The sequence below is a fragment of the Eschrichtius robustus genome, chromosome X (genome assembly GCF_028021215.1).
Source record: "Eschrichtius robustus isolate mEscRob2 chromosome X, mEscRob2.pri, whole genome shotgun sequence".
Taxonomy (NCBI): Eukaryota; Metazoa; Chordata; class Mammalia; order Artiodactyla; family Eschrichtiidae; genus Eschrichtius; species Eschrichtius robustus.
Genome location: NC_090845.1, coordinates 118,536,101 through 118,680,279, shown reverse-complemented (window position 1 = coordinate 118,680,279; position 144,179 = coordinate 118,536,101). Strand labels below are relative to the sequence as shown.

General features: G+C 41.1%; 2 protein-coding genes across 7 annotated transcripts; one reads left to right on the top strand and one right to left on the bottom strand.

Moving 5' to 3' along the window:
• The first annotated feature begins 3,777 nt into the window (after positions 1-3,777).
• Positions 3,778-15,046, top strand: MMGT1 (membrane magnesium transporter 1). Its single transcript, XM_068533778.1, has 4 exons — positions 3,778-4,001; positions 7,784-7,836; positions 10,268-10,371; positions 12,001-15,046. The coding sequence occupies exons 1-4, from the start codon at positions 3,923-3,925 to the stop codon at positions 12,158-12,160; spliced, it is 396 nt and encodes a 131-aa protein (XP_068389879.1). The 5' UTR covers positions 3,778-3,922; the 3' UTR covers positions 12,161-15,046.
• A 45,764-nt stretch (positions 15,047-60,810) lies between these two features.
• On the bottom strand, positions 60,811-110,403 carry LOC137756855 (integrator complex subunit 6-like). Of its 6 annotated transcripts, none has more exons than XM_068533392.1 (18): positions 109,969-110,403; positions 109,750-109,827; positions 88,075-88,224; positions 87,184-87,273; positions 86,783-86,966; positions 86,395-86,523; positions 83,835-83,998; positions 81,199-81,351; positions 77,133-77,265; positions 73,498-73,592; positions 72,420-72,530; positions 70,039-70,257; positions 68,877-69,000; positions 67,331-67,473; positions 65,454-65,688; positions 63,336-63,710; positions 62,362-62,455; positions 60,811-61,639 (listed from the first exon to the last, which is right to left on the bottom strand). In XM_068533392.1, the coding sequence occupies exons 1-18, from the start codon at positions 110,077-110,079 to the stop codon at positions 61,537-61,539; spliced, it is 2,691 nt and encodes an 896-aa protein (XP_068389493.1). In that variant the 5' UTR covers positions 110,080-110,403; the 3' UTR covers positions 60,811-61,536. The 6 variants fall into 6 exon arrangements, with proteins under 6 accessions (XP_068389493.1, XP_068389495.1, XP_068389494.1 ...); XM_068533394.1 differs by having other exon boundaries at positions 65,586-65,688; XM_068533393.1 differs by lacking the exon at positions 72,420-72,530.
• Positions 110,404-144,179: the final 33,776 nt, after the last annotated feature.

Here is a 144,179-nt window from a genome sequence, read left to right as displayed (position 1 = left end):
AGACTTATCATGGTGATCATTTTGAAATTTATAGAAATGCCAAATCACTATGTTGTATAACAGGAACTAGCATAGTGTTGTAGGTCATTTATACTTCAAAAACAAACAAACAAGGTCATAGAAAAAGAGATCAGATTTGTGGTTACCAGAGATGGGGGCTAGGGGGAGGGGGAATTGGATGAAGGCAGTCAAAAGGTACAAACTTTCAGTTATAAAAGATAAATACGTATTAGGGATGTAATGTACAATATGATAAATATAATTAACACTGCTGTGTGTTATATATGAAAGCTGTTGAGAGTATCCTAAGAGTTCTCATCATAAGAAAAAATTTTTTTTTCTATTTCTTTAATTTTGCGTCTATATGAGATGATAGATGTTCACTAAACTTATTGTGGTCATCATTTCATGATGTATGGAAGTCAAATCAATACGCTGTACACCTTAAACTTATACAGTGCTGTATGTCAGTTATATCTCAATAAAACTGGAGGAAAAAAATAAAAAATAAAATAAAAAATAAACCCAATCTGATTCTTGAGCATATGCTCTTAACCACAGTAGTATAAACCTTCCAGCAAAATAATCTTAAAGATATGAATCAAGTAACCAGTCTTCTTACTACGATTCAAAACTCAAAATACCAACACACCACTTAATGTTTTAAGAGGAAGACACATTGCTTTGTTGTTTGAATTTCTTAGACTGAGCAGACATTACTTTTGTAAAGAATAAAAAAAAAATATATATATATATATATATAAAACACTAGTTTATATAGTAGTAAACCTCTAGAATTTGTGATCCAGGGGGGTTGTAATAAATAGCTTGAATAAAGGTTTAGCATCTACAATAGATATATGGCTCCTATAGATACCTATAATAGTCAGGAATGTATTTCTAGGGAAGGTGGGTTTTTGAACTAAGTAGGAAAGGACAGAGTGTGCTAGGTAGAGGGAGAATCTGCGTGGGAAGTGGGTACATGGACGTGGTGTATGAAGTTACTCCTCCAGTTGGGTGGCATGTAACAAAGTTAATTAACTTGAAGACAATTCTGGGATTGCAGTGCTTTCTCTATTCAACCAACTATCCTGGGGAAACAGCGATGAGCCTTCATAAACAACATCTCCATCTCCATAGGAAACGCTTTAGAGATGGTTATCCCCACCTTTAATAACATCCACATCATTTATCCACTGTGCATGTGGACGACGGCTGTTTCTTTGGGAAAAGTAAAGGCACTTCTTGGGTCACCGAGGAATTTAAATGCTCTTTCTCATGAGGTTTGACTTTTGTTCTAAGAGCTCGTGAAAACACCGCTGCCATTAGCTGTAACTTGCACCTTTGGGATTAACTCTAACGTAGAGAACACTGCATGAGTGGACCCAAGGTACTTAGTAACTGTGACTTAGTAAATTCCTTAGTAATTGTGACTATGAATATTTTGGCTTCCTTTCAGGGTGGAATCTATAGATGAGACAAAATCCTACCTCATGAATATGAGTTAACCATTTATTTCTAGAAAATGTAAAACTAGGTAGCTTGCACTCAGTATGTGGGTAACAGATTCAAAAGAGTGGGGAATGCATTTTAAGAGTGTAATGGAGAAAACAAAATTCAAGGCCTGGACAGAGGTCACTTCCCTGAAGACTAGGATAATGTATTGGTGGTTTATACAAATACCAGACTCCTTACTGGCTCTCTCTTTTTTCTATAACCTCATCTTTTTAAAAGAAAGTCACCAGATCTCAGCTCCTTTAAGAAACCTCCTAATCATTTTCTGCTTCAGATAAATTAATATTAACAGAAGTAATTTAATAGGGTACCTGAAAAGACTAATTTCAATTTGACCATTATCAAAGTCAAAACAAAGTTTTAAGATTTTTTTTGGATCACCTATGTTTTCAACCTTGCCACCTCCCAGCGGTGGAGAAGGAAGCACTTTCCTGTTAAGTGCAGAGAGATTATTTCCTGGTTCTTCCTGATTGTGAGGTCTATAAATAGGGCTACATTTGTAAGGAATACAATATACTGTACTTGACGTTGATCAAGTACCCTGTCAACTCTTGGCTCAGAGGTGAAGAAATTGGAGAGGGCCCAGAGAAAAATAATGACTATAATTAAAGGTTTGGAAAATGGGATCCAGGACAAAAACTATATAGGTAAAGTTGAGGAAATCTGATGACTCTTGGATGCCTTCTTTATTTTCTCAATTTTTTCAGCTTTGAGGAAGCTCAAGTATGTCGGAAAATGCTTATCATCAATCAAAGTGTTACCAAAATCTAAGGGTGTGTACAAGTCCACAGGGATTTTTGAATCCAATTCAAAAATAATGGACGGACTCTCTATAGAGATTCTTTCAAAGGAGGATACATCCCTCTCCACTTCTTTCCCATAATTCATTCATTCATTCAGCAAACATTGAATGCTTACCATGTGACAGGCAACATTCTAAGTATAGACAGAAACCTCTGTCCTCTTGGAACTTACATTCCTGGAGGAAGAGAGCTGGTAAACAATAATAACACAACAAACATAATAAATAGGTAAATTATAGAGTATGTTAGAAGGTGATATAAAAATAGAGGTGAGGGGGATCAGGAATGGAAAGAATGCAAATTTAAAAGGGTGGACAGGATAGGCGTCTAGTAGCCAGTAAGAGTGAGCAAATTGATGCAGCTAAAACATAGAATTCTGACAGGGTTAAGGGCAAAGGATGGTGGTCACACTTTGCATTTACCTTGTGATATGCAGTTTACAACATTGTGCCAACCAGTCAGGAGGCACTGGAGGAGTTGGTGGAGTTTGGAAAAAGGGGTGAATTCTGTTTTGGCCACATTAAGTGTTAAGGGCCACAGGATAGAAATAAATGATCAGCAGGGAGTTGGAAATGCAGGTCTGGAGCGCAGGAAAGACATTTGAGATAAGAGATGTCGACTTGGAATCACTAATATTGACGATGGCTTAAAGCAGTGGGAATGAATAGGTGAGCTGGCCAAAGGAGAATAGAGTGGAAAGAGGTCAATGTAAAATGTCTATAGTGTAGGGGATGAAGACAAAGAAAAAAATCGAGAAAGGAGAGTATATTTTATTCTGATCAGAGAGACAGAAGGTGGATGGGCCTGTGTTGTTAGCATCACTTTATTCCTCTCCTTTCATTTCTCCCTAATGTAAACTGGTTCTCTTCGTGACGAAACACTCCCGCCGCGCTACACCCTTTTGGGCGCGAATCTTTCTCATAGACCTTTTGAAGGTAAGGAGAAGGGAACTAACTTTTACTGAGTGTCCCCCGCGTGCGACGTGTTTGCGGCTCCAAATGCCGGGTGGTTTTCCTCTACACCCCACCCGCCCCCTCGCTTTCACACCCTTGCCTCCTTCCGCAGTTCCCAGTAGGCTGAAGTACAGGAAAGGTCGACAGAAAACAAAGGGCACAGCTTGAGGGAAAAGCAAAACAAACAAACAAAAATTCCCAGCCCAACGGTAGGGAGCCAGCACTGACCGCCTTTAACCACCGCCTGCAATGCCCCACGTTCCTCTGCCCCGCCCGGAACTCTCCACAGGCCCCGCCCCCTGCCCCGCGGTCCGCGCTCATTTGCTGGCGCCCTTCCACTCCGCTTCCCCATTGATCCGTTTGCGCCTCTTCTTTTACGCCGTCCGCTCAGCTCCGCCCCTCGCAAAGCCGCAGCGCGGCGCAGGCCCGGCCCCTCGGTACTCGCGGACTTTTTCCGTGTCGCTTCCCCTTCTTCCCGGCATCCCCCTTTCCGCTTTCTCACGGCTCTTTGGTTCTCCCACCTCTCAGGCGCTTCGCGCCCAGGGGTTCACTGACGTCATCTCTCTGCGCTGCGCGGATACCCGCCGGTGGAGGAAGGAGTAGCTCCGCCGCCCTTCGCTTCTTTTGTTGGGCTGCTACTCCTCCGGAGTCATGGCGCCGTCGCTGTGGAAGGGGCTGGTGGGCATCGGCCTCTTTGCCCTAGCCCACGCGGCCTTTTCCGCTGCGCAGCGTAAGTGCCTGAGGGACGGCGACCTCTTCCGTGCGGGACTCCGGGGGCGGCGTGTGGGCGCACCCTTGAGGGAGTGTAGGACCGCGTGTCCTGGGAACGGTCATTTGAGACCTTAGAGTTTGGGGTGACTGTGAGAAGCAGTGCGGGGCTCCCCGGTGGAAGGCTTGGAGTCTGAGAAGAGTGGGGCACCTGGGGTTGCAGCAGGGTTGGAGGGGGGTGTTGGGCAGAGGGCTCAGTACGGGACCGGTGGGCTGCAGGGTGGGCAGAGAGGGAATCTATCCGGGAATCCAGGACAAGTGATGTCAGATCCAGCGTGGGGCTGGCAAAGTGTCAGATCGAGGACCTCGGATGCTCATGGTCCCATGACAACTAGGTGGACAACGTCTTGGGCACTCCTGGGCTGTCCAGGCGGACTGACAAGTTAAGTGACCATTTGCCTCAGGGAGGCACTGTGATGCGGGGCAAAGAGCACCGGACTGGGGGGCTGGTTCTTAAAAACTTGCTTTACCGCTAAATCTGTGACCTTGGGCATATCATGTCCCTTCTCTGAGGCTTCATTGAGGTGGATTTTAATTCTTGCACTTTCTATGTCACAGAGTGATTGGGAAGTTTAAATGAAAAAAAAAAAGTGCTTTATCACACATATACAATTGTATTGTCAAGAGGAAACTTGGAGTCCAGCAGAGGATGCAGTGCAGTGAGACAGCTGATCTGTTTTGAGGTCTACCTTCTCTCCGAGACCAGGAGTTAGCAAACTCTGGCATGTGGGCCAAATGCAGCCTCCCTCCTGTTTTTGCCGTGAGCTCAGAATGTTTTTAGATTTTTAATTTGTTGGGGGAATAAAGCAAAAGAATATAATTTTATGATCCATGACAATTATATAAAATCCAAGTTTCAATGTCCATCAGTGAAGTTTTATTGGCATACAGCCACGCCCATTCGTGTAGGTATGGTCTGGCTGCTTTCTAAGGGCAAAGTTGAGTAGTTACAATGGAGATAGTAAGGCCTGCAAAGGCTAAAATATTTATTCTCTGGCCCTTTACAGGAAAAGTTTGCTGAGCTCTTTCCTAACCTATAGAGCCCATAAGGGCAGGGACAATATATATTTTGTTCATTGCTGTAATGTCAGTGCCCAGCACAATGTTCCCAACTAGGTACTCAATAAATTTGTTGAATGAAGGAAAGAAATTCAGAGTTGAACTTTATTCCTTTATTTGCTACATTACTTTCCATCTTCAGGAATAAAGTAGAAAATGAAATGTGAATTCCTCAAAGCTCCAATTGTTTTCAAGATAAAACCTTTTGTTCTATTTATTATATATAATTAAAATGATCCAATTATTAAAATTACTTTTTACATACAGGTATTATGACAACATTTGTCTGGCAGAAATTCAGCTTTATTTTTTTTTTAATTTATTTTGAAATTTTAGATTTACAGAAAGGTTGCGAAGATAGTACAGAGAGTTACTGTATACCCCTCACTCAGTTTCCCCCATTGGTAACACCTTACATTACTATGTTATAATGTCACAACTAGGAAACTGACATTGGTATACTACTATTAAGTAAAGTCTAGCTTTTATTTGGATTTCACCAGTTTTCCCATTAGTGTCTTCTTTCTATTCCAGGAATCAATCCAGAGTATCATATTACATTTAGTTGTCATGTTTCCTCAGGCTCCGCTTTCTGTGACAGTTTCTCCAAAACTCCAATCTTGAATGACAACAATAATAATAGCTAACATTTATTAAGTGCTTACCATGTGCCAGGCACTGAACTAAGCATTTTACGTGCATTATGTAATTCAATACTACCAAAAACCCTGGGAGGTAGATACTATTGTTATTATCGTCTTTGAAAGATGAAGAAATTGAGACATACTGCTAGGAAACTTGTGCAAAATTACAGAGATAAATGGTGGGGCTGGGCTTCAAAGACAAGCAGTTTGATTTTAGAGCCTGTGTGCTACACTGCTTGGTAAAATTCAGTCGAGTAATTGGTTGAAATTGCACTGTGCTTAGGTGCTAGAAGGTGCAGTGATGTCCTGAGGGAGTTCAAAGTCAAGTGGAGAAACAAGTGGATCAAGCAACAATCACCATAAAGTGATATAGATGCTATGCTAAAAGTATGTAAAATACATGGAGATGGGAGTAGTCATTTTTCAGGGGGTGGGGGGAAGGGGTTAAGAAAGGTACCTAGAGTCTGGCTGATGAAGTGTGGTCTTTAGACCAGCATCTTGGAAATCACCTGGGAGCTGGTCAGAAATGCAGAAATTCAGAGCCCCCCACCCCAGATCTATGGAATCCGAATCTGCTTTTTAATAAGATTCCCCAGGTGATTTGTATGTACATTCATTTTAGAATAGCTGCCCTAGAGGAGATTAGGATACAGTGGTACTGCGTCATTTTCTACAATAGACTTCAGCTGTAAAATCTTACTGTCCTAGAGCAAAGAGATAGATGACTGAAGTCCAACCCCTTCATTTTACAGATGAGGAAATGCCCTGCTAAAGCGAGGGTTAGAGTCAGATTATGCTTCATGCAAAGAAGAAAGGTAGCTGGGAATTGAACAGGCAGTAGGAAGTTAGCCAAAACCTATTTGGGTATTGGTTTGATTTTTCTTTTACACCTGTCCTTATGATGAAACCTGTGAGATAAAACTTAAGAAATGTCTCTAAACACATTCTCTTTTAAGAGTCAATGCATGCTCACTCACAGTAATTTGAGGTTTTAAGCATGTTATTAGGTAGGCATTGTGCAAGATTCCTCTAGAATTAGGATTTTGTGTTTTTATGTGAGGTGAGGATGCCTTGTGGCATTTGTCACTGCAGTGGGACCTCTTTATAGTCCTCATGTTGGAAAGAGACCAATATTTACCTTTGAGGCTAATTGTGTCCTGTCAGGTTGTGGCAGCAGGTAGCACCCTGGGGTGCTGTGGCATGCTGGTCTTTGCCGTGACGAACTTTGTTATGGCAGAGCTCCTATCCTGTGTCTCATTTGATCCTCATATTATTACCAATTTACAGTTGCAGAAATTTAGGCAGTGAAAAGATAGATACTGTATTTTTTTGATTCTCAGGCACATTCCACCTCCCACTCCTACACTTTAACACTCTGAAATTGAGATACATGTTACAATCCACGAGGGTGTCTTACATTGAATGAGATTACGATAAATTGAAGAGCTGGTATTATGATCTAGGCTTTTCAGCTTCCAAATCCTGATCCTTTTCCTTCATACCTTGCTGCCTCCTGAGGCTAAGGCAGTAGCAGAATTATAATTAAATCATAGAAGCAGCAATTGATGTCCAGGAACTTCTCCTATTCCAGCAACCCCCCAGCATATTGTCTCAGGAAAAACATTTCCATAACAATATTACTTTGTCCATATTATGTGATGGTGGTGCTATTTCAGAGTTGAGATTTTCTGTAGACTTAATTTTTAAATAATTGTGATTTCTTTGACCAGTTAGTGAAAGAATTTCAGAGAATTCTAGTTTTCCTGTAGTAATGAAAGAAAAATTATGTTTAGGTATTTCTTCCTCATATTTGCTCACTTTTCACTCTTCTCCTGTTTTATAAGGTGACAGAGCAGGTCATGATGGGAATAAAATAGTTCAAGATCAGACTGACTGCCTTAGAAGATAGAGGTTTTTGAGGAATCCAGGATTAGCGTTACTTTTTGTAGCACATGTCAGTTGCTTCTTTGGTATATAGATTTGCTTGCATTTTAAGAAAAATGGGCTACAATTTCTTTAATGGTGTGCTTCTGGTTTATAGATCGTTCTTATATGCGATTAACAGAAAAAGAAGATGAATCACTGCCAATAGATGTAAGTTGGTCATTTATATTCCATTAAAATATATATAACCGAATCACTTTGCCGTATACCTGAAACTAACACAATATTGTAAATCAGCTATACTTCAATAAAAAATATATATGTATGTATAGTTTAAAAATCAGCCACATAGCTTAAAATATATTTTTAAAATTTTTTGGTTTTTTATTCTCTTAATTTTCCAGACATGAAATAGCATATCTGTTATCTACTTTTTGTCACTCATTGTAAAACCCAAAGATTTGTAAACAAAAGATTTCTGTTTGGTTTCTAGAACTTAGTTTATTTTTTTGGCCATGCTGCGCAGCTTGCAGATCTTAGTTTGCAGGATCTTAGTTCCCTGACCAGGGGTCGAACCCGGGCCCCCTGCAGTGAAAGTGTGGAGTCCTAACCACTGGACAGCCAGGGAATTCCCTAGAACTTAGTTTATAATAGTCTTTCTAGAAGTTGCTCTGTCTGTAGTGTGAGATGGACTTAAGTTGATTATTTGACTTTTTTTTTTTTTAGAAAGTTCCTTTTATACATAAAGTTTAAAAACAAGTAAAACTAACAAAACATTGTTTAGGGACAGATACATAGGTGGTAAAACTAAAGAAAAATAAGGAAGTACTTTTTTTTTAAAGCTGAAATAATATGTGAACTTCACTCACAGTTTTTTATCTTTATTGGATTTTTGTTTTGTTTTTTTTGCCTGTGCCGTGTGGCTTGCGGGATCTTAGTTCCCCGACCAGTGATTGAACCCGTACCCCCTGCAGTGGAAGCATGGAGTCCTAGCCACTGGACTGCCGGGGAATTCCCCCCCCCCTTTTTTTAAATCTTTATTGGATTTTAAAGAACAAAAGTAGTAAGTTCTTTGTAATAGAATCAACCAGTAAGTGTTAAAAGTAAAACTGACCCCATACAATTAAAAAAAAAAACTGACCCCATTGCTCACAATTCTACCTCTACTCCCAACAGTTTGGAGTATATCAGTAGTTTAGTTTTCTTCTATGCATAAACAACATTATCTTTGTGTATGTATAGTTTTACATAATCAAAACACAGAGTGTTTCTTTTAAAAAAGTTATGTGTATATATGTATACTTTCATAACTAGCTTTTTATTACTTAACAATTTATCTTGACATATTTTCATGACAACTCATAGATTTACCACATCCTTGTTAATGATGCCTATGACTGCATTGTATGAAATGGGTCTTGGTACACTGGTGGTGGGGATGTAAACCAGTATAACAGATGACATTAGATTTTAGTTTAGAAAGAGTAGTAGCTTGTGGCTAATTTTGACTTTAATTGTCATAATTAAAGACACGGTAGATGTGGCTATTAACTCATTCTCCCGTCACCTTTGTTTTGTGGTAGATGCGCGCACACACACACGCACACACACATATACACACTCATTTATATCTATTTAAAATAACTTTCTTCTGTTTACAAATGGGAAAATTTGAAAAATACAGAAAATCACAATCAAGAAAATAAAATATGCCTGTAATCCCATGTTGGTTAATATCAAACATTGCAAGTTTTTGCTTGCATAACCTCTTTGGAAAGCAGTTTCATATTACCTAATAAAGTTGAATTTGTGTATACTCTACGCCAGTGGTTGCACTGCCGTGTGCCAGGAGACATACACAAAGATATCCATCCTGATGTTGTAAAAGTCACAGACAGGAAACGGCCCACATAGCCATCAACAGTAGAATGTATAAATTGTGGGATTTTCGTGTAATGAAATACAATGAAAATGAATGGACTACAACTATGTACTTCAACAGGGAGGAATCTCACCAAAAAAAAAGCTCAAATGGGAAAAAGTAAGCAGTGTATGTTTTAGAGGTACATACAGAGCTGGTAAAATTATAAATAAAAGCAAGGAACTGATTAATACACAATTGGGGACAACAGTTAACTGGGAGGGAGGGTGAAGGATATAATTGGAGAGGGTTACCTGGGCCTTGAAAGGTACTGGTAATGTTCTATTTCTTAAGCTAGGTGGTGGCTAAGGGGTATTCTTTTTATACTCTGTGATATTTAACAATAATACATTAAAACATTCATAGTTGCTCTAGGTGGTGGCTAAGGGGTGTTCTTTTTATACTCTGTGATATTTAACAGTAATACATTAAAACATTCATAGTTGCTCTTAGAAGCTGGTAATAGTTGATAACTGAGTTCTGAATGGCTTGGTACCTGTTTTTGCTATTTGCGCAAAACCCAGAAGTATTTTTGCAGCCGATTCACAGAACTTATAGAAGATACTGTTTTGTCTGAGTCCAAATCATTTAAAGTGAGACTCCTTGATAGGATCTAGAAGAAATACCTGTTAAGAGGCTAGAAAGAGATGGAGAGAAAATTGTAAACTTTTATAATAATATTTGTATGTTGTTTAGTAATTTCAATCTTTATACTCACAGATAGTTCTTCAGACACTTCTGGCCTTTGCAGTTACCTGTTATGGTATAGTTCATATTGCAGGGGAGTTTAAAGACATGGATGCCACTTCAGAACTAAAAAATAAGTAAGTCTTTTCCTTTTCATAGGCATTTAATTTCATGGGGGTTTTGCTTCATTTACATAATTTAAAATCTATGTTTTTTATGGTACATAAAAGTTGGTTTTGTTTTTACATTTCGATTATGCAGTTTGTATGAGTAATGAGGTAAAAAAATTGAGGCAGTGTTTGATGTGACAGGAAAAATGGAAGTTGAATGACAGGTTTTTGACATTAGAATAAGATGTTATGTTATGGTTGCTTAAAATTACTTGTTGACTGGTTGGATAGATAGGTGGATGGAAATAGATATATAGGAAGATATTCCCTCAGGAATTTTTTCCTTCTTTCTTCCCCACCTGCCTTGCTTCCCCCTCTCCTTCCTCCCTCCCTTCCCTCCCTTCCCTCCCTTCCCTCCCTTCCCTTTTCCTCTTCTTATCCTCTTGTCCCAGCTTAATCTTTGGAAGATTAAGAGGTTTTTTTGTTTCCTCTATCACTTGAACCTAGTCTGTGACATAAACTCTGCTCTTAGGCCCTTTTCTATCCTTGGACTAAAGTATATTTGTTATTCTGCTTTCCTTTTTTCTCCTATACTACTTCTAAGCTATTTTCATGAGCTTTGCTTGCTTTTCTTTTCCGTATTTCTGACTTGCATAAAATCATCCTTTAGCTTTATTCAATTCCGTCTCTGGACTTTACCCACCTTCTTGATCCTAGAAATTTTAACACAGTATTTCCTTAGAAGAATTCACAGTAAACATTTATGTGTTAGAGGAAATTCATCCCCTTTTTACTTTTACTTTTTAATTTACATTTTAAATAGTCACATCTCAGGCTTCCCATTTTATGTTGGGGTATGCTTGGATTTTCAGGTGGGCTGACGTTGAGATTTGAGTTTTTATCAAAAGAAAAGTTCTCTTTCCTTCCAGGAAGTTAATATTTAAAAACAAACCAATACCAAAAGCCATACACTTAGGTGTTTGTGAACTTGTTTTAGACTGCATATATCTCACTGGAAAAATGAAAGGATACTCCACTATCACTACCCACTACAGTTCTTACAAAGAGTCTACCAAGAATCACATGCAAGGGGCCTAGAAAGAAAGAAGTAAAACAGAATGGCATTAAGTAGGTGGTAGCAAAATACATGAATTTAGTAGGTGGTAGCAAAATGTACGAGTTTGGACAACAGCAGGTACAGAAGGGCCAAAAGGAATTTTTCGTTGTACTTGATTCTTGGAAGACAGATCTGTACAATGATCAGATGGCTTGAATAGTGAGGGCCAGGTGAGAATAATCAAAGTTATAATCTATGTACTGTTTTTTTTTTTTTTAAGGACTATTTGGCATGGGCTAGTGTTAGATTTATAGAGGTGATTAAAGTTGAGCAATTATTTGTGTTTTCATAGGCATCTTGGAAGGAATGCCTGAATTAAAAAATTTGAGGGTTTTATGTTGCATTTCCGGGTTTCTTATTTTCCTTGTACAGGAAGAAAGTGAGATACAGTATGTTTACCAATTATAGTCTGATTTTATGGATTTAAACTTAGTTAAAACTATAACCCATAGCAAATTCGTAATTTATTAGAAGCCTGCTTATTTTCAAATAGGCTTTTATAAAGGTTTATCTAAAATTGATGCTTTTTTTCTTTTAAGGACATTTGACACATTAAGGAATCACCCATCATTTTATGTATTTAATCATCGCGGTCGAGTACTGTTCCGGCCTTCGGATACAACAAATTCTTCAAACCAAGATGCGTTGTCCTCTAACACATCATTGAAGTTACGAAAACTTGAATCACTGCGTCGTTAAGATTTTTACAAATTATAATAACAGAATAGGACAGGACACAGAGCTGGAATATTGGAGTTTGGGGTACAAAACACTCCCCCCCCATCAGTATTTATATTGATCTTTCAGACCTAATTAAAAAAGTCTATGACCCTTGTTTATACACTGTTAATCAAATCAGGAATGCAATATATGTTATCTGTGAAATGAGTCTTTGATCTTTCATAGAGAATTCTTTTTTCATCTAAAACAAATTCACATGTTTTGTAAAAGTCACTGTTTTGAACACATTTCTTTGAAAAATGGTGGTTTTGTAATTATTTATTTTCTTAGATTTCTTTTCTTTTGCACTACAGTTTTCAGGATCCTTTTGGAGATAGTGTGACTACTGCATTTTGCAGCATGAATGCTAGTAAAATGGTCTTAAGTTCTTAACAACAAATGGACTTCTCTAAAGAGACCAAAATGGTGACTTAATCAGTTTTTCTTATGCCCCCTAAAAAGTGGCTCTGCTTCAGCAGATACTTGCCAGCTTTTAATTTATCCATTACTTCTCACCCTACCCCGCTCCCATATACCTCCTAACATCAGTCTTGTTTCATCACTTCTCTGGGGTTCTGTGTGCAGCGAGCAATTTTTGTGTCAGAAATCCTTTGTCATAACAAATATATTTAACAAACTCAGCTTGCTGTAAAGCTACTTGTGTTCTCTTCATTTATTGGTAAAAAATGTCCCGAATTGATTGTGTAGTGTAAGAATAGTTGAAGATAGACCAAAAAGACCATCCATGAATTAATTATCCTGCCTGTGTAGAAGAATAGTAATCACTGAGGAAAACTGATTACTTGTCATTAGCCAGTTTAACTTATTCAAAATCTCTGTTATTTTATTGCATACTAAACTAGTGAATTAGTAAAAATAAAGGAAACCTTCTCATTAAAGGTAGACTTCAACGCAATTGGGCCAAATATGTTCTAAATATTTGGAACTCATGTCTTTAAAAAAAATTAAGGTCATTGAAGAAATTGTTTCATAGCTTCTGATTTGTTTTCCATCTTCATTGTATGTTGCTGAAGGTGAGGATGAGGGTACAGAGAAGAATTTTTTTAGAAACAGTAATTTAAGTTTTAGGGGAATTTGGCTAGCTCTTTGATCTGCAGGAAGCTTAACATTTCTACATTTCTTCTTAGAAAACATTGCTTTTGTTGAATCATACAGGTATGGAAACATTGCTTTTGTTGAATTGTATAGGTATAAAGGGAATAACTGTATGCAGATTTGAAAAGGAAATGTGCTTTAGGCAAGAGTCATGAGATGTCCTTATCCTTGAAGGCATTTTTTTCCATTAGTAATAAACCTCAGCTCTTCTGCCTGGTAACGCAGCCTGAAATACAAGATTATTTTGTCATTGGGTTTTTATCCATTGTTTAATTTTGTTTTGCCAACCCAATCTGTGGAACACTGACTCTGCTCTCTAAGGAGAACAAAGTTAGAAATCTGTTGAAAACCTAAAATAATTTAGAAATGAGTTTAAAATGTGAAGTCAGGGGTTAAAGTGGTTGTATTTAAATCAGAACAGTGTATGAGAAACAAGCTCCTTACGTCAGGCCTGTGTACCGTTTCCTCAGGTATGACTTGATTCGCAAGAGCGTCTTATTTTCTTCTCTTTGGGGGCCTGTCTTCCTTTCCTAATAGGTTTTAATAATAACTTTACTGAGGTATAATTCACATACCTTACCATTCACCCATTTAAAGGGTACGATTCAGTGGTGTAATATATTCATGAAGTTGTGTAACCATGATCACAGTGAATTTGAGAACATTGCCATCAGCCCAGAAAGAAACCCTGTGCCCTTTAGTGGTTACCTGTCTTTTTCCCCCAGTGCCTCCCAGCCACTAATCTACTTTCTGTCTCTGTACATGTGTCTATTCTGGTCATTTAATATGAATGGATTCCTGCAGTATCTGGGCTTTCATGACTGGCTTCCCAAATATGGTTTTGTTCTATGTGGAGTGAGAACTTCTCCTCTTGAGAACTGTGATTGCTGTAAAAGGAAGTGGTTTGTAAAAATCAGTAGATGTAAGGAGGGAGGGTCACATACCTAACAGGTTTCTCAGTCCGTCTTATGCTGAATAGTTTTTTCTCAGAACCAAGCATTCATGATATGTTACTACTTATAATATTTTTGTCTAGTCTCTAGAATGGATATTGATATGGATAGCCCAGTCAGGAAAGTCCTGCTAAATATGATGCCAAATAACGTGGCAAATAATTGACATAGCAGTCTTCAGTTGTGTCTCATTTTGCTAGGAGCTTGTATACCTCTGGTCAGGTGAGCTTCCCAAATTTTTTCTTTAATTTCCTCCAGTGAATTTATGCTGTCTTTTAAAAGTAGGTACCATAGGATTTGGGTGATTTGGGTGCTTCATAACAGCGCTAAATGGATTAAGTTCAGAATTCTATTTATACTACTATGAGGCAGTACTAAGGTAGCCAAAAATGTAGTCATGCGAGCTAGTTAAGCCTGCAGTTGACTATGATTTCAGTGACATTCAGAAGTGTGTACTGTTGAAGGCTCTCTAGAATATAGGAAGACTTAATGACCAGGGAACCAGCCAAATGCTATGGCCTAGTGGGCCAGCTGCAGAAAATGCAGATTTGTGAATTAGAGACTGTGATGCTCTGTAACTCCCTAATGATTGTTTTCTAAGCATTGTGGCTTATTTTTGAGTGGCATGACAGCATCCCCCTGGTTGTATGTGGCCTGTTTCCATGATGTATTGAGTAGTGTTGTTTGTTGTGAGCATCGATGCCTGTAACACCAAGCTAAACACATTCTTTTGGATATGTTTCCTCTCTTTAAATGACCTTGCCCTGTCCAATAAATAAATGATTGTCTCACCCTGTTTTTGGTAGTGGTTTTTTTTTTGTTTTGTTTTGTTTGTTTGTTTGTTCGTTTTACTTTTAATCTCATTTTCTTCTGTTTCTCTGTCCCCAGAAAAATGTAAGATCTAATTTTAATGACTGTATTTTTTCCAATGTGATGCTGTTTTACTAAATTCAGTGGATACTTTACTTTTCATTGTACATGTAAAGTCTTATTGCAATTTTATGTTTTTTTTAGAGTTGAAATAGAATGTGTAATCTCATTTATATTTATATTTATGAATTATCAAATGCCCTTTGGAGTATAAGAATATTGGTCTTTGAGTAGCAATGTCTAATCATTCCAGCACAAATGTGTTATATAGCCAAACTGCCATTACAAAATGGCAATTTATACTTAATAGGAAATCATTATGATTAAAGCATCAGGGGACAAATCTAGAGTTTAATGGAAATCCAAGAGGAAGTTCTGGTTCGCAAAGCTTGGCGCTTATCTGCAGTATTTTGAAAGACAGCACTACTAGTATTCAAATCTACATAGGAATATCTCAGAATAACCTACTAATCAAGTATTCTTTTAAAAGGAAAAAAAGAAAGATAATATATGCACATGGCAAAAAAAAAAAACCAGATGGTACAGAAAGGCATGAGATTAAAACTTGCTCCCTTCCCTCCTGCTCCTAATACCTCTCTCCAAAGGTAACCAGCTTTAAGTGTCTTGTATATTCTTTCAGGAAAAAAGTTATTTGCCAGCAAATATATACTTAAAAAGTTTTTACATTAATGGAATCAGACTGTATACACTCTTCTGTACCTTGCTTTTTTTGCTACCTGTGTCTTATAAGATCTTTCTGTATCAGTATGTACAGAAATACCTCATTCTTTTTAATGACTGTGGTATTCTAATATATGATGTGTAATAAATGTTCAAACATTGATGGGCTTTCAGGTTGTTGGCAATGTTTTACTATTGCTAAACCATATTGCAGTGAACTTACTTGTACATATAATGAGATTAAACTAACAAGGTTACTTCCTAGCAATAGAATTGCTGGGTTAAAGGATAGTTTTCATTTTCAGGTCAGTAGTTGTTGCCAAACTGATCTCCAGAAATCTTTGCCCAATTATGCTTCCACATATAATGTATAAGAATAATTATTTATGAGGCTCTTGCAAATACTGGGCCCTCGACTTTTAAAAATTTGATCATCTGAAAGTGAATAAATGGTATTTTGCATCTTAATGAAGTTATAATGCATTTTAATGAAGGAGATGGAACACATTTTCATGTTTATTGGTTACTTATATTTCATTTTCTGTGAACTGTGTGGTCATGTTCTGTTTTCTATTAGATGATTTGTTTTTTATTAGTTTGTATGAGCTCTTTGTAAGCTAAGAAAATTGGTCCGTTGTCATATGTTTAATAATATTTTCCTGAGTTTTATTTATTTATGTAGTTAAACTTATCAGTCTTTATGGCTTCTGGGATTTGTGCCTTGCTTTAGAAAGGCCTTCTTTACATTCAAGAATAAATTTAATGTATTTTTCCAGTACTTTTAAGTTTTTTTTTTTAACCTTTAAATCTTTGCTTCATTTGGAATTTATTTAGGTGGAAGGAGTGAGGTAAGAATTCAAGATTTTTCTCTTCCAAATAGCTATCTGGTTATTCCAACCCTATTTGTTGACTTTTTTCCACATTGATTTGAAAAACCATCCCTCATACATTGTTTCCATATATATTTAGATTTGTTTCTGAACTCTGCAGTCTTTTGCAAAAATTACCAGTCTTTTAATTATTTTAAGTTATTATGCATTTTCATATTTGGCATTGCTAGTCCATACCACAATATTATTTCAGGATTTTTTTCCTAGTTATTCTTGCATGTTTATATTTCTAGATGAACTTCAGTATCATTTTATCCAATTCTAAAATCCTATTGATATTTTTCCTAAAATTTTATTTTGAAAAATTTCAAACTTACAGAAAGTGTGAAAGAAAAGTTTGATGAGTGCCAAAATACTTTTCATTTAGATTCACCATTCCTAACATTCTGTTACTTTTGCTTTTGTTCTCTCCAAATGTGCTTCTTTCAAAACCCTCCTGAATTGTTTGTGGTGAGTTACAGACTTCATCATAACACTTCATCCATCATGACGTTCCTAAATATGTCAGCATGCCTCTCCTATGAGAGTGAAGACATTTTCCCATTTAACCACAATACCATTCTCACACTTAAGGAAAGGATGAACCATCTAATCTATTCAAATTTACCCATGCATCCCCAGAATGACTTATAGCTGCCCCCACCAAGGTTCACAAATTACATTGGTTAGTTTGTCTCTCTAGTCTCTTTTAAATAGTCCTTCTACCTCCTTTTTAAAATGGTATTTTCTAAATAAACTTATTTTTTAGAACTGTTTTAGATTTACAGAAAAATTGGGAAGATGGTGCAGAAAATTCCCACATAGCCCGCCTCAGTTTCACCACTGGTTAACATCTTATGTTAGCATGGTACATTTGATAACAATCCTTGAACAGATATTGCTACGTTATTTTTAACTGGAGTTAATATTCGGATTTCCTTAGTTTTTAGCAAATGTCCTTTTTGTGTTCCAGGATTCCATCCAGGATACCACATTACATTTTTAAATTTCATTTTAAAATATTTATTTATTTATTTATTTGGCTGTGCTGGGTCATTTAGCTGCGATGTCTTAGGCTTCTCTTGGCTGTGACAGTTTTTTAGACTTTCCTTATTTCTGGTGACCTTGACAGTTTTGAGGAATACTGGTCAGGTATTTTGTACAATGTGCCTCTACTGGGATTTGTCCAGTGTTTTTTTTTACCATTATTAGACTTGGATTATGTGTGCCATTGTTATCATACCCAGGGCACACATTTATTAACATGAATTATAGCTGTTGATTTTTTTTTTTTTTTGGCTGCGCCACGCAGCTTGCAGGATCTTAATTCCTCGACCGGGGATTGAACCTGGGCCATGGCAGTGAAAGCGCGGAGTTCTAACCAATGGGCTGCCAGGGAATTCCCTGTTGATGTTATTCTTGATCACCTAAAGCAGTGTTTGTCGGGTTTCTCCATTGTAGAGTCACCCTTTCCATACTGTCCTCTTTGGAAAGAAGTCGCTGTGCACAGCCCACACTTAGGGAGTAGGGAGTTAGGCTCCAGCTCCTTGAGGATGGAGTATCTACATCAATTATTTGGAATTCTGCACGGGAGGTATGTCTCTTCTCCCCCACTTATTAATTTATTCCATATTTTATTTATATGAGTTTGGCTCATGGATGTTAATTTATTTTGTACTCTGGGTTATCATGTAATACTACTTAATTTTGTTGCTGAGATTGTTCCAGTTTTGAACATTGGTAGCTCTTTCATTTGACTCTTGTGTCCCTTTGACATCACTCCCTTTGACATCACTCCCATTACTGTGGATTTTTCCCCCAGCATTTCTTACTTTCTGGCACTACGAGATGTTCCAGGCTCATCTTGTATATTTCCTTCCCCAGTCCTAGAGTCAGCCTTTTCTCCAAGGAACCTGGTTCTTTTTATTGGAGAATGGTATTAGAAACCAAGATCTGGGCCCTAGTTGTGCTCAGTTGCTTCTGGGGTTTGTCTCTTCAAGGCCCTTCCAGCTAACAGAGCAAGGAAATATATGGGTGTGTACTAACCTGTGCCTATACACATATGTATAAATATTCCTATATGTAGCATCTGTATTTCAATTAAGTGAAACACAAGTTCTTACTGATGTTTGATCCACCACCACATGTATCATTCCAACCTCCTCCCCTTGCTTATCTGTAAACCACTCCAACACTGAGAGACCTGGTTCCCACCGTCTGCTACCCACTTACTTGAATTGTTTAATTCCAGTACACAAGTGCAGTGTTTTCAGAATTGTTAACACATATTCCCATGGGAAACAACTTTTTCAACCAAAGCACAGTGATTGTGTAATTTTTTTTTGCCATTCGTTTTATAGACTCCACTCATTTCCGAAGTTACTTAGGTCAGCACATTTCCTGCCCACTCTCTTCAGTACGTTTGTTTCAAAAATTTGTAATATAGTTAGATTGTTTTGTCACATTCTGCATTCTATCCTGGGATTCCCCTGACCTAAATGATTTTTTAAAATATACATCAAGTTTCACTTTTTGTGATCTGAAGTTCAGTGGGTTTTGACAAATCCATGTGTTATGTATCCACAATTGCATTATCATATAGAATAAATTCACAGCCCTAAAAATCCCTTGTGCTTCGCACGTTCAACCCCCTCCTTCCCCTGAGCCCCTGTTCACCACTGATCTTTTTATTGTCTCCATGGTTTTGCCTTTTCCAGAGTGTCGTATAGTTGGAATTATACAGTATGCAGCCTTTTCAGACTGGCTTCTTTCACTTAGCAATATGCATTCAAGTTTCCTCCATGTCTCTCTGTGGCTTGATAATTCATTTTTTTTTTTAAACAGTGAGTCTGATGGCTTTGATTCTGAACTCCCTGTCTTTTAACAAGGAAGTTTTTTTTTTTTAATTAATAGACTTTTACTTTTTTTTTAAGTATTTGTTTTTTTATTTATTTATGGCTGTGTTGGGTCTTCGTTTCTGTGCGAGCTTTCTCTAGTTGTGGCAAGCGGGGACCACTCTTCATCGCGGTGCACAGGCCTCTCACTATCGCGGCCTCTCCTTGCGGAGCACAGGCTCCAGACGCGCAGGCTCAGTAATTGTGGCTCACGGGCCCAGCTGCTCCGCGGCACGTGGGATCTTCCCAGACCAGGGCTCGAACCCGTGTCCCCTGCATTGGCAGGCAGACTCTCAACCACTGCGCCACCAGGGAAGCCCGATAATTCATTTTTTAAATCTCTGAATAATAGTTTCTTGTATAGATGTTCCACAGTTTGTTTATCCATCACCTATTGAAAGACATCTCCAGTTTTTGATGATTATGAATAAACACTCGCATGCAGGTTTTTGTGTGGACCTATTTTTTCAAATTAGTTGGGTAAATACCAAGGTGCATGATTGCTAGATCATATGGTAAGATTATGTTCAGCTTTATAAGAAATTGCCAAGCTGTCTTCCAAAGTGGCCTTACCATTTTGCATTCCCATCAGCAATGAATGACTTCCTGTTACTCTGCATCCTCACCAGCAATTGGTATTGTCAGGTTTCAAATTTTAGCTATTGTAATAGATGTGTAGTGATATCTCATTTTAATTTACAGTTCACTAATGACAAAGGATGTTGAGCATCTTTCATATGTTTATTTGCCATCTGTATTTCTCTTTTGGTGAAGTATCTGTTTAGATCTTTTGCTTAATTTTGAAATCCGGTTGTTTTCTTACTGTTGCATTTTAAGAGTTCTTTGTATATTTTGAATTGAAGTCCTTTACAGATATGTGTTTCGCAAATATTTTCTCCCAGTCCATGGTTTGCCTTTTTATTCTCATAATAATGTCTATCACAGAGAAATTTTTATTTTACTACAGTCCAACTTATCAATTTTCTCTTTCATGTATCATGCTTTTGGTATTAAATTTAAAAGCTCATTTCCAAACCCAAAGCCATCTAGATTTTCTCTTATGTTTTCTTACAGAAGTTTTATTGTTTTTCATTTTAAATTTAGGTCTATGATTCCTTTCTAGCTAATTCTTGTGAAAGATATAAGATGTGTCTAGGTTCTTTTTCTTTTTTTTTTTTTTTTCATACGGACACCCAATTGTTACAACACCATTTGTTGAAAAGACTCTGCTTTCTCCATTGAACTGCCTTTGCTCCTTTGTCAAAAATAGGTCAACTATATATGTGTGGGTCTATTTCTGGGCTGTCTACTCTATTCCGTTAATCTACATGTCTACTCTTTTACCAATACCACACTGTCTTGATTACTGTAGCTTTACACTAAGTCTTAAAATTGGGTAGTGTGAGCCCTCCATCTTTGTCATTATTTGTCAGTATTACATTGGCTATTCAGGATCTTTCATCTTTCTCTATAATCTTTAGAGTCAGTTTGTCGATATCTACAAAATAATTTGCTGGGATTTTGATTGGGATTGCTTTGAGTCCACAGATCACATTGGAAAGAATTGACATCTTAATAATATTGAATCTTCCATTTTGTGAACATAGAATATCTCTACATTTATATAGATCTTGTAGTTTTCCATATAGAGATCCTGTACATATTTTGTTTGATTTATATGTATTTCATTATTTTGGTGCTATTGTAAATGGTATCCTTTTTTAAATTTCAAATTCCAGTAGTCATTGTTGGCATTTAGGAAAGCAATTGACTTTTGTATATTTACCTTGTATCTTACTCCTTTTTATCATTATTTTAAAAATTCAGGAATGGATCTTGAATTTTGTCAAATGTAATTTTGGTATTTATTGAGATAGTCATGTGTTTTTCTCTTCTTTTACCTATTACAATGGTGAATTATAAGAATAGACTTTTAAGTGTTGACCCAGTTTTGCATTCATGGGATGAAGCAAATATCCATTAAAGATAACAGCTTGCTAGGATTTTTGGTTTTTATGATTTTCTTTAATGTTAACCCTGCCTCTTTAATACTTTCTTTAAACCACATGTTCACTAGTGAAACTAGATTTCTGCTAAAAGCTGGGTTATTTCTTCCTTTGTTATTAAGGGTACTGACTTCTTTCTCTGCTGTAATTTATATGCCTTTTTTTTTGCAGTCAAACATTTTATAATGTAGTATTTGGTCCATACAAAAATGTATGGAGCATATATGTAAGCTGAAACTTAACAAAAGGGACTTGCGTAAACTCACATCAAACTTAAGAACAAGAGTATTACCAATACTACTGCATCAACCTTTTCTGTTATGTTTAGTGGGCTTTTTTGTGTGTCCTCTTTAAGAAATATTTTCCTATTTTTGAAGTCTTAAAGATATTCTTCTCTAACTGCTTCTAAAGTCTTAATTTTTCTTTCACATTTAAGTACTTAATCAATCTGAAATTTTTTTTGTATATGGTGTGAGGAAGAGATCCAATTGTATTATTTTTCACATAGATTGCCAATTGTCTCAGCACCATATGCTGCAAAAAGAAAGTCTAGTCTTTCCCCAGCGATCTTCAATGACACCTCTGAAATGTATCACATTCCCATATATGCATGAGACTATTTCTGGGCTCTGCTATTCTATATCATTGTTCAGCTCGTGTACCTCTGCATCTATAGCACACTGTCTTTATTACTAAAGGTTAATAATAATAAGTCTTGAGATAGTAAGGCAGATCCCCCTAATTTGTTCTTCTTTGTGTTTGTCTTGGCTATTCCTGGGCATTTACTTTTCCATATAGATTTTAGAATCAGCTTGTCAAGTTCCATGAAAAACTATTGGAATTTTGATTGTAAGTGTGTTAGATTTATACATTAAATTGAGGGGTGGAGGAAGTGGACACTGAGTCTTCCTATCTATGTGTAGACCTTGCTTTAAGTCTTCTCTGATATCTTTCAATAAAATTTTATAATTGTCTGCTGTTATTAGACATGTTTAGTTATATTCATCCCATACACACACACACATTCTCTCTCTATATATATGTTTCATATATGCTATATATATTCCTATATATATATCTTTAATATTTATTTATTATATAATCTTGCTAATTTTAGTAATAGCTTAAAAACTTACATTTCCTGAATTTCTTGTTGCTGTTATATAGAAATACAATTAATTTTTATGTGTTGATTTTATATCTGTTCTCGTTGTCAAATTCTTTATTTGTCTGTAGACAACTTTGAGTTTTTAGTTTAGCCAAGTAACTTATTTATCTTTTATTGTCTTAGGGTGCAAGCTAGGGATTCTTGGAGTGCAGTGTTGAATAGAAGTGGTTGACATCCCTGTCTTGATCCTACAAGGAATACTTTTAATTTTTCACAACTAGGAATAATGTACACTATAGATTTCTGGTAGATTCACTTCTTAACAAATGCTTTTAATTTTGTCCTCATGAATAGTTGTTGCATTTTATCGCTTGTGTTTTCTGCATTGATTAAGATGATTGTATGACTTTCCTCCTTTATTTGTTAATACAGTGTGCTGGTTATTCATTTCTTGCCTCTCAGCTCCAAATTAATCTGTTTGGTCTGATCTGTGGAAATGGTGGGTTCCTTTAATTTTTGTTTCTTCTTCTTATAACAGTTGTCACAGAAGTTTGTCTGTAGAGGGCGCCAGAGACATTGTAAGGGGAAAGTTTTGCTTCTGGGTCCTGGGTTGCTGGCACAGAGGGCTCCTGCTGGGCATCAGGCTTCTCCAATGCCAGGCCCTGCACTGCACACAGCTTCTCCACTGCCAGGCTGGTGCAAGGCACAGTGGCCAGCAGCACTCGATGGCCAGCAGCTTCCCTTGAAACCCTCTCAGGCAGTAGTATACATCAGACTGCTTCTGGTGAGACATCTCTGTATACAACATTCTCAGATACCCCAGAGGCAGATTTCTAGAAATTTCCACTGGTGTGGTGCCACAACGTTACTGCCATTCTCTGAGTTGCTTCTAGTTTCCTTCAGTAAGGTCAGGATTTCAACCCTTGGGCGGGGGAATACTTTTCCTTGGGTGCTTTACCCTGCAAGGGGGCTCTTTCTTGTGTGTTCTCAGTCTAGGGGGTGGTACTATTCCTTGGGCGATCTATCTCAACCCTGGGAGGGGGAACTGTTCCTTGGGTACTATAGATCAGCCATGGGGTGGGGGGACTCTTCCTTGGGTGACTATCTCTCTCACTGCGGGAGAACTTTCCCTTGGGCACTGTCTCTCAGCCGTGTTGATGAGGGGGCTTTCCTTGAGTGCTCTATTTCAGTCCATTGAGGAGGATCTCTTCCTTGGGTGATTATCTCAGTGCTGGGGGAGGACTTTCCTGTGGGTGCTCCCCATCTCAGCTATGTTGGGGGAAAGGATTTTCCTTGCTTGCTTATCAGCCATGTAGTGGGGAGTCTCTTCCTTGATTGCTCCATCTCAGCCCTGGGTTTGGGGCCGTTTCTTAGATTTTGGGAGGAACTCTACTTTGGGTGCTTTATATTAGCCCTGGGGCGGGGGCTCTTCCTTGGACGCTCTATCTTTGCCATGGGTGGGAGGTGCTTGAGTGCCCTGTCTCAGCCCCATGGCAGGGAGGAGCTCTTCCTAGGGCCTTCTATCTCAGTAGTGTTAAAGGAGGGGCTTGCCCTTGGGTGTTTGATCTCAGCCCTAGCCAAAGGGATTCTTCCTTGGGTGCTACATCTCTAATCCCAGAGGGTGGGTTTGTGGCACCACAAAAATTCTCTGCCACACATTGAGTCACAGCTGGGTCTCTCTAACAAGAACTGGATTTCAACCCTTTTGGAGGGGGGTATTTTCCCCTTACGTTTCCTCTAAGCCCTGGAGAGGACTTTTCATTGGGTACTCTATTTCAGCCAAGTTATGGCACTCTTTCTTGGGTGTTTATGTCAGTACTGGGGGAGGAAGTTTCCTTGGGGACCCTATCTCAGCTATGCAGTAGCAGGCTTTCCTTGGGAGCTGTTATCTCAGCCCTGGTGGGGACATTTCTTTGAGTGCTCTAACTGTCCTGGGAGTGGTACTTTCCCTTGAGTGTTCTTTCTAAGCCCTGAAGGGTGGCTCTTCTTTGGAGCTCTATCTCAGTCCTGGCAGGGATGGGAGAAGCACATTATATCTGTACTTATGGAAGAGACCATTGGTATTAAGGTACAGAACATGCAATAATGCTCGTCTAACAAAAATTAGACATAATTTTATTCCATCTACCCCAATCCTCAATTAATTAGATTTTTCCTTAATCTTTCTGTGCCTTGGTTTCCTCATTTATAACGATGAGGATGGTAATCACACCTAACTTATAGGGTTCTGCAGAGGATTAAGTGAGTTAATAGATGTAAAGCATTTGGAATTGTACCTGGCAGGTAGTAAGTGCTCAATGAAATGTCTTCACCCTCTTTGGACTGTTCTATAATGGGAAATGCAAATGGTATGGAAACATTCTTTATCATGACTCTATTCAAATAATGGGGGGGGGGACAAAGTCTTTGTTATCCTTGGATGATAACAGCTTAAGGATGGCCTTCTATACTTCTGATCCTTATCCCCCAACATTGAAAAGTACCCCCCACCGACCCAGTACCTAGGTGGGCATATTTGAATCTCCTTGTGTTTGGGGGTTAGGGGACTTACATTTTCAAACCACCCTACCCTTCACCATCTATGTGTAGCACTGGGTAAAGTGGTAATCAGTATTTGTCAATGATGAGTTTAAAGTATAAAAGGACACACACACAAAAGAATGACTTTCTCTAAAAAGGGTTGATGCAGAATGAGTTGTACTTCTTCAATGGGTGATTATGCGTTTGTTCCCTTTTGGTTGATGAGAGCTGCTGTTTCCCCAAACATTCTGATTAATCATGGCTGTACCATGTTTGGCTTTGGACAACACCTTGCATTTTAACTTCCTTATTTCACTTAAAGTGGATTAAAATTAAGTCGCATTTCTGAGAACAGAGTGTTCCTTGGGGGATGGCAAATTTTTGCCCCATGATTAAAATCATATTAATGGTGCAAATGCGTGGTTGTATACACACTTGAAGACTTTGAATTTTGCGATGGTTGTATTTTTGTCATTAATGGAATATGTTGATTGATTTTTTTCAGTGAATGATGACTGATGAAGCTGATGACTTTGCTGCAGGACTTGAAAACAAAATGAAAAGTCCTAAAGAACCCAGTAGTCTTTCCTCATCTAAGAGAAGGTAGAGTATGGCCTTGCTGTTGATGAAATAGGAAGGAAAATGGTAATTATGTCTTTGAGGAACAGAGAGATATGAGCATATTTGCAAGTGGAAGAGAAAGAATCTAATAAGGTGCAACAATTTGGAGTAGGTTCCTGAAGCAGTAGGAGAGGATGGGCTCAACAAGAGGATGGGTCTGCATGTTGTCACCTCCTGTTCATATTCTAATCCAGAGGAGTCTGGCTTCTGCAACTTCCACTCCACTGAAACTGTCATGTCAAGTCCCCAGTGTCTGCTCCATGTTGCTTTTAACTTCTCAGCAGTATTTGATACAGTTTTTCACTCACTCCTCCCTGGAAATCTTCTTGGGCTTCCAGAAACCACATTCCCCTGATTTCTTCCCTGTTTGCCGATACTCTTTTCATTCTCCTTTTCTAGTTGTTTCTTTTCATTCCCACCACTAAATATTGTAGGGCCCCAAATCTGGATCCTGGGCCTTCTTCCCTTGAATATACTCTCTCCCTAGATGATCCCACATAGTCTTAGAGCTTTAAATATGATGTGTATTTCAACAATTCCTAAATGTATACCTCTAGACTACAACTTACTCCTGAACTCCAGACTTAAATTCAAATACGTACACATTATCTCCACTGGCATGTCTAAGAGACATTTAAAACTCAATCCATTCCATGTGTTTAAACTGAACTTCTGAACTCATTCCCCTGCAAAAGCCTTTTCTGCATTACAGCGTTTGTTTATTTTTGCTTTTGTTGTCTGTGCTTTTAGTGTCATATCCAAGAAATTATTGCCAAGTCCAATGTCATGAAGCTTCTCCCCTATGTTTTCTTCCAGGAGTTCTATAGTTTAGGTCTTACACTTAGGTCTTTAATCCACTCTGAGTTAATTTTTGTTTATGGTGTAAGAGTCCAACTTCATTCTTTTTTTAAAAAAATATTTATTTATTTATTTGGCTGCGCCAGGTCTTAATTTCTGCATGCGGGATCTTCATTGCGGTATGTGGGATCTTTAGTTGCGGCATGTGAACTCTTAGTTGCAGCATGTGGGATCTAGTTCCCTGACCAGGTATCAAACCTGAGTCCCCTGCATTGGGAGCACAGAGTCTTAGCCACTGGAGCACCAGGGAAGTCCCTTCATTCTTTTTATGTGGATAAGCAGTTTTCCCAACACCACTTTTTTTTTTTTTAACTTTTTGGCCACGCTGCGTGGCATGCGGGATCTTAGTTCCCCAACCAGGGGGTCAAACCTGCGCCCCCTGCAGTGGAAGCGTGGAGTCTTAACCACTGGACCGCCAGGTAAGTCCCATTTTTTTGAAGACACTCATTTCTCCATTGAGTAGTCTTTTTTTTTTCCTTTTTAAAGATTTTTTTGATGTGGACCATTTTTTTTAAGTCTTTATTGAATTTGTTACAATATTGCTTCTGTTTTATGTTTTGGTTTTTTGGCTGTGAGATATGTGGGATCTTAGCTCCCTGACCAGGGATCGAACCCACACCCCCTGCATTGGAAGGCGAAGTCTTAACCACTGGACCGCCAGGGAGGTCCCTCCATTGAGTAGTCTTGACACCCATATAGAAGAGCATTTGACCATATATGTGAGGGTTTATTTCTAGGATCTCTATTCTATTCCATTGGTCTATTTGTGTGCCTTTATGCCAGTAACACACTGTTTTAATTACTATAGCTTTGTAATATGTTTCGAAATCAGGAATGTAAGTCTTCCAATTTTATTCTTTTTCAAATTTTTTTTGTCTATTCAATGTCCCTTGAGATGCTACGGGAATTTTAAGATCAATTTTTCTATTTATGTAAAAAATGACATTGGGATTTTGATAGGGATTACATTGTAGATTGCTTTGGTTAGTATGGGCAGCTTAACAATATTAAGTCTTCCAATCCATGAACATGGGATGCCTTTCCATTTATTTGTGTCTCCTCTAATTTCTTTCAGCAATGTTTTGTAGTTTTCAGTGTACAAATCTTTCACCTTCTTTGTTAGGTTTATTTCTAAGTATTTTATTCTTTTTGATGCTCTTATAGATGGAATTGTTTTCTTAATTTCCATTTCAGATTGTTCATTGTTAGTGTATAGAAATGCAAGTGATTTATGTGTGTTGATTTTGCATCCTGAAACTTTCCATGGGGTTTCATTTTATAATCCCAGGTAGATTGTAAGCTCCTTTTTGTATCCCTCACAATGTCTTATACAACAGAGGTGTTTTAGGCATCTTTTGGTTAGTGAAATACCTGCTTATTTTCAGATTTAAAAGAAGATTCAGGACCTTGAGAAGGTACTAGAAAAATAAATTCCCACCATCTTCACAACAAGGTTAATTACATCAAAACATAATCCTATTACAACCATCAGTGAGAAACAAAGAAAAGCTTGCTGTGCTGTAGGATGGTGCTGGATATTGCTGAAGTTTCCTAGAATAGGGCATTCAAGGGAATTGCCTTCCAGAAAGAAAAAGCAGTGGAGCTTTTTATTGCTATGATTCTATGTCAGTAAAATCTGGCTTTGGCCCTAAGAATTTTCTTTGAAAATATAGTTTGCTTTCCTATTTATTTGTTTTCCCTTTGAGGAGGGGTATGTTATTAACTCATCAGGCTAAATACTATTACAGTCCTGGTTTGTGCAGTAGGTCACATTGCTGGTATTTATAACTACCTTCTTTCAATACTATTGTCCTCAGCCAGCACTCAGCTCTTCATGGTTCTTTCCCTGGGGAGGTGACTCAACGTTCATTCTTGAATGCTTTGGCCATTAGATGTTCTGCCTCAATTAGGTTATTATAATTATCCATTGACTTTTCTCCCCAGCTTTATTGACAAATAAAATTGTAAGATATTTAAAGTGTACACTGTGATGATTTGATATGCATACACTGTCTGCTGACTTTAATCACAAAATATGGGAGTATCAAGCAGCTCTCTAGATATATCATAGTCCTCCATAGCCCCTTTAGTAGTGGGTAATCAATTTGCCTTTGATAGTCAGGTTAAATCACCCAGGCCAGGACAGTATAGCCCTTCTTCACCTGTTGATTGAGAGGGACGGGGAGTCCAAAGTGGTCAGCTGGAAGTTCCAACTTCCCATTCAATGAAGTCATTGTTGTATCCCATGGTGAAAGCACTTCTTTCTTTGGAACTCAGATCTCTACCTCGGAAGAGCTAGAGCTCTTGTTGTGGGGACAAGACACAAAGTTTTTCTATTGTATCTCCAGGGTTAATAGTGAGGAGAGGCACTCCCATTTACATACCTTGATTGCAGGACCCGTGAATCCATTTGATGGGAGAAATAGCACCATATATCTATGCATATAAATACTTAGATAGAGCATTACCATCTCCTAGAGGTTGTTGCCCCAGCCCCTCAAGTTTTTACCACCTAGCTAAAAACATATGTGAGTCTTCCAAAGGTCATTTCACTTCAGGATGAGGGGAAACACAATAAGACCAGTGACTTCCATGAACACTGCTCCATTGCTGCACTCGTTTCCTGTGAAATGGGTTCCTTATTTAGAAGTGATGCTGTTTGGAATACCATGATGGTGAATCAGGCATTTTTCAAGTCTATAAATATTCGTTTCTCCAAAGCACTTCAGATGGGAAGGAAAATCCATATCTAGAGTGTCTATTTGAGTGTGGACAAAGCACTGCCCCTTCCTTAATGGAAGTGGTCCAGTGTAATCACCTGCCACCTGGTAACTGGCCCATCACTCTGGAGACTGATGCCATATCAAGGGCTCATTGTTGGTCTCTGCTTCTTGCAGATCGGGCCCTCAGCAGTGATTATAGTGACATCAGCCTTGGCGAGTGGAAGCCCATGTTGCTGAGAAGAACCTCCATCCTTGCCACTTGGCCACTTGGTTCTTGAGCCCATTGGGTTGTGACCTGAATGCTGGGGAAAGAGGCTGATTGATGTCTAGATAATGAATATCCTATCCATCAGATTATTAAATTTCTGCTCTGCTAAGCTTATTTGCTGAGAACTCTCATAAGACACAAGTATCTTCATATCATCTATCCATTTGGACAGGTGTATCCACATACTTTTTTCCTGGACATCCTTGTCCCAAATGTTCAATCATGCATCCTCAAAGTCCCTGACCCTTCAGCCAATAATTCGGACATGACCTATGCATGGATATGCACTCATACTTGTGGCCGCCTCTCCTTCAGGTGGAATGAACAACCAGGTGCACTGCTCAAAGTTCTTCCCTCTGGGAGGCTTACCCTTCACCATGTCCTTCCGGGCTGTCCCAGAGTGCACTGGAGCGCTGCAGCTGTCCACTTTTGGCCTGTGTGGTAGGCAGGGTTCTAAATGTGTCCCTTCAAGATTCCACTCTTCTGGTTACTCAATCAGACACTAATATGAGTACTGCTGTAGTGGGATTTTTTTTTAATGGAAAATGAGTTTTATTTTGGTAGCATTGAAAGAAGAACAAAACAACGGTATTTCTACATTGAGGTGAAAGCAATGTTTAAACTTTCTTAGCAATGAAATATATTCCAAAAGAAAGTATGTTTCATGAACATTCCAAAGCACAGGTGAATCTTAACAGTATAGGAATCTGTAATACTGAAAATGACTCTCTTCTGACAGGGTGTTTAACAAACATATTTTTAAAATTTTAGAACCAGTAAAGCAATCCCTTCCAAATAACTGTGTCAAGAGTGAAATGGCTTCTTACATTAATACTCTAACAATTTCATTTTAATACTTTTTACTGCTATGACAATTTTACATAAATTCTGCTGTACTGAAAGTAAGCTTTGCAATTACACTTAAAAGCTTTTGCACAGCAAAGGAAACCATAAACAAAATGAAAAGACAACCTACAGAATGGGAGAGAATATTTGCAAATGATGCGACCAACAGCAATCAACTTCCAAAATATACGAACAGCTCATACAGCTCAACGCCAAAAAATCCACCCCCAAACCCAACCCAATCAAAAAATGGGCAGAAGACCTAAATAGACATTTCTCCAAAGAAGACATACAGATGGCCAAGAAGCACATGAAAAGCTGCTCAACATCACTAATTATTAGAGAAATGCAAATCAAAACTACGATGAGTTATCAACTCACACCAGTCAATGGCCATCATCAAAAAGTCTACAAATAATAAATGCTAGAGAGGGTGTGGAGAAAAGGGAACTCTCCTACACTGTTCAAATGTAAATTGGTGCAACATCAATGGAGAACAGTATGGAGGTTCTTTAAAAAACTGAAAATATAGTTACCATGTGTCCAGCAATCCCACTCCTGGCATATATCCTGAGAAGATGAGAACTCTACCTCAGAAATATACATGCACCCCAATGTTCATAGCAGCACTATTTACAGTAGTCAAGACATGGAAGCAACCTAAGTGTCCACCAACAGATGAATGGATAAAGAAGATGTGGTATACTTATACAATGGAATATTACTCAGCCATAAAAAAAAGAATGAAATAATGCCATTTGCAGCAACATGGATGGACCTATAGATTGTCATACTAAGTGAAGTAAGTCAGGTAGAGAAAGACAAATATCATATGATATTGCTTATATGTGGAATCTAAAAGAAAATGATACAAATGAACTTATATACAAAACCAAAATAGACCCACAGACACAGAAAACAAACTTATGGTTACCAAAGGGGAAAGGATGGGGAGATAAATTGGGTATTTGGGATTAACAGATACACACTACTATACATAAAACAGATAAGCAACAAGGATCTACTGTATAGCACAGGGAACTATACTCAATATTTTGTAATAACCTACAAGGGAAAAGAATCTGAAAAAAATAGATATAGATGTATGTATAACTGAATCACTTTGCTGTACACCTGAAACTAATACAATATTGTAAATCAACTATACTTCAAAAAAATGTGGTATATACGTACAATAGACTAGTACTCAGTCATATAAAAGAATGAAATTCTGCCATTTGCGGCAACATGGGTGGACCTAAAGATTATCATACTAAGTGATGTAAGTCATACAGAGAAAGACAAATATCATATATCAATTATACATGGAATCTAAAAAAATGATACAAATGAACTTATTTACAAAACAGAAATAGACTCACAGACATAGAAAACAAACTTATGGTTACCAAAGGGGAAAGTGGGGGGGGGAAATAAATTGAGAATTTGGGATTAACAGATACACACTACTATACATAAAACAGGTAAACAACAAGGACCTACTGTGTAGCACAGGGAACTATATTCAATAGCTTGTAATAACCTGTAAGGGAAAAGAATCTGAAAAAGAATATCTATCTATCTATCTATCTATCTATCTATCTATCTATCTATCTATCTATCTACCTGTATATCTGAATCACTTTGCTGTACACCTGAAACTAACACAACATTGTAAAACAACTATACTTCAATTAAAAGAAAAACTATATTCCATACACACACAAAAATAAGCTTTGAATTCTGGAAGGACGTTGGTGTTGAGGAGAATAACTACCATGGCTTCCAGTTCTTTGACGAAACCTCAGATGCGTGGCTTTCTGGCCAAGCATCTGTGATTTCACATTGTTGGGGCATTCTTTATATCCCTGGGGGCTGCAGCTTTCTATGATTTTGCTGTGGCTTAATCAAGTAAAATATAAGCTTTGAAAGTGAAAAGGTGTATAAAGTTCCAGATCAAAAGATTAATAGATGCAACTTAATAAGGTTTCTTCTCCCCTATCTATCAATTAACAATAATGATTAGCTTTAGCAGACAGGGGTTGAACTTTTAAATACAATCCCCCAAACGAAAACTTAAGTTTTGAATCTTATTCAGATATCACTAGAAATCTTTAGTCTATTTGGACACCTTTTACAAGAATGGTTTCTTTTTTTTTTTTTTTTTGTATTAAAACAGAAACCAATTTCTAAACCCTTTTATTCAATTGTATATCCTGATTGGACAAATATGAAAACTAGAAGACTGTCTCTTTTGCTTTTGTAATTGTGATTTTCACTGCAGTCTTAGCTTATTAGGGGAAGAGAAATACTCCAATTTCTCTAGGATTATAGGACCCCAGCTCTGAACTTGCACTAATTTCCTGTAGACAAACATCATTCTAGTACATTTGAGAAACATTTGCCTTACTCCTGGGCCTTAGTAGAGACTGAATGCTTGACCATGGGGCACCAAGTTCCCATGCCACCTGAGCTGCCCATCCTAACCCGGGTGTTTTCTTACCCACCAAGTCACAGTGGAGGGTATGCACAGAAGCAGTGTGCTATCAAATGGAAGAGGTATGTACAAGAGTGGATTCAAGCAGGTCCTGAAGCCACAAGTACTTTGCATGAGCAAGTGGCCCCAAACTCATGACTCTGCCTCCTGCTACATTAACTCCTCTCTCTTGCTTGGAAGAATTTTAAGATTAAAGCAGCAGGTTCTCATTAGTTATCTATTTTGTACACAGTATCAATAGTGTATATATGTCAATCCCAGTCTCCTAATTCCTCCCACCCACCCCCTTCCCCTTGGTATCCATACATTTGTTCTCTATGTCTGTGTCTCTATTTCTGCTTTGCAAATCATCTCTACCATTTTCTAGATTCCACATATATGTGCTAATATACGCTATTTTCTGAGTTACTTCACTCTGCATGACAGACTCAAGGTCCATCCACATCTCTACAAATGACCCAATTTTGTTCCTTTTTATTGGTGAGTAATATTCCATTGTATATATGTACAACATCTTCTTTATCCATTCCTCAGTTGATGGACATTTAGGTTGCTTCCATGTTCTGGCTATTGTAAATAGTGCTGCTATGAACATTGGGATGTGCATGTCTTTTTGAATTATGGTTTTCTCTGGGCATATGCCCAGGAGTGGGATTGCTGGGTCATATGGTAGTTCTATTTTTAATTTTTTGAGAAAGGTCCATACTGTTTCCCACAATGGCTGCACCAATTTACATTCCCACAAACAATGTACAAGGGTTCCCTTTTATCCACATCCTTGCCAACATTTGTTATTTGTGTTGTTTTTGATGATAGCTATTCTGACAGGTGTGAGGTGATATCTCATCGTGGTTTTGATTTGCATTTCTCTGATGGTTAGTGATGCTGAGCATCTTTTCATGTGTCTGTTGGCCATCTGCATTTCATTTCCTCTTTGGAAAAAATGTCTATTCAGGTTTTCCTCCCATCTTTTAATTGAGTTGTTTGTTTTTTGATGTTGAGCTTTATGAGCTGTTTATATATGTTGGATATTAACCCCTTATCGGTCATATCATTTGCAAATATTTTATCCCACTCAGTATCTTGTCTTTTCATTTTGTTGACAGTTTCCTTTGCTGTGCAAAAACTTTTAAGTTTAATTAGGTCCCATTTGTTTATTTTTGCTCTTATTTCTTTTGCTTTAGGAGACAGATCCAAAAAACTATTGCTACAATTTATGTCAAAGTGTGTTCTGCTTATGTTTTCCTCCAGGAGTTTTATGGTTTCTGGTATTACATTTAAGTCTTTAATCCATTTTGAGTTTATTTTTGTATATGGTGTTAGAGAATGTTCTAATTTCATTCTTTTACATGTAGCTGTCCAGTTTTCCCCGAACCACTTATTGAAGAGACTGTTTTTTCTCCATTGTATATTCTTGCCTCCTTTGTCATAGATTAATTGACCATAGGTGCGTGGGTTTTTTTCTGGGCTTTCTATCCTGTTCCATTGATCTATATGTCTGTTTTTGTGCCAGTACTATACTGTTTTGATGACTCTAGCTTTGTAGTATATTCTGAAGTCAGGGAATGTGATTCCTCCAGCTCTGTTCTTCTTTCTCAAGATTGTTTTGGCTATTCTGGGTCTTTTGTGTCCCATGCAAATTTTAAAATTATTTGTTCTGGTTTGGTGGAAAATGCCATTGGTATTTTGATAGGGATTGCATTGAACCTGTAGATTGCCTTGAGTGGTACGGTCATTTTAACAATATTGGTTCTTCCAATGAAAGAACACAGTATAGCTTTCCATCTGTTTGTGTAGGAATGCAGCTTGGCTAAAATCTTGATTTCGGCCTTTTAAGACCTGAAACATAGAACCAAGTCAAAACTATCCAGAGGTCTGAGCTATAGAATTGTGAAATACGAAATAATAAATGCGTGTTGTTTTAAGCCACTAAGTTTGAGGTAATTTTTAAGCCACTAAATTTGGGATAATCTGTTACACAAAATAAAAAACTGATACACCCTCTGAATATGCACCCATGTCATCACTGGATTTCACTATAACCAGTTGGCTAGAGAAGCAGTATATGAGGTCTGGATTTTAAGTAGTTCTTTATAGTATGCAGGAAATGCCCATATTAGTTTTTTCCAGAAGAAAAAGAGAAACAGTATACATAATTTACACTCTGATTCATTGGATTTATACTTAGTTTAAGATGTACCTTATATATGACTTATCTATATAAGAGTCACTTCTGGATTGGTAGAGTAAGGGCCTGTGAAAATCTACTCCTGCATCAAAGCAATGAGGATACGGGCAAATATTGTTAAATATTTCCCAAACTTTGAAAGTTAACCAAAGGCTTGCAACAACTTGGAGAGCATTTATTCAAGAACAATGTTTATTCTATTAAGCTAGATCACGATAGGACCAGTGAGCTTTGGGATGTTGTAACTTGTGCTATTCCACCCCACCCCCACCCCCATCCTCAGCTCCGCTGTAGCCTTAACACCAATGACCTCACATCTAGAGTAGCTCAGAACACCAGCAACCTATCAGCCAGTGGAGGGGGCAAAACTGATTGGAGCTCCCCAGCAATCTCTATTCCCAGACAATTGTCAGTATTGAACATGCCTGGTGACGCCCATCAGCACTATTCCCAGGGCTTGTCTGTAATTCAACAGTCTGAGAGCTCGCTCTGTGTGCACACCCCCATTCACTACAGGTACAAGGCAGGAATCCTGTAGTGCAGTGTTGTATAGAAAGGGTGACAGTGGCAGTCTTGTCTTACTTTTATTTTATTTTATTTTATTTTATTTTTTTAAACATCTTTATTGGAGTATAATTGCTTTACAACAGTGTGTTAGTTTCTGCTTTATAACAAAGTGAATCAGCTATACATATACATATGTCCCCATATTTCGTCCCTCCCACCCTCCCTATCCCACCCCTCTAGGTGGTCACAAAGCACTGAGCTGATCTCCCTGTGCTATGCGGCTGCTTCCTGCTAGCTATCTATTTTACATTTGGTAGTGTATATAAGTCCATGCCACTCTCTCACTTCGTCCCAGCTTACCCTTCCCCCTCCCCATGTCCTCAAGTCCATTCTCTAGTAGGTCTGTCTTGCTTTGATTTTAAATTGAATACTTCTGTTTCTCCCCTAGGAATAAAGTGGGTTGTAGATTTCCGGTAGACACCTGTCTTAACAAATGCTTTTAATTTATCCTCATGAATATCTGTTGCGTTTTTGATGATATCACTTTCCTCTTTTTCTGTACTATAGTGTGCCAGTTTTGGATTTTTTACCTCTCAGCTCTGAAGTCACCCTTTTGGCCTGATCTGTGAAAGTGGTTCTGGTCCCTTTAATTTTTTTCTTCTTGCTGAAGTGAACACAGAAGTCAGCCTGTAGAGGGAGCCAGAGGCAACGCTGGGGGAAGCTGGCTCTGGGTTCCGGGCGGCAGCCTCTCTAGGCGGCAGCATCTCCAGTGCACAGTGGTGTGGGGCTGGTGCCCGCAGCAGCTGTGGCCAGCGGCTTCCCTTGAGCCCCGTCAGGCAATAACACATCGGCTTCTGGTGAGACACTTCCTCGTGTACTTCACTCCCAGGGACCCTAGAGGGTGTATGTCCAGTAACTGCCCCAGGGCACATTCCAGAAAGTTCCACCTGTGAGGCTCCACCCATTTACTGCCATTTTGTGAGTTGCTTCCACGCTCCTCCGTTAAGGTCAGGATTGACAGTGGGAGTGTGGTTTCTTTTCCCTGGGGGCTTTCTCTCTGCCCCGGAGGGTGTCAGTCCCTGGGTGTTTTCCGTCCAGGGTGGGACCCCCTCAGCTCTGGGGAGACGCTGCCTTGGGGGCTGGCCTCAGCCCCGGGGAGGCCATTCCTCGGGTGCCTTAGCTCAGCCTCGTCGGGGACAGGCCACTCCTGGCACTCCTGCTCAGGTCCGGGAGGGTTTATCTGGTGTGATTCTGCCCACACGGGTGAGGGGGTGCTTCCGCTGGGGCCCATGGCAGGCCCGGGGGCCGAGTGCTTCTTGGTGTCTGTCCCAGCCCTGAGAGGGGAGGTTTCCTGGGTGGGTCACCCCAGGGCTGCGGGTCCCTCTCCCTTGGCTCTCCCTCATTTGTGAGAGCCTCTCCTCAGGTGCCCAGCTCAGCATGGGGGGCACTTGTCCTTGGACCCTCTGTGTCCACTCTGATCGGGTGGCTTTTGCTTGTGATCTGCTCGTGGCCCATGGGGACTGTTAGTGGGAGCGCTGTTCTCCATTCTGAGAGGACTTAGCATTGGTGCCATCACAACCGACGGGGTGCCGTTCCAAGGATGCTCTGAGACTAGGGCGGACCTCTCTCTTGGGGGCTGTGGCTCAGCCGTGGCGGGAGAGAACTTTCCCTTGGGCGCTTTCTCAGCACTGGGGGTTTGGGCTCGTTCTTGGGGCTCCCTGTGGGATCCGAGACAACTGAGACTGTTCCTTGGAAAGTTGGCCCCTGCCCAGGACAGGGACTCTGTCTTGAGTGCCGTTTCTTAGACTGAGGTGAGGACATTTTCTTGGGCACTTTATCTCGCTTATGTAGGGGTGGCTCCTGGTTCTTGGGTCCTCTGTTTCAGCCATGGCTGAGGACTCTTCTTTGGGCTCTTGTGTCCGCCTCATGGGGTGGATTCTGCTTGATGTGGTCTCTCAGCCTTTGGGGGACATCTTAGTTGAGTGCTCTAACGCTGTTACTTGGATGCTCTGTCTCAGCCCTGGGGTGGTGAGGTACTTCTAGATTTCTGGGGGTTTTGTGTGTTTTTTTCTTTTCTTTTAGTTACATACTTTTATGCTGATTTAAAAAACAAAACTTCTATTGGGAGAAAATAAAATTGTATAATTACAAACAGAAAACAGTAAAACATTTGTTATCTTTCCTTCTAGCCGTTTGTTTTTTACCTCTGCTTCTTCTTTTCCTTTTTTTAAATTGAAGTATAGTCAATGTACAGTAATATATAAATTACAGGTGTACAATATAGTGATCTGCAGTTTTTAAAGGTTATACTCCATTTATAGTTATAGAATATTGGCTATATTCCCTGTGTTGTATAATACAGTATATCCTTGTAGTTTATTTTATACATAATAGTTTGTACTTCTTAGTCCCCTACCCCTATATTGCCCCTCCCCCTTCCCTCTCCCCTTTGGTAACCACTAATTTGTTCTCTGTTATCAGTGAATCTCTTTCTTTTTTGTTACATTCGCTTGTTTGTTGTATGTTTTAGATTCCACGTATAAGTGATATCATACACTATTTGTCTTTCTCTGTGTGACTTACTTCTCTTAGTGTAATACCCTCCAAGTCCATCCATGTTGCTGCAAATGGCAAAATGTCATCCTTTTTTATGCCTGGGCAGTATTCCATTGTATATATACACCACATCTCCTTTATCCATTCATCAGTTGATGGACATTTGGGTTGCTTTTTATATCTTGGCAATTGTAAATCATGGTGCTATGAACATTGGGGTGCATGTACCTTTTCGAATTAGTGTTTCTGCTTTTTTTGGATATATATCCAGGGGTGGAATTGCTGGGCTTTTAGCAGTTTTTTAATGTGCAAATATTTATGCTTTTTACCCCAAGTTGAGATCATACTACATATCTTAGAATTTGCTACATTTTTTTCTAACTTATGTCAGAAGCCTTTTCTCTAGATCATAAATGTTATTCTGAAACTTGTGTTTTAATGGTTGCAAAGTATTTAATCATATAGCTATATAATGATTTTTATTTACTTCTGCATTGTTAAGCATCCAATTTATTTGTGATTTTTCAATTTTATGAATCTTTATGTATAATACAATATTTATAGGTAAACATTTATAAAATTCATCTCTATAAATTAGTAGAAGTAGTATCTCATGGGAAGAAATCATGAAAGATGCACCTCCAGAAAAACTGCAGCAATTTAGAAGTTTGTGTGAAGGCATATTTTCTTATCATCTTGACCATAATAACTCCCGGTTATTATTTAATTTTAACATTTATAGGGGAAGTTGTGTTGTCTTGCCTTCCTTTTAACTTCTTTCCTTATTTTCTGTATTAGGTTTATTTCATTCCAAATATCTTAAACAGCAAAAACTTTTTTAAGAAAAGAATACTGCATAGCTTGCAACGAGCTAGGGGAAAAATTTACAATGAATATTAGAGATATGAGGTATATGTTCTCAACATATAAAAATATATAACTCAGTATGAAAAGGACAAACATGGTAGCTGGGAAAGTCAAGAGCATTTCAAGAAGAAGCAATTCACTAAAGGAGACGTAACAATAGCCAACATATGGGGATACGCTTTTTCTTCACTAGCAAGGTTGATGTCTGTTGTTTTGGTCTATTTTTTCCTTTGAGGGGAATATGCCTCCTCCCTCTCACAGGGTCTTATTAAAACTGTTCTTCTCCTGAAACGGACTAGGGCACTTCACACTTTTTGCAGAGAGAACTCAAGGCTGAGTTGTTCCCACAGCAACACCTTAAAGAAACTCTCCATTAGTTCATGCTTTCTATTGCTCCAAGAATTACCTTGCTGCCAACTCAAAGCAGGTTGCTCAATAGTATTTTCTTGATTTCTTTATCTCAGCCTTAAGAGAGTTCTAGCTAACCTTTCAACTATGTCCTTGAGCTTCTAGGTGGAAATCTGGGTTCAGCAAGCAATGTATGAGAGTTCCAGTTGGACCACATACTCACAAACACTTGCTCTACAGGCAGTCTTTCATTTCACTCTGGTGGGTGTGCAGTGACTTCTCATTATGTCTAAACTTGCATTCCTCTGCTGATTAATGAAGTTGAACACCTTTTAGATACGGATTGGCCATTTGGGTATGTCTTACACGAAGTGCGTTTTCAGGTCTTTTGCCCATATTTTATTAGGATGTTTGTAAGTTTTAAATTGATTTACAGTTCTGCATATATTCTGGATTTCACTGATTTTTTGGAGAGAGAGATATATCCAATTATATATACATACATAAATATGCACAAATATTTATATACATTGTTTAAATTGATTATATAATACATAGATATATATGAATATATGAATAATTAAATGTATAAATGTTTATCCAATTTATATATCTGCAAAATTTTGAGTATCTTCTATATATATGTTTTGCTTTTTCATTCTCTTAATCATGTCTTTTTGGTAAACAGAAGTTTCAAATTTAATTATGTCTAATTAGACAATCTATTATTTTTGGTTAGTCCTTTTTTATCCTCAAAAATAAATTTTTGCTTACCTTAAAGCTATGAAGATAATATTCTAAATTTGCCACCAGATCTCCCATTCATCTCTAATAAATTTTTGTGGAATGGGATGACGTAAGAAGCAAGCTTTATTTTTTCCCGTGTACATAACAACTGGACATATTAAAAACACTACCTTATCCACAGTGGTTGGCAGGGGACATTGTGTTATAAATCCAGCTGTTTAGCATATTTCCAGATCTGTGTCTAGATTCTCTGTCCTCTTCCATTCGTGTATTGGCCTATCCTTGCTCCATTACCAGACTGTTTTAATTACAGTACTTTTGTAGTAAATCTTCAAATCTGGTAATCCATGTCCTCCAACTTTGTTGTTTTTCTTAAAGATTGTCTTGGCTATTCTAAGCCCTTTAATTTCCATACACTTTTTACTATCCGCTTGTCAATTTTCACCAAAATGCAACGTGGTGGGATTTTTTTTCCCTTCTTTTTCTTTTTAATCTTTATTGGAGTATATTTGCTTTACAATGGTGTGTTAGTTTCTGCTGTAAAACAAAGTGAATCAGCTATACGTATACATATGTCCCCATATCTCCTCCCTCTTGCATCTCCCTCCCACCGTCCCCATCCCACCCCTCTAGGTGGTCACAAAGCACCGAGCTGATCTCCCTGTGCTATGCAGCTGCTTCCCACTAGCTATCCATTTTACATTTGGTAGTGTATATATGTCAGTGCTACTCTCTCACTTTGCCCCAGCCTCCCCTTCTCCCCTGTGTCCTCAAGTCCGTTCTCAACATCTGCATCTTTACTCCTGCCCTACCACTAGGTTCATCAGTACCACTTTTCTAGATTCCATATATATGCATATGGTATTTGCTTTTCTCTTTCTGACTTACTTCACTCTGTATGACAGACTCTAGGTCCATCCACCTCACTACAAATAACTCAGTTTCGTTCCTTTTTATGGCTGAGTAATATTCCATAGTATATGTGTGCCCCATCTTCTTTATCCATTCATCTGTCAATGGACATTTAGCTTGCTTCCACGGCCTGGCTATTGTAAATACTGCTGCAGTGAACGTTGTGGTACATGTATCTTTTTGAATTATGGTTTTCTCAGGGTATATGCCCAATAGTGGGATTGCTGGGTCATATGGTAGTTCTATTTTTAGCTTTTTAAGGAACCTCCATACTGTTCTCCATAGTGGCTGTATCAATTTACATTCCCACCAGCAGTGCAAGAGGGTTCCCTTTTCTTCACACCCTCTCCAGCATTTATTGTTTGTAGATTTTTTGATGATGGCCATTCTGACCGGTGTGAGGTGATACCTCACTGTAGTTTTGATTTGCATTTCTCTAATGATTAGTGATGTTGAGCATCCTTTCCTGTGTTTGCTGGCAATCTGTATATCTTCTTTGGAGAAATGTCTGTTTAGGTCTTCTGCCCATTTCTGGATTGGGTTTTTTGTTTTTTTGATATTGAGCTGCATGAGCTGCTTGTATATTTTGGAGATTAATCCTTTGCCAGTTGCTTCATTTGCAAATATTTTCTCCCTTTCTGGGGGTTGTCTTTTCGCCTTTTTTATGGTTTCCTTTGCTGTGCAAAAGCTTTTAAGTTTCATTAGATCCCATTTGTTTATTTTTGTTTTTATTTCCATTTTTCTAGGCGGTGGGTCAAAAAAGGATCTTGCTGTGATTTATGTCATAGAGTATTCTGCGTATGTTTTCTAAGAGTTTTATAGTGCCTGGCCTTACATTTAGGTCTCTAATCCATTTTGAGTTTATTTTTGTGTATGGTGTTAGGGAGTGTTCTAATTTCATTCTTTTACATGTAGCTGTCCAGTTTTCCCAGAACCACTTATTGAAGAGGCCGTCTTTTCTCATGGTGGGATTTTAAATAGGATTAGTAGAGATCATTTTGGAGAGAATTGACAGTAACGACTCAATAATGAATCTTACAATCCATGCAAAAAGTATTTCTTTCTGTTTCCTGAGGTCTTTACTTTCTCTCAGTGATGTTTCATACTTTTTGTGTTGTGCTCTAGCACTATTTACTTAGATATTTGATGTTTTTGATACTATTATCAATGGCATTTAAAATTTCATATTCTAATTATTTGTTGCTATTATATGGGAATAGAAAACTGGTAATAATAATAACCACAAAGTGGTTTTTATTATAACTAATAAGTTGATTAAGTTCACTTATCAATTCTAATGATTTTATATTCTTTTGCATATTCTATGTAATGCCATCTGTGAATAATGACAGTTTTACTTTTTCCTTTCCAAACTTTACAACTATTATAATTTCCTGGTACTACTTCACTTTTTAGAACCATCAGTAAATTGTTGAATGGATAGTGAACACCCTTTTTTCCAAACGCAGGGAGAAATGTTTGATATTTCACCATTAAGTGTGACATTTGCTATAGATTTTTAGGGGGTAGATACACTTTATCAGATTAAGGAAGTTGCCTTCTATTCTAGATTGTGGATAGTTTTTATCATGAATACGTGCTGAAATTTAACCCATCTATAAAAGTGATCATAAGGTTTTCCCTTGGTTTGTTGTTGTTGTTAAGTGTTGTTAAGCATTACATTGATTTTTGAATTTTAAACCAATCTTGCCTTCCTGCAGTATACCCTCATCAAGACAGGATGTATATCCTTTTTATATATTATTATATTTTATTAATCTTTGGTTTAGGATTATTGGGTTTAAGTTCAGGAGAGATATTAGTATAAAGACCTATAGTTTTCTTTTCTTCAAATGTCCTTGTGAGATGTTGTTATCAGTTTATATTGGCCTTCTAAAATGAGGACAAAGAGGCACAGTGGTTCAGAATCCGCCTGCCAATGCAGGGGATACGGGTTTGATCCCTAGTCCGGGAAGATCCGACATGCTGCGGAGCAACGAAGCCTGCGAGCCACAACTACTGAGCCCGTGAGCCGCAACTACTGAAGCCCGTGCACCTAGAGCCTGTGCTCTGCAACAGGAGAAGCCACCACAATGAGAAGCCCGCGCACCGCAACGGAAGAGTAGCCACCACTCGCCGCAAGTAGAGAAATCCCACTCACAGTAACGAAGACCCAACACAGCCGAAAATAAATAAATAAATAAATAAATAAATAAATAAAAAGTAAAACATAAAAACAGTAAGCTGATTTAAAAAATAAATAAAATAAAATGAGGACAAAGGAAGGGAGTTATTTCCCTTAACAAAAGTAATGCCCTTTTTTGTTGAGAGTTGCCCATTCCCCAAGCATTCTGATTACTCATGGTTACACCACGTTTGGCTTTGGACAGCAGCTTGTGTATTAGCTTCGTCCTTTTTAAATTTTTATTTATTTAAAAAAATATTTATTTATTTATTTGTTCATGGGCTCTGTACTTGTAGCACGCGGGCTCTCAAGTTGTGGCGTGTGGGGCTCAGTAGTTGTGGTGCGTGGGCTTAGTTGCCCCAAAGCATGTGGCATCTTAGTCCCTGACCAGGGATCGAACCTGCACCCCCTGCTTTGGAAGGCGGGTTCTTAACCACAGGACCACCAGGGAAGTCCCAGCTTCCTCCTGTTTTAAACTATAGACTGGATTAAAATTCAGTTGCATTTTCTGAAAAGAGTATTTGTTGAGGTATGGTAAATATTGGACCATGGTGAAAACTCAAATTAATGATTCAACTTCTTGGTTATATATACATATGCAAACTGTTTGCAATTTTGTGATTGTTGGAGTTTTGTTGCAAATGGGACATGTGCATTGGTGTTTCTCAGGAAATGATGCGTCATGAAGCAGAGTTTACTGTAGGGCCTGAAAACCAAATGGAACTTTGTGGAGAAGCCGAGAATCCTTCTTCATCTAAGGAAAAGCTGAGTATGGACCTGCTGTCCGTGAAACAGGAAGAAGAGGGAGGATACTCTTTTGGGGCCTCATCCGTGTCCATGGAACATGGTAAGAATGACTGTTCTCACCTCCTCTTCATGGTCTTACCCAGTAGAGTCTGGATTCTGCCTCCTCCACTTTACTGGAGCTGTTCTCATCAATCTCACTAGTTTTGGCTGAGATTGCCATTAATTTCTCAGCCATATTTGACGCAGTTGTTCACTCTCTCCTTCATGGAAACTTTCTTGGATTCCTATACTCTGTGACCTGCTGGGTTTCCTCTCATATTTGTAACCCCCTTTCATTCTTTTTTTCTTCTTACCCTTGTCGTTTTCCCTGTAAACCTTATTGTAAAGATTCCTGAATCCCACCATTTTTTCTCTGTCTACTCCACTCCGACATGAACTTTCAACAAGATACTACAATAGCTTCTTATCTGATCTGATTCCTGTTCCTGCTAGAGTCTGACCCTCACTGTCTAACCCTGTAGCCGGAGTGATCACGCCAACACAGAAATGAGAGCACGCCACATCCATGCTGAAAACCCATCATCACCTTTCCTAGGCACTCAGAACACAACCCGAACTGCCGACGCTGGTCTACCAGCTGTGCACGACCTGGCCCCGCCACCCTCTCCTAACACGTGGCCTGTCGTCTCCTCCTTGCTCTCTGTGCCTCTGTCCTTTGCTCTGTGCTCCCTGGCCAGTCCCCTCCCCGGGTCTGTGCACGTGCCCTTGCCGCAGCCTGGAACTCTTCCTCTGCATGAGCACAGGCCGGCTCTCTCTCCTCCTCCAGGCTCTGCCCAAAGGACACCTACCTCCTCAGGAGGGCCTTCCCGACCCCGTGGTCCACTGGGGCTCCCCCTCCTGCTGTCTGTCCCATCCCTGCTTGCTTCTCCCCTAACACGAATTCAAACTGTAATTGTTTTGTTGGATCATTGTACACTCACTGCCTGGCCTCCCCATGAGCATGGAAGTTCCATAAGGGCGGGGATTGTTTCCGCCTGTCCTGTTGGCTGCCTCTCCCCAGCTCCTGGCACGGTGCCCGGCACAGAGCAGGACGAGTCAACGGAGGAGAGGTGTCAGACCTGGAGTAAAAAGAAACTCACTTTTCTGAGACAGAAAAGATGGATGAGGAGGATCGTATACTGACAGGGATTGGGGGTGGGGTGAAGGGGGACATACAGAGCCTTCAGATCCAATGGCCACCACCTCTGTTTCCTCAGAACTTTTGAGGGAGAGAGGCGGGAGTTTGGCGGCGGTGGGGGGGGGGGCCACGTAGTCTGATGTCAAGCTCGGTAGAGCATGGCATTTCATAGGTAAATGACAGAAATCATGACACCAAGTGAGACTTGCTGCTTTTCAGCTTGTAAAGCACAAGCTGCAGCTAAACCCTCAGCACCAGGGACCTGAGACTGTTTAGCAGTTGTACTGTCTTACTTGGTTTCCATATGTATTCATGGTGCCATGAAGAGAAGAAAGCGCGTTTGTCGCATTACCTTCGTGCGCTCAATTTGAGGGGTCTCAGGCTCCATCTGGTACATCCGCTTGCTTTATGAAACAATTTCCTCAAAACTGAGGAGCGCCGGGCTGTCCCTGTGGAGTTGCCATAATGCACCTACGTCACAGCTCCACTTGTTAATTTGGTTTCCAGATGTTACTGTCACTCACGACGCTCATGAGGAGAAGATGGAAAACGGTCAAATCTCACCCGATGGCTTCTTGTCAAAATCTGCTGCCCCAGAGCTTATGAATATGGCAGGAGATAGCATCCCACCCGACCAAGTGGATTCCCTGTCTGATGATTTCACTAGTCTCAGGAAAGATGGCCTGATGCACAATCCTGGTAGTAATGCACTCATAGGAGGAACCAAGAACTGCAATGTCTCTGTAGAGGATCGAAAAGTGTCAGTAACATCTGCTTTGGAAACTGGGCCAAATACGCTGCAAATAACTCCTGCTATGGCACAAGGAATCAATGCTGATATAAAACACCAGTTAATGAAGGAAGTTCGAAAATTTGGACGAAGTAAGTAGTGACAGAACATCTATCAGTAATGTAATGGGAGGTCCCCTTCCTTTTAGGATTCAGAATAGATTCAAGGTATCTCTTGAGGTGCATTTTCGGGAAGTATTGGGTTTTCACATAATTTAAAACTGATTCCTCTTGCTTTACCTAAAAAAGACCCGATACACCTTTCTCTCTCTTTTCCCCCTTACTTGCTGTAATAGTTTCCTTTTGCTGCTGTAACAAGTTATCACAAACTTTGTGGCTGAAAACTGTAGTATCTTAGAGTTGTGGAAGTCAGATCTGAAATCATTTTCACTGGGCTAGCATGAAGGTGTTGGCAGGCCAGGGTTCCTTCTGCAGGCTCTAGGGAGAACCTGTTTCCTTGCCTCTTCCAGCTTCTACAGGCTGCCTGTGTTCCTTCGCTCGTGGGCCCTTCCTCCATCTTCAAGCCAGCAACTTAGCCCCTTCTCTCCTCTCTAACCTCTGCTCCCACCCTTCCATCTTTTCTTTCTGACCAGCTCTACTGCCTCCCTTTCGTAAGGATAGTTGTGGTTACATTGGGCAACGTGTATAAGCATGGATAATCTCCCCATCTCAAGAGCCATAGCTTAATCACATCTGCAAAGTAAAGTCTCTTTTGCCATATAAGGTAATATGTTCACAGGTTCTCAGAATTAGGACATGGACAACTTGGGGGGCCATTATTCAGCGGACCACATTTAATTAGTGTTTAGAGTTTCCCTAGCAGATATGTGCAGATGTCTTGATTTGACAGTTTCAAATACAAATTATACCTAACTTTCCACACACAAGGAATGATTACTGATGATGTGTAAAGACTGAATTTTATTTTTCATCCATGTTTTTCAAAATACTTATTTTTTTTAAATATCTGCAGAGTATGAAAGAATTTTCATTTTGCTTGAAGGAGTGCAAGGACCTCGTGCAGTGAGGAAACAATTCATTGAATTTACAATCAAGGAAGCTGCAAGGTGGGTGTAAAGAGGAAGTCTTCATAGTATTTTCTTTTAAGAAGGCGGGCCCAAGGCAAGACAGGCGGAGGGATTGGTGTTGCCTTGCTTTTCGTTTCTTTTTTTTTTTAATTAATTAATTTATTTATTTTTGGCTGCGTTGGGTCTCTGTTTCTCTGCACGGGCTTTCCCTAGTTGCGGCGAGCGGGGGCTACTCTTCCTTGCAGTGCGTGGGCTTCTCAGTGCGGTGGCTTCTCTTGTTGTGGAGCACGGGCTCTAGGTGCACAGGCTTCAGTAGCTGTGGCACGTGGGCTCAGTCGTTGTGGCTCGCGGGCTGTAGAGCGCAGGCTCAGTAGTTGTGGCGCATGGGCTTAGTTGCTCCGCGGCATGTGGGATCTTCAGGACCAGGGCTCAAACCCGTGTCCCCGGCCTTGGCAGGCGGATTCTTAACCACTGTGCCACCAGGGAAGTCCTGCCTTGCCTTCCTAAGCCCTGGCCCTCAGTCATAGTTACAGCTGTCTCCAGAGGCGTTTAGATTAATACTACCTGAGGCCAACTCATTCATCCAGGTCTGTGGAGCCTTCTGGACTCCTCACACTCTGAGGTGGGCCTGCGCTGTCAGTTGGTACTCTCGGTATTAGCTAAGCCCTATCTTTACACGAACATACATTTTCTATTTGCCACGTGAATGGTCAGTCCCACTTTGTACCCCGCACGGTGCCTCGCGCATCATAAACGCTTTAAGGACCTTTTGGTTAATAAAATTTCTTTTTCTTTTTTAGGTTCAAAAGACAAGTCTTAATTCAGTACCTTGAGAAGCTACTAGAATAAAATAGAATCCCATCACCTTCTCAGCAACGTTAATCACATCAACAGCAGATCATGATGTTAACACAAAGACCAAGGAGGAACAAAGAATACTTTTTATGTGCTATAGGATAGAACGGGATATTGTTGAATATCCTACGATGTTTTAGTCAAGGGAACTGCCTTCCAGTGTTAGTTTCTGCTGTATAACAAAGTGAGTCAGCCATACATATACATATATCCCCATATCTCCTCCCTCTTGCGTCTCCCTCCCACCCCTCTAGGTGGACACAAAGCACCGAGCTGATCTCCCTGTGCTATGCGGCTGCTTCCCACTAGCTGTCTATTTTACATTTGGTAGTGTATATATGTCCATGCCACTCTCTCACTTCGTCCCAGCTTACCCTCTCCCCGCTGCGTCCTCAAGTCCATTCTCTACATCTGCGTCTTTATTCCTGTCCTGCCCCTAGGTTCTTCAGAACCATTTTTTTTTTTAGATTCCATATATATGTGTTAGCATAAGGTATTCGTTTTTCTCTTTCTGACTTACTTCACTCTGTAAGACAGTCTCTAGGTCCATCCACCTCTCTACAAATAACTCAGTTTCGTTTCTTTTTATGGCTGAGTAATATTCCATTGTATATATGTGCCACATCTTCTTTATCCATTCCTCTGTTGATGGACACTTAGGTTGCTTCCATGTCCTGGCTATTGTAAATAGAGCTGCAGGGAACATTGTGGTACATGACTGCTCTGCTAGACTATCAAGAGTTAAAAGTTAAATGTTAAATAAAGGCAATGAATAGATGATTTGATTTCTATGAAAAAAATTATTTCATTTTAATGATCATGTGTTAAATGAAAAATCCTCTTGATTATACTGCCCCACTGAAACATACTTACATATGCATAGACATGGCTTCTCAGAGGAAGTAACAGTAATTTTAGAATTACAAATGACATGTAGTAGGTTGCCTGGTTCCTACAACCATCATGGACCTATTAAGGGCTAGGAACAATCTGAAATGGCTAAAAGTGAGGCAACATGAACATAAACTGAGTATTAGTCAGATATCAGTATACTAACGGCAAATTTCCCACTTTCTTCCTCTTAGAGTTCTGTCTTTATAAAAATGGATATCCTCCAGTATTGTACCATCTATGAATACTGACTGATACATATGCACAAAAAGCATCCTTAAAATCTTGCATACAACTTTTAATTTAAATTTGGGATGCAGACAAAAAATCTTTTAAAAAATGTCTTTATTAAACCATTTCCTGAGTTTGTTTTTCTCTTTCTGACTTACTTCGCTCTGTATGACAGACTCTAGGTCCATCCACCTCACTACATATAACTCAATTTTGTTTCTTTTTATGGCTGAATAATATTCCATTGTATATATGTGCCACATCTTCTTTATCCATTCATCTGCTGATGGACACTTAGGTTGCTTCCGTGTCCTGGCTATTGTAAATAGAGCTGCAATGAACATTGTGGTACATGACTCTGGGCATAGATTTTTAAATAAGATACGAAAAAAAATGATTGACTAGTCAGATCTAATTAAGAACTTCTTTTCATCAAAAGACACTATTAAGAGACTGAAAAAGTAAAGCAATTATACTCCAATAAAGATGTTAAAAAAAAGTAAATCAGAGACTCATAGAAGATATTCATAGTATATACATCCAGCAAAGGAGTTGAACTCAGAACTCCTACAAATTGATAAGAAAAAGACAATCCAAATATGGGCAAAATTCCTTAAAAGGTACTTCATAAGGACATATCCAAATGGCTACTAAACATAAATAGATGCTCCAACTCATTAATCATCAGAGAAAAGCAAATTAAAGCCATAATGAGATACCATTAAACACCCACCAGAATGGCTGCAATTAAAGACAGACCACACCATATATTTGTGAGCATATGATGCAAGTGAACTCTTGTGCATTGCTGGAACCATTTTGATACACTGGCTCCCCACTACTTCAGCTGGCGCTTTATGGCAATCATCCATCATGACACTTTTACAAATTGTGATGTCACTTCATGCCATGGATTACTTTCATCCCATTTCCCATTAGCAAGAAGCAGAGCACTGTACTCAAGCCCAAAGGCACAATCAAATAAGTTCCCAAATCTCATCCTAAGGGTCTACCTTAGGGACCATGCACGGCACCAATTCTGTTTCAGACTGTGTTGAGTCAAGAGACAGAAACCAGATAGTAATTTGAACAGTGAACATTTAATATAAAGAATTATTGACTATAACGGGGAATAGAGTATCAAGAGATTGTCTAGTAAGAAGTCGAGAGCTCTAAACATAGAAAGAGCAGATATAAGGAGCTGTCACTATCTCCAAAGCTGAAATAGAGCACCTGCAGTGGATTGAATGTGCCCACCCCTCAAAATTCATATACTGAAACCCTAATATCAGTGTGATGGTATTTGGAGGCGGGGTCTTTAGGAGGTAATAGGTCATGAGGGCTCCACCCTCATGGGAATGGGATTAGTGCCATCATAAGAAGAGGCCAAAGAGCTAGCTGGCTCTCTTTCCACGATGGAGGATAAAAGGAGAAGTCACACCTGGGAGAGAGCTCTCACCAGAACCTGTCCATGCTGGCACCCTGATCTCAAACTTCCAGCTTTCAGACTGTACAAAATAAATTTCTGTTGTTGATAAACGACCCAGTCTATGATAATTTGTTATAGCACCCAAGGAAATCCATCCCCTAACCCCCATCCCCCAGCCATTGCTGAGACAGAACATTCAAGGGAAAGCCACTCCCCCCCAACCTTGGCTGAGTTAAGGCACTCAAGGCAGAATGCCCCAAAGATTGAGTTAGATCCCACAAAGAAGACTCTCCTGCTCAGAGCTGAGAAGGAGCACCCAAGGAAGAATTCTGCCCAGGCTGCGATAGAGCACCCAAGGCAAAGTCCCTCCCCACTGCCCCTGCACCAGGGAGAGCTGTGATAGAGCTCCTAAGGAAGAGTCTTCCCTACAGAGCTAAGATAGAGACCCAAAGAAGAGCCCTCTTCATGGATGACTTAGAGCACCTGAAGAAGACTTCAAACCCCTCCCGGGAAAGAGAGAGCACCGTAAGTACAATTCTCCACCACCCTACCCCCTCCAAGTTGAGACAGAGCACCAAGTAAGATCCTCTCAGGGTAGAGTTAGCGGACACAAAGAAGAATCCTCCCCAGGGGATAGAGCACTCAAGAAAAAGTCCTATTCCTCAAAGTTAAGGAAAATCCCAGCAATGCTGAAATAGAATACCAAGGACAAGCCACCTGGGGTTTGAGATAGAGAATCCAAGGAAAAGCCTGTACCTAACAGGGCTGAGACAGAGTCCCCAAGGAAGAGTCGTCTGCCAGGACGGAGAAAGAACCACAGAAAGAGCTCCCACCCCAAAAGTAATACAAAGCACGCTAACGATGAGCCATTATCCCAGACTGACATAGAATATCCGAGTTAGATATCCCTCCACAGCTGAAATGGTACACCCAAGGATATCCCCCCCCCCACCCCAACTGAAGAGCTGATGTCGGGCAACAAAGGAAGAAGCACCCTGCTCCAAGACTAAAATAAAGCAGCCACTGATTTGACCCTTCCCACAGCTGAGAGAGTTCCCAAAGAAGAGCCTCAGGTTGAGGTAGAACATCAAAGAAAATTCTCCCCACCCGAGCTGAGAGAGAGCACTCAGTGAAGAAGCCACAACCTGCAGTACTGATAAACAGCATCCAAGGAAATGTCCTCCCACCCAAATGGACAACAGAGCACCCAAAGAAGAGCACCCCCCACTAGAGAAAGACTCACTCCCCTCCACTCCATGGGCAGAAATCCAGACCATGTTGGAGAAGCCCAGCTGTGGCTCACAGAATGGCAGAGAAGATGTTGTAGTGTCACACCAGTGGAATTTGCTGGAACTCCATGCTCTGGAACATGATATAGAGCCACCAAGAAAACGTACTCCTCCCGGGCTGAGATATAGCGCCCATGAGAATCCCACTGCACCCTCCCCAAGCTGAAACTCAGACCTTGTTGGAAAAGTCTGGAAGTGGATCACTGAATGACAGGGAAGGCATTGTGGTACCACAGTGGCAGAACCTCCTGGAAATCTGCCCTCCTAAACATGTGATAGAGCACCCAACGAAGAGTTCCTAACCCAGGCTGAGGTCCAGCATCCAAGGAAAGCACCCCCCCAACTTCACCCTGATGAACACCCAAGGAAGTGTCCCCCGCAGGTTGAGATACAGCACCTAAAGAAAGAATAGTCATCCCCCACCCCAGGACAGAGATAGAGCAACCAAGGAAAGCATCCTCCACATAACCGAGTCCTCTACAGTGCTGATATAAAGCATCCAAGGGAAAGTATCCCTCCCCAAGGGCGAGATCGAGCCCCCAAGAAATGTCATCCCTCAGGACTGAGAGAGAGAGAGCACTTATGGAAAGTTCCCTTCTAGGGCCGAGATAGAGCACCTCAGAAATAGCCCCATCCCACAGAGATTGAGACAGAGCCCACGAGGAACCAACCATCCACCCCTGGGGTTGGGATAGCGCATTCATGTAAGAGCCCTCTCCCAGGAAGAGTAACCACCCTCAGGCTGAGATGGAGGACCAGCAAAAGTCCTCACCACGCTTAGAGTGAGCATACAAGGAACCACCCCCTCAAGGGCGGAAGTCTAGATCTTGCTGGAGAGGCCCAGCCGTGACTCAATGATGTGTGGCAGAGAATTTTTGTGGTGCCACCCTCTGAAATTAGAGATGAAGCACCCAAGGCAAAATCCCTTGTCCCAGGGCTGAGATAGGTCACCCGAGGAAAAGTCCCTCCCGAAACATGGCTGAGCTAGGAGTGCCCTGGAGACAGCACCTAACTACAGGGCTGAAATAAAGTACTCAACTAACCCACACAGGAGATACTTTTTCACCCAAGGAAAATGATCCCCTCTCCCAGTGTTGAAATTCTCACCTGGCTGGAGGAGCCTGGCAGAAACTCACAGAATGTCAATAAAGTTGTAGTGGAGCCACACCAGTGGAACTTTCTGGAAATCTGTGCTCTGGAAGTTGCTGGAAATCTTCCTGAGGTGACTGGCAATGTTGTACACGGGGAGGTGTCTCACCAGAAACACTCTGATATATTACTGCCCCAGGGAGGTCTAAAGGAAGCTTGTGGCTATGGAGTGGTGCTGGCCACACCGCCCTGCACCAGCCGGGCCCTGGAGAAGCCACGTGAGGTGCAGAGGCTGGCGCTGGAGAAGCCTGGTGTCCAGCGGAAGCCAGCTGTGCCAGCAACCTAGGACCAGGAAGCAAAACTCTAGCTTTTCACTGTCTCTGGCTCCCTCTAGTGGTAAACTTCAGTAACAACTGCCACAAGAAAAAAATGGAAAGGACCCAGAACATTTTCATGGAAGCAGGACAAAAAGGTGAATTTGGAGCTTACCGGCAATAGAACCATCGCATTTTATTGACAGATTAAAAGAGGAAAGTAATACAATTATCCCAATGAATGCGGACAACACATGGGATGAAATGCAGCAACTATGCATAAAGAAAAATTTGAGAGTATGTTAAGAAGGTTACACACCAGAAATCTATAGCATACGTTATTCCTATATGAAAAAGTGGAAGTATTCCATGTAAGATCAAAAACAAGACAAGGATGCCAGCCATCACTCCTTCCTTTCAACACTGTAGCAGCTCCTGTAGGAGACCTCTCAGTGCTCTCATGCCCACTGATTAAAGTCAACGGAAACTACACCATCCTAATTCATTCAGGACTCCTAATGGCCATGAATCTCAGGAGTGAAACGCTGGGTCACCCCATCAGGAAAAGGACAATCAATCACCAGGGAAAGGGCTTGTGAGGGTAAAAAGATGTGGGATGGGTAGTAGAAGTAACCACATAACCATATGCATAAACAAGGACTGTAATGATTATGAGTATTACTTCTTTGTTTTTGTATGAATTGATTCACATATATATTAACCAAATAATTTTGACTTTGACAGCCTCTCATCTCCTTATCTTCTAACACAAGATGTATTATTAGCTAATTATATTTTTCAGTATTTAAGATACAGGATATTAAACTGGGGTGTGAATCAGGTAGAAGAATGAGCAAGACTTAAGATAGGACTTTGTGCCTTCTTTCAGAGAAAGGTTAGTGTTTTCTTGGTTGTGGGAGAGATGCATCAGGTTAGACAGAATCATGATTTTGTTATTGCCTCTATTTAGAGACTAAGTATGGTCTTTTCCTTCTCTTGTGTTTCCTGCCTAGGGAAGTTCCTTTAGCATTTGTTGTAAAGCTGGTTTGGTGGTGCTGAATTCTCCTAGCTTTTGCTTGTCTGTAAAGGTTTTAATTTCTCCGTCGAATCTGAATGAGATCCTTGCTGGGTAGAGTAATCTTGGTTGTAGGTTTTTCCCTTTCATCACTTTAAATATGTCCTGCCACTCCCTTCTGGCTTGCAGAGTTTCTGCTGAAAGATCAGCTATTAACCTTATGGGGATTCCCTTGTATGTTATTTGCTGTTTTCCCTTGCTGCTTTTAATATTTTTTCTTTGTGTTTAATTTTTGATAGTTTGATTAATATGTGTCTTGGTGTGTTTCTCTTTGGATTTATCCTGTATGGGACTCTCTGTGCTTCCTGGACTTGATTGACTATTTCCTTTCCCATATTAGGGAAGTTTTCAACTATAATCTCTTCAAATATTTTCTCAGTCCCTTTTTTTTTTCTCTTCTTCTTCTGGAACCCCTATAATTCAAATGTTGGTGCATTTAGGGGCTTCCCTGGTGGCGCAGCAGCTAAGAATCCGCCTACCAATGCAGGGGACACAGGTTCAAGCCCTGGTCCGGGAAGATCCCACATGCCGCAGAGCAACTAAGCCTGTGCACCACAACTACTGAGCCTGCGCTCTAAAGCCCGCAAGCCACAACTACTGAGCCCACGTTCCACAACTACTGAAGCCCGTGCGCCTAGAGTCTGTGCTCCACAGCAAGAGAAGCCACCACAATGAGAAGCCCACGCACCACAATGAAGAGCAGCCCCCGCTCGCCGCAACTAGAGAAAGCCCGCGTGCAGCAACGAAGCTCCAACACAGACAAAAATAAACAAATAAATAATAAATTTGTAAAAAAACAAAGTTGGTGCATTTAATGTTGTCCCAGAGGTCTCTGAGACTGTCCTCAATTCTTTTTGTTCTTTTTTCCTTATTCTGCTCTCCGGTAGTTATTTCCACTCTTTTATCTTCCAGGTCACTTATCCGTTCTTCTGCCTCAGTTATTCTACTATTGATTCCTTCTACAGAATTTTTAATTTCATTTACTGTGTTGTTCATCATTGTTTGTTTGCTCTTTAGTTCTTCTAGGTCCTTGTTAAACGTTTCTTCTATTTTCTCCATTCTATTTCCAAGATTTTAGATCATCTTTACTATCATTATTCTGAATTGTCTTTCAGGTAGACTGCCTATTTCCTCTTCATTTGTTAGGTCTGGTGGGTTTTTACCTTGCTCCTTCATCTGCTGTGTGTTTTTCTGTCTTCTCATCTTGCTAAACATACTGTATTTCGGGTCTCCTTTTCGCAGGCTGCAGGTTTGTAGTTCCCGTTGTTCTTGGTGTCTGCCCCCAGTGGCTAAGGTTGGTTCAGTGGGTTGTGCAGGCTTCCTGGTGGAGGGGACTAGTGCCTGTGTTCTGGTGGATGAGGCTGGATCCTGTCTTTCTGGTGGGCAGGACCTCATCTTATGGTGTTTGATATTACTTGGAGCTGGGAGGTGTCTGGTGGCCCAGTGTCCTGAACTCGGCTCTCCCACTTAAGAGGCTCAGACCTGACCACTGGCCAGAGGAAAAAGACCCTGTCAGCCACACAGCTCAGAAGAAAAGGGAGGGGAAAAAAAGAAAGGAAGAAAAAATAAAATAAAATAAAGTAAATAAAGTTATTAAAATAAAAAATTAAAAAAATTATTAAAAATAAAAAAGTAATAAAATTTAAAAAAAGAAAGAAAGAAGAGAGCAAGCAAACCAAAAAACAAATCCACCAATGATAACAAGTGTGAAAAACTATACAAAAAAAAAAAAAAAACGGACAGACAGAACCCTAGGACAAATGGTGAAAGCAAAGCTATACAGACAAAATCACACACAGAAGCATAGACATACACACTCACAAAAAGAGAAAAAGAGGAAAAAATAATATATCGTTGCTCCCAAAGTCCACCTCCTCAAACTGGGATGATTCGTTGTCTAATCAGGTATCCCAAAGATGCAGGTACATCAGTTGTTTGTGGAGCTTTAATCCGCTGCTTCTGAGGCTGCTGGGAGAGATTTCCCCTTCTCTTCTTTGTTCGCACAGCTCCCGGGGTTCAGCTTTGGATTTGGACCCGCCTCTGCGTGTAGGTCGCCTGAGGGCGTCTGTTCCCCGCCCAGACAGAACGGGGTTAAAGGAGCAGCTGCTTCGGGGGCTCTGGCTCGCTCAGGCCGGGGGGAGGGAGGGGTACGGAGGAGGCGGGGCGAGCCTGCGGCGGCAGAGGCGTCGTGACGTTGCAGCAGCCCGAGGCGCGCCGTGCGTTCTCCCGGGGAAGTTGTCCCTGGATCACGGGAGCCTGGCGGTGGCGGGCTGCACAGGCTCCCGGGAGGGGCGGTGTGGAGAGTGACCTGTGCTCGCACACAGGCTTCTTGGTGGCGGCAGCAGCAGCCTTAGCGTCTCACGTCCATCTCTGGGGTCCGCGCTGATCACCGCGGCTCGCGCCCGTCTCTGGAGCTCGTTTAGACGGTGCTCTGAATCCCCCCTCCTTGCGCACCTCTGTAGCTTTATTTATTCTTTTAATTAATTTTTATTGGAGTATAGTTGATTTACAATGTTGTGTTAGTTTCTGCTGTACAGCAAAGTGAATCAGTTATACATATGCATATATCCACTCTTTTTTAGATTCTATTCCCATATACATCATTACAGAGTATTGAGTGGAGTTCCCTGTGCTATGCAGTAGGTCCTTCTTAGTTACCTATTTTATATATAGTCGTGTGTGTATGTCAATCCCAATCTCCCAATTTATCCCTCCTCCCTTTTTCCCCTGGTAACCATAAGTTTGTTTTCTACATCTGTGACTCTATTTCTGTTTTGTAAATAGGTTCATTTGTACCTTATTTTAGATTCCACATATAAACAATATCATATGATATTTGTCTTTCTCTGTCTGGCTTACTTCACTCAGTGTGACAATCTCTAAGTCCATCCATGTTGCTGCAAATGGCATTATTTCATTCCTTTTTATGGCTGAGTAATATCCCATTGTATATATGTACCACATCTTCTTTATCCATTCCTCTGTCAATGGACATTTAGATTGCACTGTAGCTTTACAGTAAGTCTCGAAGTCAGGTAGCATCAGTCCTCCAACTTTGTTCTTTTCCTTCAATACTGTTTGCTTCTCCATATAAACGTTAGAATCAGTTTATCTATATCCACAAGAGGACTTGCTGGGATTTGGATTGGGATTGCATTGAATCTATAGATCAAGTTGGGAAGAACTGACATCTTGACAACCAAAAGTTGGCGTTTTTAATTCTCAGACGTGTCCACACTGAGCACCTAGCAATTTGTCAGTTATGGTTCAGGTTTTCCTACCCCGGCACTGGTTCTCACAGTGGTTTTCAGTCATGAATCTCTGCTCCAGTAAGCCATGACTCCCTGTTATTTGCCTGTCTGTCTCACCAATATTGGAGGTTTGCCCGATGTCTCCCACTCTTACAGATCCAGTCTGTTCAGTCTTCTACTTGTTGGGACAGAGTGGTGGCTTCCAAGCTCTTTACACGAGGAACCAGAAACCAGAAGTCAGTGATTAAAAAAAAAAAAAACCACCAAAAAAACCCACTATTACATCTTATAATTTTGTATGTCAGGAATTTGAGCATGGCTGAGATTGGCAATCATTCTGCTCCATATGGCATCAAGTGGTGTCAGATGGCAGCCGGGCTGCTCTGGAGCATTTTGTTGCTGTAAATTGTACATAAAATTCACCATTTTTTTTTTTTTTTTGGCCACGCCACGTGGCTCGTGGGATCTTAGTTTCCCGACCAAGGATCGAACCCAGGCCCCTGGCAGTGGGAGCACGGAATCCTAACCACTGGACCGCCAGGGAATTCCGTAAAATTTACCATTTTAAAATGTACAACTCAATGGCATAAAGTACCTTCACACAACGTTGTGCAACCATCACAGAACTATCTGGTTCTAAAACTGTTCTACTATCCTAAAAGGAAACGCCATCAGCAGTCATTCCCATTTCCCCCTTCCCCAGCCCCTCACAACCAGTTATCTACTTTCAATCTCTATGGATTTGCCAGTTCTTGATACTTCATATAAATGGAATCATACAATATGTGCTCTGTTTCCTCTGGCTTCTTTCACTTAGCATACTGCTTTCAATGTTCACCCATGCTGTACCATGTATCAGTACTCCATTCCAGTTTCTCTGCATCCTCTGCACTTGTTCTTTCTTTTGATTATTACCATCCTAGTAGGTGTGAAATGTTAACTCATTGTGCTTTTGATTTGCGTTTCCCTAATGACTAATGATGCTGAGCATCTTTTCATGTGCTTGTTGGCCATCTGTATACGCTCTTTGGAGATATGTCTTTTCAAGTTCTTTGCCTATTTCTTTCTTAAATTATATTTATGTTGTTGAGTTGAAAGAATTCTATTTATATAATGGACACTAGACCCTTATCAGATATGTGCTTTGCAAATATTTCCCCCTATCCTATGGGCTGTCCTGTCACACTCTCTTGATTGAGATCTTTGACACACAAGAGCTTTGAATTTTAATGAAGTCAAATTATCTATATTTTTCTTTCGTTGCTTGTGTTTGGTGTCTTATTTAAGAAACCATTGCCAAATCCAAGGTCATAAACTATTACTCCGAAGTTTCCTTCTTAGAATTTTGTGGTTTTAACTCTTATAGGTAGGTACTGATTCATTTTAATTAATTTTGGTATATGGTATGGGGTGAGGGTGCGACTTCAGTTACTGATTTCTGGTTTGACTCCGTTATGGCAAAGAAGATTTGTTGTATGACTTCAATGTTATAGAATTTATTGAGACTTGCTTTGTGGCTTAATATATGGTCAACCCTGGAGAATACTCCATGAGTACTTGAGAAGAATATGTACTTTGCTGTTGTGGTGTGGGGTGTTGTACATGTGTCTATTAGACCTAATTGGTTTATAGTGCTGTTCAAGTCCTCTATTTCCTTACTTATCTCCTTTTTTAAAAAATATAAATTTATTTATTTATTTTTGGCTGTGTTGGGTCTTCGTTGCTGCACCCAGGCTTTCTTTAGTTGCGTCGAGCGGGGACTACTCTTCGTTGCAGTGCGCAGGCGTCTCCTAGTGGTGGTTTCTCTTGTTGCAGAGCACGGGCTCTAGGCGCACAGGCTTCAGTAGTTGTGGCACGTGGGCTCAGTAGTTGTGGCTCGCAGGCTTAGTTGCTCCGCAGCATGTGGGATCTTCCCAGACCAGGGCTTGAACCCGTGACCCCTGCATTGGCAGGCGCATACTTAACCACTGTGCCACCAGGGAAGTCCCTCCTTACTGATCTTCTAACTAGTTGTTCTTGTCATTTATTTTGCTGACCCTAAAGATTAGCCAGAGGTAAAATCTTATGGTCTTCTCTGGTCTTTTCTGGCTGAGTCCTGCCCTGGGCATGCACATGGCTTTCTACATAACCAGATATACATGGGAACATTTCAAAGCCCTTCTTCTCCAAAGCATCTCACTCCTCCCTTTTTCTTTCCGGGATTCTGGCATGACTGTTGTTTGCCATAAGCATCGGCAGCTTATTCACTTGCCTTTGAAAGTTTCTGAGGAACATCCTTCACATAGCTGCTTCTCCACTCTAAAAGAGTTTAGAGTTAAAACAAAAGAAAAGCAAAAAACTCCCCTTGCGTCAGTCCTTCAGGGAGCCTTCTAGACAGCTTGAAACAAACACAATTCCTTGGGAGTAAGGTATACTCCCTCCCTCCTGAGCCAAGAACCCTCACTTGGAATGCAGGCTGACATCCTCAAGACCGCTGCTCTACTAGGGAAGGGCTGGGGCAAGAATAAGTTTAAATGCCAGCAAATTCTCCTATCACATTTCAATGGCTCTTCTACTGACTAAACGTTTGCTTGGTTGCTGTAAACCTCTAACGATCTTCCAGAGTTCCAATAAACTTGATTCTGTTCATTTTTTCTTAGTGTTTCCCGGGTTTCTGGAGTACCCTACCCAGAGTGCCCTACTCCACCGTGTTCACCAATTTCACTCAGTTCCGTGAGTGACGTTTTGAAGTTTACATCCTTCTGCTAACATCTTAATTTAACGGTGTGGTGGCTTCCCTGGTGGCGCAGCGGTTGGGCATCCACCTGCCAGTGCAGGGGACACGGGTTCGGGCCCTGGCCCGGGAAGATCCCACATGCCGCGGAGCAGCTAGGCCCGTGAGCCACAACTACTGAAGCCTGTGTGCCACGACTACTGAGCCCGCGCGTCTGGAGCCCGTGCTCCGCAACAAGAGAAGCCACCGCAGTGAGAAGCCCTCACGCTGCAAAGAACAGTAGCCCCTGTTCGCAGCAACTAGAGAAAGCCCGTGCACAGCCACGGAGGACCCAACGCAGCCAAAAAATAAAGAAATAAAATAAATCTATTAAAAAAAAAAATAGTGTGCACTTTTTTTTCTGAAAGGAATAACGAATCAGAAGAAAGAGAAAAGTAGAAATTTCTCTAGCATCAGTGACCTTGTGAAAAATCAATAAAATGATTTATTTTATATATGCAAGTCAAAATCTCTTTGTACACTTAAGTTTTTGCAAATTAATACAAACATAACAATACTGCTCCATATAAACCTTTGTATAAACATTAAAGGAAACATACACATTAGGTTTTCGTTTAGTGCTTCTGAAGCACAGAATGCAAAGTCCACCTGAAGACTTTCTGTCGTCACACGCGAGAACAAATGTCAGGGGTTGAGGCAGCCTCAGGTGCACTTTGTAATGTCTCTAGACAAAATAGAACAGAGTTGGAGGTAGATTGTTTGGTGACTTCCCCTGCCCCTCCCATGGAGAAATAAGTTACCCAAATAGCAGCTTTCTTACTCTTTGATCCAAACGGTCCTGAATGTTGCATGGTTTTAAAGGCACAACTCGGAATGGTTGAAAACTTTGTTCAGCACACACAAGATTACCAGTTGGCCTCTGAACACCTGTTCTTTCTAAAGGACATAGTAAGAGCACCAAGGAGTGCTCCACCTGCACGTGGCCCCTCGTCACTCTGGAAATGCCCAGGACGGCCAAGTTCAAGAGTGAACCCGTATCACATGTGGCAGGGGCGACAGGGTTTACTGATTTTAACCTGCTGGATTCATAACATCACCCTCCTCAACTGGGAAAAGTAACAACAAAACAACCAATTAATACTTTCAAAGAAAACTCATAGGGCAAAAGCCAGCTTTTCCCGCCAGAGGATCTGAAAACAAAAAGCTCCACTGCTTTTTCTTAGCCTCTGGAAGGCAGTTCCCTTGACTAAGACATCGTAGGATACTCAACAATATCTCATTCTATCCTACAGCACAGAAAACTTATTCTTTTTTCCTCCTTGGTCTTTGCATTAACATCATGATCTGCTGTTGATGTGATTAACGTTGTTGAGAAGGTGATGGGATTCTATTTTTTCTAGTACCTTCTCAAGGTACTGAATTAAGACTCGTCTTTTGAACCTAAAAAAGAAAAAGAAATTTTATTAACCAAAAGGTCCTTAAAGCATTTATGATGCGTGAGGTACCGTGCGGGGTACAAAGTGGAACTGGCCATTCACATGGGAAATAGAAAATGTATGTTCATGTAAACATAGGGCTTAGCTAATACCGAGAGTACCAACTGAGAGCCCAGGCCCACCTCAGAGTGTGAGGAGTCCAGAAGGCTCCACAGACCTGGATGAATGAGTTGGCCTCAGGTAGTATTAATCTAAACGCCTCTGGAGACAGCTGTAACGATGACTGAGGGCCAGGGCTTAGGAAGGCAAGGCAGGACTTCCCTGGTGGCACAGTGGTTAAGAACCCGCCTGCCAATGCAGGGGACACGGGTTCGAGCCCTGGTCCTGAAGATCCCACATGCCGCGGAGCAACTGGGCCCGTGAGCCACAACTACTGAGCCCGCGTGCCACAACTACTGAAGCCTGCGCACCTAGAGCCCGTGCTCCACAACACGAGAAGCCACCGCAATGAGAAGCCCGCGCACCGCAACGAAGAGTAGCCCCCGCTCGCCGCAACCAGAGAAAGCCCGCGTGCAGCGACGAAGACCCAGCAGCGCCAAAAATAAATAAATAAATAAATAAATTTAAAAAAAAGAAAAGCAAGGCAGCACCAATGCCTCCGCCTGTCTTGCCTTGGGCCCGCCTTCTTAAAAGAAAATACTATGAAGACTTCCTCTTTACACCCACCTTGCAGCTTCCTTGATTGTAAATTCAACGAATTGTTTCCTCACTGCAAGAGGTCCTTGCACTCCTTCAAGCAAAATGAAAATTCTTTCATACTCTGCAGATATTTAAAAAAAATAAGTATTTTGAAAAACATGGATGAAAAATAAAATTCAGTCTTTACACATCATCAGTAATCATTCCTTGTGTGTGGAAAGTTAGGTATAATTTGTATTTGAAACTGTCAAATCAAGACATCTGCACATATCTGCTAGGGAAACTCTAAACACTAATTAAATGTGGTCCGCTGAATAATGGCCCCCCAAGTTGTCCATGTCCTAATTCTGAGAACCTGTGAACATATTACCTTATATGGCAAAAGAGACTTTACTTTGCAGATGTGATTAAGCTATGGCTCTTGAGATGGGGAGATTATCCATGCTTATACACGTTGCCCAATGTAACCACAACTATCCTTACGAAAGGGAGGCAGTAGAGCTGGTCAGAAAGAAAAGATGGAAGGGTGGGAGCAGAGGTTAGAGAGGAGAGAAGGGGCTAAGTTGCTGGCTTGAAGATGGAGGAAGGGCCCACGAGCGAAGGAACACAGGCAGCCTGTAGAAGCTGGAAGAGGCAAGGAAACAGGTTCTCCCTAGAGCCTGCAGAAGGAACCCTGGCCTGCCAACACCTTCATGCTAGCCCAGTGAAAATGATTTCAGATCTGACTTCCACAACTCTAAGATACTACAGTTTTCAGCCACAAAGTTTGTGATAACTTGTTACAGCAGCAAAAGGAAACTATTACAGCAAGTAAGGGGGAAAAGAGAGAGAAAGGTGTATCGGGTCTTTTTTAGGTAAAGCAAGAGGAATCAGTTTTAAATTATGTGAAAACCCAATACTTCCCGAAAATGCACCTCAAGAGATACCTTGAATCTATTCTGAATCCTAAAAGGAAGGGGACCTCCCATTACATTACTGATAGATGTTCTGTCACTACTTACTTCGTCCAAATTTTCGAACTTCCTTCATTAACTGGTGTTTTATATCAGCATTGATTCCTTGTGCCATAGCAGGAGTTATTTGCAGCGTATTTGGCCCAGTTTCCAAAGCAGATGTTACTGACACTTTTCGATCCTCTACAGAGACATTGCAGTTCTTGGTTCCTCCTATGAGTGCATTACTACCAGGATTGTGCATCAGGCCATCTTTCCTGAGACTAGTGAAATCATCAGACAGGGAATCCACTTGGTCGGGTGGGATGCTATCTCCTGCCATATTCATAAGCTCTGGGGCAGCAGATTTTGACAAGAAGCCATCGGGTGAGATTTGACCGTTTTCCATCTTCTCCTCATGAGCGTCGTGAGTGACAGTAACATCTGGAAACCAAATTAACAAGTGGAGCTGTGACGTAGGTGCATTATGGCAACTCCACAGGGACAGCCCGGCGCTCCTCAGTTTTGAGGAAATTGTTTCATAAAGCAAGCGGATGTACCAGATGGAGCCTGAGACCCCTCAAATTGAGCGCACGAAGGTAATGCGACAAACGCGCTTTCTTCTCTTCGCGGCACCATGAATACATATGGAAACCAAGTAAGACAGTACAACTGCTAAACAGTCTCAGGTCCCTGGTGCTGAGGGTTTAGCTGCAGCTTGTGCTTTACAAGCTGAAAAGCAGCAAGTCTCACTTGGTGTCATGATTTCTGTCATTTACCTATGAAATGCCATGCTCTACCGAGCTTGACATCAGACTACGTGGCCCCCCCCCCCACCGCCGCCAAACTCCCGCCTCTCTCCCTCAAAAGTTCTGAGGAAACAGAGGTGGTGGCCATTGGATCTGAAGGCTCTGTATGTCCCCCTTCACCCCACCCCCAATCCCTGTCAGTATACGATCCTCCTCATCCATCTTTTCTGTCTCAGAAAAGTGAGTTTCTTTTTACTCCAGGTCTGACACCTCTCCTCCGTTGACTCGTCCTGCTCTGTGCCGGGCACCGTGCCAGGAGCTGGGGAGAGGCAGCCAACAGGACAGGCGGAAACAATCCCCGCCCTTATGGAACTTCCATGCTCATGGGGAGGCCAGGCAGTGAGTGTACAATGATCCAACAAAACAATTACAGTTTGAATTCGTGTCAGGGGAGAAGCAAGCAGGGATGGGACAGACAGCAGGAGGGGGAGCCCCAGTGGACCACGGGGTCGGGAAGGCCCTCCTGAGGAGGTAGGTGTCCTTTGGGCAGAGCCTGGAGGAGGAGAGAGAGCCGGCCTGTGCTCATGCAGAGGAAGAGTTCCAGGCTGCGGCAAGGGCACGTGCACAGACCCGGGGAGGGGACTGGCCAGGGAGCACAGAGCAAAGGACAGAGGCACAGAGAGCAAGGAGGAGACGACAGGCCACGTGTTAGGAGAGGGTGGCGGGGCCAGGTCGTGCACAGCTGGTAGACCAGCGTCGGCAGTTCGGGTTGTGTTCTGAGTGCCTAGGAAAGGTGATGATGGGTTTTCAGCATGGATGTGGCGTGCTCTCATTTCTGTGTTGGCGTGATCACTTTGTTTGCAGGGCAGAAAGTGACAGATGTGGAGAAGATGGGAAATAGGGAAATCAGATAAGAAGCTATTGGAGTAGCCTGGTGACATGAGGGTAGCACAGATCAGAGGAATGGAGAGCAATGGTGGGATGCGGGATTTATATTGGGCATCATCCAGTGGAATGGAGGAGGCCGCGTCAGACTGCACTGGGTTGGAGCACAGAGAGGAATTGAGGACACGGAGCACACATGCAGACCCATCCCTTATTGAGCCCATTTGCTCCTACTGACTCAGCAACTCCAAATGGCTGCACATCCTTCCGCCCTGCCCTGGAAAAGCAGACAGGCGTATCTCTTGCCATTTCTCCAACTTGTGTTAATTACTATGTAAGTAGAGATCTTCCTCCCCTCATATTTATTGAGATCCTTGAAACACGGTCTCCACTCCCCATGGGGCCCTTTGTACGTACCACATAGATGGTTTAATAACGGTTTACTTAATGAACAAAAACTGAATACAAAAGAAATGAATACAAAGGAAAAGAAAATTGTTTAGTGTCTTAGTCCTCTAGGGGCCATAAGGAAATCACAACCACTACTCTATACCTGTATGTACAAGGGTGGGTTTTATGAGGTTTGGATAAGATGGGAACCACGAGGCTGAGGGTGGTCCCTTTCCGCCCACGTGGTTAGTTACAGTAGGTGGTGTTTGTGGTTTCCTCAACAGCAGGGACATACTCCGCCTTCTCTTAGATGACAGAGGACTGCTGGGTTCTCCAGGACGTTTCACTTTGTTTTGTGGCCCTGTTACAAACTCATCTGCTTCATCAATCATCATTCCCTAGAAAACATCAATGAACATATTCCATTAAAGACAACACTGCAAGAACTCTTCACATGCATATACAATCATACGCTACATCAGCAATATAGATCTTAATCATGGGCCAGAGATTTGCCATTCCCCACAGAGACTGTTCTCAGAAAACGCTTCTCAATTTCAATCTAGTCTAAGTGGAACGAGGAGGAAACTTGTTGTAAGGTCAAACGTAACACAATCATGCTTAACCAGAAAGCTTGGGGAATGAGCAACTCGATGAGAGTTCCAAAGTGGGAATAAACCCACAGTGACCTTTCTGAAGAAGTTACAAACCATATTGCATCAACCCTTGGTAAGGGAAATCATTCCCTTTCGTGTGCTTTAAACGCATCCTTAAGAAATATTGATAGTCACTGTACAGAATGCTGCATGAAAATGGTGATGGGCAGGTAGATGGAAAATGTCATTCCCCCAACAGCAATCTCACAGAGATTCAAATATGTCCACCTTGGTGCTGGACAGAAATGAGGGAGGGGGCTTTTCACCCTTGGGAATAGATAAAAGATGAGAGCCAGCAGTATAGAAGGTTAACTAAAAGCTGTTCTCATCCAAGGATAACCCAAGAATGCGCGCTCCCATTATTTGAATAAAATCATGATAAATGACTTTTCCAAAGCATTTCCCAAAGCAAAACAGTACATAAAGGGGAAAACATAGTCACTGAGCATGTACCACGTGTCAGGTAATGTTCTAAATGGTGTACAGGTACTAACAATACTCCACAGAGCTCTATTAGTTAGGTGTCATAGTTATCTCCAGTGCTACAAATGAGGAAACCAAGACACAGAAAGATTAAGAAAAACTCCAGTTAATTGAAGATTCAGGTGAAGCAGAATACCTTTCAGTCTATTTTTGTTACAGAAGACATTATTGCATGGTCTGCACCTTTATAACAATGGCCTCCTCCATGAATGCAGATATAATCTCCATTTGTCTTCATGCTTATATGTTCAAGTCAGTATATCTCTCACTTATACACACAGAGATACACACACACACACACGCATGCGCACGCACACATCTCACATGTATATCTCACGCACACATCTCACATATAGAACAAGCCATTAAGGCAACACCGCTTAGTACTTCATATTTCAAGAGGAATACTTTATAACTGTCTAGATACAGCTCTAGAGATCTGAATAATGTAAACAGAGGAAATAAATGGTGATCTCAATATTAAAGGAATTAGTGTGTGGAGATGGGAACAAATACAGACTCTGGAGCTGGAAAGACGGGGGTTCAAATCCTGGCTCTTGCCAGTTGTGTCACTCAGGGTGAACCATTTGACCACTGTGAGCTGTGATTTTATATTATAGGGCAGATAGTAGTACTCATCTGCAGTTGTGAGCATTCAATGTTATCATTTAAAACATCAGCTCCTACTACGTACGCAATAAATGCCAGCTATCACTTTTTTTAACCAACACACTCTTGCATAAGGAGGCTCCCACTTTCCATTCACAAAGAGCCCTGGAGGCGTATTTTATCTCTTAAACAAACAGAAGGAGAACCTCTGATTTATGCACATGTTGCCAAGAAGAAAGGAATTATTGCAAGAATATCACAATTTAGGCAGACATAGAAATAGATATCCCACCTTCTTATCTTGTTTAAATGGATTGCCAAAAGTATGTAGTCTTTTTGGTTGATCTGGATCAATCTCTCGAAGTGGAGAAGCCAATGTCTTTAGATATTCCTGATAGTTACCCATTTGTGCGACTGGAACACTATGAAGGGAATCTGCAAAATCACCGGAAAAGAAACAGATACTATACAGCAGAAGTGTGTGGTCCTTTTGAGAGGACATGATCATAGTCTGATTTAGCATTGTGTATCTCGGCAACCGATAGTCTAAAATCTCGAATCTAGCAGCCTAGTATCTAAAATCATCTCTCTTCATCCCACTCAGCACTCAGTCTACCATCACTACGGCCTACAAGCTCAAATCCCTAGGGCAAGAACAACTCCCTCACTCTTCATACCAGGTTTGAGAATGGGCTGACATTCCCTATACCACCATCCCAACTCAAAGCCCCATATTTTGTGTTTTAAAGAGCCTAGGCTCGGGGCTTCTCTGGTGGCGCGGTGGTTAAGAATCCACCTGCCAATGCAGGGGACGTGGGTTCGAGCCCTGGTCCGGGAAGATCCCACATGCCACGGAGCAGCCTAAGCCCGTGAGCCACAACTACTGAGCCCGTGCTCCGCAACACAAGAAGCCACCGCAATGAGAAGCCCGCGCACCGCAACCAAGAGTAGCCCCTGCTCGCCGCAACTAGAAAAAGCCCGCGCACCGCAACTAAGAGTAGCCCCTGCTCGCCGCAACTAGAAAAAGCCCGCGTGCAGCAACGAAGACCCAACGCAGCCAAAAATAAAATAAATTTTAAAAATAAATTTATTTAAAAAAAAAAAGGAGCCTAGGTTCCATGGTTTTCTCTTATCATCCAGAGAATCTTGGTTAGCGGGCCTCACCCTCTTGGAAAATTTGATTAGATCTACAGGCTCTCTTCCTAGAAAAGTCCCCCCTGCCAAAAAAAAACAAAAACAAAAACAAAAACAAAATGGCGTATAATTTCAGGAGGTTGGCCAGGCTAAGATTTGCACATTTTAATGGACAAATGACCCTGCTTAAAACGAGCAAAATGGAGTAAAGGGGAATTACACACCGTCACCAATTATCCTAGACAATATCAGGTTCATTCTTTTCCTGTAAATGAGGAATTTGGATTGAATTCATCACAGTAGGCTGGGCGGTATAGCGTCGGGGCATGCAATTTCCGGAATCTGATAGACCTAGGTTCTGCCACTTTCCAACTCACTAAACCTGGGCAAACTACTAAAATGCTCACTCTCAGTTCCAATGTCCATAAAAATGGGCATAAAAACAGCATCTATCTCATGGGGCTGTTTTGAGACTTACAAGAGCTAAAACGTGTAGTGTAATATATGCACCGATTAATGCACACTTCCCCTTAAACCCGAGAACAATAAACTTGTGCCTGGGTAGCTGAAGGGATTCAGGGAAAAGAGGCATTATAAATAATAAAGTATTACAAAATAACTTACTCGTTATGCAATAAACATCTTCGTGAGACTCAGACTTGACATTTCCCTAATCAACAAAAAGTACTTCTTTGTTCACTTACCTTCATCTTGTCCAACAATAAACTTGTGTGTTTTCAGCAGATTGGATCGCATTCTGGTTAACTGGTCTAAAAGACCTCTACGTGGAATATCATAAGCATTTCTATATGTCTGAGGTTTCAAATCCTATTTGAAATGAAACAATTTCAGTTACTCCTGAGGCTTTTAATATAGAAATATAATTCCTAATCCTCTTAAAATCTTAGTGAAGAGAGGGATATTCATTACAACTAACTACAGTAGAATTTTGCCAGTGGAAAATTTGCCTTCGCTGGCTCTGTTCTGAATTCTAATACACCCACGCAGCTTTAAGGCCACTGGGAATATCCTTTTACAAGTATGTCATTTAAAACATCAAATCCTGAGATTTGTGCCGGGGGCAGCCTTGCAGGCCCACTGTTTGTCATCTAGAGGTAGTCCGCCGGCAGCCACGGAGGTGAGCTGCTGGGATGTCCATCCGGGAAGCAGTGGCTGATCCTACAAGGGCTGCGGTGATCTGAGCACCTCCAGCCGCGGTACCTTCGGGATCTGGGGCAGCATTGGAGCCCAGGCTGTGCTCTTCCCCCGGCTGCCCCCAGCCAGTGATGGAGAACGATGGGGGATGTTAGGGCCTGGCCAGTTCTGCCCAACGTGGACCTCCTCTATGGGAAATCGTGGCGCCAGGCTTCCCTTCTGGGCTGGCCAAGACTTTCAAGAAGCCACACCTATGTCTGAGGCTCTTCATACCCAATTCTCCTTCCTTCCCCCGTCCTCTCACAAGTGTTAGTTCAGCAGCGTAATCTGATGGTTAGCAGACATTTGGTCCTGTCCAAAATGTCTGTACAACATTTGGTCCACGCCAGAGGCCCTTGATAATTGGTCACACTTGGTCCTGTCCAAAATGTCCATGGAGACATGTGGTCCACACCAAAGGGCCCTTGATATTTGGTTCTGTCCAAAACCATTTGGCATGAACCAAATATGCTCATGGATATGTTTTGGATCGAACCAGATTTCAAGGACCTTTTGGTGTGGACCAAATGTCTTATGGACATTTTGGATAGGACCAAATGTTCTGCAAGGGATCTGAAAGCTCTCTCTGCTTACTCTTGTTCCTTCTCCCCTTTATCTTTCACAGACCTTACCACCTCCCACCCCAAACAAGCTATTTATGTCACAGTTTACCTTGTTTAAGAGCCCTACTTGGAAGCCGGCAAATTCTTTGGTATTCAATTCTGCCAGTCTCGGTGCTGTTTCTCCTATGATTTCTTTCAACAGTTTTCTAAAATTTTTATTGTGAGTCAGGGACACTCCACCTCCAGAATGATTTTTCACTTTGATTCCAATTTCCTGGGGAGGTTTCTTCCCCACTGATGCTAGTATTCGTTCTGACTCTAGTTTGGTCTAAAATGAAAGTACATAGTATGTTATGAAAAGATCTATATTATCACTATTGTTTTTACTACTTAAGAAAGATAATACTTTAAGAACCCCATTGAACAAATTTCAATCGCAAATCACAGAAAAACGGATAATTAAACATTTTCCTGTGCTTCTCTGTACTACCACAGCAAACAGAGAGAGGGGGCTAGAAAGACAAATAATACACTTTTTTTTCTCTTGTCTAGTGTCAAAATTATGATTGAATCATGGAGAGAATGAAAACCATGGGTAAGAATTATATTCGTAGACATTTAAAATCACATTTTGTTACTGTAAAATCTAGTCTAAGTCAACATATTCATTTCAGACCCAGACATAAAGGGTAAAACTCTGTATTTATAAAGGTACACTAGTGCTAAAATTCAGATTACATAGATTGCATTATGTCTGAAAAAAACTTATAGTGTTTATTTCTAATATCAGACCACCCCCCAACAAGTAATACGCACTCAGTAAGTTTCTTACTAACTCACAACAAAAAAATCCTCTTAATAGACACTATTATACCATATTGATAAATATTGCTTGAGAATGTATTGTAGCAATATATTTGGGCATATTTCATGATTTACATACATCTGAGATGGTTCAAAGAACACTGGTGACATAGAGTTATTAAATTAGTAATTAAATTAGTAATTAGAGCTAGTATAAATTAGTAACAATCTTTTCTTTTTCTCTAAAAGGTGGAATTCCACCAATGTCCAGTAAGCCCAAATTAATTTTGAATTTCTTGTGGTCTGGTCAGAGATACTCATAAATTTTCCCTAATTATTGGAATTAAGTATGTTTATTATCTTTTTAAAAATTTAGTCATGAAATAAGGGATAAGAGCAAATGAAGGGTCTGTTTCCACAAATTGGTCCTGAAAGGTCATTGATAAAACTATACAAGCAACGTGTCCCAGAAAGCCCCAGAACTTGCATGAGTTTCAACTCTGTTCACTATTCTTCCTTCTGGCCATACCCTGCTGACACAGCCTTAAAGGCCTAAGGTAAACATCAAATAAAAAAATATAAATCAATAGGTCAATAAATAAATAAATAACCAAAACAAAACATTTAACAACAACAAAAATCTATTAGCAGAGAGGGAAAGGGGTTAAGGGGACACTTGATAGATCAGAGATCTGGGTTTGCCTTTACTTTCTTTTGCATTTATGAGCACACTGGTCTGGTAGGAGCTGGTAAGCTCCAGACTGTACTTAAGTTTTTGCCAGTTCCTAGCAAGGTGTGTCAGCATCCCAAATTGTGGAGTCATTTTGGTTCTTTGGTGTCAGAAATCTGACACTTATTTGCTCTGTTTTCTAAAGGCCCAACTTTGAAACATATCCAACTTGAAGCATTATTGTCACTGCAAATGCTACTACTATTCCCTACCTGGGAATACATTTGCGCACAAGAAGAAAGTAAAGCTGCTGCATTAATTTGTCATATAACATAACACATCTGTATGGCAGTGAAGCTCTAACTCAGTAGTTCTCAAACATTTCCACCCTGCAAGAATGGGCTAGGTAGAGGTGAGAAGTATGATAAGTAGGGGTGAGTGGAGGATGAGGTACTAATAGAGAGGGGCAGGCAAGGGACAAGGTGAATAATGGCAAATGAGGTGGGGGAACAGATGGAGGGCCTGTCACCCTCCAGTGCGAGGAGCACTGGTCTCACCTCCCCCTCTCCAAGAAAAAGCATACTGATATTTATCGCCTAAAAACGCATTTCAGGCAAGTCATTAATCACACCATGCCTCAGTGTGCTGACCTAAAAAGGGGGATGCTCTAGCCCAACGTGATTTGAGGAGAAACTAGGTTGAGGATAGACAAAATGTGACCCATGGATAATTCTATTAAGCCTCTGCCCCTCCTAGGCCACAAAATATCAACCAGCTTGTGGGTAGAACAAACTGGCAAGCGAAAGGAGAAATGGCACAGCATCAAATGATACTGACAGACCCTTAACTGCAGTTTAATGGTGAAGCTAGAAGCCATAGAGAATCACATTATTACTAATCCATAAAGTGTAGAAATATATACACATTTAATTTGAAAATTACAGTTACACTAAAGAATAAGGAAATGCACTTCTGAGGGCAAAGGATTTTTGTTTGTTTGTTTTTACCAATACTACCTGTTGGCTGAGTTTTTTAAGGTAAGAGATAACACTGTAACTAAGTCCACAATCTAAATTATCTGATATCAGATTTGGAGCTCCCATCATCCTTAGTGCTTTCTTTAATGGCTATAAGGAAACAAAATACACAACAGTAAGAATAGAATAAATCTTAAAATACTCAAACTTCAGTTATAAGGGGCAAAGGGACATGATTCATTTCTTAGAAGTCAAGGTGCTGCACATAAAACCAAACATGGAACATTAAAAAGTGGCAATGAAAATAGCAGAGAAGTAAGGAGCAGAAAGTAAAAAAATCAGAAGAGAGTGGGATAAGAAGAGCAAGTAACAGCAAATTCAAACAGGTAAATTGCTTTCAGTCTTAATTCCCAAGTCATAAAATCATTTCACATTGCATTTGATTGTGCACCCCATTCCTGCCATGGTAAATAAACTAACACACCCCAATTTCTCCTCCCAGTGACACCAACGGTACCACTTAAGATTCTGCCTTTTCACCTCTAGAAACTTGGCTTAAAGTTTACCACATCCACCTCTGAAATGATTTTGATAATCTTGATTTAGATTATATGACCAGTTCAAAATAATTATGAATATTTTTCTCAAATTGTAAAAATCCAAATGACGCCAAGTGATTTTTTACTCTTTTTGGATTCCCTCTAACCAGTGCCCCTACTTCATGCTGTGTCAAGGACACATTCAACAAGCCATAAGTAAATATAATGTCTTCAGGTTGTTTGTTTTTTTTTCAGAGGAAAACCCAAATAGTGTGAATTTCTAGAGTTAAAAAGGGAAGTTGATATAATACATAAATCCAGTCCTATTTTTCTTAAATTCCAAAATTATAATTTCACAAGGTTAGCTTTTATAAGAGAAACATAGATGTGTTTTATAACAATAACCATGGCAGTTAAAGGAAATAAAATAAGCAGTTCTCTTTTGTGCCGCCATGACATCCCCAAGCTCTTACACATAATTTGAGAAGACAATGGCGACCCAAATTTACAAATTAAAAAAAAAACTATCTTATTTCAGGGGTGAAGTTTTTGATTGATTGGATAGAGTTAATACATACTAATAAGTAGTATGGAGGCAGAGTTTTTAAGTAGCTGTCAAAAGCCTGTCGCCACTTCACATTTGGCTTAAGCTTGTGAACTTTAAACAAGTCATCTGCAAGAGAAAATCCAAGAAAATATTACACTATTCCAGTCCTAAATTCCAAGATCTAAATCAAGCAACCCACATCTATTATATCATTTCCTAGAAATTTCCAGTTTCAATTACATTAGATGAACATTTCATCGGAGTTTATCTGATTATCTTTTTTTGGTACTATGTACCAAAATTATATATAGCAGTTTTCTAGAAAATGAAATAATTTCTCAGGTTACATATTCATCTTCCATCTGTGAAGCTACATAAAATATAATATTAAAACACTGATTCTGATCTATGTGAAATATTATCTTACATATTGGTAACTCTAGTGTAGTAATTTTCACCTGAGAAGGAATCCATGGTCACTGGTGGATGGACTATTTCTTTTATTTAAATAGAGAATGTTAAAACAACAAGAACAACAACAACAAAATGAACTCATAGATACAGAGAACAGATTGGCGGTTGCCAGGTGTGTGTGGGGGGGTGAAATGGGTGAAGGGGGTCAAATGGTACAGACTTCCAGTTATAAGATAAATAAGTCATGGGGATGTAATGTACAGCGTGATGATTATAGTTAACTACACTGTAGTGCATATTTGAAAGCTGCTAAGAGAGTAAATCTTAATACTTCTCATCACAAGGAAAGAATTGGAACTATGTGTGGTGATGGATGTTAACTAGATTTATTGTGGTGATCATTTTGCAATATATACAAATATTGAATCATTATGTTGCACATCTGAAACTAATAGAATATGTCAATTATACCTCAATAATTTCTGGGCAATGATGGCATGCTCTAAATTACATTTTGGATTCTCCTTAATCAGCATATATTTTGTTTATCCATATTTCCCCCCTCTTCATTTCCTTGATTTCAGTGGTCAGGCATTTTGAGCCAAACTTTGGGTCTCTCAAACATTAGTTAACAATTGGCTGATGGCACTAGTAAAAGCAAGTAGAGATGTATGTTGAAGTTGAAAATTCTGTACAACTAAATATGGTTCTTGAATATGGTGCATTATTAATACAACTAAAGATATTTTCCTTAAAAAAGGAGATATCCCCTATATTTTTACACTCAAATTTAATTATTTAAATAATCCAAATGCATTATATACACTACATGGAAAATTCCCAAAATATCTCATTATTTCCTTCCAAGGATAAGAAATTTTTTAATATAATAATTCAAAATTGATATCCCCAGACATCAACCAACATGAACCTGCCACACTTACTATAAATATCAAAGATATTATAAATTCACTCTCTATATTGTTTCTTCATGTTTTACTGGCTTTTATCCAAAAAAAACAAATGCTTTCCTTCTAGGAACAAAACCATCCCTATGCCATATGCACAATTTCTCTACAAATAGGGCTATTCTTTGAAATTCTGAATTTATTTGGTTAAGAAAAGCAACTACATATTTTCTTCCTTTTACTACTATAATAAATTATTCACTCCTGCTGAAACTAATTTAAATGAATTTACAAAGTCATAAAATGTAGGTCTTTTGTTCTTTTGGTACAGGGTAGAAAGAACAAAGGAAAAAAGATCTGAAGAGATTTCTGGCTCATTGTAGCATGCAGGTCCTTTAAAGACCATTCATACCTTGACAGCAAGGAACGGGAGACCGTGGAAATATCCTGTTATACCATGTCTTTGTGTGAAGTCTGTGGGGAATTAGGCAGATTTTGGAAACTAACTGACAAATGTAAATACTACAAGACTGAAGAGACATTTAGATATAAATAGATTAGACAATGAGAGTCAATAATAGTCTTAATATTTCTAACAATGCCAATTGCAATGATTCCACCCAGGAGCCAATTTAGTCTAATTACTTCTTGTCGGATTTATTTTTTAATGGGGGCGAGAGGAAAAAAGAAAATCTTCCACAGACTAGATCAAGGGTAGAGAGCAGTTAGGGCGACACGGCTTTAGTCACTATCTTTGCAGCTCAGAAAATGATTTCCATGGTATTAGATTTCCATTCACATGCAGTCTCCAGGATGGTACAGTAAAAATGTCATCAACAATCAGCTCATCCACATTTGAAAGATGAGATGAGAGTGTGGAACGAGAGTAAAATGACACTGCCAACGCCTCAAAAACTACAGATATTTTCTCTTCCGGTTCCTTTCTCCCCATTTCCTGCTTCAAAAAGGCAGGGGTTTGAGTTCAAGCTCAGACACACACTATGTACTTAGCTCAGTGAGCTTTGAGAAATCACTTCACCTTTTTGTGCCTCCATTTCATCCATAAAATGAGTTTAATGATAACTGCCTTTTCCCACAGGACTGTTCTGAGGAACTAGATTATGTACGTGAAAACACTACATAAAATTTATAAATAGCGTAAACTGTGAAGCAGTGGATATATTGTGATAAATAAACATCAGATTATCCTCTTTCGGTTATTCTCTTTCCCTCCTCCTGATAATAACTGGCCTTAATATGGAGATGAACTTTATTTTTTACACAAGTCCCCAGTTCTTAATTTTTTTTAAAAAAAGGTGACTGAATGTGGCATACTTAAGAAAAGAAAAAAAAAGACAAGTTGCTACAAATGCCTTAATTTCTGTAGTTACTGATCCTCAATAGAAAAAAAAAATTTCCTAATTTCCTGATTGAGAGATAATCTTGCCAACTGTGATAATCTGGTTACCTACCACCCTACTAACATGATTCTTATGTTAACCTTCTTAACTTGCAACATTCAAAAGAATTGCTTTTTCAGGACATTTAATACATATAATATTGATAGCAATAAAAATCTTATGCTTTCAATGACTATATTAAAACTTAGTAAAGGTTTGATCCTTTTTGCAAAAATTAAGAAACCTCAGCAACTAAAAATGTTCACAACTTTACAAAGAGAAGGATACCGTGTGGTACTGTATTACTCTAAACAGATGTGGCTCTTTAAATGAGAAAAAGAAATCACACACATTTTCAGTGATGTCTGAGTAACAGCTTCTGGAGTTGTTCCTTTTAGAATCTTGCCATGGAAGCCACAGCTTCTACAACTGCAGTTATTGCAGAATTCACTCTTGTATCTATTTCCTTAACTTGCTACTCTGCCTAAAACACATGCCTCAAGAGCATTCAATATTCTTTTGTGGAGGAACTTAGTGCAGGCCAACAGCCCCACGGAAGCCCTATTTTCTGAAGAAAACCATCAGATACTTGAAGTGTTAACCCCAATCAACTTTGGGGGGCCCAAACTAGTTTACCAAAAGCCAAGTGCACTTAAAACTGGAGAGAAGAGGGGTGACAGCATTGGAGCTTGCAACCCAGAGAGCAGCATAAGAATCACGCCCCCCGAGGTGAAGAGTCTCTTCTGTTTGATGTAAAAACAACGAAAGGAAAATGAACAGAACAGAAAACAGGATGCAAATTCTATCCTTCCAAATCAGTTTTTAGACTTTTATATATCCTGATATCCATTACTCTTTGACTACGTTTAAAATGCTTAGTTCATCGTCGATTTTTCTTTTTTGTTGTATTTCAAAGATGACTAAGTGGCACATACTTGACTTACCTAAAAGAGGGAGTAAAACTGGGTAGTTGTACGGCATCACAAAGAGGTTTACACAAGTTAAAGTCGTACTGGCTTTTAAATAACCAAACGGATATCCAAGTTCATTGTATTTTCCACTGCTAGTAACAAATACCTGAGAAGATGGTGAAGTAATGTACCGTTACGACAATAAGGATTTTATGTAAAACTAAACACAGCAACATTCCATACTGACATCTCTGGCACAATTTAATTGTAATTTAAAAATGGGAATAGTGCTTTCACTATATTTATGTCAAAACATATCGTACTAAAGAAGAATGTTCAGATTGCAATTCTTCTGCAAATTGCGTTAAGAAATGAAACCGTACTATGCAATAACGATTCAGAGACCACAGGCTGCATCAAAAATACCCAAATATTTACTTGGTTAGCACGATGGAAAATAAGGCTGAAATACCACTAAGTGATACCAGCCATGAAAACAAATTGACTTCTCAAAAGAACAAGTGGTGACCAGAGTGGAGACTCTTAGGAAAATGGAACAAGCCCCTATGCCTAAAGCATGCACTTACAAAAACAAAGCCCATTTAAAGGATTATGCTAACACTCCTCATGTGTACTACTATTAAGTTTTGCTCTACTTCCCTTTTATGCCCCACTCCCCTACCCATTTATTCATTTTTCATCCAATAAATATTTATTGAGCAGTCTGTTACAAGCCAGGCACTGGTGATAATTATTTTGATGCAATTATATTGAGCAAGGAGATGCTTTGGTTCAATCTGGAAGGCACTTTCTCTTGTAAATGATCCTGGTGGAGCAAACATTCAATAAAAGTGAAAACATTAATCTTTATTCCATATGACTAGCATCTTATTCCTTATTGATATTCCTGATGTGATATACATTATATTGTCAGGTCCCATACACCTGATATGCTACTCTGGAGTCCGCTGGCTATCGTGTTTTCTCTGTGTTCCATGGTCACTCTTTGGCCCAAATCAGGGCATCAGTATGTACTTTTAGGGACCTAGACCTTTACCTTTTCTAAAGCCCTTCAGCAGGATTATTTAAGACAAAAGTCAAACCCTGATGGTGAACAGAACCCACTTACTTTGCTAATTCTTGGTACCAGCCATATCACCTACCAGCTCACTAAATTCTTGCTATACTTAGCTGTAGCTAAGAATAAACCCTTCCTATGTAATGGATGCCTCCACAAAAAAATGGGTTGTGCTGAAACATGACTCACCTACTAGATTTCATGTCTTAATCTGAACCTTAATAGAAACAGCTAATTGTAATAAAACATGTTGGATTTCCTCCAGTTTCCTAAGTGTGTATAATAGAAAAGGGGGAAAATCATCATAAAGGATAAAAAAGTTACGGCCAGCAAGGATCAGACCTGTAATTCCCCTGAAAGGAAAAGCACTGTTTTTTGTTCCTTTCTCACTCCCTTTCTGTCTTTACTCCCTCCCTTCCCACCTTCATACCTTCCTTCCTTCCCATAAGCCCACTGAGTTTTTCCAAATTTCTTATCACCTGCAGATTCATAGAATTTGGGGGTTCAAAGGGATCATTAGAGACCATCTAGTCTAGAGAAAGTGTCTGATCCAAGACCACATAGCTGGTGGCAGAGCTAGGGTTAGAATCCAGTCTCCATTATGATTTTGCCAAATTTCCCAGCTCCTGGCTCATCTTATTCTTTTTCACTCCCACTAATTCATCGCATTAAACTACTCTAAACCAAAGTAACGTAAGATGCGAGAGAAAGACATATGGCATATTCGAGGGGTGCTGCAGGGATCTTAAGGATTTCTTAAGTTCCTTTGGAGAAGATTTACAAGGAAGGTGCCATATAGAAAAGAGGGTTTCATTTAGGGAAGAAGTATAATTTATAATTTTATTTGCTTTTATTCCAAAATGTTTTTCAATTCATAAATTCAAGCCTCTGTCTTGATTTTAACTTAGCATTCTATCATCCCTATCTCTACATTTCTAGCACATTTTTGGTGTATTTTATTGAAATATAAACATACGTTCAAAAAAGTGCATGAATTATAAGTATACAGTTCAATGAATGTTCAAAAGCGAATGCACGTGTGTCATCAGCACCCAGATCAAGAAATAGAACCTAACCGGAAACCCCCTCGTGTCTTTTTCTGGTCACTACTCTGTACCCCCAAGAGAAATCACTGTCCCGACTTTTAACAGAGTCAGGCAGTCTTACCTCTTTTTGAACTATATAAAGTCGAATCATATGATATGTGATCTTTTACGTCTGGCTTCTTTCGCTCAGTATTATATTTATGAGATCATTCTGTTTCTTGCACTTTTACATCCTTGTTTTATGCCTGTTCCTTTTTTTTCTACCCAGTTTTAGCATCTTTGGAGAATTCAAGTAGCTTAAAGGCAACTAGTAGCAATGATTTCACATTTTAGGATGAAACAGATGGCAGTCTGAAAGTGTTCCTTGCGTAAGTAGAACCTAACAATTACTGATTGCTATACGGTGCTGTAGTTTAGAAATAGAACAAACATCCTTACAGTGTAGGGCTTCCTTATTATATTCAAATAAAAAGGCTGTGACTGCCACGTCCGGATTTTCACAAATTAAAATCCAAAGGTGAGTCTATTAACAAATCAGCAAGCCCTTCTGGCTGAAGTATAACCCTCGGAAGAGCCAGTGTATGTGCATTTGCCTGTACATTTGCCTCATCCAAGGAAAACCCACACTACACTCACCAATGTGGTTTGTACTACAGGAAGAAGGGTTTGATTACATTACACAAATAAAGTAGTTTCAGGCTTATTTATTTATTTATTTTTTGGTCAGAAATATCTTGTGGGCTTCCCTGGTGGCGCAGTGGTTGAGAATCTGCCTGCCGATGCAGGGGACACGGGTTCGAGCCCTGGTCTGGGAGGATCCCACATGCCGCGGAGCAACTGGGCCCGTGAGCCACAACTACTGAGCCTGCGCGTCTGGAGCCCGTGCTCCGCAACAAGAGAGGCCGCGATAGTGAGAGGCCCGCGCACCGGGATGAAGAGTGGCCCCCGCTTGCCGCAACTAGAGGAAACCCTCGCGCAGAAACGAAGACCCAACACAGCCAAAAATAAATAAATAAATACATAATAATTAAAAATGAATATCTGCTAAAAAAAAAAAAGAATAAATAAAGGAACTCCAGTTTAAAAAAAAAAATATCTTGTACTGGGAATTCCCTGGCGGTCCAGTGGCTAGGGCTCCGCACTTCCACTGCAGGGGGCACGGGTTCGATCCCTGGTCAGGAAACAAAGATCCTGCATCCCAATTTTAAAAATTAAATTTTAAAATATTTTTTTAATTAAAAAAATATTGTAGTTCCAATCTGTCAAGTTCACAATAAGGACTGAGAACATTGCTTCAGCTGAAGAATCCATAGGTGAATAGAATTACATCCTTTAGGTTAGGGATTCTTTTTTTTTAAATTTATTTACTTTCCTTATGTTTTTTGGCTGTGTCGGGTCTTAGTTGCGGCACACGAGATCTTTGTTGAGGCATGCGGGATCTTTTTGTTACGGTGCACGGGTCTCTCTCTAGTTGTGGCATACAGGCTCCAGGGCACATGGGTTCTGTAGTTTGCGGCACGCGGGCTCTCTCATTGAGGCACACGAGCTCAGTAGTTGTGGCTCACGGGCTTAGCTGCCCCACGGCATGTGGGATCTTAGTTCCCCAGTCAGGGATTGAACCCGCGTCCCCTGCATTGGAAGGCGGATTCTTTACCACTGGACCACCAGGGAAGTCCCTAGGTTAGGGATTCTTAACCTGGGGTCCCTGGATAGGCTTTAGGGGAGTCCTCTAAATCCTCAAATACATAGGCTGCATCAGATCATACTTCCTTAAATGGCAGTGTACGGTAGGCTAGTGATTCATATCAGTCTGAAATTATTTGCTTGGACTTGTTGCTTATTTGATAGCATTTGTGAGAAACATTATCAACAGACTCAGCTCGACTATTCCCAGATTAACCTTTGAAACTTCTTAAAACAATTCCCAGATCTCAGAGTGGTTCCAGACATTTGGCTGACAACAAAGGATAAGTACCTGCCAGCAGGTATGGGGAGACTTTCGTTCCAGGATGTACTGAGTTAAGGGTGAAGGTTCAAGTTCGTATTTGTCAAAGGGAAGTTTGTCTATTACCATTGGCTCACAATCTACACAGGAGAACCTCACAACAGGATGAGATGTTCGTGGAGGCTAAAAAACAAGAGGGGAAAATATAATCCGTTATCAAGAGGGCTTACATTTCTGACAATTCTGCAACCCTTTGATGTTTTGTTAAACCATCGCTGAGATCCAGACTACTGTTTTGAGAAAGATGAATTGAGAAAGGTAAATTATAACACTCATAACTACGGTTTCAGGGAAGTAAAAAATAAAACTGCTTTGAATATTAAGAACTCTGAAATTCAGATCCACTTTGCAACCTCCAAGGACTACCTGCCCTTCACTCCTCTGTACCATGAGGTTTCAGACAGGCCAGACACTGCTAGGGAAGAAGAAATCCATGAAGCTTTCTAATGAGGTAATGACAGAGCTGGAGCTACTAACAAGCAAGGTGAATGACTGTAAAGGCATGTAAACGGCAAGATAGAGACTGAAAAGGAGCCCATCACAACTCCAGAGCCTGGTTGAAATTTTCTTCGCAGCTGAGTTTTTACAGCATTTCTCACACCCACACACTTCCTTGAACAGCTAGAGCTGGGGATGCTTTTGGCCGGGCTGAAAGGCCCGTGTACCTGGGGTACCAGAGCAGATTGATGGAGCAGCCGTTTTATTAATGGCTTTAGCTTGTGGGGATGGAGAGCACCAGAGAGAGAAATGGTGGCAGCAAGGGCAAATGGAGAGAAAAAGAGATTGGACAAGTTCCAGGGTCAAGAGTGAGACGTGGCTCTACCTACTCTGGCTGAGAGATCTGTAAGGCTGATGTGAATACGACAAAACACCTGTTTCCTTCATAAAAGGGAAAAACATGCCCATTTGGCTTTATGATTTACAAGCCTACAAGATGTTTTGGAAGCTGAGAAAAATAGCCTTCCAATGTGCTTTTAAATCTGAAGCTACGAGCTATGTGTGAGTTTCCTGAAATTCCTTCTATTCCGGTTTTTAAAAAATTTTTTATTTTAATCAAAGTTGCAAAATATTTCTGGCTTATTAGATTGAAATCTATAAAAAGACATGAGTGGGGACTTCCCTGGTGGCGCAGTGGTTAAGAATCCGCCTGCCAGTGGATGCGACACAGGTTCGAGCCCTGGTCCGGGAAGATCCCACATGCCGCGGAGTAACTAAGCCCGTGAGCCACAGCTACTGAGCCTGCGTTCTAGAGCCGGTGAGCCACAACTACTGAGCCCGTGTGCCACAACTACTGAAGCCCTCGTGCCTAGAGCCTGTGCTCCACAACAAGAGAAGCCACCGCAGTGAGAAGGCCACGCACCGCAATGAAGAGTAGCCCCCGCTCGCTGCAACTAGAGAAAGCCCACACGCAGCAACAAAGACCCAACGCAGCCAAAAATAAAATTAATTAATTTAAAAAAATAGAACTTCATTAAAAAAAAAAAAAAGACATGAGTGAAACCCTGTCACCAGCAATAATGAAGCAAATTTGTAACGAAAACATTCAGTCTGGGGTTTGAAGGGGCTGAGAGTAACTGGGCCCTGAGGTTTGACAAGCGCGCCACCTTGGTGCCCCAAGGGATGGGATTAGGAGACAGAGCCTCACCCATGGCAGGGGCTGAAGATGGCTCTTCAGTCGTACATTCGGGCCTTTCGTGGCCACCTCTGAAAAAAATGCAGGAGCCTCAAAATAGCAATCCAGGAGAAAATGCAGTTCATGTCAGAAATGTCTAAAACCTAGATAGACTATAGATTAGCTGAACCAAGAAGGTGCTGGAAGAGCAGTGACCTTTTTGTGCCCCCTCCCTCCCTCAAGGATTACTCTGGCCTTTTTATATTGGCTGCGGGGAGGGAGGAAGATGAAAGGGAGAGTGGGTTTCATATGGTTTCCCTTATTACTAGACACCGCGCCTTCCCCCCTCCCAAGCCAATTCATCTGGTGCTAGGAGCAACTACAATATCAAACCTTCTTCCACCAAATACAGTGAACAAAAAGATAAACCCTTGCTTAGAGATTATTTTAAAAATATTGCTTAATTGCCCATTGTTGAAAGGTGCATTGCCAAGGAACTCAAGTCCACTGATTACAAAAACCTGAAAAGTAGGCCCACAAAGTCCCACTACACGTCTAATGGCTCCCTCGGAGGAAGCAGAATGACCTCTGCTTTGAATATGTTTCTAGAACCTATACAAGGTGCAAACTAAGTTCTAATTTCCAGGGGATGTACATGAAAATCAATGCCTGCCCTTTTTAGAGATTGTTTTTACCATGTAAATCAAGTCAGCGGCTCTGGCTCTGAAATAACAACCAAGTCACAGATTGCAACAGCATCAAAAATAACAATATTTTAACATCTGAAGAGGGCGGGTCAAGTGGCAAAGGCAACTGAAAGAAAGAATGCCAGAACAGAAAGGGGGTCCTCTCTTGCTCTTAGGTACAAGCTAGACTTTTCAGTAAGAAATAGAAGGCACAACTTAAAAGCTTCCAAGCTATTTTAAAAGGTTCTCTGCAATCAACTAATGGAAAATCCAGAATGATGTTTACCTTATTGTTTTATGACACTTACTAGTGAAGGTAAATTCTGATCTGGCCAAAAAGATTCTGGAATTGGCCAATGTCCAACAGGAACACCAGTCTTAGAGTTAGGTCGCACATAAATGAGCTTATGACAGCTATGCCATGGTTGAGCAGCAAATGAATTGCTTGGCCTGGATGAATCCATAAGTCCATCTAAAAGTTAAACAAAAGACAGACTAAGGCATGAATTTCCTTTCACAGCCTCTGATCTTCTTGTACAGATTTTTCAGTTAAAAGCAAAGTACAAAACAAAACCAAATCAGTGATTCATGAAAGATGGAAGTAAAAAGTGACTCTACTAGGATTTCTGAATGTTGTCTCTAGCAACTCTTTTCATCATCTAATCCACCCCCTCTAATCCAACATCCTGCCCCCCCCAATTCCTTAATTACAACCAAAATATGTAGTTATATGGAAGACTGTTACAAAGTTAGTTTTAAATTTTCTGAGATTTGGACACATAAATTAAACACACTAAATAAACCACAACAGTTATTTTTCCAAATTAGGCAAATGAAATTGTCCATTTCCTGGTATAGTTTTACATTTTTGAATCTGACAAATAGGTCATAAATTCTATTTAGATTTTCTATTTCCAACTAGATGAAAAAAAGTATTCTTTACTAAACAGTTAGACCCAATGACCACAAAGGCAAATTCACCAAAAGGTAGAAGGAATGCTGACAACACAATCTATGTATATAGTTGGGGAGGGAACACAAAGCAAATGCATCAAGTTTATGTGGACTAATTCATTATAGTTTGCCCATCCCACCATTAAAATCCCATGGAAACTGGGCATCGTATAATGCTGAATAATATATCCTGAATGCATTTTAATTATTTGAACTAGCATATTTCATTTGCCCCCGGAAAACAGGACAAGGCAGAGTTACATAACCTTTAAGGGGATGATTCATTAGTCTAAATTATATTTGTAAAAGATATGCGTTAGTGATTTGAGTCTCATTTTTTTCTTCAATATCATTTGATTTACTTAAGCACTACTTTAAACAAGTAATTACTTTAGAGCAGGGGATTTACTGCGGCCCATGGAGCTCTAGAGAATACATGTAATGCTTCAGGGGACCAAGACACCCCCCCTAACGTTGAGCTCACAACTCTGGGGATGTGCATTTTTCTGAGGAGAAAGCTCTTAGCTTTCACCAGAATCTCAAAGGTTAAGAACTCTGGACAAAGGGGAAATGGAGCTAGAAAGAATGTCTGAGCTATTTACGTGGCACCATCAAACTGGTTTTCAGTAGGAAAGTTCCCTGTTCACATGAAGGTAAGGAACACAAAATTATAGACCTGAGTGGTCAATCGTTACCAATATAACATGTCCTTCCTTTACAACTAATTTAATTAGTTTAAAATGGGCTGTGAAGCCTCAGTCTTCTACAGCAGGTGGTTTTTGTTGTTGTTGTTGTTTTTGGTTTTGGTTTTTTGTGTGTTTTTTTTTTTTTTTTTTTTTGGCCACACGGCATGTGGGATCTTAGTTCCCTGACCAGGGATAGAACCTGAGCCCTCGGCAGTGAAAGCCCGGAGTCTTAACCACTGGACTGCCAGGGGAGTCCCTACAGCAGGTGTTTTTAAATTGGAGTCCAAGAACCCCTGAAATGAAATGCAAAATTATGTGTGTATGTGTTGACCATGTCCATTTTCCTGGGGAGAGGGCTCTCTATTTTTTCTAACAGCTTCTCAAAGGGTTCTGGGGACTAAATAGCAAAAAGGCCAGGAACCACAGGATCCACTGCTTCAGCAAGAAATGTGTGTCTTTCTGCCCCTTTGCACTTACTCCCTTTGCTTCTCCAGGCAGCTACCACTAATTGTGGGCACAGCGATTAAAATGTATGGATCAGATCAGACAAGCACTGTGGTGATGATGGAGTCTAGGTACACATATGTAGGTATGTGTGTGTAGGAATGAGGAGAAGCGATGCCCTAGAACAGAGCTCTGAGGAAGCCGTGCAATGGGGTATGACTCCCTTTCCCAATACAAAAGTAGCTCTGCTTTCATATTTTGAGATGTTGAAGTTTCTATAAAATCTCATTTGAAGAGAAAAGGTTCTGCAGTTAAAAAGTGGCCAGGAAAATACTGGTGTAGGATCTTATAGAATATTAGCAGTTCCTGGCTAAACACACAGATTTCATCAAGATAGCTTGGCACGTTTGGCACTCACAAGACCAAAAGCAGATGGCTGGTTAAATGGCACTCTGTAGTCAATCTCCAGATATTTCATGAATAGAGAAGTGAAGAATTCAGTGCCATCCCAAGACTGGGACCAGGAATATGAAATGGGTAGGGAAAAGGGAGAATTTTCTGAGGAAGATTTGACGTTGAATTAAAGCTAGAATTTGGCTACCTGAAATGTATCCACAGGCAATGAATGAATGGTAGTTGTTTGGATGGATGATTGTAACCACTTGATTGTGTGTGGCTAGTGAAGACTGCGTCTATTGCGATTAGTTCAATGTTTTCTCAACTTCAGATCACTCTCCTCTATAACACTTTAAGGTTAAAAAAAAAAAAGGGTTATCTACTGTACCTTCTCCAATAGGAAGTGGATCTGGTCCCGTTTTTTCAAAGTTAATAACTACACCACTCTGAACTTTTTGAACTAAAGATTCTAAACATTGATTCAACATTCTCTGTGTTCTAACACAGTAGGAGCGACCTATACCAGAAGGAAAAACAAATAGTACAAGTTTTATCAAATAAAACACTACTTAACAATACAAGCATCTGAAATCCTAAAATACAACTTGAAATCATCAAAACTACACTGGCAGCAAACATCACACTGATGATGAGCTTAAGCAGCAGAGTTGAAAGATTCGGAAGGAAAAGAAGTAAAGACTGGATGTGGCATTTAAGAAAAACGGTGCTCTGCTGCCCTGAATTTTTCCTTTAGAAATAGTAAGTATTGCCAATACCTCCTGTGACCTCACACATCTGTGTGATGGCAGATTCATCAGTTGGTACACTCCCTAGCTGCTCTGGTTCAGTAGAAGCCAATCCAGGCAAACGCAACACCAGGGCAAATAACCTTTGATCCCAACGAAAAGGTTCTTTGGTTAGTTCACTTCCAGGCAGAGGAGAATTCAAAGGCAGATGAAGCTGATAAGGCAAAATTGGAAAAGTTTCATCATAACAACCCATACAAAAATGAAGACAGTTCAAGAGCTATAGAGTTCACCTTTCTTTGATGTCGTCAATAAAATGAGGCAATCTTTCAAGGATTACCAAGATGGAACGTTTGATCAAACTTATTCTTAACTGAAAGAGCTGCATGTTCTCTGCCATTTAAACAAAATTTGAAAAAATGAAATCTCACCTCTTCTTGAACACCAGCAGTACTTGTTAACTTGTTTCCATCTGTGATGGTAATTAAAATAGATGGTTCTAAAAAAAATGGATTTCTCCCCTAAAATACATTTAAGAAGTATTAGAGCTGTGTAAAGTAATAACATTGTATTTCAACTTCTACATTTGCCTCGCCTGTGATCTTTCAAGTGTGTGATCAAATTTGCCTGGATCAATAAGAAGGAAAAGATTAGGGACTGAAGTGGGTGGGAATCAAAATAACAATCCCTGCAGAGGTAACATTCAGAATAAACTGAGAAATTCTTATGATTCAGGAACCACGCCAAACTATAACATCCAAATCCCCCTCTCCCTCTGCTTTCCAAGTAATCATAAAAGAAAGATATTAAAGGGATTATAATGGCAGCATCCCCCACACCCGTGTATCACTCAGAATCCTGGCACAGTGAGGGGGACGTCAGTGACTTATGCTCTGCAACCTGGCCAGGGACTGGTTATTGTGACCAGAGTTTTTACAGTAGGAAAGTGTAATGATAGCATCAGCAAACGCTATTCTGCCTTCCTCTTATACTAGAGCTTTTTCGTTGAATTGAGAGGGACGAGGGACTTAAGGACTCTGAAAGTTTCTCTTCAATTGTCTTGTTCCAATATTTCTCAGCAATTTATTCATCCCATGATAGCTGATGATCTGATGCGTAGGCAATTTTAACTATTTTATGGTCAAGCCACATACAAGACTCCCCCAAAAGGATTTTCGTTAAAGTATGTATTTAAAAGATACATGGACCTCCTTTTGGACGTTATAAAAAGGAGCAGAAAACTTGGTAGCCATGCCCAATTTTAAATTCTTACCCCAAGTCACCAAAATAAATTAGCTATACTCACTCAAAAATTTTTTTACCTGTCCATAATTGTCTATTCCAGATATTAATCTATTGAGATTTAACAAATCAAATGAGGATCTTAGAGCCTGACCAAGAGTAGTCAGTCCAGAAGCCTGAAGATTTTTTAGTTCACTCATGAATGTTGCGTGATTTTCCTTCCAACCAGCCTGAAAACCAAACATTTACAAAGAAATTCTCAGTTATACAATGAACGATATATAAAGTGCAAACAACCACCAAATAGCCAGTATCAAACCTCTAACAAATTAATAATTCCTTAATCTAATTCTATTCTATATCTCGACTGATGAAGTGGAACAAAAGCAGGCCATTAGGTTCAGAAAGATCTGCCAGCCTTAATGATCAAGAGCAAAGATGCATTCAGTCCATTATGGCTGGAGGGCTTTGGCTCAAGAAGTCTAGTTTGCTATTCAGGCTCAATCAAACCTACCAAAACACCTCAGTATTTACCTTAGTTTGGCACTGAGGATGAGCACAGAGTACGGGGCAGAGGAAGGAGTAATTTTTTAAATGCATCGTCCTTGATAGAGACAATTAGCTATTGAGTGTCTGATTTACGTGAACTTTTCTAACCAAGATTTTTTTCTCCCAAACAATATTTTCACTTTAAACAAGAGTATAGGTGGAATTATAGGAATGGAGCCACAACTACGTGGAGACAATCCTTCTGGCATCTTTAAGCATTCAGAAAGGCGCAAATCTGGAATAGGGGAGAAAGAAAAGAAACAAAAAGTTTTGACAAAGAAGCAGCATCGCCTAGGCACCCCCAGCAGCAAAGAACCAAAGACCCAAGGTCAACAGCCAACATGCTCTGATTGAATCATTTGTAGAACGGAAGGAAAGGACCACGTTGACTGGTCAGCAATGTGGTTATAAAGACAAAGCAGCACAAAACGCCAAGAAGAGAAGCCAAAAGAAGATGGCAGCTAACAGTAGGTCACAGAGGAATAGGCCAGCAAAGGAGACAGTAGACAGCACAGCCTGGCAACTTTGTGGGACGAACGGCCACCTGAGTCTCGGTAGCCCTGCGGGCAGTAGTGTAATATGTTGAAGGTTCAAGTCATGCCAACCAGACCAGTAGAGCTAGAGGTGGAAAGCTAGCGCAAATAATGCAGAGCTAAACGAAATGACTGAAGTTTCATGTTCAGCTAAAGACCATTATCCACACAACTAGAGCAAACGCTATCTTTTCTAGTTTCATAGCCTCCTAAAGCAATCTGGGTCAGAGTGACTGAAAGGCAGAAAAGGGGCCCATTGCCTGTACCCTACTATGAAGTATATGCATGACCTTGAGCAAACCTGTCATCTCTTAGGACCTAAGTTTCATTATCTGAAAATGAAGAGGATTAGATAAACAGGGATACTGTGTAAGGCTGTGCATGTTACAACCCTGGAGAGCCATTCACATTGTGACCCATGAGAATGGCGCCCCCTAGGCTTGAACAGTATGCAACGTCCATAACCATACAAGGTGAAGGTGATCCTGGTTAAGATCCTTTCCAGTCCAATAGTCTGGATTCTGCGAAATTAAAAATGTGCTTTTAGGGACTTCCCTGGTGGCGCAGTGGTTAAGAATCCGCCTGCCAAAGCAGGGGACACGGGTTCGAGCCCTGGTCTGGGAAGATCCCACGTGCTGTGGAGCAACTAAGCCCGCGAACCACAACTACTGAGCCTGCGCGCCTATAGCCCGTGCTCCACAACAAGAGAAGCCACCGCAATGAGAAGCCCGCGCACCGCAACGAAGAGTAGCCCCGGCTCACCGCAACTAGAGAAAGCCCGCGTGCAGCAACGAAGACCCAACGCAGCCAAAAATAAAATTAATTAATTTTTTAAAAATGTGAGTTTCCTCTTTGTGTGTGTGTGTGTTTCCTAACATATCCTGTAAGTCAAAGGATCTAAAGGTAGAAACTTTCCATGTATTATTCCTTTGGCCACATTGTATATATGACTTATAGTAGCTGGGAAAAGTAGAGGATGGGAATAATTCCTTGTGGCCCAAGGAAAATCTTACTGAACTAGACAAACTAAACTTTTGTTAAAAGGAAGGATTATGATTTGAATTGTCCTCATCAAATACCTAGAAATATCAGCAGGTGATTATAAATCACACTGAATTCAAAACTTAGCTTTCTTATTTGGGGTAGAAGAGAAGGTCTACAGCTGCAGGTGAGGGAGAGGGATAGCATCAATTCTTTCCTTTATTTATCCAACAAATTTTTATGGACCAACTATGCTATGCTGGGCAGAATGCTACATGCTGGAGATATCAAGAGGAATTAGCCCTTGAGGAGTTCCTGCCGCAAAGGAATAAGGAATGCAGTTATGGAGGCGGAAAGAACAAATGACCAGGGAGTTAGGGAAGGCTTGTCACAGAAGACGGGGCATTTGAAGAAGTCTAATGGCATGAGGAGAAGATCATGGGATCCCCACACTGATGTGAGGAGTGGAGGGGGCAGGGCAAAGGAAGAGAACAGAGTTTATAAAAGGACGGGGCTTCCTGGGGAACCGCAAGTAATTTGATTATCATCACTCTGAGTACGCAGCAGGAGGCAGAGCTGATAAGCTGGGCTCTGACTATAACGTGCTGTGTACGTTGTGCTCAGTAGTCTGGATTTTATCTGTTGGCCCTGGGAATGACTTGAGGTTTTTAATTAGGGGCGTGGCATGATCAGATCTGTATTTTAGCAAGATCGTTCTGCTGGGAGTTGGAGAATAAATTGTGGGGTGCAGGGGAAGCTGAAGCTTGAGGCAGGGAAACTGGTTTGGAGAATGTTGCAATAGCTTATGAGAAAAGTCAGAAGGATTTAGTAGCTAATTAGGGGCATGGGTGAGGGAGAAAAAGGGTCATACATTAGGTTGAGTTCTCTTGCTTGGGCAAGCCTGTGAATGGTGGGGTCTTTCACCCAGAAGCCACTTTACAAAGTTGACTTTTTTTTTTTTTTTCAGAACGGCTTCATTTAGCAATCTAACTTCTACACTGTACACTCAGAGTTATATCTGCAGCAAGTGTTGAACTCCTGAGAGCCACAAGATAGTTCAAGGCATGACTAAAGAAAAATCAGTGAACTACTTGATCTGGTAAAGGGTTGGGATAAGGTTTGAGTACCACCTAAGCAAGCACCCTATAACTCATCTGTGTTGAAAATAATGTGTCCTCATTGTCACTAATCAATCTGTCAGAATGTTTGCTCTTTAAAATTTCCTTTCTAATATGAATTGAAAACATTTTACAAATTGTTTCTGCGCCTGAATCACTGGCATTCAATTTTTAGGTCAATTCCAATCCTTTGCAATGAATTAGACAATACTTGAAATTTGAATGCTATTCCTATCTCAGCACTACACAGTGTATGGGCTACATTTACAACCCAAAGCAATAAACTTCTTGGTAGCAGTTTAGCTCCTTCAAGAGAAGAATTAATGCCCCTAAATCCAGTCCTCATAATGCTGAAGGGGAAAAAAGGCCTACAGAGTAATTTAAATATCTAGAGAACCTTATTAATGTGAAAAATTCTTCCAAAAAGATAATTATTAGTTCTAGTGGGAGAAAGTATATGTTTATATTCTTCATTCATTGCTTGCAGTTGATTTTTTCATAAATGAATTCAGGACAGCCCGTTGACCTTCTTAATACAGTCTTTTCTTTCAAGTAACTCCAAAGATATCCTACTCTCATGTCAGTAAAACCTTTACTCCTGATAATAACTTCCATACATTTTTATGGAGCTTTACAGCTTACAAAGCATTTTCATACTTCACATTTGCCCAAGACAATCCTATAAAATAGGCATGGTATTACCATCCTTATTTTGTTTTAACAGACCAGGAGGAAGTAAGACTTGAGTATGTCTTGTTTGTTGGGGGGATAGTGGATAGTCAGAGAGGCACAGTCTGGAGTTGCACTATCTGATCCAGTAGCCCCCCAGCCACTGAGAACTTGAAAAATGGCTAGTCTGACTTGAGATGCGATATAAATGTAAAATACACATGGGATGTTGAGGACTTAGAACAACAACAAAGAAGAATGAAGATATCTCATTATTTATTTTTCGATTGATTGCATGTTGAAGTGATAATGTTTTGAATGCTTTTAGGTAAATAAAGTATATTACTAAAAGTGTCACCTGTGGCTACTAGAAAATTTGAAATGCTGTGTATGGCTGGCATTATATGTCTATTGGACAGAGATCATCTAGAGGGAACTGAAGGTCAGGCAGAACTTGGCCTTGCTTCAGCAGAAAATAGACTCATTACAGATTCCAAGGCTGGGAGAAACAGGATCAAACAGTGTCTCAGGAAGGTCAGTCTGGCAGTGAATTATAGGATAGACTGGAGAAGGAGAAGCTGTAGTCAGGAAAAATAAGCTAGGAGGTTAGAATAGGCATCTAGGCCTGAGGAAGGGGTTAACTGAGAAACATTTTGAACCACCAAGATAGGACTTGGTGACAGACAGACCATAGGCCTAAATGAGACAGAGTAACAGATGATTACAAAACTCCTAACCTGAGACGACTAAAGAATAGAGGTTTAGGACAAAGGAAAAACCCGGGGTGAATGAAATCCTAAACTAAGAGTTTACTGTCTTCACAGGTCAAGTTTTTAAAGCCTCCCAGAAGTAAAGTGAGAATAATGATGATGATGATAAATAATAATCATAGGTAATATTAATCAGTGCCTATGTGTCAGGAACTCACTTATGCTAAGCAGAGCATTTTATATCTATCCTTCTCATCTGAGCCTCATAACCACCCCATGAAGTAGGTGCTATTATTATGTCCATTTTATAGATTAGCACACTGAGGCTCAGAGAGGATAAGCAACTTGTCCAGGTCAAAACAACTAATAAATGGCACAGCCAGGATTTGAACCCAGGTAGCCTAACTTTAGAACCCACCAATGTAAAGCACTATACTAGAGATTGTTCTACCTATTCTACATATTCACCTCATAGACATGTCTCGTTACACTAGCTTAAAGGTTCATAAGTTTAATGGAATTTCCAAATTTCATTAATTTAAGCCTACTTTCCCTGATGTCAGAACGCAGACCAGTTCGGTGTGGGGAGCAGTGAATTAGGACTTGGAAGACCCTGGTCTAATCCTGGCTGTAACTAACTAGCAAAACAAGTGGTCCAGAGTAAGTCGTTTCCCCTTACTGGGGCTGTTTCCTCACCTAAGCAATGAAAAGCCTGAAAACCAACTCTAAGGTCCCTTCCAGTTTTCATATCCTATCATTCCATACCTTGTATTCCATCCTTTATATAAATCTGACTTACAGAAAGAAAATGCCTCATATCTTAATAAATATGCTAATTCAGGTCTGGTTTAAATTTGTATAGCCAACTAAAGACATCTTTGAATATCAGCAGGAAGAGTATGGGCCTTTCAGTCTGTCAATGACTTGGGTTCTCCCCGCAGCTCTACGGACTAGCCTACTAGCCTTTTATTCCCTACTCATATCACCACAAAAAGGAGAGAGTCTGTACTCCTTTCCTCAGAAGGGCAAAGCCTAAAAGAAATATTTTCTACTACCCTCTGCACCCCTATTTCCATGTCCTTATCTGGTATGTTCTCTGCCATATGGTGCTTAAAGGGTAGGTTTTGCCCCTGTGACAGAACTATAGTGGAGGTCTGTCAACATGCAAACTATTTGGAAGCTTTTTATGAACACACATCTAAGTTATACCCTCCAGTCTAGCTTTTCTCAGGAATAACGCTGTTACTTAGAATTCTGGCTGGCTCCTGTGTCTTATTTCTCCATTGGTGTCAATGGAGGAGGGAAAGGTAGGGGTGTTATTTAATGGCTCCCCCAAACCTCAGCATCCGAACACTTGTCCTTCCTGAACTTCATCCCATTTCGGCAGGACCATTTCTCTGATTCATTGATTTTTATTTTATTTTTATTTTTTAAAATGAAGAACCCTTTCCTCCAAGGAAATCTTGCCAGGAAGTATAAACAAGTAAAAGAGATAAAAACAGATCAACTGTCCTTGAAGAGGATGTGGCAGGAGCACTCGGGAGCCAGAGGGCCATGTGGCAGTGGTGTTAGGGCCCTTTCTGTAAACGCCTGTTCTATCTCTGAAGGTCACTTGCAATCCTTTTCCAAAATATAAATGATCGTGTTAGACTCAGTATATAGTGCAGATTTAATGAACACGGTATTAACTTCTCCATCCAAGGTAACTGAAAAACATTTTTTAGGGCAGCTGCATCTAGCTTTCCACAGAAGAAGCGCCCCTTAAAAGACCATATAAATGGAATATGTATAAATAAAAAAACAGTTGAATAGTTAAAATCCTCTAGGGTGACAGCTCCAGAAAGAGAATGGCAGTGAATCTTTTCAAACAGCAAAAATAATCCTTCTCTATTACAGATTGTCACAAGCCAGGCTCTCACATGCAGCGAGAGAACCTCTCACTGGAAGGGCATCACTTGCTCTGTCCCTCTGACTGGGTGCTGAGCCACTGCACTAACCCATTTTGGGCAAATGCACCCGAAAGCCTCTTTGGACCCTACCCTGAAGAGCAGTTCAATTCAATCCAAGGCTCCCTAGCTTGTTAGCAAGCCCTTCACAATGAATAAAAAGCCTCGCTGGATTGCAGAGAGAAAATACATGTTGTTTCCCTCTCCTTGACAAGACTTTTTAACTTCTATTAAAGGAAATGAAATCAGCCTGGTAATATTTGCCCTTCATAAACTCATATAGAGGGCTATCCCGAACCTTGGGCTCTTCTTCTAGGTGCTTACAAACAAGATGATTAACGGATTTAAGTATTTTCCCAGATGTTGCAAGTTAAAGCCAAAGAGTCTAAATTTAGCAGGGCCATCATTTCTCTTGTTGAAAGATAAACTATTTTCCTTTTTCCATCTGCTCTCCACAAGTTGGGGGAAACTTGCTCTGCAACAACCCAGACAATTTGAATAAATCAACTTCAACAGCATTTTTCAACTAACTTAACTTTCTTCTCCAATTTAACATTCTATCATCTTTGTCATCACAAACTGTTCTTGTGTTGGTAAAGTGACCAGTGGGACAGGATGACATGAAAAATAAGAAGCCCTGCTTTTCCAATCAACTCTCTCTCCTGAGAAGACAAATGACTTTTCCCTTGGTCTTTGCCCTTAGCTTTATATGGAATATTTGTGCGAGTTAAAAGTTTTCAACTTCGAGAATTTTCTTCTCACAACTAAAATGGACTCCAATTCTGATACATATAAGATGAGGTTTACTTGCCCTTTTAGGTAAACAGAACACTGTAACAGCTGAAATCACTTTAATATGTTCAAATGTCTTTTTTTTTTCAGTATTTTATTTTATTTTTTGTGTGTGTCTCCATATAAAACGTCTTTTTAAATTGTGTTTACAGCTAGAGCACTTTAAAGGAGGTTGTTAAAACCATGAAATACACATTAGGCAGACGCTATATCATTGAAAGAATAGGATTGTCTCGCTTCTTGTATCAACTTTGAAAACTCTTCTTGCACTATATTTTCTGACCCTATCTGACGCAATATTTTTCCCTTAATACTCTAGCAATTTGGTCTGATTTCACTTTTTTTTGTGGTTTTCTCACTTGACTCAAGGTACTGATACAGTTCTAGGTTCAAAGGAGACATTCTATTATTCTGTGTTTTATGTGTACTAATAAAGCTTTCTCTTGTAAAATTACTTGTTTTAAGACTATCCAGTTCTCAGGACAGGAATAAAGATGCAGACGTAGAGAATGGACTTGAGGACACGGGGAAGGGGAAAGGTAAGCTGGGACGAAGTGAGAGAATGGCATTGACATATATACACTACCAAATGTCAAATAGATGGCTAATGGGAAGCAGCCGCATAGCACAGGGAGATCAGCTCGCATAGCACAGGGAGATCAGCTCGGTGCTTTGTGACCACCTAGAGGGGTGGGATAGGGAGGGTGGGAGGGAGTGGCAAGAGGGAGGAGATATGGGGATATATGTATATGTATAGCTGATTCACTTTGTTATACAGCAGAAACTAACACACCATTGTAAAACAATTATACTCCAATAAAGATGTTAAAAACAAAACAAAACAGAATATCCAGTTCTCTTGGATTCCTTTTTGTCAAATTTACTTCCCCAGGGGCACTTCTTAGTGTCCTGAACTTGCTAAGATACTCGAAGCCCATTTTATTTGATTACATCAGTTCTCTTCCAGAGAACTCTGAATGTTATCATTCTGTGGTTCAGTCCACCAATTTTCATCCACAAGCTTCAGGAAATACTACCAGCCAAGACCACAAAAAAGAAATCTAGCTTACTTAAGTCTTCTACTTTTTAAAAAAATTCTTAGAAATTGACCCCCTAATATATTGCAGAAACTTATTTGACAGACTGTGGCCCGCTGAATTGTTTTTTCAGCAGATGGTTAAAGACTCTCATAACCACATATTTTTAAGTAAACCAGGCAAAGACATGATTCAGTTTGATTCCACCCTCACAAAGTTCACCATTTTGTGTTACTGGTCTCTTTAAGATACCTAGGATGAGGGGTTTTTTTTTTAGTGGATTAACAATCATAAGGATTAGTCTAAAATATCTGCAAAATTCATTTATGACTTTTCAATTCTTACCCAAGGGAATTAACATAAAATTATGAAGTAGCACACCTCTCAGAGTTCATGTGAAAGCATAAGATCAAAAGAAATTTGATCTTCACCAGAGGACGCTAACATGTAGAAACCAAATTTTCTCCTCTGTCCAAGAGGCAACTGAACTGTTACTGAAAGAAAAATACCATAGAGTTGCAAAGAATTTACCAAACAACTCGGTCAGATATAAATGCTAAGTTTCCTCTTTCACTCCGAGTTCATTTCAACTGTAGCTACTGACCAATACTCATTATTAGAAAAACAAAAACAAAAACAAAAATCAACCAACCAACCAAACAAACAAAATAACGCTATCATGCAGAGCACATGTTCAATTGCTTAGGTTTGGGGTTCTGATAGGAGATATTTTTATGAACACATACACAAGATAAAAATCAACAAAAGTGGCCTTGGAAAATACACAAGGACAGGAGTGAGACTAAGCCACCCAAACATTACAGAAAGAGTTGAAGAGAGGAGAGCGCAGAACGGCCATTCCTTACTTTCTAAAGATCTTATGGCATCTCTTTCCTCCAGACTAATTCTTTTTAAAAAATTCTCTCAAAAATTTTTTATGAGCTGTTTTTTACATTATAAAAGTAACGCACATTCATTGTTAAAAATCCCAACAGAAATACAAAGTTAGTCTATCTCTTCACCAAATTGTCAGTTCCACTATTCAGAGGTAACCATTGCTAGGAATCTGTCCTGAACGTTAAACTGTTGGCAGCAAGCAGAAATGACTCCAATAAGATGAAGTGACATTTACCAATAAGATGGAGTGACCGATTTAACCAGTAGGTACGTGATACAGCACTTTAACCACTTACAGAAACTGTTTTCTAAAATTTAAAGCAGTTTTGGGACTTCCCTGCAGGTCCAGTGGTTAAGACTCCACGCTTCCACTTCAGGGGGCGCAGGTTCAATCCCTGGCCGGGGAACTAAGATTCCTCATGGCATGTGGCGCAGCCCCCCCGCCCCAAAAAATATTAAAGCAATTCTGAAATCCCCCTAACGTCCCAGCCAGAATTATTCCACTTCCTGCCTTTCAGTTATACAATTCTCTCCTGACTTTTTTCAGAAGGAATAGTGGAAATAACCTAGTCTAATCCCTTCGTTTTACAGATAAGAAAACTGACACGTAAAAGGTTATGTGACTTGCCCAGGGTCATGTGTCTAATCAGTAGCTACCAGACAGGCTATCCTATGACCACTTTTTCAAATCTAATTTTTATGAAAGTACCTAGGAAGACTTTAAATAGACTTCTAACATATAGCTCAAAAACTTCACTATGAAATGGAATTTACAATGTCTATACACACGTAAGCTTTTAAGAGAAAGGAGCGCTTTGCTCCAAACATCTTGCACGTTCTCCTACGAGACATACAACAGGAGGGACCCCCAACTTTCCAATGTCACGGCTGTATTAAAGACTAGATATTCTCCCTGGAATCCCATTATCCACTGTCTAGCTGCGTGGGCTCCCTTCCACAGAGACAAAGGCAGAGAGGGACTGGTTAGATAAACGGCAGGGCTTCCCGGCATCTTGAGGCCAATTTAAATCAAAACATCTTGGTCTGGTTCAGGCTAATCAACCACTAAAGGTCAGAGTCCAGCTCTCTCCCCCTTCCTCCTGCAACTTCTCATCATTATAACAGCATTTAAAGCACCTTCTGTCACATCCTCCCCCTCAAGTCACACCCTTGCTGGCATGCTTTCGGTTCATTTTCTCTCCTCCCCCAGGCCTCCGGCTCCTCTGGCTCTCTCTTTCGTCTCCCTTTGGTTAACTGATGGTCTAAGAGTTGGCATCAGGAGTGGGGAGACAAACTCAGGGGGTGGAAGAGAGAGGTCTGGCTGAAGGGCAGGGCTCCTGTGGGGAAATGATGGGAAATACGTTTATACAGACACATGGAGCAGGTCCTAGAGAGCTCAGAATGGCAGACTGAGCAATTTTGACTTGATTCCATAGGCACTGGGGAGTCTCTGAAGGCTTATGAGTGGGGGAGTGATATGATGAAACCACCTTTTTTAGAAAGTTAGCAGTTGGTATGGGTAGAGAGTAGGAATTTGGGAAGCACTTGGAAGACTACATAAGAAGGTTGTTATAGTGGCCAAAGCACAGAAGTCAGGACCTGGACTGAAGTGTTGGCAGCAGACGTTGAGTTGAAGGAACATATGTAAGGGACATTGCAAAGGGATAGGCCTCAGAAAAAGATGGAAGGACAGGATCAAAGCTGAATAATGTCCACCTTGCAATCCTGAGTGACTAAAAGATGGGGAATATAGAAGAGGGGATAGTTTTAGAGCCATAAGGAGGTCTGTTTGACATGCTAACTATGAGCTGATGGCAGGATAGACAGGCAAGTGGAGAGATGTCCCGTCGTCAGCTAGCGATGCCCGGGTGAGAAGCTGAAGTTGGGGAGTAGAAGGAATATTTGAAATCATGAATGAGGTAGGATGCATTCAGCAAGGGAAAGAAATTGGCAGATAGGGAAAGAATTATCAGAGAGAGGGGTGGAGAAACAGAATGGAGGAGGTGATAAGTTTCTGGAAGGAAGAAGCATTAACAGTTTCAAATATAGGCAAGGACAAAAAGAATAAACATTAGTAAATTAGCCCAAGTAGCTATATAGTAAATCCTAAGACCTTAATAAACTATATTTACTTTCCTCAGTAATACTACTCCCTACTCACACAAACAAATGTTTTGAGCCTTTCGTTCAATAGCATTCAAGTCCAGAGTTTGGTTCTTAGTACTAAGTTTAGTGAACTATTCGACTTAACAGGGCAGGATATAACTAATGAAAGAGCAGGTGCATATGGCTGAAGATACAGGCACATATATATTAAGATAATCACGCACATATGGTTTAAGATACAGAATTCTATTTTTTCTACGAACATCTGGCACATCTGGCACAAAAGCCTTCGTGTAACTTTTCTCTGGTTAAGACCCCAGTGGCTAAGTTGGCAGCACCTCCAATCCTCTGAAATTCATCCCTTACCAACGTAACTAAGCAGGAAGCGGGGGAAAAAGCTATCTGCCTATGGCAGGGGTGTGGCTTGAGGAGAGTGGGAGATCTGGCTGAAATGAGGAGCGGACCATTAGATCAGGCACAGGCTGACAGATAAAACTCGGCGAAGGCAGTATGGCATACTCAGGCCTTTTACAAAATGGCTTCTGCCTCTCCCACAGGTTGTGGATTAAAGGAAACTAAATGGCCACTGTGGAGTACACTGACTGTCTTTCTTTTCCCTACAAGAGAAACATTTATCAGGAGAGTGACAGGGTGAAGATGATGTATCAATTTCTGGAGGCCATTAGATCGCCAAAAACCACGCTGTTGCTTTCTCAAGCCTACCGTTCTTCCCACGGGGCCTACTCGGCCTAGGCCCCAGTGCTCAACCTCTACTCCCCAACTATCTCAAGTTCCATCAACTGAGAGTCCCAACAACTCCATCTCTTTCCCTGAGTAGGGGCATAACTGTGATATCAAAGACCAAAGTGTTTCACAAACAAATGCACCATGCCATTCACCTACAAAGAATCAGAGAAATAATAAAAATGGTAACACTAGCAGTAGTCATTTTCATTCATTGAGTGCTTGCTTTAGTATCAAACACTGTTATATCAAAAGCAACTATAAATAACAGCATGACAATTCTGTCTAAAAAACATGATTCCAGGACATATACCATAATGAGAAAATACCACTGAGAAATTATTAAAAGGAATAGTCTACCATAGTTGATAGGGAAAGTGAAGTGGCTCGTTACTTAAGACTTCGGAATAGAGACAGACCTGGGTTACTATTCAGTTGTGTTACTTAACCTCTCTGGCCCCCAGTTTCCTTATCTGTTAAGTGGGGATAATAATAGTACCTGTGATGTAGGCTGGTTGGGAAGATAAATGAAATAAGCACTGTACATTCATTGGCACATTGCCCTGTACATAAGCATTATTCAATAAATGTCAGCTGCTATTATTAGAAAGCTATTATATTATTGTTCATTATTATAAGGAAGTAGATATAAGTCGAATCATATCTGTAAAAGCCAGATAACACCTTTGACTATAAGATAGGTTTTAGGAGGATCTAAAACTAGGGCTATAAAATGGTTCCACATCATATACATGCTATTCATCAACATATCTGTACTCTCACCCAGGCTCAGAATTAGACATTGGTATTTATTCCTTAAATGGGAGCCATTACAGTAACAAAAAATAACATTGTCACTCCTGTAATCCCCCTTAGGAGGATTGAGCTTAGAGAAAGCAACAATCATGGGAGCCCGCCCATGGCTCCACTTGGACCTCCCCCCTCCTTTTAATGCTACTGATGACTTCCCATGATATAAGACAAGGGCCTTACTAGGGAACCTCAAGAAACCCTTCAACAAGAGCAGTGATACAAACCCCTCTTTGTTTCTTAGGTTTTACACTATGCCAAGCTAAAGAATTTATCCTTTATCCTCCTTCTGTTGATGAATACTGTTCCTGGGAATTCTTGGGCCAAGTAGCTATGTAAATCTAATAAGGGATATGTTACATATTTCTAATAGCACTAGAAGCATGGAACATCTTGTGCCACTGGTGACCACATATTACAAACAGAATTCTGAATTACTGTAGTTACATTAGGAGTTCACATACATATTTTTTTCTACTTAGCCCAGGAAAAAAACTTCTAACCCAACCAGTTGGATCACCAACTGTATCCAAAAGTCCAAGCAACCAAACTGGCTTTCAATACAAACAAGAATGGGATGCTTTCATATTTTTACCCCAGGGCCAAGGGTTATCAACCCAATCAACTCTGAACTGTATGATAACCTTTCATGCACAAATGACTCCATTATGGAGGTGCTCACTTAAAACAGAACTTTGAGAGGGAGGATCCCCCTTCAGAAACAATTTCTAGGACATGAACATCATAAATATGTTAAGAAAAAATAGAGACCAACACTGCTGTCCAATAGAAACACGGTGAAAGCCACATATGTAATTTTATATGTTCATGTACCCACATTAAAAAAATAGAAACAGGTGAGATTAATAATATATTTAATTTACTCTAATATATCAAAAATATTGTCTAAACTTGTAGTCAATATAAAAATTGTTAATGAGATATTTTATATACTTTTGGTACTAAATCTTCAAAATCCCGTGTTTAGTTTACATTTACAGCACATCTTGATTCAAACTAGCCGCCTCTTCAGGGGCTCAATAACCATACGTGGCTAGCAGATGCTGTACTGAACGGCGCAAATACAGCCAATCTGACATGAATGACTCACGGACACCTCAGCCCCTCACCCTCTTTGCTGGAGCTCTTATAGTGTCCCCACCCCTCTCTGGGACCACTAATCCACCTGGAGTTGTGAGGAAGAAGGGGGGGAAAGGATGTGTTTTTAACAAAGCACCTTGGAAACCCAACTCCATTTCCCAGTAGAAACAATAGCAAACACAATAGTTCTATGGCTAAGTGGCATTAAGGGTTAAATAGGCTTTCCTGGGGAGGAAGGTCTGGGAACCTAATCACCATTTAGAACACTATCCAGGAGATAGCGTGTTCCAACCTTCCAATAGGCACACAAAGAGACTGCCTGGATCTCTCATCTACACTCTTCGTAAAAGGGAACTGACAGCCATGTTTACAAAGAGCTTTCATTTAAGTACTTAAATTAAGCCAGTTGGTTCCCTTCTTCATCCCTGTCCCCTCCTCCCCGCATTCAGAGGGTCCTTCAATCCTGCCCTTCTCTGGAAAGCACATTTCTCCCTGAGATGTGGAACAGCTGCCATTTTGGAACACTCCGTGAAACTGAGAACCCTGTCTTCTGAACAGTTCTAGTCATCTTCCTGAAGCAAAGGCAAACTGAAAAGGACAATAGTTGCCCTTTCCTTATGTGTGCCCTGCCCTTCTGCCACCCCTCCTACCCCCATCCTAACCTCAAAGTCAAAAGCTCTCAAGTGGCCAGCACTAATGCAAAACTAGGCAATTTCAACTACATATTTTAGATCTCCCCCACCTCTCATTCTCTCATCTCCCCAGCCCACCTCAACGTACGCTTCTGCATGATAACCATGCAAGCACACAGACAACAAGCCTTACCCTATTTGTCTTCAAATCCACCTCATAGCTCTTCATTCCAGGAGAACTGTACAAACTCTAGCTTGTAGGTTTCGAAGCCCTTTTGCGATCCAGTCTTAACTAGTTGCAATCTTGACTGGATAAACTGAATCATCACTGGGTCCTGTCAATTCTCCCTCCCTCACCTGCAATCTGTTGGTTAAGAGTCCACTGTTGTTGACATCTCCCGTATCTTAATCCACATTCTCCAGTCACCTTTTCCAATGACTATTCTCAAGACCCTTGAGGACTAGGACCATATCTTTTACTATTCCAATCTCCCCTTGGGCCAAGTCTTTCTTGGTGTCTCCTTTGGCCCCAAGTATAGTATAGTACAGTCCACAGAGGGTGTCGAATGAACATATGGTATACGAAAGCCTAGATTGCTATAGTAGCAATCCAATGTCAGACTTATCTTCCAGAAACACCATTTTGGTCATATCACCACAATAGTGGTAAAAGTCAGAACAACGGCTACCTTCAGGGGAGGAAGGGATTGCAGGAAGAAGCAAGAAGCATTTTCTGGGTTAAGTTCTAGACAGAGGGTTAAGGGATCATAGTGGAAGTTGTTACACTATTTGGAGTAGGGGTGGGCAGAGGGGCAGGATGACTTTTGAGAATGTAGAATGAAGAGGTGAGGCATGTCAGGCCAACCAGTGTGTCCCAGGCAGAGGGAACAACATATGCAATGGCACAGAAGCAAGAGGCAGAGTGAGTCTGGAGAAGTGACTCTGAAAAGTGTGGAGAGACACTGTTGGCAAAACCAGGTTAAGGAGTTTGGATTTTATTCTGAAATATAATGGGGAGTCCCTGCAGAATTTTTAGTAGGGGAATGACTTTTTAATTTACTTTATTTTAAGAATCAGCAATCTAGTGGCGATGAGGGTGAAGAATCAGTGGCAAGCAAGACCAGGAGGGAGACCAACTGAGTGCCTGCTGAAACAATGGTCCAGATGAAAGTTGAAACAAGGGAGGAGCAAATAAGAAAGAATGGATACAAGACAGGTTTAGGATACAGAACAGACAGGACTCCATAATTGTCTCAGCACTCCCTAGTCATCTCCCAGCTGGTACCTAATGTGAAAGTAGCACTTACTCCCTTGACCAGGGATCTAGTCTTCTACCCCTAAATCTCCCCTTTTCTTTCTTTCTTTTTTTTTTTAACAAGAAATATTTTATTCGCTGCAAAACAAAACAATAAACAAACAAAAGTGCAGATAAACATAGTAGTATACACATGACCGATGCAGGGTTCTCTGTATAAGCTTTCACTAAAGTTCTAATTCCTCCTTCTACTCTTACACAAAGAAAAAGAGCTATCAGGCAGAGTACCTCATTCTTAAAATTCTTTCTAGTAAACTATATTTAATTCACAGGTTGGATAGAAGTCTGGGAGCATTTACTTTTTATCTATGTATGTATGTATGTTTAATTGATATATAACATTGTATTCGTTTCAGGTGTTCAACATAATGATTTGATATTTGTATATACTGCAAAATGATCACCACAGAAAAGCTAGTTAATATCCATTGTCACACAAAGTTACAACATTTTTTCTTTTTTCTTATGAGAACTTTTAAGATCTACTCTCTTAGCAGCTTTCAAATATACCACACAGCAGTGTTAACTGTGGTCACCATGCTGTACATTACATCCCACGACTCATTTATTTTATACCTGGAAGTTTGTACCTTTTGACACCCTTCACCCACTTTACCCACCCTCCACCCCCTGCCTCTGGCAACCACCAATCTGTTCTCTGTATCTATGAGCTTGTTTTGTTTTTGTTTTCATTTTGTTTTGTTTTAGATTCCACATTTAAGTGAGATCACATGGTATTTGTCTTTCTCTGTCTGACTTATTTCCCTTGACATAATGCCCTCAAGGTCCATCTGTGTTGGCACAAATAGCAAGATTTCCTTCTTTTTTTATGGCTGAATAATATTCCATTGTATGTATATATCACATTTTCTCTATTCATACATCGATGGACATTTAGGTTGTTTTCATATATTGGTTATTATAAATAAGCTGCAATGAACACGGGGGTACACATATCTTTTCAAGTTAATGCTTTCATTTTCTTCAGATAAGTACCCAGAAGTGGAGTTGCTGGATCATACGTTAGTTGTATCTTTAATTTTTTGAGTAATCTCCATACTGTTTTCCATAGTGGCTGCACCAATTTACATTCCCACCAACAGTGGAGGAGGGTTCCCTTTTCTCCACGTCCTTTCCAACACTTGTTACTTGTGTTTTTGTTAATAGCTATTCTAACAGGCCTGTGGTGATATTACTGTGGTTTTATTTACATTTCCCTGATGATTAGTGATGTTAAGCATCTTTTCATGTACCTGCTGTCCATCTGTATATCTTCCTTGAAAAAATGTCTATTCAGATCCTCTGCCCATTTTTTAATCAGATTGTTTAGTTTTTTTGCTATTGAGTTATATGAGTTCTTTACATATTTTGGATGTTAACGCCTTATCAGGTATATAATTTGACAAGATTTTCTCCCATTCAGCAGGTTGCCTTTTCATTTTGTTGATGATTTCTTTCCCCCTTTTTCGTCTCAAAATAACTATCATCACACGCTTCAAATGGCCAATGAGGAAGGTGAAAAGGAAGCAAGATCAGGGGAGGAACAACTAATTATAAAAGTCAATGCCCCACTTTTGTGGCACTTTGAGTTTTCAATGCACCTTCCATTGCCTCTGGTTGTTCTCACAGGCCACGTTGCCACTGTTTCACCCAAAACCACTTCCTTAGCTTCCAACCACAATGAAAGGCTCCCCTAAAAGTCACTCCTTTTCCAAATAAGCCCCATAAAATATACTCATGGGCATATGAAAAAGTTAAGCCTTAGTTAAAAATACCACTAAATGCTTGGAACACAGATCCTTTAAAAAGCATAGGTTTACTTCTTAAATCTGTAAGCCAAAATACTGCCTTTTGCTGATACATGTTGACGAAGGCACACAGATACCAGTAAGCAAGGCTGGCTACAGGATGTGAAAAAGCAACACTCAAGGGAAAATTGCACTTTTTCAAATGCTCTCTGTTTCAAATTACAGACTTGGGATATTTCTCTGAAACAACCCTCCCTATTTATTAAAAAAAAAGTCTGTACATGATTTATACATGTGTTTCAGCTATTTCTAGAAAAATGACTCAGTTTTATGTTTAGAAAAAAAAGCATTTCCTTCAATAAAAAAGAAATCGCTTTAAGAAAGTAGCTTCAAACATCAAACCATTTTGAATACTTATTATCTACTTCAGTCTCACGGCTCACTTTCTTCTTGGTGCCCTCAATTTGCTCAGAGTTAGTAGTAGCGACAAGCTTACCTCTGCTATTCACTGAATAAAAGGAAATTATGACTCATAGCAAAACAAAACATACAAGACAGCAGAACCTCAGCCAAAACTATTAAGAACTATTATACCAAAAAAAGAAAAAGGAAAAAAAAACCCACCCCACTTCTTAAAACCATGTATTAGTCTTATAAGGATACACTGGAAATTTAAAAATATTAAAAGGCTTCATCCCAGCTGTGTACACTAAAGATACCATTGTATAAATGTAGCGTTAACATTTGTGACACTATGTATAAAACCTGTCTACAAAGCAACACTTGAAACAGATGTAGCACAAAATACTTGCATTTCATATGCTTTTTATATGGTTCCCCAAGTCAAACTTAATTCCATCCATGCCCAGCTGACTGCAAGTAACAGGTATGACTAATTTTAAAAGAGCACATAGCCATGTCCTAAGGGGTATGCAGTAAGAAGCTACTAAGTCCTGGGTGAAATACTATATTCACATGCTCAACAGTATACTTTAGTGAAGAATTCCAGTCACAGTAACTTTTCACAACAAGATTTATTGTCAGAGCTTGTAAGTGGATATACTGGGAATAGTTCCACGCCTATTAGGAAAAAAACCTTCCAACCAAATGCACAACTCACGCCTGTTACACCACCAGCAGAACTGAATCTTCTACTAGGAAAAAAAATCGGTTTTGCAGTGTTTAGAGTTGGATATAACCAAGACCTGAGAAATAAGTAGGCAGTTACTTTGACAAGAGATAAACAATGGCCCTCCAACTGTACAGAAATCCAAAAATACACTTCACGTTATTCTGCAGAAAAACAAGTTAACAAATAAAACCCTATCTAACATCACTTTGCTGAAAGGACCTCAGGCTCCCAGCGAAGAGTGCAGTTTTAAGTAGCAACTAAGACGCCTGCTGACAGTCAAATAAAGACCTATTTGATAATCAGTGTGACAGAAAACAGAACATTTATGGCTCCCAGCTATTAGCAAGTGAAAGAGTAGACTAAATTTTAAGAAAAATTCACCAAATGTTCTAAAATTTCAGACCTTCCAAAATGGCTAGATCCTAAAAGCAAAAGAACAAATAGTTACCACATGCTGAGGGGAGGGATGGGGGCGGGCAGCAGGGAGTGACTGAAAGGGACTCACAGAAAGAAAATGCTACCAAAATATGGCATATCATTAGAAATTCAGGTATAGACAGCAAAATGACAAGAACATCATTAAGATCATTAACCATTCCCTAGCACATGTAGTTATCATGTAAGATTAAAATGAAAAAACCTGAATGACTTTAGAGAAGCCTAAAGACTAAAGAAGATAACTCATGATCAGCAATTGAAAGTATTATACAAAGTATCTTCCCATACCTGCCCTGCATAAGAAAAGAAAGATCAATGTCAACTTGGAAGAAGGTTTTTTACTTTAGGAAAAAATGTAGTGTAGAAGATGGCAAGATAAAACGACCTAACAGATGAAATTGCCACTAAAAACAGAATTCAACTTTTCCCCTCTGTTCACAGAACTATCTGGAGCCTCTAAAATACCATGGATAAGTTACATAGCCACTAAAAATTTTAAGTATGAAGACTATGTGGCAACCGGGAATAATTCATAGGACAAAATAGGTGGAAAAGGCAGAACTCAAAGTAATATGTACACTATGATTACAATGCTAGGTAAAAAGCTGTAATGATGGTTGTTAAGAAGGGGGCCAGACTTTCTTTTTCCTTTCCAAAGATTCTGTAAATATTGCCATAAAAGTTTTATAGATCAAAAATCATGTTTAAACTATGAGTCTTGGCATTCAGGAAAATGTTAAATAAGTTATTCCTTTCAAGAAAAAAAAAAAGGCACACTGCTTTGTAGTTTATCCTTTTTACTACTTCAAATTAAGGAGGATTTCAAATGGCCCCACTACAAACGGTGGGTTCTTATCTGTATGAGTACTCAAAGGGTGTAGACTTTCATACTTAGGATGGACAAACATCTGCTTTTCTATGTGGAAAAAATGGTCACACCCTTGTAGGAAACTGACATGTTTAAAAAGCTTATGGCATTCTTAAAGATGTCTACTTGCTCCATTTTTCTAAATAGATAAATCAAAAACGGAAAACAAAGCATCAAAACCAGACCGGTCTTCAGGGGACCCTACTAATCAAACTGTTAACCGAAGCTACGAGTTACAAAAGTAAAGCCTCTCTGGTTTTATTTCTGAAGGAACGCTCTCTATAGCCAACTATTCAGTTTGGTAGGTTCCATTCTTTCAAACACCTCACTCGGCTAAAACGGATTACAACACATCCAGTGCCTCCCCGACCCTGTTAAGAGAATTCTGAGAAAAAGAGGGTATCTAGCGAAAGACGTCAAGGATTATGGTGATGTATTTTTAAATTTTCAATATGCAAGCAGGACTCTTATGCAGGTTGCTTTAATAGTCTGAGTTCTATTTTATCGGGCTACTGCAGGCAAAGCAGTTCTTTATCTCCTCACCATTAGGACAAGGGTAGGGAGGTGAAATGCTCCCTACTTCTCTCCTGTAGGTCAGAACCCTGTGGATCGAGTCATCGCATTTGACTATTGTAACCGCGCTCAGCGAGTCCTCCCCTTCCTTCCTTTCTTTTCCCTGGACAAATCCCTACGTGACTAACACAAACCTAATTTATGATGTCAATAGGTAGGCCAGGTCCCTAAAAAGCTCTGTCCCCGCGGGTTCAGACTCTGCATCTCTCCGCCCCACCCTGTCGCGGCTTGGGTGGAATCGCCAATGAAACACTAACAGTAGCTAAGGTAACAGAGCCGGGCTTAACCGGACCGATGCCGGAGAAGAAGTGAAAAGAGTTTCTCCGGGCCTGGGGGTTGGGAGGCTGGCTCCGCGGACTGATTTTCCATTGGGTGGGGGTGGGTTAGAGACCACAGAAGCGCAAAAGCAGTAGTCTAATCTTTGAAGGCCGGCGGCCGGCTCTGCCACGCTCTCAGCAGGAAGGGGAGGGGAGCGGGAGGAAGAGGGGGAGGAGAAGCGGCGAAGGAAGGGAGGAGGGGGGGAAGGAGGGGCCGGGGGCGGAGCCAGGGCTCCAGGAAAACCCGCGCGCGAGCCCGCAGCACCTCGGGGCGGAGTCGCCGGCTCCGTCCGGCCCCTCGGCCTCCACCGCGCGCGGTGCGCCCCGAAGGGGCGGGCCCGCCCGCAGCCTCCCTCCGGGTCTCGGGCCCTCCTTCCCCTCTCCTCCCTCCCCTCCCTCCTTTCCATCTCAGCAGCGCCCTCGGTCTCCCTCTCCGGCTCATACAAAAGCAAAATGTCCGCCATCTTCCGAGGCGGCTGCGCTCGTCGCCGCCACCGGCCCGGCTCTCCTGCGCTTTCTCCCCGGGGCCGCCCTTCCCCCGGCCCCCTCCCCGACCCCCGGCGCCGCGGCTCCTCGGAAGCCGCGGAGGCGCCACTCACTCCCGCCCTCGCCCCCACCTCGCCCCGCCCGCCCCGCCGGGCGACGCAGGACCGCCTCGGGCGGGGGCAGGGGGGCTCGGCTGCCCAGGCCGACCGGCTCCCGCTTCCCGCCCGGCCCACCCCCTGGATGGCCCCTTTACCTTGATGCAGTACGGCGGTTCGTCGTAGGTGACCAGCATGTACCTGTCTCCGCGGCTGGCCGGGTCCCGGGCGCGCAGCTGAGGGACGAGGGATGACGGAGGGGGCCGCGAAGGGAAAGGGGGAGGAGGGGGCGATACCAACGTTACAGAAGCACCTAAATCCACCACCACCCCCATCCCTAGCGAACTCTCCCCATCTCTCCCCTCCCCTCCCTTTACCTTCAAGAATAACTCCACAGCGCCTTTGGCAATGTCCAAATAGGTGGTGCCCAGGTCAGTGCGCTGGTTCATAGAGGCGGACGTGTCTATGAGGAACAGCAGGATGGGCATCTTCCCCCGCACCCCTGGCTCCGGTGCCCACTCTCCTGGCCCTCTTGCCCTCACTGCCGCGTACTGCCACCCGAACCCTCAACTCTCGCAGAGCCAGGGTGCAGGGAGCAAGAGTAAGAGGGGGAGACGGGACGGGACGGATGGAACTGCTCCTGGCCTCCTCTTTCTGCAGCCGCACCTCTTCTCCCTCCAAGGGAACTTGAAAGTGTGAGCGTGTGTAGCCCTCGGGACCCTCCCCCTTCCTCTCTTCTGCCACCACTACTGCCGCCGCCGCCGCTGCCGCCGCAGGGACTATTGCCCGAGCATCGGTGCAAGCTCACTGAAGCGCTCGCCCCAGACTGAGAGCTGTCTGTTAACCAACACACAACTTCGGTCCGCTCACCTACCATGGGCACCATGTGACCAGAACCCACGCCATTGGCTGCCAATTATATGTTATTTGCATATTCATTAGATGACAGGGCAAGGGGAGGGACTTGGGCGAACCCTGGGAGTTGAAGTTTGAACCCAGGCAGGGGGTAAGGGGAAATGTTAAGGACCCTCATTTAAAGGACTTGGAAGCTGTTAGGATACTTAGGGTGGTCTGGATGGACTTTTCTCTTGCTCTTCAAAGATGATAATTCGAAAGGAAGAGTGAATTTGAGCAACAGTTGTGCAGAGGCACAGAAACAGATGCTTGGACAGGCTGTATAGAAGACGCTTTGCTAACTGCAATCGATCAATCCTGCCAGTGGCTAAGACCAAAACATTTCAGAAGCAGCAAACTTCTTTCCTGGCAAGACCTACTCGCATTCCTTCAGATCCCTCCCCACGCTTGATCAGTGTTTGTGAGTCGGTCGCTGGCCTTGCATTCCGCGTATATCTACTTAGAAAGGAAACTAAAGCTTAAACACAGTTACCTAAACTGGCCTTTTGTGTGCACAAGCTTCTTCAGTTTCATTGAGCACTTTGAAGTATTGCCCTGCCTGTGATAATTCCACCCACTGTCGTGTCTGTGCAGCCTTTACACATGGAAGGTTTGCCATCCTGGATTCTGATTCATCTCACATTTATTGAGCACCTATGAAGTGTCAGCCACCCACGTTAGTCTCATTTAGTCTTTGAAATAATTGTGGTAGGTGGCATTATGTTCAATTTTCAGTAAAGGAAAGTGCAGCTCAGGGAGATGAGGACAACACTGAGGGATGTTCTCAGGTCTGGCTCTACGGAGAGTCTCAATGAGTGGCCAACCACGCTTGGCTGACTGCTTCATGTAACTCGAATTTTAAATATGGAGGTGTGTATTCCCAGCAGTATGCTGTGCACAACGTGGAATCCTGAACTTCAGTGAGTTTACAACTTCATTTGATATGTTCCTTGTAATATATATAAAATCCATATTCAATAACATTTTCATAAAAATAAGATTTCAGAAGAGGCCATATAGCAATGTATGAATCAGGGACAAACAAGTGATGCAAATAAAAAGTGCAGTGGGGGAATTTCCTGGTGGTCCGGTGGTTAGGATGCCATGCTCTCACTGCCGAGGGCCCGGGTTCGATCCCTGGTCAGGGAACTAAAATCCCACAAGCCGCGTGGTGTGGCAAAAAAAAAAAAAAAAAAAAAAAAAAAAGCGGTGGAAGCAATGGTCCAGTGGTCTCGAAGTTCAGAAGGTTTCCTAGATGAGGCACTTAGCAGGAAGGGAGGGATTCTGGATTGAAAGGAATGGTGGGAACAAAAATTCAGCCAGAGATACTAACATGCATAGCACAATTCAGGCCCATCTGGGATACAGCTGGTGGGAATTAATGGGGAAATAAGGATGAAAAAGACACATTTGTTATCTCACAGTTGCCATGAGTCAGGGGTCTGGGCACGGTGTAGCTGGATTCTCTGCTCAGTCTCACAAGACCGCAATCAAGGTGTCAGCCAGGCTGTGTTTTCATCTGGAGGCGTGACTGGGAGAGAATCAGATTCCAAGGTGAATCTGAATCCTGAATGGATGTTGGCAGAATTCATTTCCTTGTGGCTGTCTGCTGGGTGGAGGCCACCCTCGGGTCCACCTGCACTTACCTCCCTCCCATAGGTTGTTCACAGTATGATTGTTTGCTTCTTCAGGGCCAGCAGGAAAATCACTCACTGCAGTCTTCTAAGATGGAGCCTTATATAATGTAACTTAATCATGAGAGTGCCATCCGTCACCTTCGCCATATTCTATTGACTAAAAGCAAGTCACAGGTCTTGCCCACACTCACTCAAGGAGAGAAGATTACACAGGACATAATATCACGCAGGGGAGATCATGGGGACCATCTAAGAATTCTGCCTCGCATTAGGTGGGGATGAGATTATTACCTGGAAACAAACTTTGCCTCATTCACAGTTTTCGTTGAAGTCAACTCCAAGTCATAATATAGCACTTTCAGCCCACTGGATCACATGCATGGGATTGATTGCTTGTTTAGACTATCCTTTGGTGAAGAAATACAAGATTTCCTATTAGGAGCTATATATATACACACACATATATATGTGAACTGGGGCATATCACAGTCCTTATTTATATACTTAAATATATATAAACAAACATATATTTATATAATAAATATAATCAAGATATTTAATTATAAACATATAAATAAATATTTATGTATTATGTATATGATATATTATAAGTGTATATGGACTGTGATATGCCCCAGTTCACAGTGTTTATTTATCTCTTTGTTTGTTTGTTTATTTCTTTGAAGTATAGTTGATTTACAATGTTGTGTTAATTTCTGCTGTACAGCAAAGTGACTCAATTATACATATAAATGTTCATTTTCCTATTCTTTTCCATTATGGTTTATCCTAGGATACTGAATATAGTTCCCTGTGCTCTACAGTAGGACCTTGTTGTTTATCCATTCTATATGTAATAGTTTCCATCTACTAACCCCAACCTCCCACTCCATCCCTCTCCCATCCCCCCTCTCCCCCTTGGCAACCACAAGTCTGTTCTCTATGTCTTCACAGACAGTATTTTAAGATGACATTTAAAAATCTTTACAATTTTCCCCTAACTTTTTACGATGAGCGTGTTTTGCTTTTATACTCAGGAAAGAGGCTATGTTAAAAATTACAAAGTATCCCAAATACAAATTACAAATTTACCAAAAAAAGAAGAAAAAAACCCTCCAAGGCGAATACTATTGAAACAGTTTTCCAAAAAATGCTAAGGAAGCACAAATAGTCTTAGTCACCAGGCGCTCCAGTGGGACAACATCCATGTCTTCATTATAAACTACAAAAGTGACAATATACAAAAAATAACCAGGGGGGAGGGGTAAATTGGGAGATTGGGATTGACATATACACACTACTATATATAAAATAGATAACTAACAAGAACCTACTGTATAGCACAGGGAACTCAATACTCTATAATGGCCTATATGGGAAAAGAATCTAAAAGAGTAGATACATGTATATGTATGACTGATTCACTTTGTTGTACACCTGAAACGAACACAGCATGGTAAATCAACTATACCCCAATAAAAAAAATAACCTTCTGGTGGATTTACGAGTTTATTCAGATTAAACCAAATTCCAAGCCCTTAGCCTGAAGCCTCTCTTCTTCACTTCTTAGGGGAAAGTAAACCCTGCATTATGCTGGGGCGGGTATTTTTATTGCGTTTCTTTGACACACACCAACACTAAGACCCCCAGAGCCCTTTCTACGTCTTTCTCTGCTACAGAATATCAGCACCGCCCCCCTTGTTATAGGTTGACTTGTGCTTTGGCTTTGCTGCTGTTGGAATGTAAACTCCTGGAGGGCAGGCTGAGCCTATAACCAATGCCTGGTGCCAAGTACCAGCTCAATCAATGGTTGTTGAAAGAAACAGTTGCATGTGCTGTGGCTGCCCTTCTTTCATTGTCTTCCCAGGTGCCCCTTTCCTCGGGGTGCCCAGCCCTGCCTGTCACCCCACCCCAGCAGGTCGGGAGGCCTAGCTCCCTGTCCCTGTGGATGCAGGGTCTTTGGGATTTGGGGCCCAGTAGGCCCCTTCAGACCAAGCCCTGGAGCTGACTGCCCCCCCCCACCCCCGGGCAGAACCCCTGCAGCTTCCAACTTTCAGGCCCACTTTCGCTGCCACCTCTGGCCAGTTAACAGAATTCTTTTTTCGCGGCAGCTCTATGACCTACACCAATGCCCCTGTCTTCTTTCTGGGTTGCTCTTGCTTTTTTGAACTCCTGAGCTTTTGAAAATAGTTTTCTCTTTTCTCTTCGTGTCTCTACTCTTTTTTTGCTTTTCTTCCACTCATAGCCTCTAAATCAATTCACTTTAATACTTCCCCATGGCCCCTCATTGCAGGCCTTTCTATTGTACCTCATGTCTGAGGTTACCAGACATCTCTCAGGAAGGAATTCCTACCAAGCACTGCTCTCCTGGCCTTCATTCTCTTCACAACAAATGTTAGCATACTTTGTGCATGTTTCCATTTCATGTGGCTGGCCTTGGGGTGGTCCACCACCATACAATAGACTCTTTGTTTTGATGAGGGCTGGTTTGATTTCTCACTCGCCAAAGATTTGTTACTTCTTGCCTTTAAGCAGGCCCTAATCACCGCATCTTGACAAAAAGACCTTACTTAACCTGATTACTACCCCCTCCCAAATTCCAGATTCCACCATCTACTCCCTCCTCAAGGCCATGCAATCTGGTTTTTCTCCCTAGCACTCTTTGGAAACTACTCTGAGGTCCCAGGGGCCAGCTCCTGGCCAAATCCAATGGTCTGTTCTATATTTTCCTTTGTCGACTGTAGAGCCATTTGTCACTTGCCTTTCTGAGCTTCCCCTGCCCCCGCCACCTTGCCTTTCATCACCTGCCACTTGTCCTGGAATCTTCCTTACCCCTTGGACTATTTGCTTTCAACTTCTCTGACTCCTAAACTTAATCTCTGTCTCAGTCTGTGGCTACCGCTTTTCCTCCCACTGGTCCCACAAAGGACTGTGTTATTTCCACAGTCTTTATTCATTTAGCCATTCTTTCTTTTAATCAAATATTCCTTGGGTGGACCTTCTATATGACAGGCAACGAGAATATATTGGTGAACAAGGGACACAGCATGTTATAACGGTTAAGAACTTGGATTTGGGGGTTCAAATCCCAGCTCTGCCGTTTACTAGCTATGTGACCTTGGGCAAGTTACTTAACTCTGCCTCAGCTTCATCATCTGTATAATGGCGATAACAATAGTACCTCATAGGATTGTTATGAGGATGAAATGAATTAATATTTACAGAGTTTACAGAAGTGCTTAGCACAGAGTTATCTCTGTGTAAGCATTAAATAAAAGAATAGATATAGTCCATGGCCTCATACATTACATTCTAGTGGGGAAAATAATCAAAAGTGTAGATGCAATGTTTTATTAAGTGTTATGAGAGAGGAAATGCATAGTGCTCTGGGAGCAGTGGAAAGAACGTATATTCTAGAAGGGCTGGAGAGGTCAGGAGGACATACAGAGAAGGTTTCCTGAAGGATATGACTTGCAGGAAATGTAGGAAGTAGCCTGGTGAAGGAGGGCTCGTGGAGGTAAGGAATGGGGCAGGCGAGGAGAGAGAATGTTCTAGGCAGGCAATGGTGAGGTGGTCAGATGGTGAGAGACATTGAAAGAAAACCAATGGGAAAAAGAAAGTTCTGTATTGCTAGAGTGTAGGGGAGCTGGGGTGGGGGGGAGTAGGATGGGGAGAGAGGTGGCTAGAGATGAGCTTGCAGGGGTGAGAGGGATCAGGTCATGTAAGGCCTACTAGGCCCTGCTGAGAACTTGGGATTTTATCCGGCAATGTGGAAACTGTGGGTCCACTCGCTGACACAGGCGACAAAGGAAGAGACGCATATTTGGAGCGAGGGGGAGGGGCTCACTCAACAAATGTTTATTAAGCATCTGCTGTGTGCCGGGAGATTTTCCCAAGAGCCAGATATACATCAGTGAACAAGGTAGACCCAATGGGACTTCCCTGGTGATCCAGCGGTTAAGAGTCAGCGCTTCCAGTGCTGGGGACGCAGCTTCCATCCCTGGTTGGGGAACAAGGATCCCACATGCCCTGCGGTGGCAAAAAAAAAAAAAAAAAAAAGCCCAGTGCCCTGCATGCAAGGGCACAAGCTGGCTGAGTGAAGTATAAAAGTAAAAGTAAGTCTCCGAGTGGGGAGAAGCTGCCCCCCTCTGACAGATTTTGGGGGGATACACTAGAGTCGTGAGTGCTTCATTTCTTAAGCACTATGTGCCAGGGCAGCCTTCCTGCGAGTTAAGGGCTATTATTTTTCGTCCCATTTTGCCAGGGGAGGAAACTGAGTTTGCTCAGGTGGTCAGCCTCCCGATGCCGGAGCCCAAGCTTCCCTCCCCGTCTCTGCAGGAGCAGTACCAGAATGAGAGGGGTGTGCGGGGTGCCTGAGAGCCTGAACGCATTTGAAGGAGCCCAGCATGGGAGCAGCTCACCAGCAGGGTGCAGAGGGGCCAGAAGAGAGAGAGGAGGGTGGGAGGGAGCCCACCAGCTCCAGGCAAGCACCACAGGCCTGGGAGAGTGCCCTCTTATTCCCCGACAGATTGGCCTTGGATAACCCATCCTGTGGGATTGTGTGGGACCTGGCTTTGCTGTGATCTGCCTCCTGACACCTATTGATTTTGCCTGTGCTCGGGGAGCCTTATTTCTGAAGCCTGATTGGAGGAGAGCTGGTGAGGGGTGATGGCTCTGGTGGGCTGCCCAGAGAACTGAGGGCAGTGGTCCAGGAGGTAACCCGGGGCACCGGAGATCCAGGCATCTGCCAACCGAGGGCAGCGAATTTTCCAGCACAAGGCCTAGCACAAGGCTTTTTAGCGACTCCCTTCTGCCCTGGGCCCAGGCACAGCAAGTGGTATGGACATTTATAGACCTGGTTACTCTGAGAGGTGGCGTAGGCTAAAAATAAAAAGAGCTGATGATGAAACTTGGCCCAGGGCAGCCCCCAGACAAGCTCCCCAGCGGGTTTTGCCACTTGGCTAACCTCTTGTCACCAGTCAGGGGGTAGGAGCCTCTGGGTGGCCATCTTGGAATCTCCCTCTTTTCCTTTCATATCTTCTGTGCTGCTCCCCTCGTTCTCTCTCACCGCCCTGAGGCCACCGCCCTACGTCCCCTGTGGTGTGGGGCTTCAGTCAGGAACTCACAAGGCATCCTCACCCCTTCTGTGGAGCTCCAGGGGGCACAGCACACACAGGGAGTAACCACAGCCATCTGGAGCCCTCCGCCCCTCCCCCCATCCACCAGGCCATCAGGTCCTGGGGAGCTTTCACCTTGTAGGTATAACTCAAATTCATCTCACTCCTTTTCCCTTGGTTGAGGCCCTTTGCATATTAGTTAGCCCACGGCAATGACATACCTCTAGTTTCTTTTTTAACTTCTGGGTTTTCTATTCCTGCTAAGGCATAGATTTCGTAATTCTTCCCTCTCCTTTTTTTTATTTATTAATTAAAAAAAATTTTTTTTTGTTTGTTTTGTTTTGTTTATGGCTGCGTTGGGTCTTCGTTTCTGTGCGAGGGCTTTCTCTAGTTGCGGCGAGCAGGGGCCACTCTTCATCGCAGTGCGCGGGCCTCTCACTATCGCGGCCTCTCTTGTTGCGGAGCACAGGCTCCAGACGCGCAGGCTCAGCAGTTGTGGCTCACGGGCCTAGTTGCTCCGCGGCATGTGGGATCTTCCCAGACCAGGGCTCGAACCCGCGTCCCCTGCATTGGCAGCAGATTCTCAACCACTGCGCCACCAGGGAAGCCCCCCTCTCCTTCTTAAGGCTATTTTTTTTTTAATTGACAGCATTTAAACCATGTTAGCACATACCTTTTAAAATGTAACAATGGTAGAACTGTATTTGTACTTAGGTGTAGCAAGAACCTCTACAGCTAGTTTATTTGTCGTAAATCACTTAATTTGTCCCAAATATGTTGACAGGTTTTCCATTCCCCCCCCCCCACTATGCGGGGATGGAAGAGCTCTTGATAGCAGAGCTGGAGGGCCTTGCACCGTCACCTAGGAAGTCACTTACCTGGTGTTCAGTTACCCGGATATGTACCTCGGCCCGCTCTGCTTGGCACTCCGCTAAGTGCCTGGGGCTAAACGATGAGCAGGACGTACTTCCTGTGCATCTGAGCTTCTCCTGCACCGAGGGAGGCTGGTTATGTACGCAGATACTTTCAATACAACGTGGTAAGTGCTGAGCTAGAGAGATAGCTGTAACAGGGTTTTATTCAAGCCCAGAAGGGTAGACTGTAGCCGGCTAGTTATCAGGGAAGGCGTCCTGGAGGAGGTGATATCAGTGAAGAAAAGGAGAGGCAGTTGTATCCCAGGATAAAGGATTAGTATGAGCCAGGCTCTGAGGCCTTGAAACAGGTGACTGTGCGTGGTGGCCCCTGCTGGTGCCCAGCCCACGTCCACTTTTGTGAACACGAGCTGCTGGAGGCTCACCGCTGCTCCCCCTGCTCTGGAAAATTCCCCTCAGGAGGGAGAGCTGCCTGGGCCCAGAGGTTAGGCTCCATGCCATGTGGGCAGCCTGCCCGCCTCCCCTCCCCCAGCCTGCAGCCAGCGACACAGCCCCCTTGCCTCAGAATGGGATCACCTTGTGGTGTCATTCGTGCTTTACAGCTTTAGGGATCTGGCCAAAGCTAGACTCCAAATGAGGCCACATTCTTGCTTAGCTCCATTCCCTGCACTACCCTGCTTCTCTCTCTCTCGTCCTTCTTCCTGAGAGCTCTCCTTCAGTAAGTTACAAGGACCCGGATCCTTGTCCCAGGCTCTGCTTCTGGAGAACCTGACCTAAGATAGTGTGTTTGATGAGCTTCTCGAAATTTGGCATACCTGGTATTTTGACATACTTTGTATTTAAGGTGTGAGTTAAGGAATAATTGGAAGATTAAATCTAAGAATTAGGCAAGAACCGGATCATAGACAACCTTGTGTGCCATATTAAAGACTTTGAGACTTTTTAATTTTATATTAAGTCTTTCTATATTGAGCCTTTTATATTAAAGGCTAAAATACTCTTCCTCGGGGATTCCCCTGGTGGTCCAGTGGTTAAGACTCTGCGCTCCCAATGCAGGAGGCCCAGCTTCAATCCCTGGTCAAGGAACTAGATCCCACATGCCACAACTAAGAGCCTGCATGCCGGAACTAAAGATCTCGTGGGCCGCAACTAAGACCTGGTGCAGCCAAATAAATAAATATTAAAAAACAAAAAACAAAAAAAGAATAAGTCTTTCAAAAAAAATAAGATAAAATACTCTTCCTCGAATCACGCTTCCCACTTTTAATGATGTAGCCTCCTCACCTTCAATGACTTATTCACTTAGGTTGAGCCATGGGGGACTACTGGGGTCCTTAGTTAAATACAAATAGCTCTGAAAGTGATAATCCATTACTTAGAGCCATTAATAGTCTAATTCACCTTAAGATATGATAGAGTGTGAGAGACTGTATTGTCCAAAGATGGCCACATCTATGTATTTATCTCACCTGCATGCTTTTATAATGTTACTAATATTCTTCCCACTGTGAGATGGGGTCTATGCTTCCTGCCTTTGAATCTGGGGATGGGGGCTGTGAATGCACTGGCCAATGGCATGCAGTGGAAGCAATGCTAGGAGATGGCCAGGGACCTCCCTCGTGGTTCAGTGGCTAAGACTCCACACTCCCAGTGCAGGAGGCCTGGGTTCAATCTCTGGTCAGGGAACTGGATCCCACATGCCCCAACTAAGAATTCGCATGCCACAACTAAAGATCCTGCATGCTGCAACTAAAGATTCCCTATGCCACAATGAAGATCCCGCATGTGGCAGTGAAGAACCCATGTGCCGCAGTTAAGACCTGTCACATCCAAATAAATAAATAAATATATATATATATATTAAGAAATACTGGGAGATGTCCAAGACAAGGTCATAAAAGGCAATGGCTTTCACCTGGATCGATTCTCTCTCTCTCTCTCTCTCTCTGTCAGGATGATTATTCTTGGAACTCAGCCACCATGTTGTGAGGAAGCCAGGCCACATGAAGAGGCCACATGTTGGTATTCTGGCAGACAGTCCCAACTACGCCCCCAGCTGACACCAGCATCAATCGTCAGACATGTGAGTGAAAGAGCCATCAGATGATTCCAGCTCCCAGCAGACATCATGGGGCAGAAACAAGTTTTCCCTACTGTGTCTAGCCTGAGATCCCAACCCACAGCAACCATAGAGATAATGCACGATTATTGTTATTTTAAGCCGCTAAGTTTTGGAGAAATAGGTAACTAATACATCTGTCTAGACTCTGAAGTTACAATTTTCCCTTCAAAATCAGCTCCTCTAGCTTCCCTACCCAGGTTAATGGTATCTCCAAGTTCTTTCAGTGACAGAGCTATTTTTAACTCACCCTCGTCTGTCCACTTACATATAATTAGTTGTCAGGTCCTATAGATTTCCTTTCTACAGTGTCTCTGCCATCTATCCTTTTCCTCGGTACTGTCTCTCTCCAGATTAAACTAAAGCCCAGCTCTCATCATTTGCATACCCCTGCTCTAAAACTGTCCACTTTCACAAAAACATACCTTCTAGATGAATTCTATAATTTCATCTGGAATATATGTATGCATATACATATTCTAAATATATATATATTCTCTCTATACATATGTTTACAGAAATAATGCTTTGCTTGTTCATTGTAACAAATTCAGGTTTATTACCATACAGACGTGTGCAAAAAAGTGAATGTTTCACTCACCAGAGGTAATTACTGTTAACATTTGCTATGTTACATTCCAGACATTTTTCTAGGTAAATGTGAGTGTTTGTGTGTATTCTACGCATGTGTGTGTGTGTGTGTGTGTGTGTGCGCGCGCATGTGAGAGAGAGAGAGAAAGAGCATGCTACGTGTTATATACACATACATGATAGATACATTTAAAAAACATTGTTTATAAAAATAGGATCACAGCACACATCTTGTTCTACAATTTTGTTTTTTACCCAACATTGCTTCCTGGTTATCTTTTCATGACAGCACAACGCAGCTCTACTTCATTTTAAAAGTTGCACAGTATTGCACCATAATTTATTTAACCATTTCCCTATTGAAAAACATTTGGTTGTTTCTACATTTTGCTATCAAACAGTGCTGCAATGAGTATTGTGCAAATATCTTTATGGACTTGTGCCATTTCCGTAGATTAGAGTCCTAGAAAATGCAGCCGCTGGATCATAAGGTGTGGACAATTACGGATTGACAGGGAGCACTAAACTGTCCTTCTCATGTGGTTGTGTCGATTTTCACCCTCATAACACTGTGTCGGTGCCCATTTTCCCACACTCCAGCCAAAACAGGCTACTATTAATCGTTTTTAATTTTTGCAAAGCTAATAATAAAACGTACTTCTGCATTGTTGTTTTAATTTGTATTTATTTAATTGGCGCAGTTGAATAGTTTTTTCAGAATTTTATGAGCCACTTATATTTCCCCTTCTATGAATTGACTCATATCCTTTATCCATTTTCCTATTGAATTTTCAATATTTCTTAATACTTTCTATGTGCTTTTCATACAGTATGACTCTTAATTCTGTCGTAACTATTTAATCCGACCTGTTGATATGTGTTTTAACTTTGTTCATGGTGTCTGTTAAAAGTTTTAACTTTTCTGCTGTCAAGTTTGATTGACATATTCTTTATGGCTTCTGGGTTTGTTGTGTTTTCTTTTTAATTTTTATTTATTTATTTATTTATGGCTGTGTTGGGTCTTCGTTTCTGTGCGAGGGCTTTCTCTAGTTGCGGCAAGCGGGGGCCACTCTTCATCGCGGTGCGCGGGCCTCTCACTATCGGCGGCCTCTCCCGTTGCGCAGCACAGGCTCCAGATGCGCAGGCTCAGTAATTGTGGCTCACGGGCCTAGTTGCTCCGCGGCATGCGGGATCTTCCCAGACCAGGGCTGGAACCCGTGTCCCCTGCATTGGCAGGCAGATTCTCAACCACTGCGCCACCAGGGAAGCCCCTGTTGTTGTGTTTTAAGAAGCTCTCCCTAATCCATGATTATAAAAAATGTTCTATATTTTCTCCTAGTCCATTCATGGTTTTATTTTTCAAATGTTTAGATCTTCATTCCAAAGGCTAAAAAATAATCACATTAGCAACAAAATGGATTATAACTTCAGTCTCTCAAAATGGTACTGATTAAGCAAATCACGGTGTATACATACATACTGGGCAGCTATTAAGATTGATAAGGTAGATAGATCCTTAAAAAGTTGTTTACCAGGACTTCCCTGGTGGCACAGTGGTTAAGAATCCGCCTGCCAACGCAGGGGACATAGGTTCGAGCCCTGGTCTGGGAAGATCCCACGTGTGGCAGAGCAACTAAGCCCGTGCGCCACAACTACTGAGCCCACGTGCCACAACTACTGAAGCCCACGCGCCTAGAGCCCGTGCTCCGCAACAAGAGAAGCCACCACCATGAGAAGCCCGCACACTGCAACAAAGAGTAGCCGCTGCTTGCTGCAACTAGAGAAAAGCCCGCCAGCAGGAACAAAGACCCAACGCAGCCAAAAATAAATTAATTAATTTTTAAAAAGTTGTTTACCAAATTAAGTGAAAAAGACAGAAGGCATAGTATGATTCCACCTTTATATATATGCATAAAATGTCTGGAAGTACATATACCACAGCTTTAATAGAAGTTCTTTCTGTGAAGTAGGCAAGTCTATGGAGAACTTTAATTTTTTTCTTTATAGTTAAAAATTTTGTTCTATTATTGTCAGAAAAGAGAGATATTTTTTCATTTAGAAAAACACTGCATGAATGATGTGAGTGTTAGAAACGTGCTACACATGGATAAAAGAAAAAAGGAACACGATGGAGGAAACAATGAGAAAGCAGTTAGAAAACTACGGTTGACATCAATTCACATCTGTTAACTGTGGGAACTGACTACAGAGACATAATTAGACTTAACATCAAATGGACTTTACAAATACACAGACCATTTCCCATTGTTTAATGTAGCTCAAATATAAGAACACTTCCTTGCTCTTTGGCAAACATCTGTGCTAAATCAAAATTCTGATTAAATTAACACTCTTCAAATAAGCTGCTGAAACAAGGAGACATTTCAGAAAATAACATAATTTTCAATTAAAAGAGAAAAAACCTTTAATGGCTCCCCATCACTTAAGACTGTAATTCCCAATCTTGTTTGAACATCAAAATCATTCCAGGTATTGTTGATAGATTTTCAGGCACCACCCCAGACGTGAATCTAATTACGACCCAGAATCTAAATCTTCATTGAAGGGGTCTGGGATTCTGTAGTTTTAACAAGCTCTCAGATAATTCTTCTAATCAGACATATTCAGAAAACTAAATTTGTGATCTACAGAAATAAATACAAACCCTTTACCTGGACACTTAAAATCTCTGTAACTCCTGTCAGCATTTGCAACTTCATGTGACGTATAATGCTGCCAATTGTTGGAATGTGTTAGGTGTTACCCAGGAAGAATGTTTTTTAATTGAGATATAATTCACATACCATAAAATTAATCCTTTTAAAAAGTACAATTCAGTGGCAGTTAGCATATTCACAAGATTGTGCAACCATCACCACTCACTAATTCCAAAACATTTCATCATCTGCAAAAGGAAACCCCATGGCCATTAGCAGTCACTCCCCGTTTTCTCCCAATCCCACCAGCCCTGACATCCACTAAGTTCTGGCTCTATGGATTTGCCCATTCTGGATCTTTCCTATAAATGGAATCATATAATATGTGGCCCTTTGTATCTGACTTTTTTCACTTTACATAATATTTTCAAGATTCATCCATGTTGTAGCATCTATCAGTACTTCATTCCTTTTCATGGCTGAATATTATTCCACTGTATGGATAGAACACATTTTAATTACCTGTTGATGCATATGTGGGTTATTTCCACTTTGGGGCTATTATGAATAATGCTGCTGTGAACATTCACGTCTGGGAAGCTTTAAAAACTACCAGATTCCCCGTTCTCACCTCAGACCAATGGAATAAAAGTATCTGAGGGGTGGGGGGTAGGTGATGACTGGACATTCTTTTTTTGAAAATTAAGTTTACCAGGTGATTCTAATGGGCATCCAGAATGGAGAATAATCAGGCTAGATATCCCTAAGGGAGTGGTCTTAAAATGTGGTCCCTGAACCAGCAGTATTGGCTAGGACTTGTTAGAAATGCAAATTTCCAAGCCCCACCCCACACCTCCCTTATCAGAATACTCTGAGAGATGCAGGCAGAAAACTGTGCTTTAATAAGCCCTCCAGGCAATTCTGATGCACACTCAAGTGTGAGAACCACTGTGCATCCAATTACCATCTTAAAATCCCCCAAATTCTGAATTTCAAAACACATTTCCAGAAAGATGGAGTAGATGTGCTTTCCCCTCTTCCTCCCATGAAGTACAGTTTAAAACTCTGGACATTTTTTATAAAAACAAACCCAAGAAGACACTGAAAGGTGGAGAGGAAAAGGCAGAAGGAGTAGGAACCTGGAGGATGCAAGGCTCTAAACAATGGTGAATTGTCTTGGTTTTCTTTTTGCCTCCTAGATCCCAGACTGGGTACACAGGCAGAAAAGGCAAAGACAGAAAATCCCCAAGGAAAGCCTGCTCTCTCCAGCCAAAGGACAAGGAGAGGGGCAGCCTAGCAAGACAGAAACCTTTTAGACAATGAACGCTCTACTCCAGCCAAACCCCACAGAAAAGACTGTGGCCCAAACCCACTCATGCTAGTGAAGACCTAGTGTGGAACCTAGACTTCCACCCTCCCCAGCCTGTAACAAGGCTCCCGACCCCCCTTTAGGGTGAAGTCAGAGGAAGCCTAGTGAAGAGTCCGAGAGGCAGAGCTAGCATCCCTGTGTAACAGTAATGAGGAGCCACTCTAGGTGTCAATGCAGGCCAAGTGGAGAACCTGGACTTCTACCTTCACCTGTCGGTAAAGAGGCCGTGTCTGCCCTTCCCCTGCCAGAGCGGTGTCAGAAGAAACTAGCCAAAATGGAAGGCGTAATAAGAACCAGAGTCTCACAGCATAATAAAAAAAATGTCCATAAAAGAAAATCACTTGTCATACAAAGAATCAGGAAGCTCTCCCATAATGGAAAAAGGCAATCAGTGGATGCCAACACCAAGATGACAGAGATGTTAGAATTAGCCAACAAAGCTTTTAAAGGAGTCATCATAAAAATGCTTCAAGGAGCAATTATGGACACATTTGAAACAAAAATAAGAAAATCCCAGAAAAGAAATGAAAGAAGTTAAAAAAAAAACGAATTGAAATTTTAGAATTGAAAAATACAAAAATAAAAAATGCAATTGATGGCCAATCAGCAGAATGGACAGGATAGAGGAAAGAAGCATTGAAGTTGAAAATAGAGCAATAAAAATATCCTTTTATAAAAACTCTTATAATGGAGACATGTGGACTATAACAAAAGATCTAACATTTATGTCAACAGAGTCCCAACAGAGAAGAGGGAGGAGCTGAAAAAATATTTTAAAAAATAATGCCAAAAAATTTTGGCAAAAGAAGCAAACCTACAACTCCGAGAAGCTGCACAAACCCCAAACAGGATAAATCCAAAGAAATTCAGGCCAAGATAAATCACAATAAAAACTAAATACAAAAGGAAAATTTGAGGGGCTTCCCTGGTGGCGCAGTGGTTGAGAATCTGCCTGCCAATGCAGGGGACACGGGTTCGAGCCCTGGTCTGGGAAGATCCCACATGCCACGGAGCAACTGGGCCCGTAAGCCACAATTACTGAGCCTGCGCGTCTGGAGCCTGTGCTCCGCAACAAGAGAGGCCGCGACAGTGAGAGGCCCGCGCAACGCGATGAAGAGTGGTCCCCGCTTGCCACAACTAGAGAAAGCCCTCGCACAGAAACGAAGACGCAACACAGCAATCAATCAGTCAATCAATCAAATAAAGAAAGAAAGAAAGAAAGAAAGAAAGAAAGAAAGAAAGAAAGAAAGAAAAAAGGAAAATTTTGAAATCAAACAGAGAGAAATGACACCTTACCAACAGGGGAAAACTAATTCAAATAACAGAAGATTTCTCATCAGAAACCATGGAGGGCAGAAGGAAGTGACAACATTTTCAAGTGCTGAAAGAAAAGAACTGGAAGTCCAAAATTCTGTTTTCAGCAAAAATATCTTCCAGGAATGAAGGTGAAATCAAGACAGTCTCAGATGAAGATAAACTAAGAGAATATGATGCCAGTGGGAAAGAATGTTTACAGAAACTTTTATAAACAGACAGGAAATAATAAAAGGAGTCTCAGATTATCAGGAAGGGAGAAAAACAGAATGAACAAAAAATATGGTAAATACAATAGACTTTTGTCTCCTTTGGAGTTTTCTAAATTATGTCTGATGTTTGAAGCAAAAACTACAACGCTACCCTGACCTGGTTGTCAATTATTTGAGACAATTACATTATAGTTGGGGGAAATGAAAGGGACATAAAGGGAGATGAAGTTTCTGCACTCACCTGAACTGGTAAAATGATGATACCAGTAGACTGTGATAAACTATGTATGCATAATAAAATACCTAGAGCAGCCACTAGAAGAGCTGTACAAAGAGATACACTAAAAACACTATCGATAACTCAAAATAGAATTCTAATAAATGTTTTTAAAACCACAGGAAGGCAGGAACAATGAAACAGAGAAAAGTAGCAGGAATAGAGGATCATTACATGATAAAAGAGCCAATCCCAAATGTGTATGCACCAAATGGCAGAGCTGAGAAATTTGTGAAGCAGAAAAAGAATAGAACTGAAAGGAAAAAATAGAGAGATTCACAGTTATGGTTGAAATTTCAACACTCCTCTCTCAACAATTGATAGAACCACCAGGCAGAAAATCTGCAAAGATACAGAAGAACTCAACACTATCAACCAAAAGGGTCTAATCAACATTTAGAGCCTGCTCCATCCAACAACAGCAGAATGCATCTACTTTTCAAGCACCCATAGAACATAATAACAAGATAGACCATACTCTGGGCCCTAAGGCAAACGTCAACAACTGCAAAAGAACTGAAGGCAAACAGAGTTTGATTTCTGATCACAGTGGGATCAAACTAGAAATTAATAAGTGAAAGATAACAGGAAAGTTTTTAAACACTGGGAAACTATAGAACACACTTCTAAATAAATTCATGGATCAAAGAAGTTTCAAGGGAAATTAAAAAATACATTGAACCGAATTAAAATGATAATACAACATATAATCTTTGAGACCATGCTAAAGCAGTGATAAAGGGGCACTAAATTTATGGCACTAAATGCTTATGTTAGAAAAAAAGAAAGGTATCAAATTAGTAATCCAAGCTCCCATTTTAAGAACCCAGAAAAAGAAGACCAAAATAAACCCAAAGCAAGAAGGATGGAAATAATAAAGAGCACAAATCAGTGACATTGAAAATAGAAAAAAGCATTACAGAGAATCAATGAAAAGAGAAGCTGGTTCTTTTAAAGAGTATATAAAATTTAAAAACCTCTAGCAAGAATGAAAAAGAAGAGCGATGACACAAATGACTAATATCAGGAATGGAACAGGGAATATCACTACAGACTCTGTAGCCATTAAAAGGATAATAACAGAATACTACAAACAACTCTACGCACGTAAATTTGAGAACTTAGATAAAATGGACCAATTGCTTGAAAAGCACAAACTGCCAAAGCTCACCCAATATGAAACAGAAAATTTGAATAGCACTATAACAATGAAGGAAATTGATTCTGTAATTTTAAGTCTCCCTTAAAAGACATCTCCTGGCCCAGATAGTCTCACTCAAGAATTTTACCAAACATTTAATGAACAATTAACGCCAATAATCCACCACTTCTTCCAGAAAATAGAAGAGGGGAACACTTTGTCAACTCATTTTATGAGGCCAGTTTTACTCTGATATCAAAACCAGACAAAGAGGTTGCAAAAGCAAAAACAAAAATTATAGACCAATAGCCTTCATGAACTTAGATGAAAAAATACTTAAGAAAATATTAGCAAATAGAATCCAGAGATATAACAAGTTTATACCTTAACCAGATGACTTTTTTTCCAGAGATGGGTCAGTAGTTTTAAAAAATGAATCAATGTAATCCACTATAATAATTGGCTAAAGAAGGAAAATCACATGATCATATCAATTGATGCAGAAAAAATTTGACAAAATCCAACAACTATTTATGATTTTTAAAAGACTATCGGAAAATAGAAATAGAGGGTAACTTCCTCAACCTGATAAAGAACATCTGCAAAAGTCTTCAGCTAACATCATGCTTCATGGGGAAAGAATAAATACTTTCTCCCTAAGATGGGGAACAAGGCAAGGATGTCTGCTCTTACTGTGGCTATTCAGCATACTACTGGAAGTTCTCTACAATGTAATAAGGCAAGAAAAGGAAACAAGTCATATAGATCAGAAAGGAAGAGGTAAAACTGTGTCTATTTGCAGATGACATAATTGTCTATGTAGAAAATCCCAAGGAATCTACCACAAAACTCTTAGAACTGATAAGTAAGTTCATCAAGTTCCCAGGATACAAGATAGACATATAAATTAATTGCATTTCTGTATACTAGAAATGAATACGTAGGCACCAAAATTAGAAATACAATACCACTTATAATTGCTCAAAAATGAAATAATTAAGCGTAAATCTAACAAAGCATGTAAAGAACTATGACTTGTATGTTGACAACTACATAAGACTGATCAAGAAATCAAAGACTACCTAAATAAGTATAGAGAATATTGTGTTCATGGATTGGAAGACTCAGCATAGCAAATACTTCAGTTCTCCTCAAATTGATGTACAGCTTTAACACGATTCAAAATCTTAGCAAGATTTTTTTCAAATATAAACAAGATTATTCTAAAATTTGTATGGGGGCTTCCCTGGTGGCACAGTGGTTAAGAATCCGCCTACCAATGCAGGGGACACGGGTTCAAGCTCTGGTCTGGGAAGATCCCACATGCCATGGAGCAACTTAGCCCGGGCGCCACAACTACTGAGCCTGTGCGCCTAGAGCCCGTGCTCCACAACAAGAGAAGCCACTGCAATGAGAAGCCCGTGCACCGCAACGAAGAGTAGCCCTCACTCACGAGTAGAGAAAGCCCACGCGCAGCAACAAAGACCCAACTCAGCCATGAATAAATAAATAAATTTTTTTAAAAAGAAAAAATCAGTAAATTGGACTTCATCAAAAAGCAAAAAAAAGTTTGCTGTGTGAAAGACCTTGGGAAGAAGATGAAAAGACTAGCTACAGACTGAAAGAAAATACTTGTAAGCCACACATCTGACAAAGGACTAGTGTCTAGCATATATAAAGAACTTTCAAAACTCAACAGTAGAAAAGCAAGTAATTCAATTAGAAAATGGGCAAAACACATGAACAGACATTTCACTGAAGAGGATACAAAGATGGAAAATAAGCAAATAAAAAGATACTCAATATCATTAGCCATTAGGGAAATATAAATTATAGCAACAATGAAATCTCGCCTATCAGAATGGCTAAAATTGAAGCAAAAATAAAGTAACAATACCAAAGGATGGCCAGGATGCAGAGAAACTGAATCACTTACATATTGTGGATGAGAATGTGAAGTGGCATAGCCACTCTGAAAAATAGTTGGGAAATTTCTTAAAAACTCATCATAGGGCTTCCCTGGTGGTGCAGTGGTTAAGAATCCACCTGCCAATGCAGAGGACACGGGTTCGAGCCCTGGCCAGGGAAGATCCCACATGCCGTGGAGCAATGAAGCCTGTGCGCCACAACTAGTGAGCCCGTGTGCCACAACTACTGAAGCCTGCACGCCTAGAGCCCATGCTCTGCAACTAGAGAAGCCACCGCAATGAGAAGCCCGCGCACCGCAGCGAAGAGTAGCCCCTGCTCGCTGCAACCAGAGAAAGCCAGCACACAGCAGCAAAGACCCAACGCAGCCAAAAATTAAAAATTAAAAAAAAAACTCATCATATTACCCATGATAAATGCCACTCGGGTATTTATCCCAGAGAAATGAAAACTCCACCCTTAAAACCTGGCACTACTGAGACCCAACGCACCAGACCAGAAAAGGGGGCTGGTGAGGGTGTCTGGACCTCCTTGTTCCAGCCCTATTTTGACCTATTAAAGTTTTCCCCATCTTTAAAATATTTGAATATCAGCAATTTAATATTTTTCTACCTAAATATCTCTGCTATGTCATCTCTGGTACTGTACCTTGACTTTCAGCTATCCACGCCCCGCTTTCCTCTCCTCTACTAGGTTGTGAGGTCCTTAATTGTACTCTTTCTTTCTGTAATCCACAACACCACCTAGAACGGGGCTTTGCACCCACTGTTGGTGGGAGTGGTCAGTCTCTAAGACCCAAGGTTCTCAGACTGTCGTGTGCCTAAGAGCCATGGAGAATGCTTGTTTCAATGCAGGCGCATGGGCTTCATCTCAGACTCTGGGTGTAGAATCTAGAAGTCTGCATTTAACAAGCTCCCCAGCAGATTCAGGCACTCAGAGTACTGCACATGGAGAACTTCTGGTTAGGGTTCAAGTGCTCAGGCAAGGCGGAAGGCTTGTTAAAAATCACAGATACCCAAGCCTTGTTATGTCTTGCAGTATTCTTTCTAATGAAGTATCTCAACCTTGGCTACACATTAGAATCACCTTGGGGATTTAAAAAAGTCTACATGCCCAGACCGCACCCCAGAACAATTAAAACAATGTCTGAGGGAGGAGAGCCCAGGATGTCAGTATTTTCAAGAGCTCTCTAAACAGTTTTGTTGTTCAGTCATGATTGGGAAACACAGTGAAAATAGGAAGGGCAATGACCTGGTCAGGATTTACTCTAAAATAGTGAGAAGGCAGAAAGAAGCAACGTGATCAGGTGAGCGTGGTACTTCTTGGTCCTTGCTTGGCTTCTAATTGCAGGGGTGGAGATGGAGTAGGGAGAGCCACTGTTACAGCTCGAGCGCCTTGTATTAGACAGTCATTTGCTCACTAGAATGTGAACTCCGTGAGGGCAGGGACTGTCTGTCTTGTTCTCTGTTGTATCCCCAGCACCCAGTGCTAATTATGTGTTTGTATCATCAACTAAAGAATAAGTCCCATTTTAGGATCATCTGCCCCAGAATCACCTGAGAATCACCCCAGAATCACTCATTGAAACAACAGATACCCTGCCTTATCGCACTACTGCTTTTCTTTCTATTCTGCCCAGAGTAGTTCTACTAATGTTCCCTTGTCTTTTTCATTAGTCCAGTCTTCATAGCATCCTCCAAAGTACTCCATTATGAAACCCTTTCAAAGTAGTTAGCAGGATGAGAGCTTTCATTCATTCATTCACCAAATATTTCTTGATGAATAAGCCCTCGACCCTGAAGAAACAGCATTCTAGGAGGGAATGAACACACACCAAACAAATGAACACACTAATAAATATATACCTATAAATCATGAGAAGTTCCATGAAAGAAAAGAATGTGATGTGCTGTAAGGATGAGTAACAGGAGACACTAACAGATTGAAGAATCAGGGAAGGCCTCTCTGAGGAAGCAGCATTCCAGCAGATTTGTAAAATGTCTGAGAGTTAGTCAGTTGAAGAGTGACAGAGGAGAGCTTTCTAGGCAGGTGAAATAGCCAACGTGGGTGTCCAGTGTCAAGGAAGAACGTGGTGCTTTTGAACTGAAAGACGGCTGGAACACAGTAACACGTGGCGGAACAGCTAATGAGGAGGGCAGGGACAGTTCATGCAGGGCTTTGTGGGAGAGAGGAAGGAGCTTGGTTTCTTCCTGAATGTGGTGGGAAGCCAGTGTAAGGTTGACGCGGGGGAAGTGCGTGATCTGACTGACACAGCTGCTGTCTAGACCAAAATTGTAGCAGGGCAGGATGGGAAGCAGGGGATTCCCATGGGAGGCTCTTAGTGTACCCTGGTGGAGTAGCGGAGGCGGGGAGAAATAGATGATTTGGGATGTTTTTGCTGGAAAAATGAGTCTTTTCCCCCACTCTAGCCCTCTCTGTACTGTAAGAAGGAGAAATCGTATAAAGCTCCATGTTAGGACACAGGGGCACGTAAGGCTAGAGATGCCAACACACAAAAACAGACCACAAGACGTGACAGCTTTGCTTCAACCATTTCAGTTGGAAAGAAACCAGCATCTTAGGTGAAATCAGTGACAGATTCTTTCAAAGCATTATCGATCCATTGGTTGGTTACCTTATTTTTATTTTTTTATTGAGGTATAATTTAATTCCGTTAAAGGCACAGACCTTGAGTGTACAGTTTTATGATCTTTGAAAAATGTAAGCATCCGTGTTAGTATTACCCAAGTAACCGCAGAAAGTCCCCTTGTGCCTCCTTCCAGGCAATCCCTACTGCCTTGTAGGTACCCACTGTCCTGAATCATGTCCCCATCAGTTATTTCTGCCCGCTCTTTACCTTTATATAAGTGGAATCATACGGTATATATTCTTTTGTGTCTGGCTTTTTTCTCTCATCACAATGTTGTAGAGAGTCATCCTTTCTGTTGCTGAATAGCATTTCCATCGTATGAATACACTACAGTTTGTTCACCCATCGTCCTGTTAATGAAAATTTGAATGGTTTCTCGTTAGTTAACTTTCAGTCTGTCTCCAGTTTCATTAGTAGACCAAGGTCCAGCCTCAATTCATTTTTCACTTTTAAGCCTTATCTCATCATTTTCTACTTCAAATTCCACCTCTTATTACCCTTCTATTTATCAATTCCTTTCCATAAAATCTTTTAACCTTTTCTATGGGAATACCCTTCTGTTTTTATCTCAAACAATTCCAGTTACACATTTTCCAGGAATACTCACATTCTCACTCCAGTTGTATCTATCCCGAGAAAACAGATGATAAAAGTCAGCTAGATTCTTATTTAGAATATATTTCCTTCCGGAAAAATGATTCCTAGATGTGATAGTAATCCAGGTAGGTGATGAAGGCTGTGTCTCATTTGCGATTTTAATTTCATGGAGAGTATATGTATTTCTCAAAACTGGTAAAATGAATTGTTTTAAAACCTTACATTTCCCAAAACTAAAAAAAATGAGGGAGAAAAGTGACATTGTTTTGCATTTTTAAAAATCTCTTTAATGTCTGGTATAATAAAAGACAGCTAGATTCACGTAATCTGCTTCTGTGTTGAGTCGGTTGTCATATGTGGTTTCGGTTACAGTATGTGAAAAGAATCAGGACTTATATAGATACAAAGCTGGAAGAAAAAAAGGAGGGTGTTAATAACTTTCTCAGATAATTATGGATATTCTTTGATACTACATCACGTGCCATGTATTCTGATAGCTCTGGGAACTTTGGAAGATTGGGCTGGTGGGGCTGCCGTAATCCAATTGTGGAGGCGTTGAAGGAGCTCTGTACCTTCCTACAGGTGCTAGTTCAGGCTTCAACCAGAGCAGGGTTTCTCAGCCTCGCCTCTCTTGATATTTTGCACTGGATCATTCTTTGTTGTGTACAATGTGATGTTTAGCAGCCTCCCTGGCCTTTACCCGCTAGACATCACCTTCCCCAACACGTGATAACCAAAGATGTCTCCAGACATGGCCAAATATCGCCTGGTGGGGCGAAGTCACCCCTGATCAAGAACCACTGGACAGACACTCCAGAAAGAACCTTTTTGGCTGGACTGAACAAGTCAGGATGAAAGTTGTATTATAAGGAATATGTATTTGTAGATAACTTAAATTTCTCGGTTGAAAATACAAATGACAACAACTATCATTTACTAAGCCCTATTAGGCGCTTTGTAAACATGAACTATTTCATCCTCACAGCAACACTAGGAGGTAGGTATTAATATTCCCATTTTACAGATGAGGAAATAAAAACTCAGAAAAGTTAAGTCACATGCCTAAGAGAGGAGCAGAGCTGGGATTAGTATCTTCATCTAACTGACTCCTAAGCTATGCTCTATACACCATAGTATTAGTTTTGTTAGAAATGTAGTGTCCTCTGCAATATATTAATACTGGCACACATTGTATAATCCTGTCTGATGACCTTACTGGGATCATAAAATCATGCATGATTTTAAATGGGAAATAGAATAGAGGGTGACTTCTTGACCTAGTACCTGGAATAGCTTTGGGATAAGCGTGATTGAAGCATTACTTTGATGGATTACAGAGTCTTCTGAGGTAAGATCAAAGAGACGCGAATAAGGCCTCGAGGCACCAAATTACCCATCTCATTGGTTCTAGAAGCCATGGCGATAATGAATCAAGCAGTCTTGTGAAGGTGTTGGCAGGACTCTTTCTGATACCTTTGATTATCTCCCTCAAGGGGGAACAATACCACCTCTGATTGACCCCAGGCCTGGCTGTTAAGCCCTTTGCTTTAGTTGAGGAGAAAAATGTTTGGGGGAGTGTAGACCACGCACTCTAACCTCTAATGCAGTGTTCTCCCAAGTGCCCGTCACAACCCTTTCGGGGTCAGGAAATCAATCCAGTGGATCATGAGCAACATTTGAAAACAAATAGAAGAGACCAGAGTAGCGAGTATCAAAAGGCCTCACAAAAAAAAAAAAAAAAAAGGCCTCACACACCATAAGCGGGACCGGTGACAGAATTTGCAGAGCGAAATGGAAATGTGGGACTCCTTGATCAAAAAGCAGATAAAAAGTATTGTTAAAGTTGTTCAAATATAAGCATTTTTCCTTTCTTCCACAACCTCCCGCTTCACTTGTCATAGTATTTTTTCATGTGCTACTGATTGTCATCCTAAGTTAAAAAAGATGTTTTTCATTATTAACGGGAATTTTACCTTACATCTTTTTGTCTTGCAATGCCAGTTTAAAACGCAAATGCCAATACTCTGTAATGATGTATATGGGAAAAGAGTTTTTTAAAGTGTGGATATACATATATGTATAACTGATTCACTTTGCTGTACACCTGAAACTAACACAACATTTTAAATCAACTGTACTCCAATAAAAATTAAAAAATAAAATAAACGCAAATGTAAGAGCATCTAACTTATATGCAAAATCACCAAAATTACATAATTCTACAGCTCATACATGCATATATATTATGTAGGTCGTACTTACCAGGACAATGGGCTGGCTGCACAAAACTAATTCAACTGTTGTGGTTTTTTTTAACATCTTTATTGGAGTATAATTGCTTTACAATGGTGTGTTAGTTTCTGCTTTATAACAAAGTGAATCAGCTATACGTATACATATGTCTCCATATCTCTTCCCTCTTGCATCTCCCTCCCTCCCGCCCTCCCTATCCCACACCTCTAGGTGGTCACAAAACACCCAGCTGATCTCCCTGTGCTATGCGGTTGCTTCCCACTAGCTATCTATTTTACATTTGGTAGTGTATATATGTCCATGCCACTCTCTCACTTCGTCCCAGCTTACCCTTCCCCCTCCCCGTGTCCTCAAGTCCATTTTCTAGTAGGTCTGTGTCTTTATTCCCGTCTTGCCCCTAGGTTCTTCATGACCATTTTTTTTTTTAGATTCCATATATATGTGTTAGCATACGGTATTTGTTTTGCTCTTTCTGACTTACTTCACTCTGCACTGCTTCGCACACAAGACTTCTACCCACACCCTCCCTTCAGCTGACTGATGAGTAAGGGACGATGAGAGGGAAAGCCTTGGCTTATCGTCCCCTTTCCTTCTCTGTCATCATTTCCAGCATAAGAGGTTAGCTAATATAGGAAAGTAACACAATAGGATGTGATACGGTTCCTCGGCCTTCATGTTTCTCAGAACTCAATTGCATGCCTTCTGCGCTGGAAACAAGTTTCCTCTCCAGCGAAAGGAAAGGAGGGCCTCTTTGGTTTGTCACCACCACTACTCCCCCACCCCAGCCCCGCCTTCCTCAGCACACTGACCTTGTCCTTGCTTTCAGCCTTGCTGGACTCCCACGCGGCACAGGCCCAGGGCAGTTCCCTGATTACGGGGCATCAAAAACACTACGTGCCAGCGGGCCAGCAAGCGGTGGCAGCCCCCACACATACTGCCTGAATGGCGTCTGCTCGCAGCCATGCTCTACTCTTCCACTTGACTTCACTTGCAAAGCACAAGTTCAAAAATCAAATTATTCAGAATTTCAAGACAAGGACAGCAGGACATTAAACCAAACGTGGGCCCAAGCACGGACTCCTGTGCTACCTTAGAGGTCACATGCCTAGACAGCCGGCCCTGCTCATAAGGTATTGTCTGTGCATAGAAAACAAACTTATGGTGACCAAAGGGGAAGGAGGATATAAATTAGGAGCTTGGGATTAACATATACACACTACTATATATAAAATAGATAAGGAACAGGACCTACTGTATAGCATAGGGAACTCTACTCAGTATTCCGTAACAACCTATATGGGAAAAGAATCTGAAAAGGAATGGGTATATGTATGTGTATAGCTGAATCACTTTGCTGTACACCTGAAACTAACACGACATTGTAAATCAACTATACTTCAAAACAAAAGTCAAAAGAAAGGAGGTATTGTCTTTGGATATTTTACTCCAGGTGTGTGAATGAGCGTGTGCTATGTGTGTGCTGGGATTGTCATCAAAGTTTGAGAGCCCCTGCTTTTCCCCTTCCCCTCCTCTACTAAGGGCTGGAGATTTTTCAGGGGGCGTGTGGTAACTTCTTTTAGTTGGAAGAGGACTGGGACCTGCTCTTCAGTGTGGAGCAAGTCCTCTCCACGTTATCCCTCAACCCAGGGGTGTCCCCATCCCCCGGGCCACAGACTGGTGCCAGTCTGTGGCCTGTTAGGAACCGGGCTGCACAGCAGGAGGTGAGCGGCAGGCGAGTGAGTGAAGCTCCGTCTGTATTTACAGCCGCTCCCCATCATTCGCATTACCGCCTGAGCTCCACCTCCTGTCAGATCAGCAGCGGCATTAGATTCTCATAGGAACCTACTGTGAACTGCGCATGCGAGGGATCTAGGCTGTGCGCTCCTTATGAGAATCTAATGCCTGATGATCTGAGGTGGAGCTGAGGCGGTGACGCTAGCGCTGGGGAGCGGCTGCAAATACAGATTATCATTAGCAGAGAGGTTTGACTGCACAGAGACCATAATAAATCCATTGCTTGCAGACTCATATCAAAACCCTATCAGTGAGTGGCGAGTGAAAACAAGCTCAGGGCTCCCACTGATTCTGCATTACGGTGAGTTGTAGAATTATTTCATTATGCATTACAATGTAATAATAATAGAAATAAAGTGCACAATAAACGTAATGCGCTTGAATCATCCCGAAACCATCCCCCCACCCCCGGTCCGTGGAAAAACTCTCTTCCACAAAACAGGTCACTGGTGCCAAAAAGGTTGGGGACCACTGCCCTAACCCCTGCATCTTCTGGGCTGTTATGACATGACAGACCAGGGTCACCTCCTGTTACGAGCAGGCACGTTTGACCTTGCCCAAAGAGGAAAGCAGGGTGGACCGAGGAGAAAAAAGTAGGCCTACCTTAGTTCTGCTGAGGCCTGCTTCTGGCCTAAGTTCCTTCAGCTCAAGGGGCAAAAGGGCTCTTTTCACCTCACACATAATGCAGGTCAGTTTAGCAGGATACGTAACTACTTAGTGATTCAGTACTAAGTGGGCCCTTTCCTGGACCATCTTTGTGACTATATCTTACCCTTGGGAATCTGTGGGGCTGGGCAGTAAGATGGGCTTCGAGGATCCACAGAACTTTAACCTTACCTGCCTTTTCCACTCTTAACATAATAGGACTTGACATTCGTTTCGCTTTTCACGTTGTAAAGATTCTACAAGTTCCACAGAGAATTGAGAAGATACAGAAAATTTTACAGAAGAAAACAAAAATTGCTTATCACCTGTCATTGCATCATAATTGCTATGAACATTTTTTATATTTTCTGCCATTCATTTTCTATGTGTATACACTACAATGAAAGACAATGGATCATATTGTCTACAGAGGTTGAAATCTAGTTTTTTTTCACTTAATATTATGAGATTCAGTCTCTCTGTCCCTTAATGCTGCACATGTACCAAAAAAACTCTCTCTCTCTCTTTCTCTCTCCTGCTGTCATCTATAAAGACATTATTTCTTTAGATGCATTAAGATCATTGATTCAGCTAAAGTTTAAGCAGTTTTTCTTTGTAATTAGGAAGCATTTTTTCCCCTACCTGTTAGTTTCCCTCTCAGAGGAGGTCCTTATTCCAAATTTCATCAAGGGTGAAGATTCTCCCTTGGAGCTAGAATCGGACTTCTACACTAAGTTCAACTTTTTTTTTTTTAATTAATTATTTATTTATTTATTTATTTATTTATGGCTGTGTTGGGTCTTTGTTTCTGTGCGAGGGCTTTTCTCTAGTTGTGGCAAGCGGGGGCCACTCTTCATCGCGGTGCGCGGGCCCCTCACTATCGCGGCCTCTCTTGTTGCGGAGCGCAGGCTCCAGACGCGCAGGCTCAGTAGTTGTGGCTCACGGGCCTAGTTGCTCCGCGGCATGTGGGATCTTCCCAGACCAGGGCTCGAACCCGTGTCCCCTGCATTGGCAGGCAGATTCTCAACCACTGCGCCACCAGGGAAGCCCACTAAGTTCAACTTTTTATCAAAAGAATATATCTCTTTATGACAAGCGTATAAGTACCAAAACTTTAAATGCAATGCCCATTAACTCTGGTAACCAAATATAAAACCCTATTTATGTACATTTTTTTTAAAAAGTAACTTGGCAGCCCTTTGTCCTTTCTTGCCTTTAAAACCTGACCTGGACAAGAAGAATTTCTCTTCTCCTTAGTCCTACCTGTACTTCCCTAGGCCTCCTGTCTACTCCCCAACTGGGAAGGCAGGGACAGTGCTTAATTGATGTAGAACTGTGGTTTTTAAAAAATTTAAACAGCTGAATTATAATAGTAATGATAAGAAGTAACTACTCCTTTCCCCCAAAATCTGACTTTTGAAACACATTTATACAGAAGAAAAGCAGTTTCAAAATACATACAACAGAGTTTCTTCCCACTGTTAGAGGCTTTGGCTGACTCCACAGTTCTTGAACTGAGTTTCCTCCCCTCATCCACCTCTTTCCCCCACTTCTAAGGATCATTACCCAGTTTCTTCCTGAGAGTCAACACTAGTCAGAGACTCAGTTTGATCAGGCCCTGGTGTAGCCCATTATATCCAAACAAGGCAAGAGTATTTGGAGAGGACTTCTAAGGAAATGCCTCTGACCATATTGTTATCACAAGAACATTCTAGAATACATGAGAAATAATGGTGGCAACTATCCAAGGATCTCATACCTCTAGTTATCTTGAGTTTGCAGAGTATGAAAATCACAGAATGTCAAGCTATGCAAATGATCCCATCCTACTACTTCATTTTGGAGACACGGAAACAGATCCAGGAAGTGAAGGAACAGATTTGAACGTCACATATGTAGTTAGTGGCAGATCTGGAGCTAAAAGGCCAGGTTAGCTGACCCTGAGTTCAGAACTTTCATCTCTGCCAAACTGTCTTAAACTGGGATTTGCTCGACTTGCAGAATGATTTTAGGCTCTGGTGAACAGCAGTGTGCTGAATGGTACGAGCCAACGGAGAATACCGCCACCTGCTGGCAGCAGGAATGAATTGGCCGGGTGGTTATTAAAAGGGAAATTCATTCGTTTGTTCATTCAATTCCATAAATATTTGCTATCAGCCTGGCATGTGCAAGCAATATGCTGTGCACTATGGGGTTTAACTTCATCGGGCTGACCTTTTTAAGGGAGGTCATCACAAAAAAAACCACTCTGTAAGATAGTGTAAGTGCATACCACGAAAGCAGTGCAGATACAGCTATGCAAGAGTTTAGGGGGAAAACAGTTTGATGCTTTCTGATGGGGATCTGGGAAGGGCAGCGTATGGAGAAAGGATGGGTGAACTTGGCTTCGAGCTACAAATAGTTTAGGGTTTGTTGAAAGGGAGATGAGGCAGAAAATTCAATCCTAGATCTGGCTGGAGATCTAAAGCCTAAACTCTTAAACATTATGCTGTATAAGCCCTTTGACTGGGTTGGGAATTTAGGGTTGGGAAATGGCGTAGGGCTTTGAATGCCATGTTAAATGATTTGGATTTAGTCTGTAGGCAACTGGTAGCCATGGAAGGTTTTAAGGAAGGTAGTCTCATGTGAACTGTGCTCTCATCCCCCAAAGTGTTAAGTGCTTAGAACATTAGGCCCTGAGAGCAGATCAAAGACAGCAGTGCAAAGGCCTGGGTTCCATCAGAAGCTCTGATGCCTGGTAATTATGCTGCAGCTTTAATTGCTCAGAGCCTTTTGCTAAACTCTACTCTGTTACACATGACTGGTCAAGTTAAGTGCTGTCAAATCTACTCCCTGAGCTATAGAGTAAACCAGGATTTTCTCAGAAGTTAGGTTTTATTCAAAGAATGCTGTTATATGTTTTCTCAGAAGTTTTTACATTGTTTTTTAATTAGAAAAAAATTAATGTCATTTCCTGATTCCAAAATCATTACAGAGCCATACAAGTATTCTAGAAAGCGAAAGTATCCCATAGTCCCAGCACTACAAAGATTATGACTGTTGAGTTGGTATCTATTCTTCCAAACATTTTTCTTGTATGTATAATAGCATTTATTAAGACAAAACAATTTTTTAAACAACCTATTCATACTATTTTTTAAATTTTATTTATTTATTTATTTATTTATCTTTGGCTGTGTTGGGTCTTCGTTGCTGCACGTGGGCTTTCTCTAGTTGCGGCGAGCCGGGGCTACTCTTCGTTGCGGTGCGCGGGCTTCTCATTGCGGTGGCTTCTCTTGTTGCGGAGCACGGGCTCTAGGCACACGGGCTCAGTACTCGTGGCATGCAGGCCCTAGAGCACACGGGCTTCAGTAGTTGCAGCATGCCGGCTCAGTAGTTGTGGCTCGCGGCTCTAGAGCTCAGGCTCAGTAGTTGTGGTGCACGGGCTGAGTTGCTCCGCGGCGTGTGGGATCTTTCTGGACCAAGGCTTGATCCCGTGTTCCCCGCACTGGTGGGCAGATTCTAAACCACTGCGCCACCAGGGAAGTCCCATACTATTTTTAAACTTTCTTTCTTCACTGATCTGTACAACATGAACATTTTTCCATATTAGTACATTAGATCTATCTAGGTTTTTTTTTAATGCACTATTGTATACCTTCTCAGTTCCTTTATTAATAGACATTTGGGTTGTTTTCTCTTATGAACAATACTGCAATAAACATCTTTGTACATAAATCTTTGCACATGTGTGGTGACGTCTCTATAGGATAAATTTCTAGCACTTGAAATGGTGGATCACTGGGTCTGAAATTTATCTTTTAATAGATACTATCAAGTTGCCCTTTGAAAATATTATACCAGTTTTCACTTTCAGCAAGAGTGTGCTAGCTTTTCCACATCCTCTTTAATATTATCAAACTTTTAAACCTTTCCTACTATGATGGACAAAAAATGATATCTTATTGTTCCAACAATCAATGCATATACGGCGAGCATCCATATTTAGAGTGAATTAGGAAGCTAGTGTTAAGTGGTCTCTATCATTCTTGCATGTAAGTTGCAAATGTCTTCAGAAAGTTCTAAGGGCCATTTTCCAGGCGCTGCCATGTTAGGTACCCACTCTGGGAGCACACACCAGACATATGCCTTGTACATATTACTTCATAGAGTTTGTATATAGGAAATATAGATAAAAATGGATAAAAGTGTAACATAGGTTACACACTAGCCTGATCCAAGGAAACAGCCGAATTGCCCGTCAAAAGTCATAGATGAAGAAGATCTTCATCAGGCAATAAATACCTAGCGAGTGCAGTGCATCTGTCCTGGGTCTGCCGCTTACCTCTTTGTCTTGTTTCATTCACACCATGGACAAATTGCATTTTCCAAATGGTGACAACAACTTCACTAATACTGCAGCTCGTGTAATGTATCACTTTGCCAAATGGCCTAGCATTGTTGGCTCAAACCCAAGAACAGATGATGGCATAGATTCCAGCTACGAAAAGTAACAACTGTAACAAAACCATCTAAGCCCAAACATTTGGGTACTTGGCTCTCTGAAAACAATAAGCCAACTGACCCACTTAGCACACAATAATCCTAAGTAATATGTTTAGGAGAAGTCTCGCCCTCACCTAGCTGGTGTTAGTTGAGCTGGTTCTCTTCTTCTGAGCACTCTGGAAGATTCCTCTTCTCCGTGCCCTTTTGCTGTTGGGAGGGACCATGTCACTCACTCTGGCCAATGACTTGTGAGATGAAGTGACATATTTCGTGACATATTTCAATTTTCGGTGTGAGCCCTCCCACTTTCTCTTCTGCCTCCCACAGTGATTGTGGAAGCGTAGGTAGAGACACAAAATCAGAGCAGCAGGTATCACTGAGTCACCACATGGGGGAAAGCTGCTCCAGAGTGTCACCTGGACTGGCAATGGACTTTGTGAGGGCAAGAATTTAAATTTTATTGACGTCAGCCACTGAGATTTTAGCGTTGTTCGTTACCAAGGCATAACTAATACAACATCCCTTGGCCAAAATGCATCTGTTATATGGCCTATCAGCTGAAGAGGCTGATGTCCAAGTAAGAATTAATTCCTAAGTGATTCCTGTGTGCCCAGGAGAGGGCTAGGTGCACGCACAGTGCAAAGATGTCCGAAACACATTCAAACTCTCACTGCCTCTGGCGTCTTCTTTGATTGCCTAGCCCCCATCCCCCTGGCTACCCAGTGGACAGAACTGAATGCTTCCTCCTGTGTGCTCTCATAACCCTTTCTCCTCGCCCTCACTCTCAACCCTGCAGCCAGGCTGAACTACTTACTGGCAGTTCTGGGAACAGGTCAGGATCTCTCTCCAGGCCTTTGTCAGTGCTACTCTTTCTTCTGGGGATGCCTCTTCCCCTTTCCAGCTCCTTGCCTGGCGAGCTCTTACTCATCCTTCATGTCTCCAGAACTTGAGTCCTTCCCTGCTCTCCCAAGCCTGGGTTTGGGTCCTCTCCTCTGGGCTCCCACAGCTCCCTGGACCTCCCTCATCACACCACCCATCACGCTGCAATCTGATTGCCTGGTTAGCTGTCTGTCACCTCCACCAGATGGCTAGGGACCATCTTGTTCAACTTTGTGATCTGGAAGCTGATTGAGATTCTGGCATGGAGCAGGCCTCCAATATGTTTTTGAATGAAACAGATACAGCATCTCATTGTAATATGACAACCTGTGAATGAATGTGCTTGCCGGGTTCATGGGACACTGATGGGACAGACCTGATCAGAGTAGAAGAGGCGTGTTAGGAGTCTGGGAAGTGAGAGTGGGTGGAGGCCAAGATGAGGCCTGATGGGGGAAGGTCTGGATAGGCTAACAGGTAAGTTTTTTTTTTTCAAGGCAAATATATATATATATTTATATTGGAGTATAACTGATTAACAATGTTGTGATAGTTTCAGGTGCACAGCAAAGTGACTCAGTCATACATATACATGTATCCATTCTGCCCCAGACTCCCCTCCCATCCAGGCTGCCACATAACATCGAGCAGATTTCCCACTAACAGGTAAGTTTAGACTTTCTGCTATTGGAAATCCGGGGAGCCATTGAAAAGCTTAGCTCAGAGGAGTAAGTGTCACGTGTGGATATTTAAGGATTATTACTCGGGTATCCGGTATGTGGGATGGATTGAAGGGGGGAGTCATTGTGGTTATCCAGGCCACCCAGTGATCATGCAGGCAGGAGAAAATGGGAGCCCGGGCTACGGTGGAGGTGGTGGGACTGGAGAAGAACAGATGGTGACAGAACATTTTAAGTCCCCATCACCAGGAGCCTCGGAAAATCACCTCACAATGCCATCTCTGATCATTGCAGTCTGTTTTTCAAATCTAGAGAAAATCAAGTTCAAATGCACGCCAAGATTGTTTTAAAGGGAAAAGGAGTCACAGAGCAGGATGATTGACAGTGGATGTCGAAAAGCGGCTGCCAGAGAAGCTGGTCTCTGAGCACTTTACAGCCTCACTTAGGGAACCTCAGGTAAGTTTGATTTTTCTATGTCAGAC

Excerpts from the sequence above, each read along its gene's own strand:
- MMGT1 (XM_068533778.1), top strand. The coding sequence starts at position 3,923 with ATGGCGCCGTCGCTGTGGAAGGGGCTGGTGGGCATCGGCCTCTTTGCC. Across the intron at positions 7,837-10,267 it reads ATGAATCACTGCCAATAGAT|ATAGTTCTTCAGACACTTCT; the intron begins GTAAGTTGGTCA and ends TTATACTCACAG. Across the intron at positions 10,372-12,000 it reads ACTTCAGAACTAAAAAATAA|GACATTTGACACATTAAGGA; the intron begins GTAAGTCTTTTC and ends TTTTCTTTTAAG.
- LOC137756855 (XM_068533392.1), bottom strand. The coding sequence starts at position 110,079 with ATGCCCATCCTGCTGTTCCTCATAGACACGTCCGCCTCTATGAACCAG. Across the intron at positions 77,266-81,198 it reads CTCCCCATACCTGCTGGCAG|GTATTTGTTACTAGCAGTGG; the intron begins GTACTTATCCTT and ends CCATCTTCTCAG. Across the intron at positions 61,640-62,361 it reads ACAATCAAGGAAGCTGCAAG|GTTCAAAAGACGAGTCTTAA; the intron begins GTGGGTGTAAAG and ends TTTCTTTTTTAG.